This window comes from Mobula hypostoma, chromosome 2 (genome assembly GCF_963921235.1).
Source record: "Mobula hypostoma chromosome 2, sMobHyp1.1, whole genome shotgun sequence".
NCBI classification, from domain to species: Eukaryota; Metazoa; Chordata; class Chondrichthyes; order Myliobatiformes; family Myliobatidae; genus Mobula; species Mobula hypostoma.
In genome coordinates this window covers 218,654,549-218,798,727 of record NC_086098.1, presented here as the reverse complement: position 1 = coordinate 218,798,727, position 144,179 = coordinate 218,654,549, and the positions used below count along the sequence as shown (strand labels likewise).

The window sequence follows — 144,179 nt, the reverse complement described above, 5'->3', positions numbered from 1 at the left end:
ACTGAGTGGAAATATGAGGAGCAATATACTTGCCAGGAGATCTCTTGGGGGTTTAGGCAAATTGAATGATTGAGCAGCTAAGTGGACAAATGGAGTACAATGCAGAAAGTGAGAGATTATTCAGTTCCATTGGGAAAACTCTGATACTGATTTTTTTTAAGTGCTAAAAGACAAAAAAATGTAGAGGGACAAAGGGATTTGTATCCTTCATTTATGTCACTGAAAGTATGGCAAATCAATGATAACTTTCATTATATAATAATTTAATGCAGCTCTACCCTAAATAACGAAGGGGTTAGATTGGTAAAGAACATAAACAAACTGTAGATGTTGGAAATCTAAACTCGAAACAGGAAAATCTGAAACTACTCAGCTGCATCTGCGGGAAAAGAAATAGAACTAAAGTATCAGATTAAAGAAACCTCATCAGAACTGTGATGAAGGAGACAAAAGTTTCTTGTTAAGCTGCTGGGAAGTTTGGCAACAAATTAAATTGAATCAAACTCTTCTATATAGTAAATATTTACTTCCTGGAGAAGATCTGTACAAGAGTAAAGGTGTTTTACTGTGAGGTAACATCATGCAATACTGTGTATGATTCTGTCTCCTAAACAAAAAAACTGTTATGAAGGAAGTTCAACAAACATTTGCCAGTCTGGTTCCTCAATTGATGCGTCTGTCTTAAGTGGATAGATTGGGTAAACAAGGTTTTTATTCCCTCTCCCTCCTGTCTTCTATCATTTCAGATCTCCCTCTCCCCCTCCCACTTTCAAGTCTCTTACTAGCGCTTCTTTCAATTAGTTCTGACAAAGGGTCTCGGCCCGAAACGTCAACTGTACCTCTTCCTAGAGATGCCACCTGGCCTGCTGCGTTCACCAGCAACTTTTATGTGTGTTGCTTGAAATTTCAGCATCTGCAGATTTCCTCGTGTTTGCGTTTTTATTCTCTTATGTTTAGAACTATGGGAAGTGACCACATGAATGTTTTTGTAACAATTATCTAAAGATATTGCTTTAACAATATGCATTATTTCTATTCTAATTTGGTATGATGTAAGACAAGTTGTTATTTCTCCAGTAAAAATTGGGAAACTCATATTTTCTCATGATTGTATTTAAAATGACTCGGGTAAACAGTTGCAAAACATTGCAATCAAATGTCAGAGATTTTGTAACTTCCCACAATTAAGGCTAAAAAGAATTTGAAAATTACAGCCTAAAAATAGAAAGAATTTTAGTCTCCATTGTTTTACACGCCCAGGTTTTCAGATGTGCTTCATTCCTGAAACATGAGAAACAGAATTACAGAAAGAACCCTCTGTGGCTTTCCTGAGCTCTAATTGTTCTCATTCTGCTCTTTATTTTGTAACTGTGGAGAAGTTTCCTTTCAAAGTAGTTATTCTACTTCCTTTATAAACGTTACCAATAAGACTGCCACCAACTCTCTCTTCAGGGTAAACTCTGCAGACCATAACTAGGCACTGGTCAGGTTCCTTCCTTCTCCCCTCTGGTACCAAGCCTCCAACCTTCGATCATCACATTCCCTGTCAGAGCAAATGGTCTTTTCCTGCGTCTTCCATCAAACTGGCTGCTCTGTCCATTTTGGTCAATTTGCTTTGGACCATTTGGAGGTCAGAGACACCACTAGTGAGTGTGTTAAATCCACAAAGTACAGGTATGCTGCTGGAGGTGTAACCAGATATCGCTCCACCAACCTATGTGTTCAATCCAAGCTTTTACAGCTACATGAGAACAATGGATTGACAATTTCAATATGCTTTCACCAATGTCTAAAAATATATGAAGCTAGATGAATCTCCAGGTCCAAATCAGATACGTCTACAGTCATTGTAGGAAGTTAGAGAAATGATTACAGGAGTCTTGGCTGAGGTATTTTCATTATCATTAGCAACGGGTGAAGTTCCAGAAGTCTCGAGGGTAGCTAATGTTGTGCCATTATTTAAAATGAGCTGCAAAGGCAAACCTGGGAACTATAAACCAGTTAACCTAAAGTCTGCAAAAGTCTGGGAGATAAGATATAGACACATTCAGAAAGACGTGAGTTGATTAGTGAAAGCACAGCGTTATGTGTGGGAGATCATGTCTCTCAAAATTGACTGAGTTTTTTCAAGAATAGTGAGGAAGGGTGATGAGGGCTAGACGTAAGATGTAGTCCGTGTGGATCTCAGTAAGGTCTTTAATAAGGTGCCACATGGTAGGCTGCTATAGAAAGTTGCACATGGAATCCAGTGAAAGCTAAGCTAATTGGATACACAGTTGTTTTAATGGCAGGAAACACAGGATGATGTCATAAGGGGGCGGCTGGGAGCGGACCCAAATGCAAGACACAGACACTGAAGTACCAGGAACAGAACAGGACTAGAGACTAGAGTTAGGACCATGACTGGGTACAGACTAGGAGCTGGGACAAGGACACAGACTTGGGCTAGGACTTGACTAGGAAAGCGGGACCTGGATGAGGAACTAGGAACTTGGAACCTGTGCGAGGACTCCGAGCCAGAGACTGGACAAAGACCTGAAACCTGGGTCTTGACTTGGGCTTGGACCCCAGATCTAGGCTCAGACATGTCGTGGCTACAAGACTGGACATGGCTTGGGTTCCTCGAGGCGAGGACATAACGAGGCTTGGGTTCCTCGAGGCAAGGACATGAAGAGGCTTGGGTTCCTAAGGCAAGGACATAACGAGGCTTGGGTTCCTTGAGGCGAGGACATGAAGAGGCTTGGGTTCCTAAGGCGAGGACATCATGAGGCTTGGGTTCCTGAGGCGAGGACATGACGAAGCTTGGGTTCCTGAGGCGAGGACATGATGAGGCTTGGGTTCGTGAGGCGAGAACGTGATGAGGTTTGGATTCCTGAGGCGAGGACATGACGATGCTTGGGTTCGGACTCCGAGCCAGAGACTGGACAAGGACCCAGAACCTGGGTCTTGACTCGGGCTCAGACTCCGGAACTAGGTGAAGACATGACGTGGTCTTGGGAAACAGGAACCTCGGAACATAAAGTCGGAAGCCTTGACTTGGTCAAGGGAGAGACAGGAACGCAGAGTCTTGGTCGAGGGAGAGACAGGAACGCAGGGACATGGAACACAGAGCCGGGACCCTTCCTTGGGAACAAGATGTAGGGCTGGGACTCATACACAGAACACAGAGCCGGGACCCTTCCTTGGGAACAGGATGTAGGGCTGGGACTCATACACAGAACACAGAGCCGGGACCCTTCCTTGGGAACAGGATGTAGGGCTGGGACTCATACACAGAACACAGAGCTGGGACCCCTCCTTGGGAACAGGATGTAGGGCTGGGACTCATACACAGTAGCTGAACACGATGAGACAGTTCCCAACACTAGGTAGCAGCAAATGGCCGGACCTACCTAGCAAAGGCGTGGACACAGAGATGGTTCCCAACACTAGGAAGTGGCAAACGGCTGGACCTACCTAGTGAAGGCGTGGACACAGAGAGACAGTTCCAAACAACGATAGACAGTTCCTTATCTTGCTCTGGCAGTTGAACTTGACAGCAGTGTGGGAAGGGGAAGGGGAAGGGGAAGGGGAAGGGGATGGGGATGGGGATGGGGATGGGTATAGGGATAGGGATAGGGATAGGGATAGGGATAGGGATAGGGATTCAGAAGGGGTTTTGACGAGAACGTTCCAGCAACTGAATCTGAACCAAAGAGCTATTTACGTAGCCAGCCCAAAATGTAAATCAGCTGCCTCAATTAGAGCACCCAACAGAAAAGGGGAAAACTAGAAAACCTGGAATAAGGAATGATGGACCGGACCGTGAACCGGAATCTGGGCCATGACAGATGATGGAGGATGGGTTTATTTGGAGTAGAGGCCTGTGACTAGTGGTGTATCTCAGGGGTCAGTACTAGACCTGTTAATGTTTGTCATCTATGTCAATGATTTGGATAAAAATGTAAAAGGCACGATGAATAACTTTGCAGATGACATTAAAATGGATGATGTCACAGACAGTGACAAAAATTATCAGGAATTTCAGAGGAATCTTGATCATCTGGGTAGTAGGCTAAGTGCAGTATAATTCAGATAAGTGTGAGGTGTAACATACACAAAATACTGGAGAAACTCAGTAGGTCAAACAGCATCTGTGGAGGGAAATGAACAGTCAACATGTAAGTTTGGGACACTACTTCAGGACTAGAAAGAAGCTTCAGAAGGCAGAGCTAAATAAAAAGATTAGGTGAGTGAGGAGGTAGGTCATTAAAATGAGCTCACAAGACATTCTGCCCAGGTGATCCAACCTCAGAGGACAATAATGCAAGGAGGAAACCCAGGGGCTCACGCTATGGCTTCAAAATTCAAGATTCATGTTTGTCACGTGTTCATTGACATACAGGCCTAACAGGTTCTCAGCTTTTATGGTCATCCACATGTACACTTTGTGGCCACTTCACTGGGTACCTCCTGTACCACTGAGTGTATGTTCATCGTCTTCTACTGCTGTAGCCCATCTACTTCAACATTTGATATGTCGTGCACACCACTGTTGTAAAATGTGGTGATCTGAGATCCTGTCACCTTTCTGTCAGCTTTAATCAGTCTGGCCATTCTACAATGGCTTCTCTCGTCAACAAGGTGTTTTTGCCCACAAAACTGCTGTTCACTGGATGTTCCTTATTTTTTGCACCATTCTCTATGAACTGTAGAGACTATTGTGTATGAAAATCCCAGGAGATCTGCAGTTTCTGAGACTTGCAAACTACCCCATCTGGCACCAACAAACATTCCACAGTCAAAGTCACATTTCTTCCCCATTCTGATGTTTGGTCTGAACAACAACTGACCCTCTTGACCACACCTGTATTGAGTTCATTGAGTTGCTGCCACATGATTAGCTGATTAGATTTTTGCATTATCGAGCAGGTGTGCAGGTGAACCTAATAAAGTGACCACTGAGTGAATATCAACGACCTTTCATTCCTGGGATCCTATGAATGATCCCAGGAATGAAAACATTAACAGATGAAGAGTATTTGATGGCTGTGGGCCATGATCGAATAGTGAAGCGATCTTGAAGGCCGAATGACCTGATTCTGCTGCTATGTCTTATGGTAGTTGTCCCCAACCACCAGGCCGCGGACCGGTACCAGGCCGCAAAGCATGTGCTACTGGGCCGCGAGGAAATGATATGAGTCAACTGCACCCTTCCTCATTCCCTGTCATGCACTGTTGAACTTGAACGCACGTGAGGTCATTATCCACACGAGGACATCAGTCGGTCATTAACCTACAACTACAAACAAACGTCGCTTGAGAGTTTCTTTGGAAGAGATGGTAGGGGACATAAAAGGCCTAATGATGATGATAATGCAGAGACAGCTGAGGCCAAGACTGCAAAAAAAAGAAAGCTTCCTTCAACGAAAATACGACGAGTTGTACATAAAGTATGGCTTTATTGCGACCAGTGACCCGCACGCTCCAAGTCCCGTGTGTGATATGAGGAGACAAGCTGTCTAATGAGGCAATGAAGCCCTCAAAACTGCTTCGGCATCTTGACTCCAAGCACCCTGCACTTAAAGACAAACCCGTTGAGTTTTTTGAGCGGAAAAGACGTGAGCAAGTGGAACAGAAGCAAATGGTGAGAGCTACCACCTCCACAAATGCTGTTGCTCTGAGAGTGTCGTACTTAGTGGCTAGCGGTATTGCTAAGGCTAAGAAGCCTTTCACTGTTGGTGAAGAATTGATTCTGCCTGCTGCCAAGGACATGTGCCATGAACTGTTGGGAGAAGCTGCAGCTAACAAGATGGCACAGGTTTCTCTTTCAGCTACCACAGTTTCAAGGAGAATTGATGACATAGTGGAGGACATCGAAGCACAGCTTAACGAGTCTGGTTTCACTACCCGAGTCAAAGAGGTTGCTCCTGAATGCCAGTCTACACACTGTGTCACACACAGGGAAAAGTTGGCTAGCCGAAAAATGTCACCTGATCTTAACAGTGTATTGAGTGACGTTGTTGAAGTTATCAATCACATCGAAGCAAAAGCCCTGAACTCCACATCTGTTTGAGCAGCTTTGCGAGGAAATGGATGCAGAGCAGAAACACCTTCTCTTACACACTGAAGTCAGGTGGCTATCAAGGGAGAGAGCCCTGGCCAGGGTTTTTGAGATAAGAGAGCAGCTACAGAGATTTCTTTCAAGAAAAAGGTCACCACAGGCAGCACACTTCAGTGACGAGGAGTGGATAGCAAAACTCGCTTATGTGTGTGACATCTTCAACCTGCTCAATGAACTCAATTTGTCACTTCAGGGGAGAATGACAACTGTCTTCAAGTTGGCAGATAAAGTGTCTGCTTTCAAAGCCAAACTGGAACTGGTGGGGGCGGCGAGTAGACAGGGGCATATTTGACATGTTCCCAACATTAGCTGGGATTTTGGGAGAGACTGAGGCTGCACTGTCCTTCTCGCAGCTGGTGTGTGAACACTTATCTTCTATGTCGACAGAATTCGAGTGTTACTTCCCAACTGCAAATGACCCAGGCCGTGCAAAGCAATAGGTCCATGACCCATTTGTGAATGTCTACGGTGAATCAATCCATGTCAGCGCGGGAAGACGATCAATTCCACGAGCTTGCAAATGATGGTGGGCTGAAAAGTGTGTTTGACATAACATCTCTGCCAGCATTCTGGATCAAAGTCAAGGCCGAATATCCTGAGATAGCCACGAAAGCACTGAAAACAATGCTTCCATTTCCAACATCATATCTCTGTGAAGCGGAGATTTCTGCAATGAATGCAATGAAAATAGACTGGACATAAGGAACCCCCTTATGACTCATCACTATATTCATGCGAGGAAAATATGCGCAGTGTGTTTAATATTAAATTTGTTAGATCAACCCTTCTAGAAAGAAAATTGAGTGTATTAGCCACTGATAAGTTACTTATAGTTGACTTAGCACCTATATTCCAGCCGTGATTAACACACCCCGCCCCCCAGTCGGCCGGTCTGCAAGAATATTATCAATATTAAACCAGTCCTCCATGCAAAAAAGGTTGGGAACCCCTGTTTTATGGTCTAATAGAAGAGCCCAGGCTGGTGAATCCAGATGAGAAGGGGATGATAAGAAATTGGGGGAAGGGGAAAGGGATGCTATGAGAAGCTGGGAGGTGATAGATGGAAGAAGCAATTCACTGAAGAAGGAATCTGATTGGAGAGGAGATTAGACCATAAGACCATAAGACATAGGAGAAGAATTAGGCTGATCCTATATCCCACTCCACCCCATACGCCTGCCTTCTTGCCATATCAGGATGGTAACTATAAAGACAAAACATCAGATGTTACTCCTCCAATCTGTGTCTGCCTCAAGTTGGCAGTGGAGGTCGTGGACAGACATATTAGTATGGGAATGGAAGAGGAGTTAAAATGTCTTGCCACCAGGAGATCCTGGCTGCTACGATGGACAAAGGATGGTGCTTGACAAAGTGCCTTCCCAAATCTGCATCCCACTGATGAATAGAAAGCCACATCAGGAACAGCAGATACAATAAATGATCATGGGTAGCTGAAGACAAGGGGAACCCTGCCCCTGGTGTGTTGGAGGGGATAGGATGAGGGATACTTGAAGGAAATGGAGGAAATACAGATGAGGGCTAGATTGATAGCAGATGAGGGCAAAACCTGTTTTCTGAGAAAATCAGACATCTTGAAAGTCCTGGAATAGAAAGGCTCGTCAGGAGAAAAGATACATTAGAGATGGAGGAGCTCAGAGAAAGGAATATCATCCTTGAAAGAGACAGGGTGGGAAGATGATTAGTTGTTAGCTGTGGGTTTGTAAAAGATGGAAACAGATAGATGAAGAAAGGGGGGGGAGGTGTCAGAGATTAACCAAATGAATTGGGGGTGAGGTGGAGGTTGGGTGAAATCGATAAGCTCTCCATGCGTACAAGAAGCAGCACCAAATTGTGCATCTGTGTAATGGTGCATTACCAGTGTAGGCTTGGAGCAAGAATTGCACCATGTCATAAACCAAAAGAGAGGCATAACTGTTGCTCGTGTGAGTGCCCATGGCTATATGCTTGGCTTGGTAAAGGTGGGAGAAGCTGAAATAGAAACTGTTAAGGCATGAGTAAGAGCTCTGTGAGATGGAGCAAGGTGGTGGTGGAGGGTAACTCTTTTGTGTGGTATCAAGAAAGAAGCGGAGAGCCTTGTGGCTTTCCTGATGGGGGATGGAGGTGAGCAGGGATTGGACATCAGTGCATAGACGGCCTTAAGCATCTGGGGGCCCATTTCAAGAGTTAATGTGGGGCCCCACTCCCGCTTCCCAAAAAAAGAAAGAAAAAAAGCGAATATTCAAGTTGGTTTGCATCAATAATGGTATAATTTCGGACTTAAATGTTGATGCATTATATGCACTTTCAGCATAATGGACAGACAGCTCAACATAATCCAAACAATTCTCTTAATTAAAAACTGAAACAATGACATTTTTTGCTTTGGACTGAGAAGCCTTGCCCTTTTCAGTAACTAGTCTGCATTGAATGGCTCTATGTGTTAGGTATCAGCTGACATAAGAACCTAAACAATTTCCCTCTAATTAAATTAATAACAAAAGCAATGTCACATCTAATGAAAATTCACACTTTATTTATTCAATGAACAACGTCTGAAAGTTAACTACTGGAAGTTTACAACAAACTGCGTCTCGCGCTCTTTCAGCATCACGGACAGCTCACGTAGGGCCTGGAGAGCGAACAGGGGGAGAGTGAGAGAGAGAGGGGACACAAGCAGGAGAGAGAAATTATGATTTGTGGAAACGCCGCCTTAATGCCTATACACATTTTGAGTGGAATACATGACTTATTTTATTATTTTAATTATAAACTTTATTTCTGCTAAAAATGTGTTAAAAGACTTACCACTAGAAATTCACCACCCTCCTGTGCTTGAGTGCTGAGAATCCTTTAATGAGCTCATCTTTGTCCAGAAATCTTGTTATTTCATGCTCAATTGATATCTGAGCAAGAGCTGACAGACGCTCCAGGAGCATGGTGACCTCACATGCGTTTTGATGAGCTTTAGCCTCGAAAAACTTCTCTCTGCACTCGCTACAGTCACAGGCACTGTCAGCATGAGTCTTAGAGCAATGGTGAGGTTAGGATACAGTTCAACCAGATTGTTGCTGTAAATGTCACTCAGAATCTGCAGGCCAGTGGTTTCTTCCTTCTTTCTTTTCATATCTTTTTATTGTTATGTTACACAAAAAAATAACATGAGTACATTGAAGTGACAACACTTACAATGTCTCAAAAAAGACATTATCTTAAAGATTGAAAAAAAAATTGTGATAACAAAAAAAACCTACTAAGTAGAAAAGTGAGGGAAAAAAGAGAACCCATTAGGTGTACAACCCCGGAGTCATGCATCATACAAAAAGCTTCTAAAAATAAACATCAAACTGCCAGCAAGAAAATAAAATATACCAAAAAATTTACAATTAGATCATGGAAAAATTATATCAATTAGCTCAAATGATAATAATGAGCAAATGAGCCCCATCTTTTCTCAAAATCAAATAAACATTCAAAGGTTCGACTTCTAATTTTCTCCAAACTAAGACATAGCATCACTTAAGAGAACCATTGTGACAAAGTGGGAGCCATTGTATCCTTCCACTTCAACAAAATAGCCCTCCTAGCTATCAATGCAGCAGATGCAATAACATGTTGGTCAGACACAGAAATACCATGAATATTTTGAGGATTTATTCCAAAAAGCACAGTTAATTTATTAGGTTGTAGATTAATTTTACATGCTTTAGGAATTGTTCAAAAAACCAACTTCTAGAACTGTTCCAATATAGAACAAGACCAAAACATATGTGTCAGTGTACCTATCTTAGTTTTACATCAATCACAATGACTATCAACATTAGAAAAGATTTTAGAAAGTCTGTCTTTCGTTACATGATAATGATGTACAATTTTAAATTGAATCAACGAATGGCTAGCACAAATTGAAGAAGAGTTAACCAACTTCAAAATCCGCATCCAATCCTCCATCATAAAAGTCTAATTAAGTTCCTTTTCCCAATTCTGTTTAATCTTAGATAAAGGATGTTTATCCCATTGTAATAATAAATTATAAATTCTTCCAATAGAACCCTTGATCGAAGGATTCATACTCATAATAGTATCTAATAGGTCAGCCTCCAATATGTAAGGAAAATTACTTAAATATTTATGTAAAAAATATCTAACTTGAAGGTATTGCAGAAAGTGTGAGTATGAAAGAGAATATTTATCAATTAATTGTTCAAAAGACATCAATCTATCTTCTTTAAATAAATGCAAAAAAGAGTTAATATCTTTATTTTTCCAAAGTAAATAAATTGGATCACTCAAAGAAGGCTTAAAAAAGTAATTTCGATAAATTAAACTACAAAGTTTAAATTTTTTAAGATTAAAAAAATTGCGGAACTGGAGCCAAATTGGTGAAGAATACTTAATCACAGGATATAGGTTTAAATTAACAACTTTAGTTAATTGCATAGGTAAAGCAGCTCCCAATATCGAGGTTAAATAAAATTGTTTTACAACTTTCAGTTTCAAGTCTACCGAAATTGGCCGATCACTCTTCTCAACCCAGTATAACCAAAAGGACATTAACAATTCAATAATACATTCTTAGATTAGGCAAAGCAAGATCTACATTCTTTTTCAATTTTTGTAAGTGATGTTTACTAATTCTTGCTCTTTTACTATTCCAAATAAAAGATAAAATAATAGAATCAATCCGATCAAAAAACTTCCTAGTCAGAAAAACAGGAATATTCTGAAATAAATTTAAAAATTTCGGTAGAATCATCATTTTAACTATATGAGTACAACCAACAAGTGAAAATGTAAGTGGACTCCATCTACTAAATAAATACTTCATAGAGTCTACTAAAGGAAAAAAATTGGTTTTATAAAGATCCTTATATTTTTAGTAATTACAATACCTAAATATCTAAAAGAATCTGTGACTTTAAAAGGAGTATTATCATATATAGAGACAGAATCATTTAAACGAAACAATTCACTTTTACTAACATTTATTTGATATCCTGAAAAACTTCCAAATTCATTGAATAATTTTAGCAAGGCAGGAATAGATTCGTCAGGGTTAGATGTATAAACCAATAAATCATCAGCGTAAAGAGAGATCTTATGCATAGTCTCATTCACAAAAATCCCATGGATATTTTTAGCCTCATGAAGAGCAATAGCAAGGGGTTCTAATACTAAATTAAACAACAAAGGACTTAATGGACAGCCTTGCCTTGTCCCCCATGAAAGCTGAAATAAAGGAGACTTACAATTGTTAGTGACATGAGTAGCAATAGGGGCTTTATATATCATTTTAATCCAATTATTCAAATTAGCACCAAAGCCAAATTTCTCTAAAACATTGAATACATATTTCCATTCGACTCGATCGAACGCTTTTTCAGCATCCAAAGATACAACACATTGTGGAGTTTTAAAAGAGGACGAATATATAATGTTAAATAGTCTCCAAACATTTGAAAAAGAATAGCGACCCTTTATAAAGCCTGTTTGATCTTTAAAAATAATTTTACCCAAAATATTCTCCAACCGATTGGCCATTATCTTTGACAGAACCTTAGCATTGACATTCAATAAAGAAATAGGTCTATATGAAGCACAGTCAGTGGGATCTCTATCTTTTTTAAGAATTAAAGAAATAGAAGCCTCATAAAAAGTAGAGGGTAAGTCACCTTTCACAGAAGAAACTTTAAACATTTCCAACATATACGGAGAAAGCAACTTTCCACTTTTTTTATAAAATTCTGCAGGATAGCCATCAAGTCCCAGGGACTTACCAGATTGCATTGAAAATATTGCTTTATGAATTTCGGCTTCAGTGATTTGAGCATCAAGAGTTTTTTGATCCTCAGCCGAGATTTTAGGAAAAACAATCTTTCGTAAAAAGGCATTCATTTCAGAGGAATCTAATGGGCATTGAGATTTATGAAGTTCAGCATAAAAATCTTGAAAAATCTTATTAATTTCTTCATATTCCTGAGCCAAGGTACCATCTTTCCAACAAATTTTCATGATTTGCCTTTTGGCTGCAGCCATTTTTAATTGAGATGCGAGCAGTTTATTATTTTTATCTTCAAACATATAAAATTGGCTCTTTAACTTAAGCAAATATCCTTCAATGGGATGAGTTAATAACAGGTTATATTGTAATGTCAAAGGTTGAGGTTTGTCGTCTGCTGTGGCTGATGTGGAAGGCTTGCTTGACTACTGAGCCTCGCGTATTTTTCTATCACACAGTTCTTTGTAAGGACTCAATCCATCCTGCAAATATCCCCTAAACCGACGTACCCTTTCAAAATTAAAGTCGTACTTTATCATTACTCATTCGGTTTCGATTGTTATCCTTTTTTCTTCCAATTGCATCAGCTCTTCATCTGTCAGTTCTTGGTCGTGGGATGCCAAAACCTCTTCAACATCATGTTCGTCAGCTTCCACAAGCCAAACTCACGTTGTCCTTACTTTGTTCACCACGATGGAAACGCTTAATTATGTCTAGTTTTATGCTAAGTGTAACACCCTTACGAGCTCTTTCAGGTTTTTCCGATACCTTAGAACTGTCATCATGCTGTGGTGCTTGTTCATCAAACAAAGTTTGGTCATCATTATCACCATCTGTTTGAGCAGAATTGTTCTTCTCATTTTCATTGCTCTGCTTATCAACATCTCCTGTACCGCTCACTCTGTCACTTGACACTGCAGTCCCATGCTGTGACGATGGTGCAGCAGCAACTGCAGTCAGCGGGCCTTTTACAGATGCTGGACCAAAGAAAGATGTAACTTTTGGGAGACTATTTAGACGTTTTGTTTTGTTGTCTAATATTTTCTGTTTTTCAACACCACGAGAATAGGAGCGTTTCATTTTCCTCTCATTGAAAAGTAGCCTTCTTTGCTAGGAGCAATGTTTACAAGTGAAATATTTTAATGTATTTTCTCATATGTCAGTCAGCGAGTGCCCACTGGTGGTTCGGCTGGCAATAGCGGGAGAATATTGTGGCGCCTGGGAGCTGTGCATTAAATTTTTGCATGTCAGTCGGGGAACCCAGGGAGGGTGGGGCCCGTTTCAGTTGAAATGGGTGAAACATAGCTAAGGCCACCTATGCATCAGTGGTGAAAATAGAGAGGTCAGGGTCAGGGAACTGAAAGTTGTTGAAAACGTAGAGAGCATGCAAAACACCTTGGAGGTAGTTGGGAAGGGACTGATTCAAGGAGGGGCAATATGAAGTCAAAATACAATAACAGGAATCCAGTGGGGCAGGTGAGAGAGAATGAGCTGTTGCATTTTGGAAAATCAAATCATAATAGGAGTTTCATAGCTAAAGATAGGGCCCTGGGGAGTGCAGAGGGGCCTTGCACTGGAAATACATAGTTTCCTGAAGGTTATCATTCTTGTCTGAGCTAGATTCCAAGCATTTTCAGGTAGTCAGACTTGACAGCAAATAGAACGGAGTATCAGTGGAACCAGCTGCCAAACAACATGGCCTCATTCGTTCTGCAATTGACTCTGATCACTGAGACTAACTCAAACTGGTCCAAGATTTTTTTTTAGATTATGAAGACACACAGTCCTCTTTTATTGTCATTTAGTAATGCATGCTGATCAAACTGAGGGTCAATCATCGACCCAGGCAGAAAACACTGTCCATGTACATAGAAGCGGGAGGCTATGTTCTGAGTGGCCCCAGTAACTGGCATCATCACACACACACACACACACACACACACACACACACACACACACACACACACACCCCAGATGAGAATGAACAAACCTGACTGACCCCTCACATGATGGGGAAACTTCTTTCTGGACAGAACTACTGATGTCTGCATTAAGCAATTGTATCTAATTCCTAATTCTTTCCCCAAAGCCCATTTAATCAAGTACATCCATAATGTACCATACATGACCAAAATTCTGTCCAAGTTCTTCTCCTGGTCTAAGCTGACTAGTCATGTATCCGGCCTTGTGTCCCATGTATAGGTCATGGGATCTTGCAATCCATATCCAACAGTGATAGAAGTCACCAATTATTTAGTTACTTATTTGTTTATTTATTAAGATACAACATGGAAAAGGCCTGTCCAGCCCTTTGAACCACCACTCCTATGTCTTATCGTCTTATGGTCTATCTCCCCAGCCTATGATACTATCATGGCATGTCGATCCCCAAATCTAAAACCTACTGGTGTACTAAGCTCAAACCGTCCTTCAACATTTTCAGGAGGAGTGGATCATTCCTCTGATGTTTTTCTGTGACTATTTCTCTGGGGCCCAATATGTGTGTTCCATGGTAGGTTCTTCAGCATTCTGAACCACTGGTATTATCACTCCCAATTACTCTCAACTCCCCCCCCCCCCACACAGTTGCTGCTTCACTGTTATTTGTTCATTTGTTTGTTTGTTAATTAATTAATTAATTTTGAGATACAGCGTGGAAACGGCCCTTCCAGCCCACTGATCCATGCTGTCCTGCATCCCACTGATTTTAATCTAATCATGACCTTTTAATCTACTAACCGGTACATCTTTGGACTGTGGGAGGATACCGGATACACGAAGGAAACACACATGCTTCACGGGATGGTGATACAAACTTTCTCACAGAGGATGCTGGAATTGAACCCCAAATTCTGACTGCCCTGAGCTATAATTATCATGGTCCGGTCTGTGAAGTCCGCATTCCGTTTCACGGACCGGTCCATCGATCCTTATTCCAGGCTTTCAGGTTTTCCCTTGTTCTGTTGGTGCCTTAATTGAGACACATGATTCTCATTTTGGGCTGGCTACATAAACAGCTCCTGGATTCAGCTTCAGTGGCTGGACTGTTCCCTTCCCTTCCCTTCACTTCACCTTCCTCCTGAAGCCCTGCCTGCAACCTTTGCCTGAAGCCCTGCCTGCGACCTTTGCCTGAAGCCTTAGCCTGACGACTTGCCTCCAACCTTGCCTGTATCGCTCTCAAGTTCTATCGCCAGAGCAAGACCGGAGCCTTGCTGTGTCTAGATAAGGAACTGCCTATCGTTGTTTGGAACTGTCTCTGTGTCCATGCCTTTGCTAGGTAGGTCTGGCCGTTTGCCGCTACCTAGTGTTGGGAACCGTCTCTGTGTCCACGCCATCAGTAAGTAGGTCCAGCCATTTGCCACTACCTTGTGTTAGCAACAGTCTCGTCGTGTTCAGTATTCTGTGTATGAGTCCCAGCCCTACATCCTGTTCCCAAGGAGGGGTCCCAGCTCTATGTTCTGTGTATGAGTCCTGGCTCTATGTCCTGTTCCCAAGGAGGGGTCCTGGCTCTGTGTTTCATGTTCCTATCTCCCAAGATTACCACGGCTCTGTGTTCTGTGTTCCTGTCTCCCAAGATTACTAAGGCTCTGTGTTCTGCGTTCCTGTCTCCCACGATTGGCAAGGCTCTGCGTTCCTGTCTCCCTCGACCGAGGCTCTGCGATCCTCTCTCCCTCGACCAAGTCAAGGCTTCGTGTTCTCATCCTGTCCATGTGCCTCACCCAGCCCAGTGCTAGGATTCCCTCATCCTGTGCTGGGTTTCTCTTGTCCTGTCCAGGAGTCTCACGTCCAGTCCTGTTGCCATGTCTTGTCCTCGCCTAGATCCAGGGTCCGAGCCCGAGTCAAGACCCAGGTTCTGGGTCCCTGTCCAGTCCCTGGCTCGGAGTCCTTGTCCAAGTTCCAAGTTCCTAGTTCCTCGTCCAGGTCCCACTTTCCTAGTCTAGTCCTAGCCCAGGCCCTGTATTCTAGTCTCGTCCAGGGCCTGTGTCTTGTCCAGTGTCATTTCTTCCTCGCTTCCCTTGCTTTCCTGACACACCTAGTCCAGTTCCTAGTCCTTCAGTGTCTGTGTCTTGCATTTGGGTCCGCTTCCAGCACCCTTGTTATGACAGTAATGGTGTCATGCTAACTGCTATACTACCACAGTGATTAGCGCAAGGCTATTCCAACTATCAATATTTAACTTAGGGCTGTGATATCTCCCCTTCCCTCATTACTGGTATTCACATTAATTGTCCATGTACCATCTCACACCATGTGGGTCATACTTCCCCACATATGCATTGGACATCTAGATTTAACCAGCACATGTATATTAGACCATAAGACCATAAGACAAAGGAGCAGAAGTAGGCCGTTTGGCCCATCGAGTCTGCTCCGCCATTTTATTATGAGCTGATCCATTTTCTCCTATTTAGTCTCACTCCCCTGCCTTCTCACCATAACCTTTGATGCCCTGGCTACTCAGATACCTATCAATCTCTGCCTTAAATACACCCAATGACTTGGCCTCCACTGCTGCCCGTGGCAACAAATTCCATAGATTCACCACCCTCTGACTAAAAAAATTTCTTCGCATTTCAGTTCTGAAAGGGCGCCCTTCAATCCTTAGGTCATGCCCTCTCGTACTAGACTCTCCCATCATGGGAAACAACTTTGCCACATCCACTCTGTCCATGCCTTTTAACATTCGAAATGTTTCTATGAGGTCTCTTCTCATTCTTCTAAACTCCAAGGAATACAGTCCAAGAGCGGACAAACGTTCCTCATATGTTAACCCTCTCATTCCCGGAATCATTCTAGTGAATCTTCTCTGTACCCTCTCCAACGTCAGCACATCCTTTTTTAAATAAGGAGACCAAAACTGCCCACAGAACTCCAAGTGAGGTCTCACCAGCCCCTTATAGAGCCTCAACATCACATCCATGCTCCTATACTCTATTCCTCTAGAAATGAATGCCAACATTGCATTTGCCTTCTTCACTACTGACTGAGCCTGGAGGTTAACTTTAAGGGTATCCTGTACGAGGACTCCCAAGTCCCGTTGCATCTCAGAACTTTGAATTCTTTCCCCATTTAAATAATAGTCTGCCCATTTATTTTTTCTGCCAAAGTGCATAACCATACACTTTCCAACATTGTACTTCATTTGCCACTTCTCTGCCCATTCTTCCAATCTATCCAAGTCTCTCTGCAGACTCTCCGTTTCCTCAGCACTACCGGCCCCTCCACCTATCTTCGTATCGTCAGCAAACTTAGCCACAAAGCCATCTATTCCATAATCTAAATCGTTGATGTACAATGTAAAAAGAAGCGGCCCCAACACTGAACCCTGTGGAACACCACTGGTAACCGGCAGCCAACAAGAATAGGATCCCTTTATTCCCACTCTCTGTTTCCTGCCAATCAGCTAATGTCCTATCCACGTATGTAACTTTCCCGTAATTCCATGGGCTCTTATCTTGTTAAGTAGCCTCATGTGTGGCACCTTGTCAAAGGCCTTCTGAAAATCCAAATATACAACATCCACTGCATCTCCCTTGTCTAGCCTATTGGTAATTTCCTCAAAAAATTGTAATAGGTTTGTCAGGCAGGATTTTCCTTTAAGGAATCCATGCTGAGTTCTGCCTATCTTGTCATATGCCTCCAGGTACTCTGTAACCTCATCCTTGACAATCGACTCCAACAACTTCCCAACCACCGATGTCAACCTAACAGGTCTATAGTTTCCTTTTTGCTTCCTTGCCCCCTTCTTAAATAGCGGAGTGACATTTGCAATCTTCCAGTCCTCCGGAACCATGCCAGAACCTATTGACTTTTGAAAGATCATCGCTAATGCCTCCGCAATCTCCACAGCTACTTTATTCAGAACACGAGGGTGCATTCCATCTGGTCCAGGAGATTTATCTACCTTTAGCCTATTCAGCTTCCTGAGTACTTTCTCTGTCGTAATTGTGACTGCGCACACTTCTCTTCCCTGCCACCCTTGAGTGTCCGGTATACTGTTGTCTTCCTCAGTGAAGACTGATGCAAAATACTTGTTCAGTTCCTCTGCCATCTCCTCATCTCCCATTACAATTTCTCCAGCATCATTTTCTATCAGTCCTATATCTACTCTCACCTGTCTTTTACTCTTTATATTTTACTCTTTATTTTTGGGGTGCATCTGGTGGATTTTGATCATTTCATTGAGTATACACCAGAATTCCCACAAAAAACTCTAACCAAAAGTAGATCAGACAGAAAGCTTTGCTTCTGACTAGAAGTGAAGAGATTATGGAGAGTGGGAATCAGTGTTAGGGGCTGTCTGGGGTTATCAGGATTTTGAGTCAGCCAGTGTCTATAGGTGTCATCCTGTCAGGCATGGTTGGGTATAAACTCTCCTGCTTGCTGGCATGTTCTCATTTGTTAATTCGAAGGGGAAGTACCTCTGAAACTACCTCTTCACCTTCATCTTTGGCCATTTCAATGACTGCTACAGTGAGCACCTGCCCACTGGGCCCTTTCCCATTTATCTCTCAGGTTACCCAGGTCCCTGGCTAATTTATATTGCTCGTATGTTCCCCTAATTCCTCTAAATATTGCTTGTCCCCATCCTTTTCTGTTTGCATGTGCTGTAATTGTTGTTTAAACATATCCTATTCTACTTGTATCCTGTCTGATTCTCTCTATGCCTGTCCTTTTCCTTTTCTGGCGCAGCTCTTGCTGTGCCTGATCCTTCCATAGATATTTATCCCACCTATACACAAACATAATCATAAACAAGTGTATCTCCATACGGTCACTTCAACAAGTATCCACACACCTCTCCAACATTCCCAATTGTCAGTAGTCACCTATTGCAGCTGGTGGCCCTGTTCTACCAAACTTCCAAGTGGTATCTGACAGCTTGTCTCTCACACAGATACAGACACAAACACACACACCACACCTTAATATCTACTAAGCCAGCTCTCCACTTTGTTTTTGATGCTTTGAAATGCCATGGTCTTTGACCTGAACAGATCCAAGCACATGTTCTACACTTAAAAATATTCATCCGCTATGACTGCTGAGGTCTCCGGCCTTGTAATAAGTCATCAACATATCCCGGACAAGCCCCCAAGTGTTTTGACTGACTAAATTAAACCAAACTGAAGCCGTAAATGACAAGTATAAAAGATGTAATTTAGCACAGTAGATTTCTGGAGAGAATCTAACAAAACACTCCTCACAAATGTTTTATATATTTTAAATGTGTATTAATAAACCCTATTTGTTTATTAACTGGGGAGGGTGGGTGGATGGGGGAGGGGGGATAAAGTGAGAAGCTGGGCGGAGATAGATAGAAATAGTAAATGAGTGGAGAGTGGACCAATGAGGAAGGGAATGAGGAGGGGCAAAAGAGGGAAGTGATGGACAGCATAGAGAATGGAAAAAGAGAGAAAGGGGAAGAAGGAGGAAATACTAGAAGTGAGAAAAATCAATGTTCATGCTGTCAGGTTGCAAGCTACGCAGGCAGAATATCAGGCATCTCTTCTCCAGCATGAGAGTGGCCTCATCATGGCAGTGGAGGAGGCCATGGACTGCCATATCAGAATGGGGTATGCCTTTAACGACATGTTAATATGAGATATAACCACATACCCGACTTCCCTGGCAACACACATAAAATGCTGGAGGAACTCAGCAGGTCATGCAATCTCAATGGAAGTGAATAGACAGTCTATATTTTGGGCCAAGACCCTGCATCAAGGCTGACACTTCCCAGTACTCATTCTGAAGTTTTCAATGACTACCAATTAACATGAACATTCAATTATTATCTTCCCCCGCAAATCCCACACTCAATGACTGGTTTTAGTAACCTTAAAGTGTCTGTTAAAGTTAAATTGTGAAAAAATAAATTATTTCCTGAAGACAGGTTCTGTAGTCTCTCATGTTCTCATTTTAATTAATCGCTGATATCCATGATTTCATAGCTTCAGAATAATCTCCAACAATTGCAAACCGGTCCCATTGGAAATTCAATGATTCTTTCTTTTTTAATCTTTTTATTAAGTTTCAAAATTAAATATAACAATAATAGTAATGATACATAGAGATCGAGATTACAATAATAACAGTTAACATGAACAAGCACAGATTCCAAGTAACAAATATAGTTTAGCCTCCCAATCTCAAGTAACTGACCATGACAAAGATATTTTATAAAGAGAAAAAAAAGAAAACCCCCTGAACTAAAGAAAAACTAACTAAAAAAAAACAAAGCTTGGGTTGTCATATTACATCGGCTAAAATTATTATTTGTCGTTAACTCCACTCCTCTAGACATGGACAAAAAAATTACTCAAAGGATTCAGAAAGAGTCAACTTACATCATATGAAAATATTGAATAAATGGCCTCCAAGCTTCTTCAAATCTAACCGAAGGATCCATAGTACCACTCCTAATTTTTTCCAAGTTTAGGCATGCTATTGTTTGGGAAAACCATTGAGATGTAGTGGGGGGATTAGAATCTTTCCATTTAAATAAAATGGATCTTCTGACTATTAATGTAATAAATGCAATTAGACGACAAGCTGACGACAAGGATGAACTACTAGAGTCTATCACTGGTAGTCCAAAAATTGCAGTAATAGGGTGAGGTTGTAAATCAATATGCAGAACTACAGAAATAATATCAAAAATATCTTTCCAATATTTTTCTAGAAGAGGGCAAGACCAGAATATATGAGTCAAGGAAGCTACCTCAGATTTACATCTATCACAAACAGGATTTATGTGGCAATGAAAACGAGCTCGCTTAGGCTTGGACATATGAGCACTGTGAACCTCCTTAAATTGTATCGAGGCGTGTCTGACACATATTGAGGAAGTATTGACTCATTGACAAATATTTTCCCATTTCTCTGTAGATAAAGATATTTGAAGCTCTCTTTCCCACTCATAATTAATTTTATCAGATGTACCTAAACATAATTTCGTAATCAGATCATAAATAATTGCTATTAAACTCTTCTGATAGGGGTTTAAACCTAAAAAAATTTCTGTAATTTCAATTTGATGTGATGTCGGCAAAGCAGATAAAGTAGTGTTCAAAAAGTTTCTAATCTGTAAATATCTGAAAAAGTGTGATCTAGGCAAATTATATTTATTAGACAACTGTTCAAAACACATAAAACAATCATCCATGAATAAATCACAAAAACATGTTTTTTGTTCCTTTGTTCCTTTGTTTTCCATAAAGAAAAGCTTGATCAATTCTAGATGGTTGAAAGAAAAAATCAGATATAATAGAACTTGACAGGATAAATTTGTTCAATCCAACGAATTTACGAAATTGAAACCATATTCGTATTGTGTGTTTAATTATTGGATTTATCATTTGTTTATTCAATTTAGTAAGTGCAAAGGGAAGCACAGTTCCTAGAATAGAAGCCAACGAAAAACCCTGTACAGTCTCCCGCTCAAGGTTCATCCATCGTGGACATTGAGTTTCATCCAATGCTTGTGTCCAAGACGTTAAATATCAAATGTTGATTGCCCAGTAGTAAAATCTAAGATTCGGCAAAGCCAAACCGCCTTCTTTTTTTGATTTCCGTAAATATTTCTTACTTAACCTGGGATTTCTATCCTGCCATATATATATGAAGAAATTTTAGAAACAGTAATATCAAAAAAGATTTAGGGATAAAAATTGATACTGCCTGAAATAGATACAAAAATTTAGGTAAAATAATCATCTTAATAGTATTAATTTGACCAATCAAAGATAAAGATAAGGGGACCATTTAGTAAACCTTTGTTTAACGTGATCAATTAAGGGTAAAAAACTAACTTTAAATAGATCCTTGTGCTTATTAGTAATGTTAACACCCAAATAAGTAAAATAATCAGTAACTAATCTAAATGGTGATTGTCTATAAATTGGAACTCGCATATTTAATGGGAAAAGCACACTCTTATTATGATTCAATTTTTAACCAGGAAAACTACTAAACTGAGCAAATAGTATTATTACTGCAGGGATGGATTTTCCTGAGCTAGAGATATATAGTAACAAGTTATTTGCATATAGTGATACTTTGTGTTCCATTCCCACGGATAGCGCCAAATATATTAGGTGAGTTACAAATAGCAATTGCCAAGGGCTCCAGGGCAATATCAATAAGTAAAGGGCTTAAAGGACAGCCCTGTCTAGTATCTCGAAGAAGCCTGAAAAATGGGGATCTCTGATTATTGGTAAATACAGCAGCCAGAGGTGTACGATATATCAATTGAATCCAAGATATAAATTTTGAGCCAGAATGTAATTTCTCAAGTATCTCAAATAAATATTCCCATTTAAGTCTGTCAAATGCCTTCTCGGCATCAGGCAAAATAACACTTTCTGGAGTTTTAACTGAATTAGTATATACAATGTTCATCAGCCTCCTAGCATTGAAATGTGAATAACAATTTTTAATAAATCCTGTCTGATCTTCAGAGACAATTTGTGGTAGTACCTTCTCTATTCTAATTGTTAATATTTTAGAAAAAAAATTAGAATCCACATTCAACAAAGATATAGATCTATATGATGCACATTCAGTGGGATCTTTATCTTTTTTGGGAATTAATGAGATAGATGCTTCATAAAAGGATTGTGGTAATTTACCTATAGATAAGGCATCTTTAAAAATTCTACATAACCAGGTAGAAAGCACATCTGAAAAAGATTTATAAAATTAATCTGTATACCCATCCAGGCCAGGTGCTTTACCAGAATTCATTGAAAAAATTGCTTTCCTTATTTCCTCTTCAGTAATGGGTGCATCTAATGTTAAACGCTCATTGGCTGGTAAAGAAATTCAATAATTAAGTCTGACAATTTAATCCAGCCTTGGCAGTTGAATGCTCACCACACATTTTGACTGTATAGTTAATACACTTAGTTTTAGTCATAGAACAACACAGAACGGATACAAGCTGGTCACAACAGCAAATCAATGCCAACAATGTTGAACACCACCTAGTTCCAATTTCCCTCTAAACCTTGCCTCTGAACGTACCAATCCAAGTGCTTCTTAAATGATACTCTCGCACCTCTCTCAAGCACTTCCTACGGCTGCTGGTTCCATTCTCATCATCCTCTGCATGAAGAAATTTCCCTTTTAAATCATTTTTCTCTCACCTTTCATCTATGTCTACAATATTGGAATCCCTACTCTATGCAAAAGACTACGAATATCCACTTTATCTATGGCCCTCAAGATTTTATGAACCTTTGTAAGGTTCCCCTATGCTCCAAGAAATCAAGAAATAAATATCTAGCCCAGTTAACCTCTCCCTGTAAGTCTGGCCCTCTGGTCTTGTCAATTTTCTTCATTAATATTTTCTGCACTTTCCCCAATTTAACCACATCTAGCCTCTAACAAGGCTATCAAAACTGTACATGGTACTCCAAGTGTAGCCTTAGCAACAACATTAAAACATTTTTCACCACCCTGTCTACCTGTGAAGTTACTTTCAAAGAACTAAGCACTAACTCACTCTGAGCATTACACTTCTCTGGAAGTTCTCTGTTTCCCTAGAAAGCTCCATTTCCATATCTTAAACAGTTTTTACATAATTAATCCAACAGTAATTACAAACATGTATAACTTTAATTCGTTTGGCCGTAACTGAGGAGTGGCTTTCTCAATTTAAAACATGAAGTTATACATTCAGGCTACACGTCAAAGCCTGATGCAAATATTAAAGCTACAACTTTGTGTTGTACTAATGGAGAGCATTGATGTCAAAGCAGCTATTTTTTTTACTTAATTGCCATTGAAGGACTCCATCTGCCCTTAAACATGCACCCCACTCAAAAAATCCAGCAAATGTTTTCTGAAATCCTAAACAACAGTTAATCAAATACAGAATATTTCAATCTAGAAATTGTTTCATGATTCTTTCAAGGACATTACAATGGCCTTGTAGGTCACCCCGAATTCTGTTTGTATAAATTGGGAACTTCCCTTAGGAAATTCATGGAAAAATACCATTTATTACACACACACACACACACACACACACACACACACATATATATATCTCACAATGGGGGATGAAGTTATGGGGGATGAAGTTCCTGGGAAATTCCATGGAACCAATATCAATTTTATGGAATTGACCATGGTTCCATGCCAGACATTGTTTTTAAATAAATTATTATCAGAATTCTATCAAACATTTTAAATCTGATTGGCAGCAGAAGATAGTCATAGTCATACTTTATCGATCCTGGGGGAAATTTGGTTTTCGTTACAGTTGCACCATAAATAATAAGTAATAATAAAACCATAAATAGTTAAATAGTAGTATGTAAATTATGCCTGGAAATAAGTCCAGGACCAGCCTATTGGCTCAGGGTGTCTGACCCTCCAAGGGAGGAGTTGTAAAGTTTGATGGCCACAGGCAGGAATGACTTCCTATGACGCTCTGCGTTGCATCTCGGTGGAATGAGTCTCTGGCTGAATGTACTCCTGTGCCCAACCAGTACATTATGTAGTGGATGGGAGACATTGTCCAAGATGGGATGCAACTTGGACAGCATCCTCTTTTCAGACACCACCGTCAGAGAGTCCAGTTCCATCCCCATAATATCACTGGCCTTACGAATGAGTCTATTGATTCTGTTGGTGTCTGCTGCCCTCAGCCTGCTTCCCCAGCACACAACAGCAAACATGGTACCACTGGCCACCACAGACTCGTAGAACATCCTCTGCATCGTTCGGCAGATGTTAAAGGACCTCAGTCTCCTCAGGAAATAGAGACGGCTCTGACCCTTCTTGTAGGCAGCCTCAGTGTTCTTTAACCAGTCCAGTTTATTGTCAATTCGTATCCCCAAGTATGTGTAATCCTCCACCATGTCCACCCTGACCCCCTGGATGGAAACAGGGGTCACTAGTACCTTAGCTCTCCTCAGGTCTACCACCAGCTCCCTAGTCTTTTTCACATTAAGCTGCAGATAATTCTGCTCACACCATGTGACAAAGTTTCCTACCGTAGCCCTGTACTCAGTCTCATCTCCCTTGCTGTTGCATCCAACGATAGCAGAGTCATCAGAAAACTTCTGAAGATGACAAGACTCTGTGCAGTAGTTGAAGTCCGAAGTGTAAATGGTGAAGAGAAAGGGAGACAAGACAGTCCCCTGTGGAGCCCCAGTGCTGCTGATCACTCTGGCGGACACACAGTGTTGCAAGCACACGTACTGTGGTCTGCCAGTCAGGTAATCAAGAATCCATGACACCAGGGAAGCATCCACCTGCATCGCTGTCAGCTTCTCCCCCAGCAGAGCAGGGCGGATGGTGTTGAATGCACTGGAGAAGCAAAAAAACATGACCCTCACAGTGCTCGCTGGCTTGTCCGGGTGGGCGTAGACACAGTTCAGCAGGTAGACGATGGCATTCTCAACTCCTAGTCGGGGCTAGTAGGTGAACTGGAGGGGATCTAAGTGTGGCCTGACCATAGGCTGGACCAGCTCCAGAGCAAGTCTCTCCAGGGTCTTCATGATGTGGGAGGTCAATGCCACCAGTCTGTAGTCATTGAGGCTGCTGGGGCACAGCGTCTTCAGCACAGGGACGAGGCAGGACGTCTTCCACAGCACAGGAACCCTCCGGAGCCTCAGGCTCAGGTTGAATACATGGCGAAGTACTCCTCATAGCTGAGGGGCATAGGCTTTGGGCACCCTGGTACTGACACCATCCGGTCCTGCAGCCTTGCTTGGGTTGAGACGTTTCAGCTGTCTTCTCACCTGTTCAGCTGTGAAGCCCACTGTGGGGGTTTCGTGTGGGGAAGGGGTATAGTCGTGACAGCAGGGTGGGGGACTGTGAGGAGGGGTAGGAGGGGAGAGTGGAATATGTGTTGGTTGGGGGCCAACAACAGATGACTCATGTGGGGGATGGGCAGGGGCCACACTGTCAAATCTGTTAAAGAACAGGTTAAGATGTTCTCAGCATTGCAAATTAATCCACATATGAAGTTACGCAAGTGTTTTCAATTGTTCATTCAGTCTTATCATTTACTGAGGTGTAGTTGTCAATGATAATCTGGGTAGATGAATGTATTTTCTCTTACCTTCTGAATACTTATAATTGTTCGTGATATCTTCACGTTCATCGCCACCAACACACTTGGTGCTGATCTTTTGGTGTCGGAGTCAATTATCATCCTTTTCCCCTTATCAGAACAAATCCAAGTCACACAGTCTGCATTGACTTCAGCAAATATAAAGGGAACATCATCGAATACATCTATGTCCCCTTCTTTGATAGCTTTAACTGGGGCTGGGCTAGTAAACTCCTATCAAAAGAAATGGTTGTTTAAAAACCACTCTAAGTGAATTTAACAAGTGTATTTACTATTTACCAAACATGATTATGCTTTACTTAAATCACATCCCTTCAGTTATGTCTGCACATCTTTCTTATTCAAAACTACAATGAAATTGAGTAGTCTGAATATAACTTGATAATCTATGCTTTTTCCTAGAAAAGTTAAATATATCACCTTTCAAGTGCTGGAAATTCGAATGGTAAGGCATAAGTTCCTGCTTACTCTAGATGTTAAAATGACTACTATTGATTTAATTCTCATGTATTATGTCACAACCTACAATAGCTTTCAAATCTTAAGAGTGCCAATGCTGCTAATTTCTTGCTTGCCTTCACTTTTTTCTTGTGGTGTTGGGTCAAGTGCCTGCCATCCATCATTGTCAGGCCTCAGATCATATCGTGCCATCCAAGATTCTATCCAGACATGGAAATTCCTTAAAAAACATAGCAACAGACACATCAAGAGTAATTACACTCATACAGAAATAGAATCCCATTAAACAGATCATGTTATTAATGGCGAAGTATTCATACCCTAAACTAATGCAATACATGACTTCACGATAAACACGATAGTTTACTTACGGAAGGTCAGGACAAGAGAAAGATGTGGTCAGCTTATTCTTGCAAACTCTTTAGAGATGCAACCATCTGTCTGCACCTACCCGAAGATTAATTAACTCATTGGTTCACACTTTCAAATCTGTCATCATAGGGATTTGTGACATTCCAATGTATGATTTGCGGTCACACTCACGTGCTCCGATTGCCCTCTCTGTGGCAAGTAAAGATCATGATAACACTGGCAGCTGGCTGCTGGATCAGCAGATCATTGCCTTATTGCTGAATCAGAGAGGTCATTGTGGTTCTCTGTTCATGGGCAAACAGTTTGATTTCATTTTAGTTGAAAAGAAGAGAGAGTGGGATGTTAAACTCTCACATTTGGCAGTGTCGCTGGCTACCTAAGCAAGCAAGCAGCTATCAACTGTACCTGTGCAACTACCTGAGCTTCAGTTACCAGTGGATACCTTTCTCACTTCTTAAATACAGTTGTTGAACATGGAGGAATTTCATGGTGATCAGTTCCAAGTTCACTGGAAGCAGCTGAGGGAGCTTCTCCTGCTCTCAGAGATAAATACCAGGGGGACAATCAGCACCATTAGATCCATAGCTACTGACACTGTTTTGGAATCTAACCGTAGTTGCTGAATGAAGCTGTACAGAGAGCATTTGGCCTCCATTATATGGAGGTTCATAGCCTGCATCAGTCCAAGGGCACTGTGCAGATCACATTAGGTGCTTGAAGTCATCAAATAGAGGCAGCTGGTAAGAGAGGAGAAACAGCATGTGGGCAGAGTCTGAAGTGAGCAGAAGAACAGCAGAAGCACAACATCCCAGATCAATATTACTGCCAGAGTGAGGAAATGGCCACTAGGATGATGAGGAACTTTATGATAAAATGTGTTTTTCATAAGAAGCCTCATAAAATAACAATACCCAACACAAAACTAGTGCCAAGATCCTCACCCTCTCCCTCAACAAATAAATCATGAGTGTTACATCAAAAATCATTTTCGAGAGTCCAGTGATGCAAACTGTTCCCATATTATTGCTGTTCAAGTCCCACTTGATTGATTGTAACAACACAACCCAGTTACTTAAATGGCACATCTCAGCATCTGATTATTTCCCAATGAATGGCACCTTCTGTATTTAAATCCAATTTATGCACAATACCCTTCCTTTGGAGTAGCTTTGTTCTGCAAGTGTAAACATTGTTCTTCACATATTTCATCCTATTATCATATTCCGTAATGACATAGGAGGCCACTTGGCCCTTGTCGGTCCACGCTGACTGCAGAGGAATCCCTCAATACTAATCTCCCATCTGCCCCACATTCTCTCATACATGACATGAACTCCCCACCCCACCAACACCGATGGAAACTTACAGCAGCCAATTGACCCAGCAACCTTTGAGATGTTGGATGAAACCACAGCACCTCAGAGAAGCTGGGACCATGTACAAACTGCACCCAGACAGCACCTGAATTCAGAATCCAACCGATGCTGCTGGAGCTGTGAGACACTTGCATTACCTGCAGCACCATTGGTCAAGGCTTCTCAACACTGATAATCACTGAAGTATTGATTGCATTGCTGTATAATGGGTCGGGAGAGTACTCGGCCTGGGATGTTGTCTAGCCTCGCCGCCTTATGGGGGCAAATCTCTGCAGAGTCCTTCTCACCCATTAAGCCACCTCTGCACAGCTCCCATCACCACTACGTTATCATTTTCTTTCAGTCACCTTATGTACAGACATCCTGAGCCTAGTATCACTTTATGGACATACAATCAATCTATGTATATAACCTACCTTATATATTTACTGTATGTCTGTTGTTTGTTTAATTATTATAGCATTGCTTATCTCATTTTTTTGTGTTGTATCAGATCTGGAGTAACAATTATTTCATCTCCTTTACATTTGATATTGTGTATTTAATATTTCAATAATATTTGAATAATCTTGCATATGCATTGTTTAATTAAGCATTCTTGTTTCTTTAAGTAATTCATTATGGGTTATATGCAAAATATGTGAATTGCATATTTTACCACGTGATAAGTACACAGCTTATATAAAGCAAAGATGAAGTTACACCCATATTTTCAATTTCCTGTGTCTTCCTTTGAATTAGTTTTACATTTTGAAGTTACAAAACATAGCATTGGCAATGAGGTATTTTTTAAATGAACCTGACGTGGCTACCAACCTGTTAAAGTGCAGTGAGACGTTCAAAATAAAATAAAACACAACTAGAATCAGTTGAGTTACAGGAAGTAAGTGATCTTTTGAAGGAAAGACACAGTCGACATTTCTTAAATTGTACGAAAACGGAAGAATTCAGGGTTCATACAGAGTGAGTACCAGGTGATAATAATCATTAAAAAAATCAGAAATAGCTGGCTACATCAGCAAGATTGATGAGTTTGGTTATACAACAGGTAATCGGGTCATGTGTACTGAACTATTGGAACAGTATTTTGAAGTAAATGAAATAACCAATGAAAGGCGAGAGCCAATTTTGCTAAGTATATTAGGTTTAAAGGCATACAGTTTCCTTTGAAATTTGACTGCTCCCACCAAACCTGCAGAAATTAGCTTTCCTGATATAGCCAAAGTAATGCAGAAACACTTTGAACTGAAGCCATTGTTGAATGCAGAACACTTTAGGTTTCATAAGCAGAATAAAAAAAAAGGAAAGTCCATTTCATGGTTGAATTGAAAAGATTGTCTGTGCATTGTAAGTTCGGTAATGGGTTTAATGATGCACTAAGAGACAGTTTAGTTTGTGGGATCTTAAAAGAAAGCCTTCAAAATGGCTCCTAACTGAAGGACAGTTTACATTTAAAGGAGCAGTGGAAATTGCTGTTTCAATGGAAACTGCAGACAGAGATGCAATTAAGTTGCAGTCAGGAAGGCTTGCGCTTTTGGGGCAAGCGCACACAGGCTCTCCAACCCCCATAACCCGAACCAGGAAACCTAGGGTGCTGCGGCCATGGGAGAACGGGCAACATGGCAGGCACCACTGATGCCACCAGGGCAAGAGGAAGACCTCAGCAACTCATGCCACAAGGTTCACCCTGAAGCTTCAAGATACAATGGTACCAGCTGTCTGAGGCTATACCTGGCACAAGCCAAACTTGCCGCATGGCACAATGGGTGGAGCCTCACCGAGACGGTGGTGCACCCTGCCCTGGCACAGAGGAGGGATGCCTCCTCGACCTAATGCCAGCTAGGCAGTGTGACTACAGGGTCCTCATTGTTGCAATGGAGTGGCATTTCGAGCAGAGGCCATTGGAGGAAGTAATGAGGAAGTAACGGGTTACAGGGAGAAGAAAGGAAAAAGGACTTGAAAAGTAAATCAGCCATGATTGAATGATCCCCCGGTTGAAGTGTAACCCATCCCTTTTGTACCGTCCTACTTTCCCTAGAAGAGATCCTAATGATCCAGAAATCTGAATCCCTGCCCCTTGCACCAGTTCCTCAGCCATGGATTTATCTGCCAAATGTTCCTGTTTTTACCCTCACTGGTGCTTGGCACGGGCAGCAGTCCAGAGATGACTACCCTGGCAATCCTGCTTTTCAGCTTTCTTTAAAAACACAAACACGAGGAAATCTGCAGATGCTGGAATTTCAAGCAACACACATAAAAGTTGCTAGTGAATGCAGCAGGCCAGGCAGCATCTCTAGGAAGAGGTACAGTGGACGTTTCAGGCCGAGACCCTTTGTCAGGACTGAAGGGTTTCGGCCTGAAACGTCGACTGTACCTCTTCCTAGAGATGCTGTCTGGCCTGCTGCGTTCACCAGCAACTTTTATGTGTGTTGCTTTCTGCTTTCTTTCTAACTCTCTAAAATCTCTCCAGGACCTTCTTGTTTTTCCTACCTATGTCATTGGCGCCGATATGTACCAAGACATCTGGCTGTTCTCCCTCCCTCCATATCCTTCCTATATTGAGGCAGTCAGAACTGAACACAATATTCCAAACACGAGTGATCCTGCAGATGCTGGAATTTCAGAGGAGCACACATAAAATGCTGAAGGAACTCTGCAGGTCAGGCAGCATCTATGGAAATAAATGAACAGTCAATGTTTCGGGCTGAAACTCTTCATCAGGACAATATTCCAAATGTGGTTGAATCATCAGAGTTTGACAGAACTGTTCACCTTGTGGCTCTTAAACTCAATGCCCTGTCTAATGAAGGCCAACTCCTTCTAAACCACCTGATCAAGTTGCACAATGACTTTTTCATTCTATGGACATGGATCCCAATATCTCACTTTTCCTCCCTACCGCTCAGAATCCTGCCATTAAATCTGTATTCTGCCTTCAAATTTGATAGTCCAAAGTGAATCACTTAAGACTTTTCCAGATTGAACTTCATCTGCCACTTCTCAGCCCAGCTCTGTATCCTGTTAATGACCCACTGCAAGCTATGACAACCTCGTACATTATCCACAACTCCACCAACATTCATGTCATCTGCAAGCTTACTAAACCACCCTTCGGCTTCTTCATATCATAAAGGTTTCTGGTATATCTGCCTCTTCCATCATGTACCTACCACTGTCTGTGTAAAAAGCTTGTATCTGATATCTACCCACCTCCCCCCGCCCCCCCCATACTTTCCTCCAGCTAATACAAGGGGGGAATAACTTTAAGATATCTGGAGTGCTGGCTGTTAGCATTAATTCCCAGCAGTTACCTACCAACATGCCAATCAGGGCTGCAGGCTTGAGCTCTGCACCTCATTCCCAGCAGCTGGCTACCGTGACAGGCAGTCTCTCCACAAAGAACCAAGAGAGAGTCAGCTATCATCCCAGGTTTCCACCACAACAGGATGGAGCCTGAAAAAGGGTTCCGGCCCGAAACATCGACCGATCTTTTCCACGGATGCTGCCCAACCTGCTGAGTTCCTCCAGCATGTTGTGAGTGTTGCTTTGACCCCAGCATCCGCAGATTATTTTGTGTGAATGAGCCTACTGTCATGGTCCAGTCTGTTGACTCCTCATTGCAGTTATTTCCTTTTCCCCGTGGTCCATCGGGTGCCTTGATATAGGCACCTGTTTCCCATCTGAGCCTGTAGCATAAAGCTCCGGCTTACAGCTACTCGGTGCTGGCCCGTCACCTGAGCAAGTACAGTTGTGCCGATTTGGGTCCCCGTTCATTGTGGACTCTAAGTGGCTTCAGTGTCCGGGGTGCTTTGTGGATTCTGTTGTTTTCAAGTCCAGATGAGTTGCCGGCCGTTTGCCGCCACTCCGAGCCAAAGGTACAAGTTCTGCCGTTTCCCTGGCCAGCTCAGATTTGCAGGCCGTTGCCACTACTCCGAGCTGAGATTCGAATGGACTGTCGTGGTTTGGATTTTGTCATCTCATATCCAGCTCAGTAGGCTGGCCGTTTGCCGCCACTCGAATGGACTGTCATTGCTTTGTCATTCCGTGTCCGAGCCCAAGTCAGTCTTGGCTCTTTGTCCAAGCCCAAGTTGGAGTCCCGGCTCCTCGTCCGAGTCCAAGTCCAAGTCTAGGCTTTGTGTTCCAGTCCGGTCCAGTGCAAGTCAAGGCTCTGAGTCCCGAGTTCAAGTCCCAACACTCCAAGTCCCGAGTCCAAGTCCCAAGACTCCGAGTCCCAAGTCCAAGTCCCAAGACTCCGAGTCCCGAGTCCAAGTCCCAAGGCTCCAAGTCCAAGTCAAGTCCAGGTCCTGGTTGCGAGTTCCAAGTCAGGTCTGGGTCCTGGTTCTGAGTTCCTAGTCAAGTCCAAGTCTGTCTCCGTCCCTGTGTCCTGCACTTGGGTCTGCCCCAACACTCCCTTGAAACACCTACCATAGGAAACCTTCTCAAATGTCTTACTAAAATCCATATACACCACCTCCACTACTCTGCCTTCATCAATATGCATTATCACATCCTCCATCAATTCAATCAAACTTGTGAGGCATGACCTGCACCTCACAAAGCCAAGCTGACTATCCCTAATCAGACTATGCTTTTCCAAATGCTCATAAGTCCTACCTCAAGAATCTTCTCCAATAATTTGCCCACCACTGAAGTAAGACTCACTGGTCTAAAAATCCCAGGGTCATGCCTACTCCATTTTTTGAACAAAGGAATAACATTTGCCACCATCCAGTCATCTGGTAGAATGCCTTCTATGGTGCACCTAGAGAAGTTGTTGAGATTCAATAGGAACACATTGACTCTCTGAGCCTCCTAAGTAGGTAGAGGTGCTGTTATGTTTTCTTGGCCATAATGTCTACACGTTTGGACCAGGACAAGGTACTGGCGATGTTTAACCTAGAAACTTGAAGCTATCAATATCTTCCCCTCAGCAGCATAGATACATACAGGGCATATGAGCTACCCCAATCCCTAAAGTCAATGCAGGATCTAGAGATGATGCAGTCTGAAAGCTTTTTTGAAAGTCAAGACTGAGATGAAAATATTCTTATTGTCCATACTGATAGTTGTCATCATGGTACATGTCATTCGTGGTCATCCTCTACCAGTAACCCAGACAAGAAGTAAGAAAGGAACTCAAGCATATGCTTTCAGAATACTGGGGTATAGTCCATCTGCCCCAGGAGACTTACCTAACTTCAGACCTTCCTGCTTTCCAAGCACCTTCTCCTTAGTAACAGCAAGTACACACATTTCTGCCACCGCCCCCCCCCACCACCCGCCAACAGTGTCCAGTTTCTGGCATACTCCTGGCATTTTCCACAGTAGGGACCAAAGCGAAATACTTAGAATGTCTGCCATTTCTTTGTCCCCCATTTTACTATCTCTCCAGTGTCATTTTCCAGCAGTCCGATATCACTCTGACCTCTCTTACACTCTTTATACATCTGAAAAAATCTTTGTTATCTATGATATTATTGGCTAGCTTAACTTCATATTTCATCTTTTTTCTCCTTCTAGTTGCCTTCTGTTGGTTTTTAAAAGCTTCCCAATCAGATTTGTTATATTACATGCTGTCTTATTTGCTATTATGCTGTCTTCGACTTCCCTTGTCAGCCACAGTTGACTGATCTTCCCTTAAGGATAATTCTTTTTTGGATGTATTTATCTTTCACTTTCGGAAATGCTCCCAGAAACTCCATCTATTGCTGTCTGCCGTTATCCTCACCAGTGTCCCCTTCCAGTCAATTTTGACTTGCTCCACTCCCATGCCTCTGTAATTTCCTTTGCTCTATTGTAATACTGATACATCTGATTTTAGCTTCTCCCTTTAAATCTGCAGGGTGAATTCTATCATATTACGATCACTGTCCCTTTAGCTTAAGCTCTCTATTCAATCTGGTTCATCACACGACACCCAGTTGAGAATTTCCCTTTTTTCCTAGTGGGTTTATCTGCAAGCTGCTCTAAACAGCTGTGCTGTAGGCTTTCTACAAATTCATCCTCTTTGGTATTAATCACCAACCTGATTTTCATAATCTACCTGCATATTGAAATCCCTCATGTCTACATGCCTTTTCTATCTCCTGTTGTAATTTGTACCCAACATCTTGGCTACTGTTCAGAGGCCTGTATATACAGTGCCTATAAAAAATATTCACCACACCACTTGGGAGTTTTCATGTTTTATTATTTTACAACAATAAATCACAGTGGATTTAATTTGGCTTCTTTGATATTGATCAAAAGAAAAATACTCTTTTTTTGTTGAGGTGAAAACTGATCTCTACAAAGTGATCTAAATTAATTACAAATATAAAACACAAAATAATTGATGGCATAAGTACTCAGCCCCTTTAGTTTAAGGTTTTCTTCGGCTGTCCATGGATTTTCAATGTTGACTGAGGCCTGGCCAAAGTTGTATGGAAGACCGGCAGTTGCCCATGCTGCTAGTCTCCCCTCTCCACGCCACCATTGTTGTCCAAGGGAAGGGCATTAGGACCCATACAGCTTGACACCGGTGTCGTCACAGAGCAATGTGTGGTTAAGTGCTGACTCACTAGCATTTAGACCTTCCAGATACAGGTGTATTTTTACTACAATCAGTTAAAACACCATAATTGCACACAGGTCTCCAAAAACAGAACTCCATTTAACTAATCATGTGACTTCTAAAAACAATTGGCCGCATCAGCGATGATTTGGTGTGTCATACTAAAGGGCTGTGAGTGGCACGTGGCCAAGTGGTTAAGATGTCGGTCTAGTGATCTGAAGGTTGCTAGTTCGAGCCTCAGCTGAGGCAGCGTGTTATGTCCTTGAGCTGTTAATCCATCCACAGCCAGAAGGAAGTCCCTGCCAACTCTAGATTTCATGTCTCTGGTGGCTTTGCTACTGGAAGACTATCATCATGCAGCACAGGTTTCATAGTTGAAAGCAGACTGGGGTAGTCAATGAATTTCTTGTCTTTAGCAGAGAAACATGACTGGTCAAGCAGAAGTAGTAGTCTGTTACATGATCCTTCTCTTCTCACCATATCTTTGGGATAATAAACAGCACTGATTTCTGAGTACCTCTGAGCCAAGCTCTAAGATCGACAGCGCATGTAGCACAACAGATGTGAGCAACCCAGGCTTTGCCGTGGTCACCAATTTTACACCCAAATTAGAGTTCAGAGGCTTTCTTAATAAGAGTTATGATCCACCTTTGAGATTTAAGCACGTACATGGCACTAATATAACAATATATCATGGCTGTTGCAACACTGGCGAAACATTTTGCAATCACAAATACTCCTGAAAATACAACTAATTTATTATAATGACTACTCGCAATATGCACAAGTGTAGAGCATGTGCATTGTTAGGTAACTGGCAACAATGAATATCAATCGAGTCAGGTTATATAAAAACAACCAAACATTTATTAAACACTGATAAACAATAAAAAACAAACAAAAACCTTAACCGGAAACTAACCGCTATGCGGACATTCTACAAACCGCCACTCAATACTGGTTCTTAAAGCGATTAATGCGAAAACAGTTCTTAAAGCGGTAAGATCAAACACAGTTCTTAAAATGGTGAAATCGAAAGTCCAACAGATTTATATATTCAATTGGGAGAGACTTCTCTGGAGAAGGATTTCTTCCTAGACACAACTTTCCTGCTGGTTCTGTCCAATGGATTCACGATGAAGGAAATAAATGGCTTAAAAACAACTGACCTTTATTTCTAGAGAGCAAAACTTGCATGAACTTCCTTGCTCTTTTGGCAGGAGTTATCTTTGGTGCAGGTCACTACTTCTTCAACGAAGACTCAAGAAGGTCGATCCTTTGTTAAACTGACGAACGATACCAACTTCTCTTAATCCTTCAGGTCCTGTACTTAGATAAAGTCTTCACTCTCCAGTACTACTGAAAAGGTACATCAACAAACCTGGCAGAAATTGCCAGTCCAGCACTGTTGTACCTTACAATAGAACATAGAACTCCATTTTAAATCGAAACTGTCTCATAAAAAAAACACACAATGGAGCAGAGTCTTTGGCTAACATTCTAACTGGAAAACTAACTGCGTCTGTCTGTATCTTGTTTTACGGCGGTTGGCATCCAGCTTAATGGTGCATTACTGCCACCTTCTGCTCCGGAATGTGCACTAGACACATATTCTAAATCCCTTCACCCAATCGTGCACGCGCGCGCACACACACACACACACACACACACACACACACAAACCTACACTTTACCCTCCCATCTTTGACCATTCTAGTACCCTATTCCTGTTTATCTGTCATATTCTATAAAAAACCCCTGTACTCCTTAAGAACGCTAAAAATACCCGGACCTGTGCTCTGTCACCCATCCCCAGCAACCCTTTTAATGTGAATGCCTGCACCCCCAACTCCCTTAGTTTAATTCTCATCATCTCTCTCTGTATCCCATACTTCCTGCAACATAAAACTACATGTTCTACTGACTCCTCTTCCTGACATTCCTCACACAATCCTGTCTGGTGTTTCCCTATCATTTTCAATGTTTTGTTTAATTCACAGTGCCCCAGCCTTAACCTGGTCCACACAGTTTCCTCTCTTCTGTATCCACTACCTGCCCTAGTACCTGCAACACTCTTTTGTATTTGATATAAATGCCTCCCTTTCCCCTCCCTGTCCCATCTTTCTTGCCACATTTGGTTGACTTTTTCCCAGATTACACACTTAACCTCTGCTTTACTGATACTAATGTGTATTTCCACATTTTCTTTCTTTAACGCTCTCTTTGCCAACTCATCCACCCTCTCATTCCCCTTCACCCCTACATGTGCTGGAACCCATAGAAATTTTACCTGACCTCCCTGATTTGCAATTCTTGTAACTAACTGAAGGACTTCATAAAGTACATCTTGCTGACTGTTTGAGTGAAAACACCTTAAACTTGCTAGAACTGAGGATGAATCTGAACATATCAATGCTTTGACTTGTCTGGCTTTCTGCACCCATTGCAACGCAACCAACACTGCCAGCATCTCCACTGTATACACCCCTAAATTATTAGATGTTCTTCTGCTGATTCCAATTTCTTTTGCTGGTATAACCACCCCAAATCCTGTCACTCCTGTTTCAGGTTCCTTTGCACCATCCGTATAAATGTGAGTATAATCACTATACTTTTCCATCACATGACAGTTAAATGCATTTACCAAATCTGATTTATATCTTTCTTTCCTTTTTACCTCTAACAAATGCCAGTCTATGTCAGGCCATACAAGCTTCCATGGAGCTACAACCGGATAAACTACTGAAGGACTTATCCTCAGATCAAACACTCCACATTCTTTCGCGATATCATTCCCTACCCGACTAAAGGTATCCCTCTGAAACCTCCCATTTTCCCAGCATTCCTGCAATACTCCTTTAGCAGGGTGAGAATCATTGTGCCCCAGCAAGTTAGCCCAGTAATTTGCCATCAGTTTGCATCCTTCTTAGTTCTAAAGGCACTATTCCCATTTCTACCTGTAGGGCTGACACTGGTGACGTTTTAAAAACCCCACTGCACACTCTCAAGGTCTGAGCCTGAATCACATCCAGTTTCCTTATAAGAGACCTAGCTGCTGATCCATATACTATATTTCCATAGTCCAACACAGATCTCACTAAAGCCACATACATTCTCTTCAAAGCTGAACAACTTTCTCCCCATTCCCTACCAGTCAAACATCTCATCACATTTATTACTTTTTTACATTTCTCCTCAACTTTCCTGAAATGGTCTGCCCATGTTAATGGTGAATCAAATATAACTCCAAGAAATTTAAATGATGCAACCCTTTCTAATTCAACCCCATACATCCTTAACTTCTTCCCTACCTCAACTCTTTTCCTGGTAAAAAATACAGTTTGAGTTTTATCTACTGAAAATCTACATCCCCAATCATAACCCCACTCCACCACTTCATCAATTGCTTCTTGTAGTTTCCTGATTATATGGTCCATGTTCCTGCCTCTTTTCCACAAGGCCCCATCATCCGCAAACAGTGACCTACCTATATCCACTGGTACGTTTGTGAAGACATCATTGATCATAATGATGAAAAGTAACGGGCTAATCACACTACCTTGAGGTGTGCCATTTTCCACTATGTACTATTTTGATAATTCTGAGAAGGCTCAGGGACATATGAAGAAATTTAACCCGTTTGTGCTAACAACAACTCTGGCAAATAAGATAGGGGAAATAGTATTTGCAAAAGTCCTTAATGATGGCAACTTATTGGTAAGATGTGCGAATGAGGAACAACTTGAGAAAGCACTCAAGCTAAAAGAGATAGGAAAATGCAAGGTGGAATACACTAGGAGGGTGGGAGCACAAAATAGTGGTTGTAAAGGAGTGATCACGGGGGTACCAATGAGTATAGATATGGAAGTGTTAAAGAGGAATATCAAAGGAGGAAAAGTAATGAATGTTCAAAGACTGAAAACAACAAAGGAGGGAGTGAAAAAGGAAAGTGAATCAGTATTGATTGAATTTGAAGAAGAAAGAGTGCCAAGGAAGGTGTTCCTGGGTTTCATGAGTTACCCAGTAAGGGTGTATGTGCCAAAGCCACTGAGGTGCTATAATTGTCAAAGGTTTGGACACGTGGCTAAAAACTGTAAAAGGCAGAGGAGATGTGCTAGATGTGGGGGTGATCATGAATATGGAAAGTGCAAAACAGGAGTGCAGGAGTGCAATTGTGGAGGCGCTCATAATGTTGCATATAGTGGGTGTGAGGTTGTGAGACGGGAGAATAAAATTCAAGAAATAAGAGTGAAAAGAAAGCCCACTTGTGCAGAAGCTGTAAGAATGTCAAGAGAACAGAATAATGCTCCTAATGAACAGGGAGCAATAGGGATACGAGAGATGCAACAAAGAACAAATGACAGGATTTATATAGACAAAAAGGCTCTAGTAACATTCATTGCAGGAGTGATTAATAGTACTGCTGAGGTAAAGTCAAAAAGTGACAAAATTCAGCTGGTGGTAAAAGCAGCAGTAAACCATTTAGGGTTAGTAGAACTGACATGGGAGGAAGTGAGGGAGAACCTCAGTAATCAGTCAAGCCAGGAAGTGTCATGTGTGGTTAATACTAATTATGGTGATTCTTTTACAATGGAATGCAAGGAGCTTACTGGCCAATAGCCAGGAATTCAAGCACTTTATTAAAGAAATGGTTGTAAAACCGGATGTAGTGTGTATTCAGGAAACTTGGTTGAAACCAACTTTAGACTTTGTGGTATATGGGAATACAATGATAAGAAAAGATAGAAATCTAGGGGGAGGAGGGGGTTGTGCTATGTTAATCAAGCAAGGTATACCATATAGGGTACTGGATAAAGGAGATGATCAGGAATACATAGCGGTGGAAGTGTGGGAGAGAGTGGTTATAATTAACTACCACAATCCATGTAAAAGGTTGGATTTGGACAGCCTATTAAGGCTACAAGGACAAAACAGACATAAAGTAGTGTGGTGTGCAGATTTCAATGCTCATAGCACAATATGGGGGGATCAGATTACAGATCCAAATGGAAAGGTAATTGAAGATTTGATGGAAGAAAGGGATTTGGTGTGTATGAATGATGGTAGAGGCACAAGGATAGATATAACAACAGGAACTGAGTCAGTGTTAGATGTTCCGTTAGTGTCTAATACCTTGTCTGGCATTAGTAACTGGGGAGTTTGGACTGCTTCAACAGTAGGCAGTGATCACTACCCAGTTTTATGTTCAGTGGGTGAAAGAGTTGAAGTAAGACCAGGTGGTGGAATCCCGAAGTGGGTGTTTGGAAAAGCAGACTGGGGTAAGTTGCAGAAGTTGAGTGAAGAAGCATTGACAAAGATTGATATTTCTGGAAATATAGATGAATTAAATAGTCAGGTGACTTCAGCAATTATCATGGCAGCAGAAGGATTTATACCCAGGAGTAAAAATAGGATGAATAGGAAACTGGTACCATGGTGGACAGAGGAATGTTCTCAGGCTGTAAAAATCAGAAATAGAGCATTCAGGCTAGTTAAAAGAACCCATAATATGCAGCATTTGATTCAATATAAGGCGGCACAGGCAGTGGTGAGAAGAACTATACGTCAAGCTAAAAGGGCAAGTTGGAAGAGTTTTTGTGACAAGATAGGAAGAACAACACCTGTGGGAGAGATATGGGGAATGATTAAGAGGATGGGAGGAGATAGAAGGGAATGGGAATATCCAGTAATGATATCTGAGGAGAAAACTGCAGTCTCCAGTAGAAATAAGGCTGAGACCATGGCCAAGTCATTTGTACTGATACACAGTTCAGAAAATTTGTCTGAAGAAGGGAGAAGGAGAAGGGAAAGAATAATGAGCCAACACCCAGGTGTGTTAAACAGGAGGGAAGGTACAGATGATATAATTGATGATCCATTTACATTAGCAGAAATGGTGAGAGCAATAAAGGGATCGAGACCAACCTCCCCAGGGAAAGATCTGATATGCTCTGTGATGCTAAAAAATCTAGGAGAAGGAGTGCTCTTGAAGTTGCTGCATTTTTATAACAGAGTGTGGGAGGAGGGAAGATTACCAAGTGCATGGAAAGAAGCAGTAGTAATTCCAATAAGGAAGCCTGGCAAGGATCCGTCAAAACCCACTAGCTACAGACCAATTGCATTAACATCAAATATATGTAAGATAATGGAAAGGATGATAACAGAAAGGTTATCGTATGAGCTTGAGAAAAGGCGAATGCTGGCAAGTTATCAGAGTGGTTTTAGAAAGGGAAGGAATTCCATGGACTCAGTGATAATGTTAGAGACTGAAATAAGGAAGGCCCAGGCAAATAGAGAGTCAGTAGTGGCAGTGTTCTTTGACATTGAAAAAGCCTGTGATATGATGTGGAAGGAAGGATTATTAATTAAACTGCACAAGATGGGGGTTGGTGGGAGAGGTTTTAATTGGATTCAAGATTTTTTGTTTGGTAGAAAAATTCAAGTTCGGATTGGATCAGAATTATCAACTAACTGCGTCACCAGGGGTCTTCCCTTTTATACCTGTGGTGAACATGTCATCACGTGACCTCACATCAGTGGGAAAATTACATCAGGTGACCTCCAAAAGTCCATTACATCATTTTCACAGGAAAGTCACAAGATCTCCTTGAGGTATGTAACACCTCCCTCCAAAAAAAATTGTCTCTTAAGGATCAAAATTTTAACAATTAACAATTTATACAAAAAATTTACAAAGGTATAAAATTTACTACATACACAATATACACAGTATTACCTTTCAGCACTTTACAAAACTAATATACAGTAGGAGTGTTACAAATGTTAAAATACCACTCCATAAAAAAATTTTCATTGTACATTTAACATCTAGATAGACAACCAGCGATCACATTAACTTTAGTATGAGTGACCAAAATATTATACTCCTGTAACATTAAACTCCAATTTAATAATCTTCTATTTTTGTTTTTCATCTTACTCAAAAACACTAACGGATTATGATCGGTATAAACTGTGAGTAGTTTATGAGTAGTACTAACATACACTTCAAAATGTTGTAAAGCCAAAACAAGGGATAATAATTCCTTTTCTATTGTTGAATAATTTCTTTGATGGGGATTAAATTTCTTAGAAAAAATAAGCTGCCGGATGATCAACTTCATCACCTTCATTACTTTGAAGTAACACTGCTCCTGCAGCTTCATCACTAGCATCTACAGCTAACAAAAATGGTTTTTCAAAATCAGGAGATTTGAGTACAGGTTGACTACATATTATAGTTTTCAATTTATCAAATGCTTCCTGACAAGACTCTGTCAAACAAACTTTTCATTTTTCTTCAAAAGATTAGTTAATGGAGGGCAATATTCGCAAAATTCTTACAAAATTTTCTGTAATATCCTACCATACCCAAGAATCTTCTGAGAGTTTTCTTACCAGTTCGAGTGGGTACTTCTATAATTTTGCTTGAACTTTTGCTTGAACAAGAGCTAATTTTCCTTGAATCACAACATAATCAAGATAAGTCACCGTGGCATGGCCAAATCCACTTTTAGCTAAGTTAATAGTTAAGTTAGCTTTTGAAAGTCTCTCAAATATTTTCTCCACCACAGTAATAAGTGCTTTCCACGTATTATTTCCTGTAGCTAAATCATCAATATAGGCATCTGTATTTTTAAATCCATGAATCACACTATTAATCATCCTCTGAAAAGTACCTGCTTCATTCTTCATCCCAAATGGAAGAACATTATATTCACGTAACCCAGATGGGGTTACAAATGCAGAAATCTCTCTACCTCTATCCGTCAACGGAACACACCAATAACCTTTTAACAAATCAATCTTTGTAAGGAATTTGGCTTGTCCAACTTTATCCACACAATCATCTACCCTAGGGATTGGTTATGCATCAGTTTTTGTCACAGCATTCACTTTCCTGTAATCTGTATAAAACCTAATACTATTGTCAGGCTTAGGCACCATAACACACGGTGAACTCCAATTCGCATTAGAATGTCTAATAATTTCATTCTCTAACATATACTTAATTTCTTGTTCGGCAAGTTCACATTTTTCCCTGTTCATTCGATACGGATATTGTTTTAGGGGTTTTGCATCGCCAACATCTACATCATGCGTAGGTAAGGTGGTTCTTCTAGGAACGTCTGGAAATAAATCTCTATATTTAAAAATTAACTGTTTCATCTGCTCTCTCTGCCCTGGCTGTAAATGAGCTAATTTTTCATCAATATTTTTTAGAATTTTTGAATTTGATAACCTAGCAGAAATAATGTTGGGTTTAAAATGAGTTTCAGATGAATCATCCATTAAGATTTTAGAAAGATCAGACTCATTATTGATCACAACAGTCATAGTAGTAGCTTCTTTCTCATAATACGGTTTTATCATATTTATATGACACAGTTGTGTCGGCTTTCTTCGATCTGGGGTTTTTATCACGTAATCCACATCATTTACCTTAGATTTAATCTCATAAGGACCATGAAATTTAGCTTGTAATGGGTTCGTTTGCACCTAGAAAAGAACCAACACCTTATCACCAGGCTTAAATAACCTCATTCTAGCTTCCTTATCATACCAAGTCTTCATCTTCCCTTGAGCCAATTTTAAATTTTCCTTTGCCAAGCTACAAGCTTTATATAATCTTTTTTTAAATTTTAAAGCATAATCTAGCAAATTCTGTGTACCTCTTTATTAATCCACTGTTCCTTCAACAAGGCCAAAGGTCCTCGAACTCTATGCCAAACCACAAGTTCAAAAGGACTAAAACCTAATGATTCCTGCACTGCCTCTTGTACTGCAAAAAGTAGTAAATGTATGCTTTCATCCCAATTCTTTTCATTTTCCACACAATACATCCTAAGCATATTTTTAAGGGTAGAATGAAATCTCTCCAAGGCTCCTTGTGATTCTGGATGATATACAGATGACGTAATCTGTTTTGCTCCCAGTTTAAAAAATATCTGCTGAAACAATCCAGACATAAAATTATTACCTTGATCCGATTGTATTTCCTTAGGCAACCCAAAATAAGCAAAGAATTTTATAAGAGCCTTTGTCACAGTTTTGGCTGTTACATTCCTAAGAGGTACTGCCTCTGGAAACCTAGGCACTGTGCACGTAATAGTTAACAAATATTGATGTCCAGTTTTAGTTTTTGGCAAAGGACTGACACAGTCTACAATGATTTTTGAGAACAGCTCACCAAATGCTGGGATTGGTTGCAGTGGGGCCACTAGAGTAACTTGATTAGGTTTACCCACAATTTGACACGTATGACACGTTCTGCAAAATGTCACCACATCTTTTCTTAAACTAGGCCAGTAAAAATGTTTAGAAACCTTGTTCATAGTTTTCTTTACACCTAAATTGCCACCCAAAGGAATACTATGAGCCATAGCTAAAATCTCATTTTGATAAACTTTAGGATCTACTACCTGATGATTAACTTCCCATTCCTCACTAGCAGGAATTGTTGGCAATCTCCACTTTCTCATTAATACCCCCTTTTCAAAATAATATCCTACTGGCACTTTTTCAATTTCACTATCTGGAAGAGCTTGGTCTCTTAAATTAACTATCTCAGGATCTCTACCCTGCTCTGCTATCATCTCCTTCCAAGATAAAGACAAATCTTCATGGTCAGAGTTACTACCGAAATCCTGATCAAATAATGTAGGTAAGAAAGTTTCAGACACATTCTCAAAATTTGCATCCTGAGTTGAACGGTCATGGGTAACAACCTCATCCTGTACATCAGTCTTTTTAGCCATAGCTCTTGTTACAACACAGGAAGAATCTGTGTTAGAATCCCTCTGTGGTTCCTCAGAATTAGGATTTATTGTTAAATGCACTTCAGGAAAAACTTGTCCACCTGCTAAATCATTCCCTAATAAAAGAGAAACATCATTCACAGGTAAACTGGATTGTAGTCCTACTTTAACAAACCCTGTAACTAATCCTGACCTTAAATTTACTCTATGTAAATGTACTGGCATAAGGGCACTCCCAACTCCTCTTATATAGTTTACCTCACTAATGTCAGACTCATCACTAAACTTTAGCACACTCTCTAATATTAGTGATTGAGAAGCTCCAGTATCTCTAAGTATTCTTATTGATACTGAATTGGATCCTTCTTTCAAGGATACAAATCCTTCTGTTATAAAATGTTCATATCCCCTGTTAACTTGGTCAGAATCTGACAAATCTTTATTAGTATTTATCAAATTCTGTGTATTTACAGGTGTTTTAATATGCTGCACACAAGCATCTGGGACTGCTTCCTTCTCTTTCTTTTTCAATCGAAAACAGTTAGCAATTACATGTCCAGGTTTCTTACAATAATTACAAATAATACCATAATGTCTTTCCTTCACATATCTCCCTTCATCCTTACTTTTCTCACTAACTTCAGATTTAATTTCTGGTTTACCTTGACTCTCTGTGCTACTTTTCCTTTTAAATGTTCTACCTGGAGAAAATTTATTCTTATGAATTAAAGCATACTCATCAGCTAATTTAGCAGTCTGCTGCAATGTAAGTATGTTCTCACTTCAACAGGAATACTTCTTTTAAATTCCTCCGGTAAAATCAACTCTTTAAATTTATTATACTCCCCATTCACATTTTTAGAGGAAACCCATCTCTCAAAACACACAGATTTCTCATAAGCAAATTCCACATAAGTTTTTTCCACAGATTTTTTCAAATTTCTGAATCTTTCTCTATACGCTTCCAGAACCAATTCATATTCCTTCAATATATGCAGTTTAACAATATCATAATCCAGTGCTTGCTCAGCATTTAAAGCTGTATAAACTTGTTGTGCCTTGCCTTTAATTACACTTTGTAACATCATTGACCATTGCTTTTTCGGCCACTTTAAACTCAGAGCAACAGTTTCGAAATGCTGGAAATATTTGTCCACCAGCATCAATAAATGGAGGAGCCAAAATAACCTCACGACTAGCAATAAACTGTTTCTTAGAACTAGAAGACCGATTCTCCATCCTTAATTTCTCCATCTCTAGCTCAAATTTCCTCTGATTTTCAGCTTCTCTTTCTTTAAATTCCCTTAGTTTACTTTCCACTCTTTCTTCATATTCTCTTTTTTTATTTGCCTCTCTTTCATCAGATTCCCTTTTTTATTTGCCTCTCTTTCAGCCATTTCCGCTTTAAATCATTCAAACTTTATCTGTTCTAGATGTAACTGCATTTCTGGATTACTCAATGGAAACCTAACTAACACCTCATCATCAAACATTTCTAAACTTATATAACGGTCAGCGATTTTTCGTTGAATTAAGGCCTTTGTTGTACCCTTCGTAGTTCCTTTAATATCCAACCTCCTAGCAATCTCTGATGCAACAGGTTTTCTCGCATTCGCTAAAAACTCGGGGTCAGGCGAATCCATAAAGTCGTCAATATTCATTGCAGCCGAATACCACTGTTACATACTTCAAGGAGATCTTGTTTTTTTTTTTGTGAGAATGGTGTAATGGTCTTTTGGAGGTCACCTGATGTAATTTTCCCACCAATGTGAGGTCACATGAGGACATGTTCACCACGGGTATATAAGGGAAGACCTCAGATGATGCAGTCAGTTTTTAGTTTTTAGTTTTCCAGCTAGAACGTTAGTCTGTCTCCATTTCTGTTGCATATTTATTTTATGATGCAGTTTCATTTTTAAAACGGAGTATTACATTCTGTTGCAAGGTACAATAGTGCTGGACTGGCAATTTTTGCTAGATGTGTTGATGAACCTTTTTCCAGCAGTATTGGAGAGTGAAGACTTCATCGAAGTACAGGATATGAAGGATTAAAATAAGTTGGGAATGTTCAGCAATTTAATAAAAGATCAACCTTATTGCGTCTTTGTTGAAGAAGGAGCGACCTGCATCGAGGATAACTCTTGCCAAAAGGGCACGGAAGTTCATTCAGGATTCGCTGTCTGGAAACTAAGGTCAGTTGTCTTAAGCTGTTTATTTCCTTCATCGTGAATCCTTTGGACAGAACCAGCAGGAAAGTCACGTCTATGAAGAAATCCTTCTCTTGAGAAGTCTCTCCCAATTGAACATATAAATCTGTTGGACTTTCGAATTTACCGTTTTATGAACTGTATCTCACTTTAAAGCTTTAAGAACTGTTTTCGCACTTTCGCATAGCGGTTAGCTTCTGGTTCAGGTTTTCGTTTGTGTTTTATTGTTTATTCGTGTTTAATAAATGTTTGGTTGTTTTTATATAACCTGTCTCGATTGATATTCATTGTTGTCCAGTGTCATTGAAGGACAAAGCTGTGCTCGAAGAGCAAGAGATGTACCTCCTGGAAAAGTTACGGAAAGGAAGGAACTGTTTAAGTTGGAGGAAGAAATTGTTATCAATCTGGCCAAAGTTGATGTGGTAAGAGTTTTAAGTGTGGTGAGTGCTCAAAGTACTCCAGTAGGACAGTCATATAGTCTGAGTTCCTATACTGAAAAGGCACAAAGAAGAACAAAAACACCCAATGTCAATGCTGTCATGGTCCGGTCCTTGAAGTCTGTATTCCGGTTCACGGTCCGGTCCATCGACCCTTGCTCCAGGTTTTCCTCTCTACCCTGTTTCTGTTCTTGTTGAGCTCTAATTGAGTCAGCTGATGCTCGTTGGGGCTGGCTGCATAAATACCTTCAGAGACCAGGGCGTGGCTGTTGGATTGTTCTTGTCCTTACTCCTTGTATCCCTTCCTCTGCTTTCTGTTTCCACACCAGAAACCTTGCCTTGTCTTGCCGGTAACTCTCGCCTCACCTGTAGTTCTCCTCTCGCCTTGCATTGCCTGAAGCCTTGCCTTGTCTTGCTGGTAACTCTCGCCTCCTCTCGCCTGCAGTCTTGTCCTGGAGCCACCCTGTGCCCAGCTCCCTTCCTGTCCCTTGCCTCCGCCCAGGTAAGCCAGGCCATCTTGCCATTACCTGCGGTTGGTTCTGTCCCCTCCTGTCCCTTGCCTCAGTCGGGTAAGCCAGGCCAACTTGCTGTTACCTGCGGGTGCTTCTGTCCCTTCCTGTCCCATGCCTCCGTCAGGTGGTGATCCGCATCCTACCCAGGAGTTCCGCGCCCTGCCCAGGAGGAGCCTGCCTACCCTCAAGCCTGGAGACTCCAGCCTCCTGCCTAGCCTCAAGCCTGGAGACTCCAGCCTCCTGCCTCCTGCCAAGCCTCACCTCTAGCCTCAAGCCTGAAGACTCCAGCCTCGTCCTGCCTGCCTGCCAAGCCTCATCCTTGCCTAGTTCTGGGTTCCGAGCCAGAGGCAAGACCCAGGTACTGGGTCCTTATCCAGTCTCTGGCTCGGAGTCCAAGCCCGGGTTCCTAGCTCTCTGGTCCAGTCCTGTTCCGGGTTCCCAGTTTTCGTGTCCATGTCCTTGCCCTCAGCCTGTATCCTAGTCCTGTCCCTAGTACTTCAGTGTCTGTGTCTTGCACTTGGATCTGTTCCCAGCCACCTCCTTATGACAAATGCTGATTTATTCGCTCCTCAAGTGTCAGCGAAACATGTACAAGACGCCCAAGAGGTAGTTCAGGATGTTTACTCTCAGCTTGCACGAATGCAGCACTCTGAACCCATGTCATATTCAACAGCTCAAAGTGCTCATGGGGACATTAACTTACAGCATGGAGGTACTCTTTTTTCAGACAATAGATGTCGAAAGAGTATTATTAATATTATGAGAAAGCAAAATGAAATGACAACCTTATTGGTACAACAGCAGAAATTGTGGCATAACAACAGAAGGAATTCTTTGCCTAAAAAAGAGATTCAAATCTTTAATGGACATCCATTTCGGTATTATGCATTCATGAGGGCTTTTGAAAAGACTGACAGCTATAGTGACTGCCTTTATTTCCTTGAACAGTACAGTAGGGTTCACCCTAAAGAGCTTGTCAGAACTTGCCAGCATGTTGATCCCAAGGAAGGATATGTAAAATCTAAGGCTTTATTACAGGAAAATTTTGATAATGAACAGAATCTTGTGCCTGCCTACACGCAAAAGGCTCTTTCTTGGGTATTTATCAAATCTGAATATGTGAAAGCTCTTCAAGACTACAGTTGTTTTTTTTTAGAGGCTGTTGCAATGCCATGGGAGAAATGCAGTACACATGTAAGCTGGACATACCTGCCAACATGTCAATTGATATAAAGAAATTGCCCTGTATGCTGAGGAATAAATGGAGAACAGGAGTCTGTGAACTGCAAGAAAGACACAACTATCAGATTACTTTTGCTGACATTGCTGATTTTATTGGAAGACAAGTAAATATTGCTACATACCTAGGGTTTGGGATATACAAGATGCTACATCACTGACATAAGCAAAGGTGTGAAAAAAACTAAGTAGCAGTTTCTTTCTTAGTTTTGCCAGTACCGTGGCCACTGTGAGAAGTAAAGCTAAACTGAACCTGGAAATAATTGAAGAGAAATGGTTGCTAGAGCTATTTTTAGGTTAGCATATTTACATTTAGCAAATGCCTTGAGCTGCCAATCTTCACATCTGAGTATAAATTCAGAATCAGGTTCATTATCACCAGCATGCACCATGAAATTTGTTAACTTAGCACCAGCAGTTCAATGCAATACATAATATAGAAGAAGAAAAGAAAATAATAATAATAAATAAATAGGTAAATCAATTGCAGTATACATATATTAAATAGATTAAAAATCATGCAAAAAACAGAAATAATATATATATTAAAAAGTGAGATAGTATTCATGGGTTCAGTCCATTTAGGAATCGGATGGCAGAGGGGAAGAATCTGTTCCTGAATCACTGAGTGTTCAGGTTTCTGTACCTCCTACCTGATGGTAACACTGAGAAAAGGGCATGCCCTGGGTGCTGCATGTCCTTATTAATGGATGCTGCCTTTCTGAGACACCACTGCTTGAAGATGTCCTGGGTACTTTGTAGGCTAGTACCCAAGATGGAGCCAACTAAATATATAAACCTCTGCAGCTCCTTTCGATCCTGTACAGTAGCTGCCCCACACTAGACAGTGATGCAGCCTGTCAGAATGCTCTCCACGGTACATCTATAGAAGTTTTTGAATGTAGTTGTTGACATACCAAATCTCTTCAAACTCCTAATGAAGTATAGTCACTCTCTTGCCATCTTTATAACTGCATCGATATGCTGGGACCAGGTTAGCTCCTCAGAGATCTTAGACCATAAGATATGGAAGCAGAATTAGGCCATTTGGCTCATTGAGTCTACTCCACCCTTTAATCATGGCTGATCCTTTTTTTCTCCTCCTCAACCCGATTTTCTGGCCTTTTCCACGTAACCTTTGATGCAATGTCCAATCAAGAACCTATCAATCTCAGCCTTAAATACACCCAACAAGCTAACCTCCACAACTGCATGTGGCAACAAATTTCACAAACTCACCACCTTCTGGTTAAAGAAATTTCTCTGCACCTCTGTTTTGAATGGACGCCCCTCTCTTCTGAAGCTGTGCCCTCTTGTCCTAGACTTTTCCACCACAGGAAACATCTTATCCACATCTACTCTGCTTAGGCCTTTCAACATTCAAAAGGTTTCAATGAGATCCCCCCTCAACCTTCTAAGTTCCAGGAGTACAGACCCAGAGCCATCAAATGTTCCTCATATGATAACCCTTTCATTCCTGGAATCATCCATGTGAACCTACTCCATACCCTCTCCAATGCCAGCACATTTCTTCTAAGATGAGGAGCCCAAAACTGTACACAATACTCAAGGTGAGGCTTCACCAGTGCCTTATAAAGCCTCAGCATCACATCCCTGCTCTTGTATTCTAAAACTCTTGAAATGAATGCTAACATTGCATTTGCCTTCCTCACCACTGACTCAACCTGCGAGTTAACCTTTAGGGTGTTCTACACAAGGAATCCCAAGTCCCTCTGCATCTCAGTTTTTTGGATTTTCTCAACATTTAGCAAGTAGTCCACACATTTATTTCTACTACCAATGTGCATGACCATGCATTTTCCAACATTATATTTCATTTGCCACTTTTCTTGCCTATTCTCCTAATCTGTCTAAGTCCTTCTGCATCCTACCTGTTTCAGCAAAAGTACCTGCCCCTCCACCAATCTTTGTGTCATCTGCAAACTTGGCAACAAAGCCATCTATTTCATCATCTAAATCATTTATATACAGTATAAAAAGAAATGTACCAACACCGATCCCTGCGGAACATCTTGACACCCAGGAACTTGAAACTGCTCACTCCCTCCACTTCTGATTCCTCTATGAGATTGGTGTGTGTTCCTTCGTCTTACCCTTCCTGAAGTCCACAATCAGCTCCTTCATCTTACTGACGTTGAGAGCAAGGTTGTTGCTGCGACACGACTCCACTAGTTGGCATATCTTGCTCCTGTAAGCACTCTCATCACCATCTGAGGTTCTGCCAACAATGGTTGTATCATCTGCAAATTTGTAGATGGTATTTCAGCTATGCCAAGTGATACAGTCATGGGTATGGAGAGAATACAGCAGTGGGCTAAGCACACACACCTGAGGTGCACCAGTGTTGATTGTCAGCGAGGAGGAAATGTTATCACCAATCCGCACAGATTGTGGTCTTCCAGTTAGAAAGTCGAGGATTCAATTGCAGAGGGAGGTTCAGAGGCCCAAGTTCTGTAACTTTTCATGATTGTGGGAATGATGGTCTTAAATACTGAGCTATAGTTGATGAACAGCATCCTTACATAGGTGTTTGTATTGTCCAGGTGGTCAATGGCCGTGTGGAGTGCCATTGATATCGCCTCTGCCATTGACGTATTGTGGTGATAGGCAAATGGTGGATTTAACATGGAGCTCTGAACAATGGTTTCCTACAAGTCATGAAACCCAGACAAGAAAATGCTGATTAAAATTCATTTGGATGTCTGTGGTGTGGGTGTAAATCAGGAGGTGAGAAGTTTATGTGTAGTTTCAAAGAAAGCATTGTCGATACATTGGGATCAGTGCTGGGTCCATTGTTATTTGTCATCTATATCAATGATCTGCATGATAATGTGGTAAATTGGATCAGCAAATTTGCTGGTGATACAAAGATTGGAGGTGTAGTAGACATTGAGGAGGGTTTTCAGAGCCTGCAGAGGGACTTGGACCAGCTGGAAAAATGGGCTGAAAAATGGCAGATGGAGTTTAATACAGACAAGTGTGAGGTATTGCATGTTGGAAGGACAAACCAAGGTAGAACATACAGGGTTAATGGTAAGGCACTGAGGAGTGCAGTAGAACAGAGGGATCTGGGAATACAAATACAAAATTCCCTGAAAGTGGCCTCATAGGTAGATAGGGTCGTAAAGAGAGCTTTTGGTACATTGGCCTTTATTAATCAAAGTATTGAGTATAAGAACTGGAATGTTATGATGAGGTTGTATAAGTCATTGGTGAGGCCGAATCTGGAGTATTGTGTTCAGTTTTGGTCACCAAATTACAGGAAGGATATAAATAAGGTTGAAAGAGTGCAGAGAAGGTTTACAAGGATGTTGCCAGGACTTGAGAAACTCAGTTACAGAGAAAGGTTGAATAGGTTAGGACTTTATTCCCTGGAGCATAGAAGAATGAGGGGAGATTTGATAGAGGTATATAAAATTCTGATGGGTATAGATAGAGTGAATACAAGCAGGCTTTTTCCACTGAGGCAAGGGGAGAAAAAAACCAGAGGACATGGGTTAAGGGTGAGTGGGGAAAAGTTTAAAGGGAACATTAGTGGGGGCTTCTTCACACAGAGAGTGGTGGGAGTATGGAACGAGCTGCCAGACGAGATGGTAAATGTGGGTTCTTTTTTAACATTTAAGAATAAATTGGACAGATACATGGATGGGAGGTGTATGGAGGGATATGGTCCGTGTGCAGGTCAGTGGGACTAGGCAGAAAATGGTTCGGCACAGGCAAGAAGGGCCAAAAGGCCTGTTTCTGTGCTGTAGTTTCTATGGTTTCTATTGTAAATATAGAATTGTCTTTTGATGTTTAGCAAATGAAATATCGAGCCCCATGTTGTGCCAGCAGACTTTTGACCTAAAGTGTCTCCATATGATACCTGTTGTACCTTGTTTTGACGAATAAAGAAGCTGCTGTGCATTTATCTGCTTCGCTTTTCTCTGGTGACTTCATCCATGTAATAGCATTTAGTGTCAGAAGTGGGATACCTTCATGTGATCATCGCATGGCCAGCAATCTCGGCAGTCTAAGTGGGTGAGTATTTTTTAAATTACTGTTTGGATTGGTGGTAGATAGGAACACGAGGTATCACATGCACAAAGAGCTGAACTGGTAGGTTTAAAAGTAGTGTGTGCGCGTGCATGTGTGTTTATGTAAGAGACAAAATTTTGTGTGTTAATTTGGTGTGATGGAACCACCAGTTGTGAAGTGTGGTTACCGAAGGTTTGGCGCGCCAGAGTGGGGTCGTGTGTACTCGTTCAGGAGCTGCATTTTAACCGATGCGTTTGGCAAGTGTGATGCAAAGGAATACAGCAGGCATCATGAGTTCAGATGCTCAAAAGTGGCAGACTGCGGAGTACATACTGTGCAGTTTTAATTATGTGATGTTTAACTGGTACCCATCTTTATATTTTGCAGAGTGTGGGAATTAATGTGGAAATATTTCAGGGAGAGGTTTTACCCAGACATATCTGTCAGGGTGGCACCTATTGAGATCAGGCAAGGTCAGGTTGAGAACCCTGGTGATCTAATCCAGCCCTTGACTCTGATTATGATCATTCATAAGCCTTTCATCCCCAGGAAAAAACAAAGCATTTTGTCCGAGTTGCCCTCACTTAAAGTCACATGTGGGTATTCAGGATTCTGGCGCAAGCTCGAGGAAATGTTGTGAAATTCACCAGATGCACACTAAAGATACACACATTTTGGTAAAAACAAAGTGCCGAGGAATATGTGGGAGAATATGGCCCAGGGGGTGTGGGATGGTACATGGCCAACTACAGGAAATGTCAGGAATGAAGAAACATATCGCTCCTTTAAATGGGAAGAGAGGAAGAGAGTAGCGACTGGGGGGAGGTGAGAGTAACTGGGGAGCGATAATGGCAGTGATTCAAAGAGCTGATGAAACAGCCTTGGGTTATACAGAACATAAATATCGAGTGTACGAGGAGTATTCCATAAGAAAATAAGATATAGGAGCAGTAGTGGGCCATTCAGCCCATCCAGTCTGCTCCGCCTTTCAAATGCAAGTTCTTTGCAAATGCAAATCTCTATGCCCAAATTATTGATTAATCCAATTATATTATTAATATAGTTATTAGAGCAAGTCCAAACATGCTTAGAATTAATTCACAAGAATCTGCTTTATTTTCTTCATTAGTTGAATACACATTGTACAATAGGCAGTACTCTGAAAATGAATAACTGAAAGGAAAATACAGTACATGCTAGATTCCTAACGTAATCACAAAATGTTGAGAATTCTCTGCAAGTGAGGTCAGATTTGTGGGCAGAGAAATGCAATTTTAAATTAATGATCTCTTATCAACAATAGTATTGTCTTTTTGTATACCATCCTTTAGCAGTAGCAGTACCTTTCATGTGCAATGAAAGCAAAGCAGTGATAAAAGTATCCAGATGGTAAAAATCATAATGTGGAAATATTTAATGGATATAAATTTAAAATGTACACAGATTTGAATAGTGTACTAATGAATAATCCTATTTCAAAAATGGCAATGAGTGGACAGGGGAACCACCATACATGCCTAAATATAGAAGCCTAAGGTTTGCTGGAAATGAGGCCCCATCTGTATAATGGCTAACTGCAGATGTAAATCGTGTTCCCTGATGCTGTTCCTACATCAGTGGTTTTGTGAATTATCTGTCTCAGGAATCTGCAGGTTATGTTGGCGGGGGGTGGCGGGGGTGGAGAGAATGGTTGCTGCGAAGACATCAGAAATGCACTTCCTTCTCTTGCTCTGTATTAAGCACAAAACAGAAATAATGACTAAACTTCTCTTTATTGGGCTTGGGCGCGGGCGCTGGTCAAGTTGTCCTAGTCCTGAAAAAGATTGCTACATTTTTGCTTCTCTCCAATTTTGCAGAGAATTCCAAAAGAGACATTGGGAACTGATCAACCTACTTAAAATCAAAATATGAATTCTGAACAAAATCTAATAACATGCTGATTGTCGGGTATTTTACCTAGAAATTGGACACGGTGTAGTCTAAGTTTTCATTAACAATGCCTATCCTTAGAATGCACAATCACAATCACTGATAGAACAGAAATATAGATTCATAATCATAAACATTCTGATTAATGGTGATTGAAACAGTTTACATAAGGTTACAGATACAACTTCTGTTAGTAAACATAGAGGATTATGTATCAGTTAATCAGTTTAATTTAAAACTAATGGACCAGAACACTACAGAATCCTTTCACATCCTTCATTCTGTTGCAGTCAAAATCCACCATTAATTTCCTTAATCCTGTTTTATCAGGGACAAACTGAACTTCAATTCTAATTGCATGGTTCGCCTTTATCGTTGGGACCCTGGTACGATACAAAGACAACATTACTGGTTAAAGAAACATGCTGACAAAAAGTTTTTAGGGATTTCAAAAGAAATTAAAATCAGTCTATAGCAAAGCTATAAAATAGGATTGATCTGTAGAATTCTCAGCATTCATTTCTCATACCCAAAACCATTTGTCAGCAGAGCCTTTGATACTGCAATATTCAGGGAGAGACTTTGGCAGCTCGTCAAAGTCTTGGAGAAAGCAAGAGATTTTAATGAGTAACTTAAGAGGAAGAGAGGATTCATGGCTGCTGCCTCACATCTCCAGTAACCCAGGTTTGATCTGGTGCTGCCTAAGAGGAGCTAACTTATTTACGTGTTCCCCCGAGGACTGTCCATTTTCTCACTTGGTGCTCTAGTTTTCTCCCATATCCCAAAGATGTCCATTGGTTCAATCACCTCTCTAGTGAAGAGGGTTAGTGACAATGGATGCTTGACGCGTGGCGTGGACTTGGTGGAACAAAGGGTCCGTTCCTACGATGCTGTATAGTTCTATGACTCTGAGGGTTTGGGAATTGTAGAGGTTTTGGGAGGAATTTGGAGCTTAGATTCTCCACAGAAAAATTGACAAGGTAAATTGCTTAAATTTAACGCACATCCATAGATAAGAGCTGGAAGAGTTCAGGTACCTTAATAGATTCTAGGGCAGGGTGAAGGATACATGGATAATCTATAACCATATAACAATTACAGCATGGAAACAGGCCATCTCGGCCCTTCTAGTCCATGCTGAACTCTTACTCTCACCTAGTCCCACCGACCTGCACTCAGCCCATAACCCTCCATTCCTTTCCTGTCCATATATCTATTTCATTTAACTTTAAACAACAACATCGAATATGCCTCAACCACTTCTGCTGGAAGCTCATTCCACACAGCTACCACTCTCTGAGTAAAGAAGTTCCCCCTCATGCTACCCCTAAACTTTTGTTCTTTAACTCTCAACTCATGTCCTCTTGTTTGAATCTTCCCCACTCTCAATGGAAAAAGCATATCCACGTCAACACTATCAATCTCCGTCATAATTTTAAACACCTCTATCAAGTCCCCCCTCAACCTTCTACGCTCCAAAGAATAAAGACCTAACTTGTTCAACCTTTCTCTATAACTTAGGAGATGAAACCCAGGCAACATTTTAGTAAACCTCCTCTGTACTCTCTCAATTTTATTGACATCTTTCCTATAATTCGGTGACCAGAATTGTACACAATACACCAAAAGGAACGGAAGAGGAGGGCAGTAGTAATAGGACTCAATAGTTAGGGGGTCAGACAGACGATTCTGTGGACGAAGTCCGGAGACCCGAATGGTAGTTTGCCTCCCTGGTGCCAGGGTCCAGGATGTTTCTGATTGCGTCCAAGAGATCCTGAAGTGGGAGGGAGAGGAGCCAGAGGTCGTGGTACATATAGGTACCAATGACATAGGTTGGAAAAGGGGAGATGTCCTGAAAGAAGAATATAGGGAGTTAGGAAGGGAGTTGAGATAAAGGACCGCAAAGATCGTAATCTCGGGATTACTTCCTGTGCTACACGACAGTGAGAGTAGGAATGCAATGAGATGTAGGATAAATGCGTGGCTGAGGGATTGGAGCAGGGAGCAGGGATTCGTGTTTTTGGATCATTGGGACCACTATTGGCGCAGGGGTGACCTGTACAAAGGGGATGGGTTGCACTTGAATCGTAGGGGGATGAATATCCTGGCGGGGAGATTTGTGAGGGCTACTGAGGTGACTTTAAGCTAGAATGGTTAGGGGGAGGGAATCAAATTAAGGAGACTAGGAGAGGGGAGGTTGATGTAGGAGAAAAAGAAAAAAAAGATAACAAAGTTTGCTCCATTAAGGATAAACAGAGAGTGGGAGGTGGAGAGTTTCTTAAATGCATCTATTTTAATGCTAGGAGCATTGTAAGAAAGGTGGATGAGCTTGGAGCATGGACTGATACCTGGAAATATGACGTTGTAGCCATTAGTGAAACGTGGTTCCAGGAGGGGTGTGATTGGCAACTAAATATTCCAGGATTTCGTTGCTTCAGGTGTGATAGAATAGGAGGGGCAAGAGGGGAAGGTGTTGCATTGTTTGTCAGAGAATATACAACAGCGGTGCTCTGGTAGGATAGATTAGTGGACTCGTCTAGGGAGGCTATTTGGGTGGAATTGAGGAATAGGAAAGGTGTTGTGATGCTTATAGGGGTGTATTATAGACCACCTAACGGGAACAGAGAACTGGAGGAGCAAATTTGTAAGGAGATAGCAGATATTTGTAGTAAGCACAAGGTTGTGATTGTGGGAGGTTTTAATTTTCCACACATAGACTGGGAAGCCCATTCTGTAAAAGGGCTGGATGGTTTGGCGTTTATCAAATGTGTGCAAGATAGTTTTTTGGAGCAATACATAGAGGTACCAACTAGAGAAGGGGCAGTGTTGGATCTCCTGTTAGGGAATGAGACAGGGCAGGTGACGGAGGTATGTGTTGGGGAGCACTTTGGGTCAAGTGATCACAATACCATTAGTTTCAGTGTAATTATGGAGAAGGATAGAACTGGACCTAGGATTGAGATTTTTGATTGGAGAAAGGCTAACCTTGAGGAGATGCGAAAGGATTTAGAAGGACTGGATTGGGACAATTTGTTTTATGGGAAGGATGTAATAGAGAAATGGAGGTCATTTAAAGGTGAAATTTTGAGGGTTCAAAATCTTTATGTTCCTGTTAGGTTGAAAGGAAAGGTTAAAAGTTTGAGAGAGCCATGGTTTTCAAGGGATATTGGAAACTTGGTTCAGAAAAAGAGAGGGATCTTCAATAAATATAGGCAGCATGGAATTAATGAAGTACTCGAGGAATATAAAGAATATAAAAAGAATCTTAAGAAAGAAATTCGAAAAGGTAAAAGAAGATACGAGGCTGCTTTGGTAAGTAAGGTGAAAATAAATCCAAAGGGTTTCTACAGTTATGTTAGTGGCAAAAGGATAGTGAGGGATAAAATTGGTCCCTTGGAGAATCAGAGTGGATGGCTATGTGCGGAGCCAAAAGAGATGGGGGAGATTTTGAACAATTTCTTTTCTTCGGCATTCACTAAGGAGAAGGATATTGAATTGTGTAAGGTAAAGGAAACAAGAAGGGTAGTTATGGAAAGTATGACAATTAAAGAAGAGGAAGTACTGGTGCTTTTAAGGAATATAAAAGTGAATAAGTCTCCGGATCCGGACAAGATATTCCCTAGCACCTTGAGGGAAGTTAGTGTAGAAATAGCAGGGGCTCTGACAAAAATATTTCAAATGTCATTAGAGACGGGGATGGTGCCGAGAGGACTGGTGTATTGCTCATGTGGTTCCATTGTTTAAAAAGGGTTCTAAGAGTAAACATGGTTCTAAGAGTATTCTACAGAAGAATTTGAAAATAAATAAACAAAATTTAAACCTGAAACATTGATAGATGAAAATCTTATATTTCCATACTTCAGAACATTGTGGAAGCCTTTATAGCATTCATTAATGGTATAACCTTTTCCAACTCCCAAACATTGCATTTCTTCTGACATTATGAAGAACCATCTTCCACTACCACCCAGTACTTATATTTACCTCAAATCCAGCCATGCTATTAGATCTTTTGGAATTTTTATTTTTGTTGTTTGAAGTTTTATTCCTTTCCTGGGCAAAAGGAATATTTTGAGGCAGCAAATTGGATCAACTATGTGAATTCCGGTTAACAGGGACAAATCGGACATTTTGGAAATTTTGGCTCCATTAAGCAGCAATCCAAATTAGGTGAAGTTTCACAGAAATAGTTAAAAATGTATAAATAAGCCAACTACCATTTAACTGAGTGTCGAATGATGTATTTAAATGAAATACAGAACAAATTAGAAAACAATCAATACTACTATAATACTATAAAACAGTGCATTTGTTCCTAAAAATTCTTGACGGAGGACTTCATACAATGTATGCTGCCGCGTTCTTTTGGTCAACTGTAAATGAAGAAAATCAGCGTAGACACCTTCTTCCAATGTTATTGGAATCTTCCTTTCCTTTGTAATGTTCAAGATGATTGTTGCCACCTTCAAATTCTTCTAGTTCCTAACTTGTTGAAGTTGTGAAAATCGTTTCACTTTTACTCCCAGCCCTTTCTGGCATCTCCTTGCCTGACTGCTTGAAACTGCAGTGAGTCTTGCTGCTTATTTCTCAGCAACTATCAGCGACAAAAATCACTGCTTTTTGAATACAAGTACACACAAGTGACACTATTTTAAAAATTGTTCACTCTAAGCATGATGTAGCCTCTAAAGGCCACACAAGTGTATGCATCTGACACCAGTTAGAAACTGCTTAGCAATAGTCTCCTGTCCCAAGTAAGCAGCATAGTGTCCCAAATAAGCAAAGAGTATCCCGACTATTTTCTTGATTTTTTTTTTCCTTTAAGTGCTGTCACAAATTAGTGGCTGCCCTGATTAACCAGTGGCCTAATTAACTAGAATCCACCGTATTTTCAAGCAATAAATTTCTCTGTTGACTATTTATAAAGATTGGTCATTGGTTGGCTGTTATTTTCTTTGCTGGTATGCAGCCATCCATTTCATTCCACATTTGAAGTTGAACTTTATCCTCAGCTGTCCTCTATGTCTGCTATATTTCAGAAGAAACTGAATTATTTCATGCTGGTGAACGTGATTTCTGTTTTGCACAGGCTTACAGAGAGAAGAGCACAGAAACATAGCGCACAATTCAAAGGGATACCAGAGAGATTTTTGCATTCACAAGCTAATCATTTATTTGTTCCATACTGTCTTCAGAAACTGCTTTTTCTACTTACCCGATTTTTTGCATTCCATCAATTAGTCCTACTCCTTCTACCGTGAAGACACAATCAAAGAGTGGCTCTGACAGTGGATTCTGAAAAGTGATTTCTGCAGTCTGCTCACGCTTCAGAATGGCATTCCCCAGCATCTGAAGAAACAGGTTTGTTATATGTTGTGATTATTCATTATTCCAATCTGCTAAAAACAGTAAAATTCATTTATGTTGTATGTCTATGGCCGTATGTCATATTTTCTGTTTCCAAGTAAGATAAGCTGATGCCAGCAGCTTTGACAGAGAATTCATAAAACCAGTAGAGACTGAAAAATGAGTTTGGAATCCTCCTTCCCTCAGAATTACTCTTATTTGCCGCATTCTGTTAGTTTGAAGTAATTTTAGCCACTGCACTGTTTGTGTGATTTTCCAAGAAGATGAAGGCTTTTGCATTGTCTGTTTATTAAGCTGAATCAATCTATTTGCGGATGGTTTCTAGTTTGAGCAGAAAGTGAGAGGGTAAAAGACAAAGCAAGAGAAATTAAGAATATTGGAGAAGAAAGAGGAAGAGCCATAGGGGTTGATGGTGGATGGAAAGGGGGAAGACGATTCTCACAATTTTACCCATAGCTCTGTGATCGATGGGAGGACCTGGAGGTGGTGCTTTGGGATGAACAGGAAATAGTGCTGAATGAATCTCAGTGTCAGCTAAAAGCCTTGTGAGGAAGAGTTCCAGCACAAAGCAGGTCAGCTCTGAAGGGTGGGATGGTAGATACAGTATGTAAACAATTCATGCTGAACAGTAAGTACACATTTTATACTAGTCACCATCCAGGCCATGTTGTTTTCTCATTGCTGCCATTGCAGAGGTGTCCAGGTTCAGGAACAATTATTCTCTGTCTCCTGAACCAGTGTAGGTAACTTCACTCGTCTTAACCAACTCTCCATGCTCCCCAACTCTTCCTCTGCTACATTGATGACTGCTTTGGGGTTTGTAAATTTCATCAACTTTGCCTCCAACTTCCACCCTGCCCTTAAATTCTCTTGGTGCATTTCTGACACCTCCCTCCCCTTTCTCAATCTCTCTGTCTCTGTCTCTGGAGACAAACTGTCTGCTAATACCTAATGCTACCATGGATATCTTGACTGTACCTCTTCCCACCCTGTCTCCTGTAAAAATGTTATTCAGTTTTCTCAATCCCTTCATCTCTGCCAGATCTGCTCCCAGGGTGAGGCTTCCCCTTCTAGGACATCAGAGGACATCTTCTTCAAAGAATGGCGTTTCTCTTCCTCCACCATTGCTGCTGCTCTCACCCACATCTCCATTTTCCAGACATTCATGCCCACCCCATCCTCCTGCTGACCTAACAGGGATAGAATTCCTCTTTTCCTAACCTACCATCCCATGAACTTCCACATCCAAAAGGGACCATAGTCTTCCATACCCGAATCATCTATGTACTGTACCCGTCCAAACTTCTGTCAAACATTGAAATCGAGCTTGCGTGCAGTTCTTGCGCTGGCAGCTCATTCCACATTCTCATGAGCCTCTGAGTGAAGAAGGTTCCCCTTAAACTTTTCCCCTTTAACCCATGATCTCTAGTTGTAGTTCCAACCAACCTCAGTGGAAAAAGCCTGCTTGCATTTACCCTACCTATACACCTCATAATTTTGTATACCTCTATCAAATCTCCCCTCAGTCTTCTGCATTCCAAGGAATAAAGTCCTCACCTATTCAATCTTTCCTAATAACTCAGGTCCTCCAGTACCGGCAACAACCTTGTAAATTTTCTCTGAACTCTTTCAAACTTATTCACATCTTTCCTGTAAGATAGGTGACCAAAACTGCAGACAATAGTCCAGATTAGGCCTTTCTGATATCTTATAAAACATGTTTGTATTTTTTCCATTATATTTCTTTATTCTGCAGGAGGACAGATCTCAGGCTAGCATATGGTGACATAAACATACTTTGATAATAAATTTATTTTGAACTTGAACTTTCATTCCCATTTGTCTCCTCTCCCTAACACTACCGTACATCTATCCATTAGGGGCAATTTACAGTGACTAATTAACTGGGAAGAGGGAGGAAAGCAGAGCGAAACTCATGTCAGCTTTTGTAGAAATTTTTCACAGGCATCACCTGAGATTCAGAAGTGATCCTGGGCTACTTGAGTTGTGTGGCAGCAGTTCTATCAGCTGCACCAGTGTACTGCTCCCAAATAGAGAAAGGGAAAAGAATACGAAATTTCTTCTATTCCACCATTAAGTATACTGTATCTGCACTGTATTTTCTCTTTCCAAGTAAGATAAAATCTTATCTTAAAGACTTCTAAAGAATAAGAGAACATTCACTCTTCTTCACTACTGGGGAATATTCTCTTACTAATTTGAAGACTTAGAGCTCTAAGTTGTTTAGGTTGTTTCTAAAAACCTAATCATTTTAAATTAAGTTATTAATGAAAGCTGTCCAGTTTAGCTTCATATCAATTCAGATGTGGTCTTATGCTGTAAAAGGTTATGATTGAGAAACTTTCTCTACATCAAAACAAGGCAATTACACCATTGAATGAGATCAGGGAAAATGATGAAGTATCCCCATAGATGGACTGATAATTTTAGTGTCTGCGGTGAAAATGTAGTTCATAGTTCGTTGAAGATTATTACATTTACGACGACAGCAGGTTTGACCACAGTAACGTCTTTCATTGCCATTGCATTTTCATTTGTTCTTGCATCAGCTACCACAGCAATCAGCTTGATCAGTTGATGATTTTCCAGATAGTTGCAAAACTCCCTGAAAGGTATGTCTAGAGGCACTGTTATAACTGAAACAAAAAAAAATTAAAACAGGGAATATTAAAATAATGTAATAGCTTATATGAAATATTCATTTCACAACTACATATATCTTTACAAGCCTCAATGCATCACAAAGGAGTTGAAGTTATGGAATAGGATTAAGAGAGGCATTTATCAGCCCATGCCTGAATATTTACTTGGTCTTGCTTTGTGTGTTGAGAGCTCTGAATGGACAGAACATTTTATAATATCAGTGAACATTCCCACTGTTGTCTTTATGATGGAAGGAAGATCACTGATGAGCAGCTGGTGCTGTAAATCTGATATTTTCAACTGTCATTCGGGTATTTGGGCAGATACGACTAAATCTTAAAAGAGATTATTTCCTAAAATAGCAAAAGAACAGAGGCACAATGCAATAGCACTAGAAATTTCATTACCTTCATTCTTATCAACTACAACTTCGTTCACACTCTGAGCCATAACTTGTTTCACAGGTTGTCCGCTATATTTCAGTATTTGGGCGTTAAGCTGAACGTTGCAAATCCTCCTCTCTAAACTGTGATTGGAGATGTTCGCAACGGCATGAATATCAGATCCATGGTTTACTGAGGCATCAGCTTTCAGTTGCACAAGGAATTTCACTTCTTGTGCAGGTTCCAGTTTATTTCTGAATAGGGCTTCATCAAATATTTCTCTTTCTTTTCGAGACCCTAAATATATTGAAAAACACATTTATTAAAGCAATAAAAAGTGGGCAATAAATAATTTATTCATTTTTCTAATTGCTTATTTTGAAATTATGAACAGATCTTTTACAACCTTGACCTGCTGCAATTTGCCTGCCTCAGAACAGTGTCTACAGAAGATGTCATCTCCCTAACTCCTGGCCCAACATATCTCTCAAGCACCTGGATGGTAAAGACATCGATGTCAGACTTTTGCTTATGGACTACAGTGCATCATTTTAAGCGAATCTATGCCAATCTCTGGACCCAAGTTATTAATGCCTCCCTCTGCAATTGGATCTTTGACTTCCTGACTAACATTACAATCAGTAAGTCTAGGCAGCAACACCTCTGGCTCGATTATTCTAAATACTGGTGCTCCACAAGGTTGCATCCTCTGCCCTCTATTCTACTCCCCACATACTCATGGCTGTGTGGGCAGAATCTGCTCTAACTCCATTTACAAGTTTGCAGATGATACCACTGTAGTGGGCTGTATTGAAAACAATAACATGTTGGAGTACAGGAAGAAGGTCGAGAGCCTAGTAGTATGGTGTCATGACAACAAACTATCCCTCAATGTCAGTAAAAGAAAGGAGCTGGTCACTGATGTCAGGAAGCGGGTGGTGCACTGCTCCAGCTTACATCAATAGAATTCAGGTTGAGAGGATTGAGAGCTTCAAGTTCCTAGAAATGAGCATTACCAATAGCCTGCCCTGGTGCATCCATGTAGACATCATGGCCAAGAAATTTCACCAGTACTGCTACTTCCTCAGGAGGCTAAGGAAATCTGGAACGCCCCATTGACTCTTAACAATTTTTATTGATGCACCATAGAAAGCATCCTAAACACGAGGAATTCTGTAGATGCTGGAAATTCAACCAACACACATCAAAGTTGCTGGTGAACGCAGCAGGCCAGACAGCATCTCTAGGAAGAGGTACAGTCGATGCTTCGGGCCGTGACCCTTCGTCAGGACTAACTGAAGGAAGAGCTAGTAAGAGATTTGAAAGTGGGAGGGGGAGGGGGAGATCCAAAATTATAGGAGAAGACAGGAGGGGGAGGGATGGAGCCAAGAGCTGGACAGGTGATTGGCAAAGGGGATATGAGAGGATCATGGGACAGGAGGTCCAGGGAGAATGAAAAGGGGGAGGGGGGGAAAACCCCAGAGGTTGGGCAAGGGGTATAGTTAGAGAGACAGAGGGAGAAAAAGGAGAGAGAGAGAAAGAATGTGTGTATATAAATAAATAATGGATGGGGTGCGAGGAGGAGGTGGGGCATTAGTGGAAGTTAGAGAAGTCGATGTTCATGCCATCAGGTTGGAGGCTACCCAGAAGGAATATAAGGTGTTGTTCCTCCAACCTGAGTGTGGCTTCATCTTTACAGTAAAGGAGGCCGTGGATAGACATGTCAGAATGGGAATGGGATGTGGAATTAAAATGTGTGGCCACTGGGAGACCCTGCTTTCTCTGGCGGACAGAGCGTAGGTGTTCAGCAAACCGATCTCCCAGTCTGCGTCAGGTCTCACCAATATATAGAAGGCCACATCGGGAGCACCGGACGCAGTATATCACCGCAGCCAACTCACAGGTGAAGTGTCACCTCACCTGGAAGGACTGTCTGGGGCCCTGAATGTTGGTAAGGGAGGAAGTGTAAGGGCATGTGTAGCACTTGTTCCACTTACAAGGATAAGTGCCAGGAGGGAGATCAGTGGCGAGGGATGGGGGGGACAAACGGACAAGGGAGTCATGTAGGGAGGGATCCCTGCGGAAAGCAGAGAGAAGGGGGGAGGGAAAGATGTGCTTAGTGGTGGGATCCAGTTGGAGGTGGCAGAAGTTACAGGGAATAATATGTTGGACCCGGAGGCTGGTGGGGTGGTAGGTGAGGACCGGGGAACCCTATTCCTAGTGGGGTGGCGGGAAGATGGAGTGAGAGCAGATGTGCGTGAAATGGGGGAGATGCGTTTGAGAGCAGAGTTGATGGTGGAGGAAGGGAAGCCCCTTTCTTTAAAAAAGGAGGACATCTCCCTCGTCCTGGAATGAAAAGCCTCATCCTGAAAGCAGATGCGGCGGAGATGGAGGAATTGCGAGAAGGGGATAGCATTTTTGCAAGAGACAGGGTGAGAAGAGGAATAGTCCAGATAGCTGTGAGAGTCAGTAGGCTTATAGTAGACATCAGTAGATAAGCTGTCTCCAGAGATAGAGACAGAAAGATCTAGAAAGGGGAGGGAGGTGTTGGAAATAGACCAGGTAAACTTGAGGGCAGGGTGAAAGTTGGAGGCAAAGTTAATGAAGTCAAGGAGCTCAGCATGCGTGCAGGAAGCAGCGCCAATGCAGTCATCAATGTAGCGAAGGAAAAGTGGGGGACAGATACCAGAATAGGTACGGAACATAGATTGTTCCACAAAGCCAACAAAAAGACAGGCATAGCTAGGACCCATACGGGTGCCCATAGCAACACCTTTAGTTTGGAGGAAGTGGGAGAAGCCAAAGGAGAAATTATTAAGAGTAAGGACTAATTCCGCTAGACCGAGCAGAGTGGTGGTAGAGGGGAACTGGTTAGGTCTGGAATCCAAAAAGAAGCGGAGAGCTTTGAGACCTTCCTGATGGGGGATGGAAGTATATAGGGACTGGACATCCATGGTGAAAATAAAGCGGTGGGGGCCAGGGAACTTAAAATCATCGAAAAGTGTCATGAACATAGGTAGGAAGGGATTGAACAAGGGGGGATAAAACCGTGTCGAGGTATGCAGAAACGAGTTCAGTGGGGCAGGAGCAAGCTGAGACAATAGGTCTGCCAGGACAGGCAGGTTTGTGGATCTTGGGTAGGAGGTAGAAACGGGAAGTGTGAGGTGTGGCAACTATAAGGCTGGTAGCAGTGGATGGGAGATCCCCTGAGCGGATAAAGTCCGTGATGGGGTGGGAGACAATGGCCTGGTTCTCCTTAGTGGGGTCACGATTGAGGGGTAAATAAGAGGAGGTATCCGCGAGTTGTCACTGTGCCTCAGCAAGGTAGAGGTCAGTGCGCCAGACTACAACAGCACCCCCCTTATCGGCGGGTTTAATAGTAAGATTACGATTAGTGCGGAGGGAGTGGAGAGCAGAGCGTTCGGAAGGAGTGAGGTTGGAATGGGGACAAGGTGCGGTGAAGTCGAGACGGTTGATGTCCCGTCGGCAGTTAGCGATAAAGAGATCCAGAGCAGGCAGAAGACCAGAGCGGGGTCTCCATGAAGAGGAGGAGGGTTGAAGACGGGAGAAGGGGTCATCGGTGGGGGTGGAAGAGTCCTTGACGAAGAAGTAGGCTCGGAGACGGAGACTGCGGAAGAAGAGTTCCGCATCATGGCAAACGTGGAACTCGCTGAGGTGTGGGAGAAGGGGGCCAAAGGTGAGGCCCTTACTGAGGACAGAGCGTTATGCCTCCAACAGTTGAAGTTCAGAGGAGATGGTAAAGACCTGGCATGGATGACAGCTCGGATCAGAGGGGGGAGGGGGGAAGCTGTGGGTGTCAGTGGAGAGGGTAGGGTTGGGGTGAGAGGAAGATGGATCCTCTGAGGGCCCAGGAGCTGACGGTGGGATCTGAGGAAGACGGGGTTGCAGAGTGGTGGTGGGGGAAGGGGAGACGGGAGTCACAATAGCAGCACATAAAGACCTGGCCTGGAGTTCAAGGCTGAAGTCGCAGTTGGTGGTTGCGCAATTGCTTTGAAGGTGTCCATGGTCGTTGCTGGAGTCCGGGTTTTGAATATGCCCTGAGGTGTTGGAACCGGCGAGATCAATGGCAGCGACCGCAATCTGAAGTTCATGCCTGCGAGCATCAGGGCCAGCAGACTTTGGGGTCTGCAGATGTAAGATCTTGCGATCTTTGCCTAACATGACAAAGTCAAAAAAACGGCGATTGCAGGCATGGATCCAACGGAGGATGAAATAATGGGTAGGACCATTACAGATGGTGAAGAAAGTGTCCCGAAGGTGTGGAAGGGTCTGGGATAGGGACACCAAATACCTCCTCATGGCGGAGAGAGTCGCCTTCAGAGCTTGACGGGAGAAGCAACGAGAGGCAGAGTCAATAAAATGTGAGTACCTGGGATCCTCAGAAGGTCCAAATTGAGAGGCTCGAAAACGAATCCTAAAGCCAACTAGAGTAAGTTGGCAACGGAGGCACATTCCAAGAAAGGGTATATGGCTGTAATAGCGAGTCTGAGTCAAAATGTGGTTGAAAAGTTGAAGATCCCGAAACGTCGACTGTACCTCTTCCTAGAGATGCTGCCTAGCCTGCTGCGTTCACCAGCAACTTTGATAGAAAGCATCCTAACTGGATGTGTAACAGCTTGATATGGCAACTGCCCTACACGTGACTGCATGAAACTACAGAGAGCTTTGGGAACAACTCAGGACTTCATGGTGCTATTTTTCCATATTTGCTATGAAACGTGATTTTTTAATGTTGTATTATGATGTACTGGAGTAATAAAAAATTCCAGCAAGTATATTTTCTGACAGGTATTTCCTTTGCTTACCCTCGGGATGCTTGTAATTGCGTGTGATGTCTTCACGATCATTACTGCCACAGCTCTTGGTGCTGATACATTTGCCCACACGTTGAGTATCAACAACTGTCTTTACTTTTCTGCCATCCCTGAGTCTTAACCATGTTACCACATCTGCATTGACCTCCGCAAAAACAAAAGGGACATCATACTTCATCTCCACTGACCCATCTTGGATTGCTTTCACTGGGGCAGGTCCACAGCAGTAAATTCCTAAAAAGAAAAGCATGGAAATGATTGAGAAAAAATAATCAGTCAATGTAAGAATTATCTTCAATTTAACAAGTCCCTTCCAGAAGCCCAGACTGCCTAGAGGTATTTAGAAATGACACACTGCTATGAATTTGCAAGGCTCCACTTTCATGCTTTGTTTTACTTGCTATGCAAGATCGTTGAAATAATTATGAACCCTCACATCTGGAAGCTGCAAAAATGACATGAAGACATTAGATTTTGGTAATTATTGTGCCAACTTACCAACTAAAAGACAAATTCCTCTGAGAAGCTAAAACCAAATAACGCATTACTGATCATATCAGAGTAACTAAGTCAGGATTATGAAAAGAGATGAAATACATTAGGAGAACTATAACCTTGATGCAAGATCTTGCAGTTGAATTATTTTACGAACTTTCTCTGCCATTGGCTTTTATATTTATAGCCCGTGCAATGAACCAATATTTTATTTTAGTCACACCTTCACTCTTCTCCTGCGGAGTTGGGTCCAGAGCCTGCCATCCATCATAACCTGGCTTTAGGTCATTTCGTGCCATCCAACTCTCCACCCAGACGTGGAAGTTCCTGCATCATAGGAAGAAGTGTCTTAGCGAACTTCATAATAGCAACACAGATACTATAGGTGTTTGGTTCATTTCCTGGTTACACTAGACACTAGTCACAAATTCAGTCTCTTTCATTTCAGTAAAAAGAAAGTGAACATTTCCTGTTACAAAGTGAACTTCAGTCTTTATCCTAATGCATTTATACCTACTCCCAATAATGTATTTGTGATACGTCTGATATATTTTTATCTCTCAGTTGAAAATGTATTCAGCAGGATTTTGAATGATGAACTGCTCGAAGAGCAAAGCATGTAAAATGAATATTTCAGAACTATTTGTGGGGAAGATCAGATTTCTAGCAATATCCTCTCAAAGTTCAAAGTAAATTTGTGATCAGAGTATATAGAGTGCCTTTAAAAGCATTCACTAACCCTGCCCCCCCCCACCCGGAAGTTCTCTTGTTTTATTGTTTTACAACATTGAATCACAGTGGGTTTAATTTAACTCTTTTGATGCTGATCAACAGAAAAAGATTCTCTTGTGTCAAACTGAAAACAGATCTCTACAAAGTGAACTAAATTAATTACAAATATAAAACACAAGATAATTGATTGCATAAGTATTCACCCCCTTCAAGTCAGTATTCAGTAGATGCACCTTTGACAGTAATTACAACCTTGAGTCTGTGTGGATAGGACTCTTATCAGCTTTGCACATCTGGACACATTCCCATTCTTCTTTACAAAACTGCTCAAGCTCTGTCAGATTGCATGGGAATCGTGAGTGAACAAGCCTTTTCAAGTCGAGCCACAAATTGAGGTCTGGACTCAGACTTGGCCACTCCAGGACATTAATTTTGTTTATAAGCCATTCTGGTGTGGCTTTTGCTTTATGCTTGGGGTCATTGCCTTGCTGGCAAACAAATCTTCTCCCAAGTCGCAGTTCTCTTGCAGATTGCATCAGGATTTCCCTGTATTTTGCTGCATTCACTTTACCCTCTACCTTCACAAGCCTTCCAGGCCAGCTGCAGTGAAGCATCTCCACAGTATGATGCAGCCACCAACATGTTTCACAGTAGGGATGGTATGATTTTGATCATGTGATAATTTAGTTTGATGGCGAAAAAGCTCAGCTTAAACCATAGAACCTTCTTGTAGTCTTCTGCGTGTCATCCCTTCTGGCAACCTCTAGCTGAGGTTTCATGTGAGTTTTTTTCGACAGTGGCTTTCTCTTTGCCACTCTCCCATAAAGCTGTAACTGGTGAAGCACCCGGGCAACAGTTGTTGTATGTGTAGTCTCTCCTATCTCAGCCACTAAGCTTGTAACTTCTCCAAAGTTGTCATAGGTTATTTGTAGCCTTCCTCACTGGTCCCCTTTTTCACGGTCACTGATTTTTTGAGGACTGTCTGCTCTCGGCAGATTTACAGCTGTGCCATATTCTGACTTGTATCCGTCTCCAGATTTGTGCTTTTCATGATGTAACTATGAAAATGGACAAGGGAGAGCCAGTGGAAGTAGTGTACCTAGACTTTCAGAAAGCCTTTGATAAAGTCCCACATAGGAGATTAGTGGGCAAAGTTAGGGCACATGGTATTGGGGGCAGAGTACTGACAAGGATTGAAAATTGGCTGGCTGACAGAAAACAAAGAGCAGTGATTAACGGGTCCTTTTCAGAATGGCAGGCGGTGACCAGTGGGGTACCGCAGGGTTCAGTGCTGGGACCGCAGCTGTTTACAATATATATTAATGATTTAGATGAGGGAATTAAAAGTAACATTAGCAAATTTGCCGATGACACAAAGCTGGGTGGCAGTGTGAAATGTGAAGAGGATGTTATGAGAATACAGGGTGACTTGGACAGGTTGGGTGAGTGGGCAGATGCATGGCAGATGCAGTTTAATGTGGATAAATGTGAGGTTATCCACTTTGGTGGTAAGAACGGGAAGGCAGATTATTATCTAAGTGGAGTCAAGTTAGGAAAAGGGGAAGCACAACGAGATCTAGGTGTTCTTGTACATCAGTCACTGAAAGCAAGCATGCAATTACAGCAGGCAGTGAAGAAGGCTAATGGCATGCTGGCCTTCATAACAAGGGGAATTGAGTACAAGAGCAAAGAGGTCCTTCTGCAGCTGTACAGGGCCCTGGTGAAACCACACCTGGAGTACTGTGCGCAGTTTTGGTCTCCAAATTTGAGGAAGGACATTCTTGCTATTGAGGGAGAGCAGCGTAGGTTCACAAGGTTAATTCCCGGGATGGTGGGACTGTCATATGTCGAAAGATTGGAGCGACTGGGCTTGTATACTCTGGAATTTAGAAGGCTGAGAGGGGATCTTATTGAAACATATAAGATTATTAAGGGATTGGACATGCTGCAGGCAGGAAGAATGTTCCCGCTGATGGGTGAGTCCAGAACCAGAGGCCACAGTTTAAGAATTAGGGGTAGGCCATTTAGAGCAGAGTTGAGGAAAAACTTTTTCACCCAGAGAGTGGTGGATATATGGAATGCTCTGCCCCAGAAGGCTATGGAGGCCAAGTCTCTGGATGCTTTCAAGAAAGAGATGGATAGAGCTCTTAAAGATAGCGGAATCAAAAGTTATGGGGCTAAGGCAGGAACTGGATACTGATAGTGGATGATCAGCCATGATTACAGTGAATGGCGGTGCTGGCTCGAAGGGCCGAATGGCCTATTCCTGCACCTATTGTCTATTGTCTATTGTCTATTGATTTGCTTAGAGTGTTCTTTTATCTTCATGGTGTAGCTTTTGCCAGGATAATGACTCACCAGGAGTTGGACCTTCCAGATACAGGTGTACTTTTACTACAATCAATTGAAACACCTTGGCTGCACACTGGTGATGTCCATTTAACTAACTATGTGACTTCTAAACCAATTGGCTGCACCTGTGATGATTTGGTATGTCATGTTAAAGGGGGTGAATACTTATGCAATTATTTTGTGTTTTGTATGTGACAGGGTCCTGAATGACCCCTATGAGCTGTGCTTTTGAAAAGAGGGAGAGAGAGAGTTGTCCAACACAGACACCTTGTTAAAAGAGAGAAAAAGAAGGAGAGAGAGAGGCGAAGACTGCTTTGAGATGGTTATGGTTTTTTGGCAGCATGTTTATACTTTCTACAAGGACACTAGCAGCTTCCAAGTTCTTACAGAGAGAGAGGGGAGGAGCCACTTGATGTACAGTTGGTATTCAGTACGGTGAGATAAATAGAAGGTCAGTTGTTAGACCTACAGACACATGGTTTTGGACACTGAATGAGCTTTGGTGTGCCCACAGAAAAGGTGGGTTTTGGAGGATCGATCAGGAGAATCGATCAGTGGCTCTCGCAGTGTGAAAAGGGTGTGACCGGTGGGGAGTTATTTGTGTGTCCGACCCTCGCCTGGGTTGATAACTCTACCACAGATGAACGGTCCTCCTTCTTGTGGTCACAGTCGGTGACTTCTAAAAGATTTCGGAGGACAACGGGAAGATTGACGGTGTCAGCTCATCTGAAGACTCAAATCTCTCTCTCTCTATCTCTCTACCACTACTCAACTCAATACCACAAACTGAACTGAAATTTACTCATCTTTGTAAGACTAGTTACCCCTAGACTCGAAGAAGCTTGGTTTACATATATATTTCCAAACTTACTTATATATAATCATTGCTAGCCTGTTTTATATATCTTGCTTTATATTACTGTATTGCGTAGTTACTAATAAATACCATTAGTTAATAGCAATACTGGACTCGAAATTGTTTTCCATTTCTGCTGGATCTTTAACCTGTCATGGGTTACGTGACAAAATTGGGGCCTGCATCCGGCATTTGAATGAGTTATGGGAGGCTTGTCTGAATTGATTGGGGGAAAATCCCTTTTGATTTGTTTGTGTGGAAAAACAGCAGAAATGGACATCAGTGTTGAGAGGTTTCTGTTGGAGCCAACCCCTGAAGAACTGGATGATGCTAAGAGTGATGTGCTGTTGGGAATTGCTCCAAAGTTAAGACTAACGGTGACCACAAGAATGATGAAAGCTCAGATACAGACGATAATAGCCCAGCATTATATAGCTGAAGGAAAGTTTGATGAGGAGGTGTTAGAGTTATTCGCTGAGGGTAAAGTACTTACTGAGACTGAGGTTCAACTGCAATTGAAATTGAAATAAAAACAGCTCGAGGCTGATGAAGCAGAGAAGTAGAGGATCCATGAGGCTAGAAAGGCAGACAAACGCAGAGAGTTTGAGAGGGAGATGGTGTGGCAAGGAATTCCAGTGCCAAGCCGTAGTAGGGAGCCGGTTGTACCATTTAATATTAGCCAAGAAATTAAATTGGTACCTCCATTTGAGGAAACAGAAGTCGATAGGTATTTCCTACAATTTGAAATAGTGGCCATGAATCGGAACTGGCCGAGAGATCAGTGGGCTGTTCTGTTACAAAGTGTGATTAAAGGGAAGGCCCAATGAGCGTATTCGGCGTTGCCTGTTGTAGACGCAAATGATTATGATGTAGTGAAAGGTGCTGTACTTAAAGTTTACGAGTTGGTCCCAGAGTCATACAGGCAAAGTTTCCGAAATTTGAGGAAGCGTTGGGACCGCACGTAGTTGGAGTTTGACCATGAGATGCAGATGTACTTTGATCGCTGGTGTACCTCGAAAGGGGCAAGTGAGGACATTGACAACCTGAAAGAGTTGATATTGATTGAACAGTTTAAAGGTTGCGTCCCTGATGGTATAAGGACGTACTTAGATGAGAAAGAGGCAGTGACACTGTCAGAGTCTGCTAGATTAGCAGATGAGTATGCCTTAACTCATAAGGTTAGGTTTTTTCCGAATACGTAGTAGAGATAATGCACCGGCTAAACCAGAAAGTAAGACAGGGACTAGTGACAAAAGTAAGGAGGAAAGAAAGCAGTCGGGGGGAAAACTTCCCAGTTTCAAGTGTTACTTTTGCGGGAAACCTGGTCATGTGGTGTCCAATTATTTTGCTATGAAGAGGGAAAAAGGAAAAGAGAACGCGAAAACCCCAAATACCTGCGTTCAGACGGTTAAAACACTGCTGAAGGAGGAGTGGTCCGACCGAGTTCAAGAGGGACTCGAGAGATTTATTTCAAATGGGTTTGTGTCTCTAAAGGAGGGGTCAACCCCAGTTCCAGTGAGAATCTGGAGAGATACTGGAGCTTTTCAGTCCCTGGTATTAAAGAGTGTTTTGGAATTTGGTGCTGAGACAGAGACTGGAGAAGTGAATATTATCAAAGGTATTGGAAAGGGGACTGGGGTCATGCCTTTGCATAAGATAGTTTTGAAATGCGAATTGTATCCAGACCAGTCACAATACGGGCGTGATCTGAACTACCGATAGACCATGTTGATGTCTTACTTGGTAATGACCTTGCAGGTGGAGATGCTTACCCCGCAGTTTAGCTCACAAGTAAGCCTGCTGCTGCTGAAGACCCACCCATAGATGCTGATGTGTATCCCGCATGAGCAGTAACCAGAAGTATGTTTAAAAAGTCTGCTGATGCCAGTGTTGATTTATCTAACTTTCCTACCGTCCTTATACCAACAGAACTTAGAGGGTAGTAAGACTGAGGAGAGTAAGGAGGATGAGAAAGACTTGTCTTTATAAAGGAAGGAATTCATAGAGGAAAAAAATAAAGATCCTGAAACTGTGGTTTTAAAAGAGACAGCTCTCTCTGAGGATGAAATTCAGAAAGAGACAGTGGGATATTACCTTAAACATGGGGTGTTGATGAGGAAGTGGAGACCAGCCACTGTGCCTGAAAGTGAGGATTTGGCTATTGTGCTTCAGGTAGTGGTTCCAAAGGTTTACAGGGCTGAAATTTTAAACTTGGCCCACAAGATGCCTTTAGGTGGACATTTTGGAGTGAGAAAGACAGTGAGCAGGATTATGAAGGAATTCTACTGGCCTAGTTCAAGAAAAGATGGTGTGAATTTTTGCAGGACTTGCCATACTTGCCAGGTTGAGGGGAAACTTAATCAGGATATTCAAGTAGCACCACTTAAACTGAACCTTGCTTTTGGTGAATCTTTTTCTAGGGTCATAGTGGATGGTGTTGGCCCATTGCCAAAGACTGCAGCTAGTCATCAGTATGTGCTAACTGTTATGTGTGCTGCATCTAGGTTCCCTGAAGCGGTATCTCTCAGAAACAACCAGGCCAAGACTGCGGTAAAAGCATTCAGTAAGTTTTTCACACTGGTAGGTCTGCCCAGAGAAATTCAATTTGACCAGGGTAGTAACTTTACTTCGAGAACATTCCAGGGGATAGTTGGAGAATTGGGAGCTAAGCACATTGTGTCATCTGCATCTCACACAGAGGGAGCCTTGGAACAGTTCAAGTCCACTCTTAAGACCATGATTAAAACATGTTGTGTGAAAAATGGGAAAAATTGGGATGAGGGGGTTCCCCTACTCCTATTTACTAGAGACTTAATTCAAGAATCCCTGGGGTTCAGTCCTTTTGAATTCATTTTTAGCCATAGGCCCAAAGGACCTTTGACCCTACTCAGAGAACTGTGGTCTGATTTGGAAATGTGTGTCAGCGTATTAGATTATGTTTTGAAATTCCAGAAAAGATTTAATAAGGTTTGTGACCTTGCAAAGGAAGGTTTGCAGAATGTTCAAATTAAAATAAAACACTTGTTTGATAGGATGGCACTTGGGAGGATTGTTATGAAAGCAAATGGAGTCGTGAAGGCTGGGAATGAGGTGCAAAATCATTTTAACCCGCTGAATCTAGTATCATCAAGATTTAAGAATTCCATTGTTTTGAAAAATATTACTGATAAGGTCCATCAGTTGGAACCTACACCTCAAAAACGATTGAAAGAATTAATTAGCAAGCATAAAGATTTATTCCCTGACATTCCAAGACGGTGTACAACTGAAGTGCATGACGTCGTTGTAAATTCAGCCCAGACGATCAAAGAGCATCTTTACAGAATGAATTTAGAGGAAAGTAAAATGGTTGAACAAGAAATTGGAAACAAGAAGGAACAAGGAAAGAGAGTGGATGACTGTATTGATACAGTGGGGAAGGCTAAATACCTTACAAAGATTGACCTGTTAAAAGGATATTGGTGTGTTCCTTTAACAGAGAAGGCCAGAGAAATATCAGCATTTGTGACACCATCTGGACTGTATGAATACAATGTTTTACCATCCGGGTTAAAAATGCTCCAGGGACATTTCAAAGAATGATCAATTCTGTGATTAGAGGGTTAGAAAACACAGGGGCTTACATTGATGATTTAGTGGTCTGGTGGAATGATACATGGGAAGAACATATTGCAGCGGTAGAAAAACTGATTTGAAAGGCTGTCCAAGGCTAATCTTACTGTGAACCTCGCTGAAAGTGATTTTGGTCATGCCACAGTTACATATCTGGGTTATGTAGTAGGCCAGGGCCGACCAGCTCCTGTACCGGCCAAGGTTCAAGCTGTTGCTTAGGTTCCTGTTCCATCCAGCAAGAGAGCTTTGAGAAGGTTTTTACGAATGGTTGGGTATTATCGTAAGTTTTGTAAGAACTTTTCAGACATCGCTTGCCTCCTAACGAAACTCCTAGGGAAGAGGGTAAGATTTGAATGGAGTGATCTTTGCCAGGAGGCATTTTAATGCCTGAAAACCATCCTGTGTTATCATCCTGTGCTCAAAGCACCTGATTTTTCCAAGCCATCTTCTATAGCGACAGGCACTAGCGATGAAGCTGCTTGGGCAGTACTGTTACAGAAGGGTGTGGATGACATTGAACATCCAGTAGCTTATTTCGCAAGGAAATTTAATGCGCATCAGAAAAAATATTCCACTGTTGGAAAGGAATTACTAGCACTTATTTTGGCTTTACAACATTTTGAGGTCTATGTTTGTCCTGCCCAGAGACCACTTGTGGTTTACATGGATTACAATCTGTTGGTGTTTCTAACTAAGATGAAGGATAAGAATAGAAGGTTATTAAATTGGAGTCTGATATTGCAAGAATATGACTTAGAAATCAAACGTGAAAGGTACTGACAACATTATAGCTGATTGTTTATCTAGCTGTTAAATTAGAAATTGTACACATTTTTGCTCTGTTATCTGATGACTATACATGCATTGTTTTAAACTTTGTAATTTACATTTACACTAAAATTTTGACTGCGTCAACATTTTTTTCTAAAAGGAAGGGGGTGTGACGGGGTCCTGAATTACCCCTATGAACCGTGCTTTTGTAAAGAGAGGGAGAATTGTCCAACACAGACAAATTGTTAAAAGAGAGAGAAAGAAGGGGAGAGAGAGGCGAAGATTACTTTGAGATGGTGTTATGGTTTTTCGGCAGCATGTTTATACTTTCTACAAGGACACTAGCAGCTTCCAAGTTCTTACAGAGAAAGAAGGGAGGAGCTGCTTGATGGACAGTTGGTACTCGGCACGGTGAGATAAATAGAAGGTCAGCTGTTAGACCTACAGACACATGGTTTTGGATACTGAATGAGCTTTGTTGTGCCCACAGAAAAAGTGGGTTTTGGAGGATCGATCAGGAGAATCGATCAGTGGCTCTCGCAGTGCAAAAACGGTGGGGAATTATTTGTGTGTCCGACCCTCGCCTGGGTTGATAACTCTACCACAGAAGAACGGTCCCCTTGTTGTGGTTATGGTCAGTGACTTCTAAAGGATTTCAGAGGACAACGGGAAGATTGACAGTGTCAGCTTACCTGAAGACTCAAATCTCTCTCTCTCTCTCTCTCTCTCTCTCTCTCTCTCCATCACTACTCAACTCAATACCACAAACTGAACTGAACTTTACTCATCTTTGTAAGGCTACCTATTTACCCCTAGACTCAAAGAAGTTTGGTTTTCATAGAGGGATTACAAAGAAGGTTCACCAGATTGATTCCTGGGATGGTAGGACTTTCATATGATGAAAGACTGGATGAACTAGGCTTATACTCGTTGGAATTTAGAAGATTGAGGGGGGATCTGATTGAAACGTATAAAATCCTAAAGGGATTGGACAGGCTAGATGCAGGAAGATTGTTCCCGATGTTGGGGAAGTCCAGAACAAGGGGTCACAGTTTGAGGATAAAGGGGAAGCCTTTTAGGACCAAGATTAGGAAAAACTTCTTCACACAGAGAGTGGTGAATCTGTGGAATTCTCTGCCACAGGAAACAGTTGAGGCCAGTTCATTGGCTATATTTAAGAGGCAGTTAGATATGGCCCTGGTGGCTAAAGGGATCAGGGGGTATGGAGGGAAGGCTGGTACAGGGTTCTGAGTTGGATGATCAGCCATGATCATACTGAATGGCGGTGCAGGCTCAAAGGGCCGAATGGCCTACTCCTGCACCTATTTTCTATGTTTCTATGTTTCTATATATATTTCCACACTTACTTATATATAATCATTGCTAACCTGCTTTATATATCTGATTTTGTATCACTGTATTGCGTAGTTACTAATAAATACCATTAGTTAATAGCAATACTGGACTCCCAAGTGTTTTCCATTTCTGCTGGATCTTTAACCCATCATGGGGTATGTGACATATACTTATAATGAATTTAGAGCACTTTGTAGAGATGAGTTTTCACTTTGACATGAAAAAATCTTTTTCTGTTGTTCAGTGTCAAAAAAAGTCAAATTAAATCCATTATGACTCAATTTTGTAAAAATAAAATATGAAAGCTTTCAAGGGAGGTGAATTATTTTTATAAACACTGTATTTAATGGAGAGCTTTATTGATTCTTGATTAGTCAGGGCATGAAGGGATACAAGCAGAAGGCAGGAGATTTGGGCTGAGAGGAAAAGTGGATCAGCCATGATGAAATGGTGGAGTAGGTGTGATGGGTCAAATGCCTAATTCTTAGAGTCTTATGGTCATCCTTGACTGTGTCCCCTTCCAATCAGCTTTGGCCATCTCCTGTCACATGCCTCTGTAATTCACTTTACTCCACTGTAATACTGATATCTGATATATCCCTCTCAAACTGCAGGGGGAATTCTATCATATTATGATCACTGCCTCCAATTTTTTTTCTTTACTTGCAGTTCCCTAATCAAATCTGGTTCATTATACAACACGCAGTCCAGAACTGCCTTTTCCCTAGTGGGCTCCACCACAAGCTGCTCTAAAACAGCCATCGTGTAGACATTCTACAAATTCCAGCACCAACTCAATCTACCTGCAGATAGAAATCCCCCAAGACTATCGTAACATTTTTCTTATATACTGTCAAACTTTTTGGCTTATATACTGTCTCTCAAAGGTTACGGCGAGAAGGCAGGAGAATGGGGTTGAGAGGAATAAATAAGTGAGCTACAATGAAATGGTGGAGCAGACTTGATTCTTTAAATAGCCTAATTCTGCTCCTATGTCTTATGGTCATATGGCATATACCCCCAAGGCGCAAATGCCATGAAAACTAGCCAATTTCAACAGCCTCACAATACATTATGAACAAGACAAACATAAATTGACATAAGTTTACATAAACTGAAGTTATACGAAGAAGATGGACACCATTTTAACGTCCATGTGGACATTATATACATACCAATGTGTCTTACAACATGAAGACTTTCACCCAAGTTATATATTGCCACCATCCCCAAAATCAAGTTAATCCTTTCACCACAATTGCCAAGGAAAATAAAAATCTCTGAATACTTGAAGAAATAGCACAATGTTCTATGAGTATAAATGTTCACCTCAGGCAGAGCAGATGCACATTTGTACAGAAAGTAATGGATTAAACATGCTTGATGGATGTTGGTCTCAAATATTGGATCATAATTTCTGAAGGATAAATATCCAAGAGCTTAAACTAACATTTTCACTATAGAATGAAATCTTGTACACTGTCTAATCCAATAGTTTTGATTATTAGTTTCAATTTGAAGTAATAACAATTGAAATTATTCCTGTATTAAATTTTAATTAATACCATTGTGACTCACCATATTTGTTCACCAAGCAGTTTTCCAGATTCATCTATTACTTCCTCGATTGTTAAGTTGCCGTTTGTGTCGTGAGCAGAGTTAAAGTTTGTGACAACTCGAGAAGGAATTCCCAGGCATCTCAAAACTGCAGGAATGTAAAAGAAATGGAATTGACTAGAACTGCTGAAGAATCATCCACGATACTCTGATAGACGGATTATTGGGGTTAGCCCATGTAGCAATTAACTGATTTCAGGCACTGGTCTTCAGATTCAGATATGCATTGAAGATAAAATCTGAAACAATGGGTAGGCAATGCTGAGTTAAATTCATTTCTTGTGTGTATTTGGGTGCTTATATACGGGAACACGAGGTATCACAAATATGGAGAGCTGAACTGGTAGATATAAAAGTAGTGTGTGTGCGCGTGCATGTGTGTTTATTTAACAGGCAAAATTTGGTGAGATGCAGCCACCAGTTGTGAAGGATGGTTATTGAAGGTCTGGGCCTCCTTCTCGCTCCCTTTACACCCATGAATGTGCTGCTGCACACAGCTCCAATCTGCTAATCAAATTCACAGATGACACGACTTTGATCAGCATTATTTCTAGCGGTGATGAGACAGCCTACAGAGGAGAAACTGACACCCTGACACAGTGGTGCTAAGATAACAACCTCTCCATCAATGTCCAAAAAACAAAAGAGCTGATTGTGGATTACAGGAGGAACAGAGACAGGATTGGCTCGATCAACATCAATGGGTCTGCAGTTGAGAGGGTGAGTAGTTTCAAGTTCCTCAGTATACACATCACCGATGATCTCACCTGGACTGCACACACCCGCTTTGTGGCAAAAAAAAGCACAACAGCGTCTCTCCCACCTCAAGTGACTGAAGAAGTTTGGCATGAACTCCCAGATCCTCAAGCCCTTCTACAAGGCACCGTTGAGAGCATCCTGACTGGCTGTATCACTGCCTGATACAGGAACTGCTCCAACCTTGATCACTGGGCACTGCAGACAGTGGTACCGACAACCCAACACATTTGTGGATGTGAACTTCCCTCCACTGAGGACATTTCTGGCAGCAGGTGTGTAAAATAGGCCTGGAAGATCACTGGGGACACCAGTCACCCCAACCATAAACTGTTTCAGCTGCTTCTGCCTGGCAAATGGTACCACAGCATTAAAGCCAGGACCATCAGACTACAGAACAGCTTCTTTCCATAGCAATTAGACTTACAGATTTACTTGTCTGTACATTGCAATGGAGACAAAAAGCAAAGATTTTTACTCCCTCACATTGTGGGATGGATGTAAGATTTAAATAAATTTTAATTCTATGCACACCAAAAATCATCAATCAAATCCACCAAGGACATCAAGGCATTGAAAACTATTGCCTAAGAGCAAGACAAACCAGCTGGTGGCCTGCTCTGCACACTGCTGGACTATTGTTCCTTTAATGAATTGTTTTGAAACCCAAACAGCTTCACCACTCCTGAGTGGTGACAAAGACTTTGCTCTGTGTCTGAGATCATGTATGCTCTTCATTTCTCACATGGTGCTGTCCCAAAATTTCTCACCATGGGAGATTATGTAAAGTGGTGTGAAGCATGCGGAAAACTGCACAAAAATCATGCTGAGTCTTTCTGTCTCACAGAATTCCCAATCTTTTTGTGGCAAATGGCAGGCATAGAGATTTTCAAAGTGAAAGGAGACAAACTGAAAAGATTTCGTTGCTTCGGGTGTGATAGAATCGGAGGGACAAGAGGGGGAGGTGCTGCATTGCTTGTCAGAGAAAATATTACAGCGGTGCTCTGGCAGGATAGATTAGAGGGCTCGTTTAGGGAGGCTATTTGGGTGGAACTGAGGAATGGGAAAGGTGTAGTAACACTTATAGGGGTGTATTATAGAGTACCTAATGGGGAGCGAGAAGTGGTGGAGCAAATTTGTAAGGAGATACAGGTGGCCCCCGCTTTTCGAACGTTCACTTTATGAAACCTCACTGTTACAAAAGACCTACATTAGTACCCTGTTTTCACTATCAGAAGGTGTTTTCACTGTTACGGAAAAAAAGCAGCGCGCGATAAAAGGCAGCGCATGCCCCGAGCAGCCGCTCTCCCCAGATTCGGAACTGCATTCTCGCCGGCATTGCTTAAACACGTGCCTGTGAGCAGCAGTTTGCAAGATCAGTTCTAAGGTATCAGAAAAGCCTGAAAGAGCTCGTAAGGGTGTTACATTTAGCGTAAAACTAGACATAATTAAGCATTTTGATCATGGTGAACGAGTAAGAACAAAGTGAGTTTGGCTTGTGGAAGCTGACGAACATGATGTTGAAGAGGTTTTGGCATCCCATGACCAAGAACTGACAGATGAAGAGCTGATGCAATTGGAAGAAAAAAGGATAAAAATTGAAACCAAATGAGTAATGATAAAGTACAACTTTAATTTTGAAAGGGTACGTCGGTTTAGGGGATATTTGCAGGATGGTTTGAGTCCTTACAAAGAACTGTGTGATAGAAAAATGCACGAGGCTCAGCAGTCAAGCAAGCCTTCTGCATCAGATAACGAACCTTGACCTTCGTCATCGAGGCGGGCAGAGATAGAAGAGGATGAGTTGCCTGCTCTAATGGAAACAGACGATGACAAGGTGACACCCCAGTGTCCCACCACCCCAACCCCCAGGCCACAGACAGATACCGATTAGTGGAGAATACAATGGTAGCCGGGAGACACACAGCACATCTTTAAGAAAAAAGCTGAAATAAACATGCTAATTAATTAGGTGCCGCCGACAAGTAATTGTCGGCCCAGATTAGAGACAACGCAATCGGAAATCGGCACTGATCTGGGCCGACAATTACAAGCCAGGCGGCACCTAATTAATTAACTTGTTTATTTCAGTTTTTTTCTTAAAGATGTGCTGTGTGCCTCCCGGCTACCGCTGCATTCCTGCATGCTTCATGGCAATGTATCACTCGGCAGCCTGGAGGGTGGGGGCCACTTCACCATCCCAACCTGCGACGACTCAGCCTAACACACTATCATCAGTGTGCTCGGCGCTGTCTTCCCGATTCCAGTAAGTGATACTACACTGTACATACATTATTTCTACTTTATATAGGCTGTGTATTTTTACGTGTTATTTGGTATGATTTGGCAGCTTCATAGCTTAAAGGTTATTGGAGAGAGTGTTCTTGCTAACAGAGCTTGCGTGAGATTTTCTGCCGACGGCACTTGCATGAGATTTTCGCTACGGAGAACAGTTTAATAATGATTGTGGAAAAGTATTTTTTCTTTATATAGGCTGTGTATTTATCATATCATTCCTGCTTTTACTATATGTTACTGTTATTTTAGGTTTTTTGTGTTATTTGGCATGATTTGGTAGGTTGTTTTGGGTCTGCGAACGCTCACACAATTTTCCCATATAAATAAATGGTAATTGCTTCTTCACTTTACGACATTTCGGTTTACGAACCGTTTCATAGGAACGCTCTATCTTCGGAGGACGGGGGAAACCTGTAGTAGATATTTGTGGTAAGCACAAGGTTGTAATTGTGGGAGATTTTAATTTTCCACACATAGACTGGGAAGCTCATACTGTAAAAGGGCTGGATGTGTTGGAGTTTGTAAAATGTGTGCAGGATAGTTTTTTGCACCAATACATAGAGGTACCAACTAGAGAAGGGGCAGTGTTCAATCTCCTGTTAAGAAATGAGATAGGTCAGGTGACGGAGGTATGTGTTGGGAAGCACTTCGGGTCCAGTGATCACAATGCCATTAGTTTCAATATAATTATGGAGGAGGATAGGTCTGGACCCAGGGTTGAGATTTTTGATTGGAGAAAGGCTAACTTTGAGGAGATGCGAAAGGATTTAGAAGGAGTGGATTGGGACAAATTGTTTTATGGGAAGGATGTAATAGAGAAATGGAGGTCATTTAAAGGTGAAATTTTGAGGGTACAGAATCTTTATATTCCTGTTAGGTTGAAAGGAAAGGTTAGAAGTTTGAGAGAGCCATGGTTTTCAAGGGATTTTGGAAACTTGGTTCGGAAGAAGAGACATATCTACAATAAATATAGGCAGCATGGAATTAATGAAGTACTCGAGGAATATAAAGAATATAAAAAGAATCTTAAGAAAGAAATTCGAAAAGGTAAAAGAAGATACGAGGCTGCTTTGGTAAGTAAGGTGAAAATAAATCCAAAGGGTTTCTACAGTTATGTTAGTGGCAAAAGGATAGTGAGGGATAAAATTGGTCCCTTGGAGAATCAGAGTGGATGGCTATGTGCGGAGCCAAAAGAGATGGGGGAGATTTTGAACAATTTCTTTTCTTCGGCATTCACTAAGGAGAAGGATATTGAATTGTGTAAGGTAAAGGAAACAAGAAGGGTAGTTATGGAAAGTATGACAATTAAAGAAGAGGAAGTACTGGTGCTTTTAAGGAATATAAAAGTGAATAAGTCTCCGGATCCGGACAAGATATTCCCTAGCACCTTGAGGGAAGTTAGTGTAGAAATAGCAGGGGCTCTGACAAAAATATTTCAAATGTCATTAGAGACGGGGATGGTGCCGGAGGACTGGTGTATTGCTCATGTGGTTTCATTGTTTAAAAAGGGTTCTAAGAGTAAACATGGTTCTAAGAGTATTCTACAGAAGAATTTGAAAATAAATAAACAAAATTTAAACCTGAAACATTGATAGATGAAAATCTTATATTTCCATACTTCAGAACATTGTGGAAGCCTTTATAGCAGTCATTAATGGTATAACCTTTTTCAACTCCCAAACATTGCATTTCTTCTGACATTATGAAGAACCATCTTCCACTACCACCCAGTACTTATATTTACCTCAAATCCAGCCATGCTATTAGATCTTTTGGAATTTTTATTTTTGTTGTTTGAAGTTTTATTCCTTTCCTGGGCAAAAGGAATATTTTGAGGCAGCAAATTGGATCAACTATGTGAATTCCGGTTAACAGGGACAAATCGGACATTTTGGAAATTTTGGCTCCATTAAGCAGCAATCCAAATTAGGTGAAGTTTCACAGAAATAGTTAAAAATGTATAAATAAGCCAACTACCATTTAACTGAGTGTCGAACGATGTATTTAAATGAAATACAGAACAAATTAGAAAACAATCAATACTACTATAATACTATAAAACAGTGCATTTGTTCCTAAAAATTCTTGACGGAGGACTTCATACAATGTATGCTGCCGCGTTCTTTTGGTCAACTGTAAATGAAGAAAATCAGCGTAGACACATTCTTCCAATGTTATTGGAATCTTCCTTTCCTTTGTAATGTTCAAGATGATTGTTGCCACCTTCAAATTCTTCTAGTTCCTAACTAATGAATATAAAGAATGTAAAAAGAATCTTAAGAAAAAAATTAGAAAAGCTAAAAGAAGATACAAGGTTGTTTTGGCAAGTAAGATGAAAATAAATCCAAAGGATTTCTACAGTTATAGTAACAGCAAAAGGATAGTGAGGAACAAAATTGGTCCCTTAGAGAATCAGAGTGGACAGCTATCTGCGGAGCCAAAAGAGATGGGGGAGATTTTGATCAATTTCTTTTCTTCGGTATTCACTAAGGAGAAGGATATTGAATTGTGTAGGTTAAGGGAAACAGGTAGGGAAGTTATGGAAACTATGATGATTAAAGAAGAGGAAGTACTGGGACTTTTAAGGAATATAAAAGTGGCTAAGTCTCTGGGTCCTGACAGGATATTCCCTAGGAACTTGAGGGAAGTTAGTGTAGAAATAGCAGGGTCTCTGACAGAAATCTTTCAAATGGCATTAGAAACGGGGATGATGCTGGAGGATTGGCATATTGCTCATGTTGTTCTATTGTTTAAAAAGGGTTCTAAGTGTAAACCTAGTAATTATCGGACTGTGAGTTTGACGTCAGTGGTGGGTAAATTGATGAAAAGTATTCTTATAATTATATGGATAGAAAGGGTCTGATTAGGAAAAGTCAACATGGATTTGTGCATGGAAGGTCATGTTTGACAAATCTTATTGAATTTTTTGAAGATGTTACTAGGAAAGTTGATGATGGTAAAGCAGTGGATGTTGTCTATATGGACTTCAGTAAGGCCTTTGACAAGGTTCCACAAGGAAGGTTGGTTAGGAAGGTTCAATCGTTAGGTATTAATATTGAAGTTGTAAAATGGATTCAGCAGTGGCTGGATGGGAGACGCCAGAGAGTAGTGGTGGATAACTGTTTGTCAGATTGAGGGCCAGTGACTAGTAGTGTGCCTCAGGGATCTGTACTGGGTCCAATGTTGTTTGTCGTATACATTAATGATCTTGATGATGGGGTGGTAAATTGGATTAGTAAATATGCAGATGATACTAAGATAGGTGGAGTTGTGGATAATGAGGTAGGTTTTCAAAGCTTGCAGAGAGATTTAGGCCAGTTAAAAGAGTGGGCTGAAAGATGGCAGATGGAGTTTAATGCTGATAAATGTGAGGTGCTGCATTTTGGTAGGACTAATCAAAATAGGACATACATGGTAAATGCTAGGGCATTGAAGAATGCAGTAGAACAGAGGGATCTAGGAATAATGGTGCATAGTTCCCTGAAGGTGGAATCTCATGTGGATAGAGTGGTGAAGAAAGCTTTTGGTATGCTGGCCTTTATAAATCAGAGCATTGAGTATAGGTGTTGGGATGTAATGTTAAAATTGTACAAGGCATTGGTAAGGCCACATTTGGAATATTGTGTACAGTTCTGGTCACCGAATTATAGGAAAGATGTCAACAAAATAGAGAGAGTACAGAGAAGATTTACTAGAATGTTACCTGGATTTCAGCACCTAAGTTACAGAGAAAGGTTGAACAAGTTGTGTCTTTATTCTTTGGAGCATAGAAGGTTGAGGGGGGACTAATAGAGGTATTTTAAATTATGAGGGAGATAGATAGAGTTGATGTGGATAGGCTTTTTCCATTGAGAGTACAGGAGATTCAAACAAGAGGACATGAGTTGAGAGTTAGGGGGCAAAAGTTTAGGGATAACATGAGGGGGGAACTTCTTTGCTCAGAGAGTGGTAGCTGTGTGGAATGAGCTTCCAGCAGAAATGGTAGAGGCAGGTTCGATATTGTCATTTAAAGTAAAATTGGATAGCTATATGGACAGGAAAGGAATGGAGGGTTATGGGCTGAGTGCAGGTCAGTGGGACTAGATGAGGGTAAGCATTTGGCATGGACTAGAAGGGTCAAGGTGGCCTGTTTCCGTGCCTTAATTGTTGTATGGTTATATGGTTAAATATCTCCTCACATGATTACAATTCATGGACTGTTGAAGTGTCCAAGCTGTCCTCTCCATCCTCAGCAGCAGTTATACAGCACCTGAAAGCTGTATTCACTTGCCATGGAATACCAGAGACTCTTGTGTCAGACAACAGTCCAGAATCACAATCAGAATCAGGTTTATTTTCATCGGCATGTGATGTGAAATTTGTTAACTTAGCAGCAGCAGTTCAATGTAATACATAATCTAGGAGAGAGAGAGAAAAAAAATGTAATAATAAATAAGTAAATCAATTATGTATATTGAATAGATTATTTAAAAATGTGCAAAAACAGAAATACTGTATAAAAAAAGTGAGGTAGTGTCCAAAGTTTCAAAGTCTATTCAGGAATCGGTTGGCAGAAGGGAAGAAGCTGTTCCTGAATCGTTGAGTATGTGCCTTCAGGCTTCTATATATCCTACCTGATAGTATCAGTGAGAAAAGAGCATGCCCTGGGTGCTGGAGGTCCTTAATAATGGACGCTGCATTTCTGAGACACCGCTCCCTAAAGATGTCCTGGGTATTTTGTAGGCCAGTGCCCAAGATGGAGCTGACTAGATTTACAACCTTCTGCAGCTTCTTTCGGTCCTGTGCAGTAGCCCCTCCATACTGACAGTGATGCAGCCTGTCAGAGATGCCAAAGAGTAGTGAGCAGCTATTGAAGTTTGTGAGTATATTTGTTGACCTGCCAAATTGCTTCAAACTCCTAATAAAGCATAGCGGCTTTCTTGCCTTCTTTATGACAACATCAATGTGTTTGGACCAGGTTAGATGCTCAGAGATCTTGACACCTAGGAACTTGAAACTGCTCAGTCTGTCCACTTCTGATCCCTCTATGAGGATAGGTATGTGTTCCTTCGTCTTACCCTTTCTGAAGTGTACAATCAGCTCTTTCATCTTACTGACGTTGAGTGTCAGGTTGTTGCTACAGCACCACTCCACTAGTTGGCATATCTCAGTCCTGTATGCCCTGTCATCACCACCTGAGATTCTACCAACAATGGCTGTATCATCAGAAAATTTGTAGATGGTATTTGAGCTATGCCTAGCCACACAGTCATGTGTATTCAGAGTAGAGCAGTGTGCTAAGCACACACCCCTGAGGTGCGCCAGTGTTGATTGTCAGCGAAGAAGATACGTTATCACCAATCTACAATTCAGCTGCTCAGAATTCAAAGTCCAGGAGTTTGAAAAGCAGACAAGTACCCACAGGCAAGTGGAGAAGTGGACAGAACAGAGCAAACTGTTAAGAGTCTCCTACTGAAGACAAGATACCCCTACAAACCACTGTTAGCTTATCGCTTCACACCCCTTGTGAATCTTGCAGTTCATAAGAGCTGTCAATGGGCCGGAGACCGACAATAAGCCTGCCCGTTCTTCCTTCCCTTCTCCAATCTCGCTTACTGGACTTAGACAGAGCGAGAAATTTTGAGACAACACAGCATGAGAAAACGAATATCATGCATGACCTCAGACACAAATAAAGTCTTTGTGGCCACTCAGGAGTGGTGAATCTGTTTTTGGGTTTAAAATCAATCCACCAAAGGAACAATTGTCCAGCAGCATGCACCAAGATTGTTTGTGATCAGAACGTCACAAGTGAAATCAGGTGGTACAGGTGTGCGTTTCTATAGTTTCAAAGTCCATAAAAGGAAGATAAAGAAATAGAGTGGCCTGACCCTTATAACAAGGACCACTTACTTGGGGTGGACACACCTGTTCAAGAACCTCCATCCACTCCAACACTTCCAGGACCTATACCAGATATGGTCGTTTATCTGCCCCACCACAGAGATATACTGCATAGCCTAATAGCTTAGGGCAAGTGACTAAAGAGGCAGAATAATCCTCTCACTTTGCCGGAGTATTCAGCTAGTCTACCCTGACCTCCATCAGATTTAATGCTTTTTTAAATGTTGAAAGCATTTCCCAAAATGAAATATTTTTTAAAAACTCAGTGAAGAAAAGGAAGAAAACAAAGAGAGTGAGACATTGTTAAAAACAAAGAGAAAGACAGTTATAATGTTGACAATTCTTTTTTTGTTTGTGTAAGGAGTATGAGTTATGTACTGTGGATAAAGTGAACTGAATCATGCAATTTCAGTGACTATAATTTCAATGCAGTTCTATGGTCAAGAAGTCTGTACCTAGTTTTTCTATCTTTTTCAGGAATGGGAGATGTAGTGGTAGTTAATAGAGTTACTCCTATGCCACTCAGTTAGCTGCTCCCACATGGGAGGCGTTAATGTACTGTACAAGCAGCATTATCAATAAAGTTCAGTTGAATTTCCCGCAAGGCTGACATCTTGGGATGCTCTGCCCTATCCATCAATATCAAACTGAGCTGCAGGTAAGGAGAATTAAGAAGCCAGAGTGATTCCTTCTTCTTCTATTCTCCACTGATGTTGAGTTGAGATACAGGAAAGAAATCAAGCACCTATGACATGGTGTCACAGCTACAATCTTACCCTCACTATGAGCAAAACAAAAGAGCTAGTTACTGCACACAGAAAGGGGTGGTACACATTGTCCTGTTTATATCAATGGTGCTGAAGTTGAGGGGTTTGAAAGTTTCAAGTATCTAGGAGTAATCATCATCAAAGGCTGTATTGGTCTAACCACGTTGATGCCACGTATAAGAGAGATCACCAGTGCCTTTCTTCCTCAGGAAACTTGATCATGGACAAGGATAGATCTGCTCCTAGGGTTGACATTCTGAACTGGAAGAAGGCCAAATTTGAAGAAATGAGAAAGGATCTAAAAAGCGTGGATTGGGACAGGTTGTTCTCTGGCAACGATGTGATCGGTAGGTGGGAAGCCTTCAAAGGAGAAATTTTGAGAGTGCAGAGGTTGTATGTTCCTGTCAGGATTAAAGGCAAAGTGAATAGGAATAAGGAACCTTGGTTCTCAAGGGATATTGCAACTCTGATAAAGAAGAAGAGGAAGTTGTATGAAATGTATAGGAAACAGGGAGTAAATCAGGTGCTTGAGGAGTATAAGAAGTGCAAGAAAATACTTAAGAAAGAAATCAGGAGGGCTAAAAGAAGACATGAGGTTGCCTTGGCAGTCAAAGTGAAGGATAATCCAAAGAACTTTTACAGGTATATTAAGAGCAAAAGGATTGTAAGGGATAAAATTGGTCCTCTTGAAGATCAATGTGGTCAACTATGTGCGGAACCAAAGGAAATGGGGGAGATCTTAAATAGGTTTTTTGCGTCTGTATTTACTAAGGAAACTGGCGTGAAGTCTATGGAATTAAGGGAATCAAGTAGTGAGATCATGGAAACTGTACAGATTGAAAAGGAGGAGGTGCTTGCTGTCTTGAGGAAAATTAAAGTGGATAAATCCCCGGGACCTGACAGGGTGTTCCCTCGGACCTTGAAGGAGACTAGTGTTGAAATTGCGAGGGCCCTGGCAGAAATATTTAAAATGTTGCTGTCTACGGGTGAGGTGCCGGAGGATTGGAGAGTGGCTCATGTTGTTCCGTTGTTTAAAAAAGGATCGAAAAGTAATCTGGGAAATTATAGGCCAGTAAGTTTAACGTCGGTAGTAGGTAAGTTATTGGAGGGAGTACTAAAAGACAGAATCCAGAAGCATTTGGATAGACAGGGACTTATTAGGGAGAGTCAACACGGCTTTGTACATGGTAGGTCATGTTTGACCAATCTATTGTAGTTTTTCGAGGAGGTTACCAGGAATATAGATGAAGAGAAGGCAGTGGATATTGTCTACATGGACTTCAGTAAGGCCTTTGACAAGGTCCCGCATAGGAGGTTAGTTAGGAAAATTCAGTCGCTAGGTATACATGGAGAGGTGGTAAATTGGATTAGACATTGGCTCAATGGAAGAAGCCAAAGAGTGGTAGTAGAGAATTGCTTCTCTGAGTGGAGGCCTATGACTAGTGGTGTGCCACAGGGATCAGTGCTGGGTCCATTGTTATTTGTCATCTATATCAATGATCTGGATGATAATGTGGTAAATTGGATCAGCAAATTTGCTGATGATACAAAGATTGAAGGTGTAGTAGACAGTGAGGAAGGTTTTCAGAGCCTGCAGAGGGACTTGGACCAGCTGGAAAAATGGGCTGAAAAATGGCAGATGGAGTTTAATACAGACAAGTGTGAGGTATTGCATGTTGGAAGGACAAACCAAGGTAGAACATACAGGGTTAATGGTAAGGCACTGAGGAGTGCAGTGGAACAGAGGGATCTGGGAATACAGATGCAAAATTCCCTAAAAGTGGCATCACAGGTAGATAGGGTCGTAAAGAGAGCTTTTGGTACATTGGCCTTTATTAATCAAAGTATTGAGTATAAGAGCTGGAATGTTATGATGAGGTTGTATAAGGCATTGGTGAGGCCGAATCTGGAGTATTGTGTTCAGTTTTGGTCACCAAATTACAGGAAGGATATAAATAAGGTTGAAAGAGTGCAGAGAAGGTTTACAAGGATGTTGCCAGGACTTGAGAAACTCAGTTACAGAGAAAGGTTGAATAGGTTAGGACTTTATTCCCTGGAGCGTAGAAGAATGAGGGGAGATTTGATTGAGGTATATAAAATTATGATGGGTATAGATAGAGTGAATGCAAGCAGGCTTTTTCCACTGAGGCAAGGGGAGAACAAAACCAGAGGACATGGGTTAAGGGTGAGGGGAGAGAAGTTTAAAGGGAACATTGGGGGGGCTTCTTCACACAGAGAGTGGTGGGAGTATGGAATGAGCTGCCAGATGAGGTGGTAAATGCGGGTTCTTTTTTAACATTTAAGAATAAATTGGACAGATACATGGATGGGAGGTGTATGGAGGGATATGGTCCGAGTGCAGGTCAGTGGGACTAGGCAGAAAATGGTTCGGCACAGCCAAGAAGGGCCAAAAGGCCTGTTTCTTTGCTGTAGTTTCTATGGTTTCTATGAAACCAAAGATATTTGGCATTTCCCCTTTAACACAATTTTTTTTAATTGATCCAGACTGGAAAGCATCCTAACGAAGTGTCCTGACAAAGGGTCTCGGCCTGAAACGTCAACTGCACCTCTTCCTAGAGATGCTGCCTGGCCTGCTGCGTTCACCAGCAACTTTTATGTGTGTTGCTGGAAAGCATCCTATCCAGATGCATCACATCTTGTTATGGTACTGCTCTGCCTATGATTGCAAAATCGCTGCAGAGAGTTGTGGACACAGCTCAGCACATCAGGAAAACCACACTCCCCTCCATGGATTCTGTCTACACTTAGCGCTACCTCGTAATCAAATACCTCACTTATGCATTCGCTCTGATCACAATATAACTTGGTATGATCAGGCAGAATATACATAAACCTGAAAGCAGGTACCTCCAGGTTTAAAGATAGACATAGAACAAAGAACCTTATAGCACAGTACAGGCCCTTCAGCCCATGATATTGTGCTGACGTTTTAACATGTCTAAGGACAATCTAACCCAGCCCTCCTACATAGCCCTCCATCTTTTCCATTATTTATGTGCCTATCTAAGAATTTCTTTAAAATCCCTAATATAGCTGCCCCTACCATGTAAACAACATCTACTGATGCTCCTTTGTCTATCCTGCTTGTTACTTCCTCAAATAATCCATACTGACTGGGGTCTACAAGTGAGGAAATTGAAGATCCAGTTGCACAGGGAGATATCAAGGGCTAGGTCTTGGAGCTCAGTGGTTAGTTTTGAGGGGATGATAGTGTTGAATACTGATATGTAGTTAATGATGATGATACAAAGATAGGTGGGTGGGTGGGGGAAAAAGGTGGCGGTCAGGAAACAGCAAGTCTGCAGAAGGACTTCCTTGACATCACCGACATGAAAGGAGAGGGCAGTACGATGGCGGTGTGATTGAATGCAGTAACCTCCTTGGGTCTAACCAAAGGTGTGATTGTTTGTCCTTTATGTCTTTTTTTAGATCACAAGACACTGCTGGATACTATGAACATCAGGTACTGTGGGTCTAGCCTGTTTGCAATGGAGCTGGACTTGTTGTGCACCATATTGCAACCTGTTCAGCCACCGAGGGAAGAAGGCATCAGTAGCGCATGGTCACGGTGCGTAACCTAATGGACGATCCAATGATTGTCTTGGACGTTTTTACTGTGATTGCTCGGTAGATTGCGTTCAGCTGCAGCTGCACTGCAAGATGTGGGGAAATATTTCAGGCTGTTCAGGCAGAACAGTGGCTCCAGGACAGTATCCACGCACTATCAATCTACAGACCTCTACACTCAGAATCTTCAGCAGTAGTTTTTCATTGTAACTATGATTTTTCTGCTATTGTAATTATATATGCTTTTTGTGCTGTGTGCTATGGTTCTGTGTTTTGCACCTTAGCCCCAGAGGAAAGCTGCTTCATTTGGCTGTATTCATGTGTATAGCTGATTGGTAATTAAATTTGAACTCGTAGAGCATTCCGAGGTATGCAGCTTCATGCTCTACGTGTTCCAGAGCTGAGTGAAGAGCCAATGAAGTGGCATTTGCTGATGACTAGTTATAGCAGAGTTAACATTTGAGCAGATCCTCAGGCAGGAGTTTATATATTTCATAACCAGCCTCTCAAAGCACTTCATCACACTGATGTAAGTACAACTGGAAGGTAGTCATTGAGGCGGGCTACCTTGTTCTTCTTGGACACCAGTATGTTTGAAGCCTGCATGAAGCAGGTTGGGACCTCAGTCTGCAGAAGCAAGAGTTTGAAGATGTCAGTAAACACTCCAGCCAGTTGATTAGCAAAAGTCTTCAGTACTTGGTCAGGTACATCGTCCAGGCTAGATGCTTTCTGTGGGTTCACCTTTAAAGCAAGGCTCCCAGAACAGATTCCTGCAGAACACTACTGGCCGCTAACCTCCAGGCAGTATATGCTGTACGTACTACCACCCTCTATCTTCTATGAGCAGGCGTGTTCTGAATCCATGCAGCCACGTTTGGATCGCATGCCTCCTGACTTTCTGACTGAGCCTACCAAAGGGAAGCTTATAAAACGCCTTACTAAAATACATACACACCACATCCACTGCTCTATCTTCATCAATGTGCTTGTCATATCCTCAAAGAATTCAGTCAAGCTACCCCTCACAAAGCCGTACTGACTATCCTTGTTTTTCCAAGTTATCAGAAATCCTGCCTCTAAGAATCTTCTCCAGTTGCCTTTGTAATGTGAGAGGAAAATGGAGCACATGAAGAAACCCCATACAGTCAGAGGGAGTTTGTGCAAACTTTGCACACGGACAGCATCCATTTTACTGGAGCTGGGACCTAGTAGTGCTGCTGTGTGTCACTGTGCTGCTCCAAACTTGCTCATCCAGTTACTTGTCCACATTATTAATAATTGTCTCTCTTTTCAAGAGGCCCCTGTTTGCCCCCACTTTCTTTCCTTTTGTTTACATTCAACGAAGCTTGTGTAATTACTTGTGTTCCTATCACTAGTCACTCTCACCTTCCAAAAGTTCAGAAGTTTAGAAATCAATTCAATTTCACAATAAAATCCTCACCTGTGCAGGCCACAGCTGCAAACACCCAACACTGTCCGTAGCAAACTGGCCAACTGCCTTTCTTATACCACTGATGGAGGATTGCAACACTTCCATTCCATGACCAAGGGTACACCCCTCCAGTATATGGCTCACTCCATTTGCCAGTAAGTACCCCTTTGTCATCAGCAGAATTTATCTGAAAAAGGATGAATGATGTATCTGTCATATGAAAGCTCCACCTGAAGGATGTATTCATAAGTTATTGCATTCCACTTTTTCATTGAACATTTCTTACATTGAAGATGTCAGACTTTCCCACATCCCTTCGAACATGAAAAGCACATCATCCTCTATAAACTTTATTGTTTTCTTCCTTTGTAACTCAAAGTTCAAAGCTCAAAGTAGATCTATTATCAAGGTACACATATGTCACCATATACGTACAAACCTGAAATTCATTTTCTTCTGTACAATCACAGTAAATACAAGAGACACAATAGAGTCAAAAAAAGACTGCACCCAATAGGACAGACAAATAACCAATTTGTAGAAAAAACATACCAAAAATTGTGCAAATACAAAAAGAAAGAATGGGGGAAGGTGGGACCTGTACAGAAGGGACGGGTTGCAATTGAACTGGAAGGGGACTAATATCCTAGCATGAATATCCCCACTGTGCGGCACTATCCTAGCTAGTGGGGTTTAAATTTGAGTTGCAGGGGGATGGGAACCAGAGTGCTAGAACAGTTAGTGAAGTGGTTGTGGAGACAGATATTGGTAAGATCTCAGATAAAGACAGGAATCAAAAGGTTGAGCATGGTGTGACAAATGTCCTGAGCTGTATATATTTCAATATAAGAAGTATCGTACAAAAGGTGGATGAGCTCAGGGCATGGATCAAAACCTGGAATTATGATTTTGTGGCCATTACTGAGACTTGGTTGCAGGAAGGGCAGGACTGGCAACTCAATATTCTGAGTTCCATTATTTTAAACGTGACAGAACAGATGGGATTAAAGGAGATGGGGTGGTGTTACTACTCAGAGCAGTGCTCAGTCAGGATAGACTGGAGAACTTCCAGTGAGGTGTTATGGATGGAACTGAGAGATAAGAAAAATGTGACCGTGTTAATGGGGCTATATCACAACCCACCCAAGAGTCTGAGGGATTTAGAGGAGCAAATTTGTAGCGAGATTGTAGACGGTTGCAAGAAACATAAGGTTGTTATTGTAGGTGATTTTAACTTTCCACATATTGCCTAGGACTCCCATACAGTAAAAGGACTAGTTGAGACAGAGTTTGTTAAATGTGTTCAGTAAGTTTCCTTCAACAGTATGTAAAAGTCCCAATAAGAGAGTGTGTGAAACTTGATCTGCTATTACTGAATGTAGAGAAACACTTCGCATCTAGTGATCACAATGCCACTAGGTTCAAAGTAAATTTGCAAAAAGATGGGTCTGGTCCACGGGTAGTGATTCTAAATTGGAGAAAGCCTAATTTTGATGGTATCAGAAAGGATCTGTCAAGTGTGGATTTCAGCAGGCTGTTTTCTGGCAAAGATGTACTTGGTAGTGAAATTTTGAAAACACAATCTTGTATTTGTCTGTCAGAATAAAAGGTAAAGATAACAAGTGTAGGGAGCCTTAGTTTTCAAGAGATAATGAGGCCTTGGTTCAGGAAAAAAAGGAGGTGCCTAGCAGGTATAGGCATGAAGGAAGAAATGAAATGCTTATGAAGTGTAAGAAATGGAAGAGAACACTTAAGAAAGAAATCAGGAAGGCTGAAAGAAGACGTGAGGTTTCCCTAGCAGACAAGGTGAAGGAAAATCTTAAGGGATTCTACAGATATGCTAAGAGCAAAAGGATTGCAAGAGACAAAATTGGTCCTCTGGAAGATCAGTATGGTAATCCATGTGTGGAGCCAAAAGAGATGAGGGAGATCTTAAAATAATTTTGCATCTGCTTTTACTCAGGAGATGGGCACAGAGTCTATAGAAATGAGGGAAGGTGGCATCAACTTCATGAACCCTATTCAGATTACAGAGGTGAGCATGCGACTGAACAAAAACAGACCACAGTTGGACCTATCACAAGTTATCCACACCTTTATTCTTGCAAATACTATTCTTACGAATACTAGTTCAACACTCACCATAGCTGTCACAACTCTACTGATATAAACGGGATCATTTCTGCGTATATAATCCTTTGCTGGATTTTGCTGGCATTTGATGTTTTTATCCAATATCATAAGGCAGATATCCACAATATTTTCTTCAAACTGAAATGCAAAAGCATTTTGATATTTCTGAGAACACTTTGAAAATGCGCAGTGAGAATAATTTTTTGTAAAATTATTAAAAGTGCAGTAATAAGAATGACGGTTAATCTTCAGAACATTTAGTTATTTAGTTTTTGAAATATTCAGTGATGTTCTTCCAGTGTAAAATTAAAATGGCCATTTCCTTGATTTATGTCTCAGAAAGACAGCATCCATTATTAAGGACCTCCAGCACCCAGGGCATGTACTTTTCTCACTGTTACCATCAGGGAGGAGGTACAGAAGCCTGAAGGCACACACCCGGCGATTAAGGACCATCTTCTTCCCCTCTGCAATCCAATTCCTAAATGGACATTGAATCTTTCACCTCACTTTTTTAAATATACAGTATTTCTGTTTTGCACATATTTTTAATCTATTCAATATACGTAATTGGTTTACTTGTTTATTTATTATTATTATTTTTTCTCTGCTAGATTATGCATTGCATTGAACTGCTGCTGCTAAGTTAACAATTTTCACGTCACATGCTGGTGATAATAAACCTGATTCTGATTCTGATTATGTTTCTGTCCTCTTCTCCCCACTACCACCCTCATCATCCCCCCACCAAAAACAGATAATCATCAATCCTACTCCAGACCTCAATCAGGCCCTTTTTGAAAATGGGCATCTCTTGGGGGTCATCTTGCCACAATAAAATACAATGCCTACCTGCCCTTTTCTGCCACTGAAGTCTGAAGGGACTGCAAAGATGGCAGCCCCTGGGTTACAACCATTTACCTCATCCATTAGCTGTAGTGTAGCAGGACTTCTGACCCATTTTACCAGTATCTCTGAACATAAGAATCACTCTTATCTCAACACTTGTCTAAAAGCCCAAAGCATAAATCTTTACGAGTTGAGCATTCTCGATTTCTGAAGCTCTCCAACTTATATCATTCAAAGAAAAAAAGAAGTATGCAGAAGTTTCAAGGCTGCTCCCCTGCTCAAGTGAATGATCATTTCTATCTTTGACAATATATATGCTCCACTTTGAATTGTTTTTTACAATATTCATTTTGTCCAAATGATCCTCTCAGTGTTTATTTTCTCTTGCTGACATTCCTATCAATGTACATGGTTGCTTTAGTAACTCTTGTTATCATACCATTGGTGGAATCCAAAATAGATGCTCACTTGACTAGCTTTCACTGCAAATTGAACTATTGTGATTCAACCTTTTGGAAGGAGCTGGCAATGTTATCATGGGATGGGGAAAACCAGGGTGCCAACAATGTCAGCCAAGTTGTCAATGACTGGGCAATCATCCTAAGCTCAGTTGCAGTTGCTGGATAAATTGAAAATTATACTGGGGACAAATTTGCATACCATATACGGAAGTGTGAAGGTAAGTATGATGGTGGAAAGTCTATAACCTGGAGAAACTGGAGGGAGAACAAGAGCAATGTAAAAGCATATCTAACCTCATGGATGCACTGAGAACCTGCTCCTGCATGAGAAGCTTGTGGACTATATGGGTCATGCAGGTATGGCAGAAGAGTTTGGAAGTGGTAAATTGAGAATGGATAATCTTGTGTCATCCAAGGATCATGATGTACCATGCAATAGGTACACCCTATCCTCATTATATGCGTCTTCAGACTATACGGATTCACAGTTATGCGAGGAACCTATTTCTACCAAGGTCTCGTTATATGCGTCCAAAATTCAGAGTTATGCGAGGAGCACTGCTTTCCCGCCAATACAAGTCACATGCGCACGCTTCACGGTCTCACTGTTGGGACGAGAAGCACTGCTTTCCCGCCAATACAAATCAGGTGTGCGCGCCTCACAATTTCTCTCCCACCACTCTCGCATTGGTTTTGGAAAGGTGTGGATGCGCCATCTTAAATTTTTGTTGGTTTTACCTATGGTGCAGTGATTTTGTGCTTGAAATATTTAATTACGCCTCCTAAGCGTCCAAAGTCATGTCTTGGGCCATCAGCCAAGTGGCAGAGAACCGCTTTAACACTTGAAAAAAAGTTGGAAATTATAAATAGCACGGCATCTACTGCCAGGAACAAAATCTTGCCTTTAAAGTTCTTTTGTTGCTTGACAATGCGCCAGCCCATCCTAAACATTTGGACAGCATTCATCCTAACGTAACAGTGCGTTTCCTGCCGCCTAACACAACATCGCTGATTCAACCACTTGGTTGGTGTAATCCACATTCAAGGCATACGTATTTTTTTTACGGCGGACTATCTCTCAGATGCTGCAAGCAACAGACAATTTTGAAAATCCTGGGAGTTTACCAACGGTGAGGGAATGGTGGAAGTCGGAACACAAATGGCAATGGACATGGATCCAAGTTTAGAACGGAGTCAGCACTTCAGTCGTTCCCTGCCGTCAACCCTTCTTACCTACAAGCAAATTTATGCTGAAAAACAAAATGCTGCTAAGCAAACAACCGTCACCATTTTATGCAAATCGCTGTAATCTTTCTGCTGCCCGCAGTTCTAAGAGTTCTGTGAGTCTTCTTTCACCCCTTGCTGTGCTTGATATTATCCTGACGACCACAACCATCCACCTTATCCATGTAAAGCTGCCCGACACCACAACAACCACTCATCTCCCGGAGCGAACACACCTGCCACTGTTGGTGAGTACTGTACACCAGAGGATGTTAACTTTCTATGATTTATTACATTGAATATTACTTTAAATTGATTAAATATAAAATACAAATGTTGTCTTGTAGTTCTGCTTTTGTGTCATATTGGTATAAAAATGTGAATAAGTTACAAATAAAACATATTTAGGAAGCCCTCTGGAACGCATCCCTATTTTCTCCATTTAAATAATTATTCACATTATGCATCAACTTCGAGGAACGTATCCCTCGCATATAATGAGGATAGGGTGTACACAGAGGCATCTTAAATAACAGTGCAGATTTTGCAGTTAATAAAGTAAGTCCACAAATCCATCTGTCTTCGTTTCCATGGAATGTGGTTGGATTACCACAAAAAACTGAGGTGCTATACAATCCAATTTCTAGTCAATGAAAACTTGACTTATTTATGGATGAAAATGTAGATGTGTGGGCTGACAAGTATGCTGATGATACCAAAATTCGTGGAATTGTAGATAGCATGGAAGACTGGCAAAGAACACAGTGCAATAAAGATCAGCTGCAGATACGGGCAGAGAAATGGCAGATGGTGTTTAACCCATATAAATATGAGGTGTTGCACCTTGGTAGGGCAAATTCAAGGAGACAATATATGATTATGGGCAAAATCATTAACAGCATTGCTGAACAGGGAGTTCTTGGGATCCAAGTTCTTAGTTTCTTGATAGTGGCTACACAGCTTGATAAGGTGGTTAAGAAGGCTTATGAGGTGTTTGCTTTTATTAGTCGAGGCACTGAGTTCAAAAGTCAAGAGGTTATGTTGCAACTTTATACAACTCTGGGTAGGTCACATCTGGAGTATTGCATACAGTTCAATTTGCCCAACCGCAGGAATGATGTTGAGGATTTGGAGACGGTGCAGAAGATGTTTACCAGGATGCTGCCTGGCTTAGAGAGCATGTGTCTAATGAGAGACTGAATATACTTGGGTTGTTTTCTCTGGAATAGTGGAGGCTGAGGGGAGATCTGACAGAGGGTTATAAGATTATGAGAGGTATAGGTAGAGTAGACAAGGAGTATCTTTTTCCTACTGTTGAAATATCTAATACTTGAGGGAGTGGATTCAAAGGGGATGTGAGGGGTAAATTTTTATTTAAAGAGTGATGGATGCCTAGAATGCACTACCTGCTATGGTGGTGTAGAGGCAAATGCATTGGAGGCTTTTAAAATGCATGGAGAGCCACATGAATGTTAAGAAGATGGAGGGATATGGACATTATGAAGATAGGAGGGTTTAGTGTTTGGGTGTTCTTGATTTGCTCTTTAGTTGGTTCAGCACAATATTGTGGGTCGAAGGGCCTGTTTCTGTGCTGTACTGTTCCATGTTCCATGGTCTCTGCTAAGGCAGAGAAAAAAAGTCAAGGAATTACATATAACAGGTGGCTCACACTTTGGGAAGAATGAGAACATTTTGGAGAGGGTGTAAACTTTGAAGAACGCTTCCATTGGTAACTGATTACAGTTAAATTAATTAGCTGGAGGTTTAGTGATGTTTCTTTTAGAACATTTACATTGAGGGAGTCCCTTGAGTGGTGTTTATACCAATGCGGTTTATCAAAAGGATGTTTCTTGATCATTAAAGTGAGGCCAGAGATAAGGTGATTGGTCGAAGAAGTAGAATAATGTAAAGGAAAACATTGTTAACATTTGGATTACACTCCTGATAGGCTGCTGGGAAAGAATTCAAAACTAATTGGGTAATAATTGGCAAAGGGTTTGGGTGAGTGCTCTTCATCTGTACTGTATGAATTTGTTTAATGCAACACTGGGGGAATAAAACAATTGATTCATTTTCTCTCAGCCAATCCTGCTGACATAGGATATTTAACAGTGGAACAAAATAAATTATGAGTTTTTACTTGTGAGTTTTTACATTAACTTTCAGAGCATTCATCTTCGGTTTGGAATCCTTGGTAGGAAGCTGACATTTGCTGCAGGATTTGAGCTACAAATATTCCAAGATAAATGACACTTGTTCAGCAAGAGGTTTGAGTATTTTTAGTGTTGCTCTAGTGTTGAATGGTTCCAGAGCCCTCCAACATCCAAGTGGAACTCATTCATCTGAAAAATGATAGTTTACACGGGTTGCACCTCTAAAGTAGTAAAATATTCACAGGAGTAGACAGAAAACTGACACTATGTTGAATAATTGGAACAGAGAGCACAAGAATGGTCAAATATATAGCTTTAAATTAGTGTACCAAAGGATGTAGATGATTGGGAAAGAATTGAGGAGTTTAAGGCCTCCAAGAATGAGCTTGAATCATTGTTAGATCAGGAGGCAATGAGAGTCAAGAAAGGAACAGTGATGAATAAATGAAGTTCACATGAATGCGAGTACCTCACTGAATAATCAGATTGCAATACAGGATTGATTCAGGATTTCACATACCTGTCCAAAGTACCATGAGCGACCATCAATCTGGTAACAACTGCCATTGTAGATGATTCCGTCTTCATTTAGCACATATTCTGTTCGTTGTTCCTCACTATCCAGAAAGACTTCATCCTCTGACATGGTAAACAGCTTAATAGCTTATTAATTTCTTTGCAAAGTGTACACATGAATTAAAAAGACCTGCACAAAAATTTCTAAAATACTTTTAAATCACTAACTTTGCAGATGACACAATATTATTTATAGTGAAAAAGGAAGATGGAGGGATATGAACCATAGATTAGAGGGGGATCTTGATTGATTTGGAAAGTGGGTGAAGGAGTGGAAAATGGACTTCAATACAGACATGACCGAGGTGATGTATTTTGGAAACTCAGGCCGATGTAGGACCTTTACTATGGTAAGGTACGAGGGAGAGTAATGAACTGAAGGACTAAGAAATACAAGTGCAATACACACAAAATGCAGGAGGAACTCAGCAGGTCAAGCAGCATTTATGGAAATGAGAACCCCTTCTTCAAGACTGGAAAGAAAGGGAGAAGATGCCAGATGAAAAAAGATGGGGATGATGAGAGAAGCCAGGTGGGTGGGAAAGGTAAAGGCCTGGAAAAGAAGGAATCTGATTAGAGAGGAAAGTAGACCATGGGAGAAAGGGAAGAAGGAAGGGAACAGGGTGAGCTGATAGGCAGGTGAGAGGAAGAGGTAAGAGGCCAGAGTGGGGAATAGAAGAGAGAAGGTGGAGGGAAAACAAAGTTTAATGGAAGGTGAAATTGATCTTTATGCTATTAGGTTGGAGGCCACCTAGATGGAGTATGAGGTGTTACCCTGTCACTCTGAGAGTGCTATTATCATGGCAAAAGAGGATGCCATGGACCGAAATGTGAATGGAGATAAGAATGAAAATGGTTGGCTTTCGGCAGAAGGAGCGGAGATTCTTGATAAAGCGGTCTCCCAACTTATGACAGGTCTCACCATTGTAGAGGAGGCCACATTGGGAGCATGGAATACAATAGACAACACCACAGATACATAGGTGAACTGTTGCCTACCCTGAAAAGACTGTTTGGGGCCCTGAATGGAGATAAGAGAGAAGGTAAATGAGCAAGTGTAGCATATCTGTCACCTTCAGGGATATTTGTCAGGTGGGAGGTTAGTGAGAGGGGCAAATGGACAAGGGAATCTTGGAGGGAGCAATCCTTGCAGAAAGTAGAGAGTGGGAGGGGAGGTGAAGATGTGTTTGGTGGTAGAATCTCATTGAAGATGGCAGAAGTTGTGGAGAATAATGTATTGGATGCAGAGTCTCATGGGGCCATTGGGCTGTAATAGACTGATACTGTGCTGTATTTCTAAATATGAAAAATAATTATTGGGAATGTGGAAGGAGAGTGTCAGTTGGTGGATCTGGGACAGAAGAATGCTGACTAATCATAGTACAGCCAGAAAATAAGCTTTGATTGATTGTTTGTTGGCAAACTGGAGATTATCTGGATCCATCAGCTTCAACAGGTGAAAGACGTGTTCCAGTCAGTTGCAGTCTAATTTTGCACATGTTCTTGAATCAGATGTGGTTCTATTTCAATTAACCTAGCATCATGGAATCATAGAGTCAGGCTGGAGAGAAACAAGTGTCTCAGCCCACCTCACTCATGTCGCTGATGAAGTATCCATCTATACTTATCTAGGTCTCCAGTCTACTATGCCTTGGCATTTCAAGTGGTCGTTTAGATATTTCTTAACCGTTGTGAGAACTCTGCATTTCCAGCCTCTCAGGCAGAGTGCAGTGCATATTTACCAGGATGTTACTGCAATGAGCTACTTGGCCACCCAACTGATGGTCTTCATATTACCAGTTCTCTCTGAAGGTCTTCACCTGTGACCAAGGCAGGTGATCTCTACTCCAGCTTCCAGAGCAATATAGATTAGATTAGATTAGCTTCAATATATCTCTCAGTTGCATGAGTTTTTTGAATTAATTTATTTCAACATTAAAAATTGGCTGAATTCATGATCAAACTCATCTCCTGAACAACACTTTTAAACCTGTACAACAGGACTTCCCATGTTGTTGCTCATGTCAATTTGCACCACTGCTCATTTTATATGCAATTAATATTCATACTTCATTTATCATTTCTGCATCAATTCACAATGTCTTGAATTCCTGACAAGGGAACTGTAATTGTAATGACTTTGAGGGGGGAATGGGTCTTATAGTCAATTAAAACAACAGCAAGTCTCTACTTGTGATGCAAAATGGAAGCAGGGACAGGGAGCGTCCACTGTTTGAAGTACAACTGCTTTGGAAAACTGTAAAGCTGAGGCTATGAAGGGCAGCAGAATATTATTGGCATTCCCATAAACAGCTGAACCAATATGCTGCCAACTTCGTCTTCAAAGTAAAACAGAATGAATGTGTGACCTTTTTTGTGTAGAGTGTGACTTCACCAATGTTGGAAGAATGGCCCTAGAAATATAGATCATAGAACATAGAATAGTACAGCACAATACAGGCCCTTTGGCCCACAATGTTGTGCTGACCCTCAAACTCTGCCTCTCATATAAGCCCCCACCTTAAATTCCTCCATATACGTGTCTAGTAGTCTCTTAAACTTCACTAGTGTATCTGCCTCCACCACTCATTCAGGCAGTGCATTCCACACACCAAACACTCTGAGTAAAAAACCTTCCTCTAATATCCCCTTTGAACTTCCCACCCCTTACCTTAAAGCCATGTCCTCTTGTATTGAGCAGTGGTGCCCTGGGGAAGAGGCGCTGGCTATCCACTCTATCTATTCCTCTTATTATCTTGTACACCTCTATCATGTCTCCTCTCATCCTCCTCCTCTCCAAAGAGTAAAGCCCTAGCTCCCTTAATCTCTGATCATAATGCATACTTTCTAACCCAGGCAGCATCCTGGTAAATCTCCTCTGTACCCTTTCCAATGCTTCCACATCCTTCCTATAGTGAGGTGACCAGAACTGGACAGAGTACTCCAAGTGCGGCCTAACCAGAGTTTTGTAGAGCTGCATCATTACATCACAACTCTTGAACTCTATCCCTCGACTTATGAAAGCTAACACCCCATAAGCTTTCTTAACTACCCTATCCATCTGTGAGGCAACTTTCAGGGATCTGTGGACATGTACCCTGAGTTCCCTCTGCTCCTCCACACTACCAAGTATCCTGCCATTTACTTTGTACTCTGCCTTGGAGTTTGTCCTTCCAAAGTGTACCACCTCACACTTCTCTGGGTTGAACTCCGTCTACCACTTCTCAGCCCACTTCTGCATCCTATCAATGTCTCTCTGCAATCTTTGACAATCCTCTACACTATCTCCAACACCACCAACCTTTGTGTCGTCTGCAAACTTGCCAACCCACCCTTCTACCCCCACATCCAGGTCGTTAATAAAAATCACGAAAAGTAGAGGTCCCAGCACAGATCCTTGTGGGACACCACTAGTCACAATTCTCCAATCTGAATGTACTCCCTCCACCACCACCCTCTGCCTTCTGCAGGCAAGCCAATTCTGAATCCACCTGGCCAAACTTCCCTGGATCCCATGCCTTCTAACTTTCTGAATAAGCCTACCGTGTGGAACCTTGTCAAATGTCTTACTAAAATCCATATAGATCACATCTACTGCACTACCCTCATCTATATGCCTGGTCACCTCCTCAAAGAACTCTATCAGGCTTGTTAGACATGATCTGCCCTTCACAAAGCCATGCTGACTGTCCCTGATCAGACCATGATTCTCTAAATGCCTATAGATCCTATCTCTAAGAATCTTTTCCAACAGCTTTCTCACCACAGACATAAGGCTCACTGGTCTATAATTACCTGGACTATCCCTACTACCTTTTTTGAACAAGGGGACAACATTCGCCTCCCTCCAATCCTCCGGTACCATTCCCATAGACAACGAGGACATAAAGATCATAGCCAGAGGCTCCGCAATCTCTTCTCTCGCCTCGTGGAGCAGCCTGGGGAATATTCCATGAGGCCCCGGGGACTTATCTGTCCTAATGTATTTTAACAACTCCAACACCTCCTCTCCCTTAATATCAGCATGCTCCGGAACATCAACCTCACTCATATTGTCCTCACCATCATCAAGTTCCCTCTTATTGGTGAATACCGAAGAGGAGTATTCATTGAGGACCTCGCTCACTTCCACAGCCTCCAGGCACATCTTCCCACCTTTATCTCTAATCGGTCCTACCTTCACTCCTGTCATCCTTTTTTTCTTCACATAATTGAAGAATGCCTTTGGGTTTTCCTTTACCCTACTCGCCAAGGCCTTCTCATGCCCCTTTCTTGCTCTTCTCAGCCCCTTCTTAAGCTCCTTTCTTGCTTCCCTATATTCTTCAATAGACCCATCTGATCATTGCTTCCTAAACCTCATGTATGCTGCCTTCTTCCACCTGACTAGATTTTCCACCTCACTTGTCACCCATGGTTCCTTCACCCTACCATTCTTTACCTTCCTCCCCGGGACAAATTTATCCCTAACATCCCGCAAGAGATCTCTAAACATCAACCACATGTCCATAGTACATTTCCCTGCAAAAACATCATCCCAATTTACACCCGCAAGTTCTAGCCTTATAGCCTCATAATTTGCCTTTCCCTAATTAAAAATTTTCCTGTCCGCTCTGATTCTATCCTTTTCCATGATAATGCTAAAGGCCAGGGAGCAGTGGTCACTGTCTCCCAGATGCTCACCCACTAAACGGTCTGTGACCTGACCTAGTTCATTACCTAGTACTAGATCTAGTATGGCATTCCCCCAGTCGGCCTGTCCACATACTGTGACAGGAATCCATCCTGGACACGCTTAACAAACTCTGCCCCATCTAAACCCTTGGACCGAATCAGGTGCCAATCAATATTAGGGAAGTTAAAGTCACCCATGATAACAACCCTGTTATTTTTGCACCTTTCCAAAATCTGACTCCCAATCTGCTCCTCTGTATTTCTGCCGCTACCAGGGGGCCTATAGAATACCCCCAATAGAGTAACTGCTCCCTTCCTGTTCCTGACTTCCACCCATATTGACTCAACCCACCCTTTCCCACCCACCCACCCTACATTACCCACCCTTTCCGTAGCTGTAATAGTATCCCTGACCAGTAATGCCACCCCTCCTCCCCTTTTTCCACCCTCTCTATCCCTTTTAAAGCACTGAAATCCAGGAATATTGAGAATCCATTCCTGCCCTGGTGCCAGCCAAGTCTCTGTAATGGCCACTACATCATAATTCCATGTATGTATCCAAGCTCTCAGTTCATCACCTTTGTTCCTGATGCTTCCTGCATTGAGGTACACACATTTCAGCCCTTCTACCTTACTGTCTTTACACCGTTTATTCTGCTTCTCTTTCCTCAAAGCCTCTCTGCATGTTAGATCTGGCTTTACTCCATGCACTTCTTTCACTGCTCTATCGCTCTGGGTCCCATCCCCCTCGCAAATTAGTTTAAACCCTCCCGAACCATGCTAGCAAACCTACCTGCAAGGATATTGCTCCCCCTCGAGTTCAGGTGCAACCCATCCAATCTGTAAAGGTCCCACCTTCCCCAGAAGAGATCTCAATGATCTAAAAATCCAAAACCCTGCTCCCTGCACCAACTCCTCAGCCACGCATTCAACTGCCATCTCCTCCAATTCTTACCATCACTGTCACGTAGCACTGGCAGCAATCCTGAGAACGCCACCCTTGAGGTCCTGTTCTTCAGCCTTCTGCCTAGTTCCCAAAACTCACACTTCAGGACCTCATCCCTCTTCCTGCCTATGTCGTTGGTCCCAACATGTATCACGACTTCTGGTTGCTTTCCCTCTTGTACCAGGATGTCGTGCACCTGGTCAGAGACATCCCAGACCCTGGCACCCGGGAGGCAACAAACCATGTGGGTGTCCTTCTCATGTCCACAAAATCCCCTGTCTGCTCCCCTGACTATAGAGTCTCCAATGATGACAGCTGTCCTCTTCTCCGTCCCACCCTTCCGCACCACAGGGTCAGACTCTGTGCCGGAGGCCCTGCCACCATGGCTCACACCAGGTCAGTCGTCCCCGCCAACAGTATCCAGAATGGTAAACTTATTATTCAGGGGATGGCTACAGGGGTGCTCTGCACTACCTGTCTGCTCACCTTCGCTTTCCCCCCTCAGACTGTCACCCAACAACCTGCTTCCAACAGCCTAGGTGTGACTACCTCCCTGTAGCTCTCATCTATGACTACCTCATTCTCCCTTATGAGTCGAAGGTCATCCAGCTGCTGCTCCAGATTCCTTACATGGTCTTCCAGTTCGCCCAGCCATATGCACTTCTGGCAGATGTGACTCTGCGGGAGAGGGGTGTTCCCCCAAGACTGCCACATCTCACATGAGAGGCGTATCACCGTCTCAGGAGACATTGTAAAAACTAACTGCGAGCTAGCTTGTCCTCCGCCTCTTCTCGTCAAAACCTCTCGAGTCAAAGCCTCAGAGCTCCACTCCTTCACTGGCCCACTCAACTCACTGGCCCCTTTCCACTGGCCGCTTCGCTTGAGCTAACCCTCTATTTATCTGTTTGAGCTTTCCAAAATGTTTGGTCACCTGACCTCGACTGCCCAATCAGCTGCTTTCTGCTGGGTCTGAGCTATTTAAATCTTGATTGACTTGATTGCACAGACCAACTGCCAAAACTGCCAGAATCTGTCGAGTCAAAGCCTCAAAGCTCCACTCCTTCACTGGCCCACTCATGCACTGGCCGCTATCCAACATACTTCTATGCCTTATACATTTGGAAGGGTGTATTGTAAAGAGACTGATGTCTCCAGTCATTCAAATTAACAAGGTAGTATCTGCTGTGGAATCTGGTTTGGCACTATGAAACATAGTGACTCTGACATGTTATACACATTTACTAATAAATGGTCAAATTTGGAAATTAAAGCAGAGAAATGGGCCAAATGGCCTGATTATTCAATGCTTATATTTTTTCACCCCACTTCATTGAATTCTCTCAGCAAACATTCCATTCTTTCCTCCTTCATATATCGATTTGGCTTTCTCTTTGAATCATCCATGTACTTCTTCCCAATTGCTCCATATGCAAAAAATTTCTATTGTTTTGCCATTCTCTGGGAAAAGAAATTCCACTTAGAATATTTAAAGCATGTTTCATGATTGGAATTCCTATATGTCTTGATGAATTTTTGCAATTGGAAGCAGCTACTTGTGGCAATGCTACAAATTGCCAGTAGCTCATCAAAGGTTTCATGAATTACATAATATTGGTGTAGTAGCGGCCCTCTCCAGTAAACTACCTGCTTTGAACTCCATAAGTTACAGCATTAAAATTATACATACCTTTGCACCACGGGTTGAAAAGTAGTATGAACTCTCCTAGTTTTTACCTCATCATCTGAGATCCTTTGGGCCTCAGGAGTGCTAAAGTATATCGTCCAATTTTGGCACTTGGTGGTGGGAATACAGTTAGGACCAACATGGTTCCAGTGTTGGAAACAATGGCTCCACTCCACTGTCTTGGATTAATTGAACTTATCTGAAACACGGCTTTTGTTCCAGATACTTCTATGGGTTTTGGCCCTAACAAAGGATAAGAAAAAAAAGTTAATTCAACATTTAGTCAGACTATAACATACACAAAATGCTAGAGGAACTCAACAGGTCAAGGAACATTTATGCAGAGAACTAAATAGTGGATATTTTGGGCTGAGACCTTTCATCAGGACTGGAAAGGGGCAAGAAGCCAGAATAAGAAAGTGGGCGGAGGGGAAGGAGTATGAGTTGGCAGGTAATAGGTGAAGCTGGATGAGGGGGAAAGTCAGAGGGAGGGGAAAGTTAATGAAGAGAGAAGTTTGAGGATGATAGGTGGAGAAGGTAAAGGGGTGAAGAAGAAGGAATCCAATAAGAGAGGAGAGTGGACCATGGGTGAAAGAGTAGGAAGAGGGGTACCAGCGGTAGCTAATAGGCAGGTGAGGAGAAAAAGAGTGTAAGAAGGGAGCCAGAATGGGGAATGGAAGGTGGGGGGAAAAATTAGGGGAAGTTAGAGAAACCAAAGTTCATGCCATCAGCCTGGAGCCTCATATTGATATGAGGTGTTGCTCCTCCAGCCTGAGAGCTGCTTTCTCACGGCAGTAGAGGAGGCCATGGACTGACATGTCAGTATGTGAAAATTCTCTAACATCCACGATCTTCAATGGAATCCTATCACTAAACACATCTTTCTCAACACACCTTTACTCTCTGCTTTCCATGGGGATCGTTGTCTCTGAGACTTCTTTTCCCATTCATCACTCCCCACTGATCTTCCTCCTGATACTTATCCCTGCAAGCGCGACAGGTGTTGCACCTGCCCATTCATTTCCTCCCTCACCACCATTCAGGGCCCCAAACAGTCCTTCCAATTGAGGCAGAACTTCACCTGCATGTCTTTACAGGGTTAATTTCAGGATTCCGAGCAGAGCAGAGGTAGAGGGGGATCTTGGGGTCCATGTCCATAGGTCCCTGAAAGATGCTGCATGAGTTGATAGGATGGTATAATGTGTTGGCCTTCATTAGTGGAGGGATTGAGTGCAAGATCCATGTTTCAGCTCTATAAAACTCTAGATGGACTGCACTTGGAGTGTTGTGTTTAGTTCTGGTCACCTCATTAAGACCATAAGATATAGGAGCAGAAGTAGGCCATTCGGCCCATTGAATCTGCTTGGTCATTCAAACATGGACTGATCCAATTCTTTCAGTCATCTCTGCTCCCCTACTTTCACCCCATACCATTTGATGTGCTGGCTAATGAAGAACCTATCTATCTCTGTCTTAAATATACCCAGTGATTGGCCTCCACAGCCGCTCGTGCAGCAAATTCCACAGATTTACCACCCTCTGACTAAAATAATTTCTCCACATCTTAGTTCTAAAGGGATGTCCTTCAATCCTGAAGTCATGCCCTCTTGTCCTAGAATCGCCTACCATGAGAAATAACATTGCCATATCTAATCTGTTCAGGCCTTTTAACATTCTGAATGTTTCTCTGAGATCACCCCTCTTTCTCCTGAACTCCAGGGAATACAGCCCAAGAGCTGGCAGACGTTCCTCATATGGTAACCCTTTCACTCCTGGAATCATTCTCGAGAATCTTCTCTGAACCCTTTCCAATGTCAGTATATCCTTTCTGAAATAAGGAGCCTGAAACTGCACACAATACTCCAAGTGTGGTCTCACGAGTGCCTTATAGAGCCTCAACATCACATCCCTGTCAGTGGTCCCCAATAACCAGGCCGCAAAGCATGTGCTGCCGGGCTGCAAGGAAACTATATGATTTGGCGATACGAAGCAATATGTGCCAGCTGCACCTTTCCTCATTCCCTGTCACGCCCAGTGTTGAGCTTGAACGCACGCGTGGTCATTACCCATGCCAGACATCACCCACGCCGGAGGACATCAGCCAGTATGAGTAAAAACAAAAGTTCTTGAGAATTTCTTTGGAAGAGGACATAAAAGGCCTAACGATGATGATAACGCAGAGACAGCTGAGGCGGAGACTGCAAAAAAAAAGCTTCCTTCAACAGAAAATACGAAGAGTCGTACATAAAATATGGCTTTATTGCGACCCTGCAAGTCCCCTGTGTGTGATATGTTGAGACAAGCTGTCTAATGAGGCAATGAAGCCCTCAAAACTGCTTCGGCACCTTGAGTCCAAGCACCCTGCACTTAAAGACAAACCCGTTGAGTTTTTTGAGCGGAAAAAACGTGAGCAAGCAGGACAGAAGCAAATGCTGAGAGCTACCACCTCGACAAATGCTGCTGCTCTGAGAGCGTCGTACTTAGTGGCTAGCCATATTGCTAAGGCTAAGAAGCCTTTCACTGTTGGTGAAGAATTGATTTTGTCTGCTGCCAAGGACATGTGCCGTGAACTGTTGGGAGAAGCTGCAGCTAACAAGATGGCACAAGTTTCCCTTTCAGCTACCACAGTTTCAAGGAGAATCGATGACATAGCGGAGGACATCGAAGCACAGCTGTTAGAACGGCTTAACGAGTCACCGTGGTATGCTATCCAGGTCGATGAGACTACTGATGTCGACAATAAGGCAATGCTGCTGGTTTATGTGCGATATATATTTTAAGACGATGTTCAGGAGGATATGTTGTGTGCACCGCGGCTGCCAACTAACACAACTGGGGTAGAACTATTCAAGTCTTTGAATCACTACATGTCAGGCAAACTGGACTGGTCATTCTGAGTTGGAATATGCACAGACGGGGTTGCAGCTTTGACTGGACGGCTGTCTGGTTTCACTACCCGAGTCAAAGAAGTTGCTCCTGAATGTCAGTCTACACACTGTGTCATACACAGGGAAATGCTGGCTAGCCGAAAACTGTCACCTGATCTTAACAGCGTATTGAGTGTGTTGTTGAAGTTATCAATCACATCAAAGCAAAAGCCCTCAACTCCACATCTGTTTGAGCAGCTTTGCGAGGAAATGGATGCAGAGCACAAACGCCTTCTCTTACACACTGAAGTCAGGTGGCTATTAAGGGGGAGAGCCCTGGCCAGGGTTTTTGAGTTAACAGCAGCTGCAGAGATTTCTTTCAGGAAAGAAGTCACCACAGGCAGCACACTTCAGTGACGAGGAGTGGATAGCAAAACTCGCTTATGTGTGTGACATCTTCAACCTGCTCAATGAACTCAATTTGTCACTTCAGGGGAGAATGACAACTGTCTTCAAATTGACAGATAAAGTGTCTGCTTTCAAAGCCAAACTGGAACCGTGGGGATGGTGAGTGGACAGGGGCATATTTGACACGTTCCCAACATTAGCTGGGATTTTGGGAGAGACTAAGGCTGCATCATCTTTCTCACAGCTAGTGCGCGATCACCTAACTTCGCTGTTGACAGAATTCGAGCGTTACTTCCTAACTGCAAATGACCCAAGACGTGCATAGGAATGGGACCGTGACCCATTTGTGAATGTCTCCAGTGAATCATTCATGTCAGTGCGGGAAGAAGATCAACTCCTCGAGCTTGCAAATGATGGTGGGCTGCAAAGTATGTTTGACATAACATCTCTGCCGGCATTCTGGATCAAAGTCAAGGCTGAATACCCTGAGATAGCCATGAAAGCACTGAAAACGTTGCTTCCATTTCCAACATCATATCTTTGCGAAGCAGGATTTTCTGCAATGAATGCAATGAAAACTAAATTACGGAAAATAGACTGGACATAAGGAACGCCTGTTGAGTATCACTGTCTCCCATCACCCCTCGATGGGACCGTCTTGTTGCAGGGAAACAAGCCCAGGGCTCCCACTGATTCAGCGATATTGGGTTGCCAACTGTCCCGTATTAGCCAGGACATCCTGTATATTGGGCTAAATTGGTTTGTCCTATACAAGACTGCCCTTGTCCCGTATTTCCCCCACTAAGGTAGAGTGTTCCTATGAAACCTTTCGTGCCGAAATGGCATAAAGTGAAGAAGCAATTTACCATTAATTTATATGGGAAAAATTTTTGAGCATTCCCAGACCCAAAAAATAACCTATGAAATCATACCAACTAACACATGAAACCTAAAATAACACTAACATATAGTAAAAGCAGGAATGATATGATAAATACACAGCCTATATAAAGTAGAAATAATGTATGTACAGTGTGATTTCACTGTGCAGAATCGCCAAAAACGATTTGTAGAAAAAAAATTGGCACGTACACGCATGCACACGGAATGTATGCGCACACAGGTGCCCATGCAAGGCTTCATGGTCATGGTAGTCTTTCTTGGGGTAAACACAGCGAGAAAGTTGGCAACCCTACCCCCCCTACCCCCGCCCCCCCCCCCCGGTTGGCCGGTCCGCAAGAATATTGCCAATATCAAATCGGTCCGCGGTGCAAAAAAAGTTTGGGGACCCCTGTTCTATACCTCTAGAAATGAATGCCAACATTGCATTTGCCTTCTTCACAACTGACTCAAACTGGAGGTTAACCTTTAGGGTATCTTGCACAGGACTCCCAAGTCCCTTTGCACCTCTGCATTTTGAATTCTCTCCCCATTATTAAAGAAAGGATGTGACAGCTTTAGAGAGGGTGCAGAGGAGATTTACCAGGATGATGCCTGGATTAGAAAGTATGTGTGATGAGATAGTCCCTTGAACAAGCGAAGGCTTTTCTCTTTGGAGGGAAGGGAGATGAGAGGTGACTTGGTGGAGATGGACAATATGATAAGAGACATAGATCAAAGCAGCGAGGCACTGGTCTGAGAACATATCGAAGTGTCAGGGCCCATGTCTAAGAGCAAGGAACGACCCAGACAATTTAAACGCCAGACCAGATCGAAGAGGTCAGGATGTTGGGGCCAGAAGGGAGAGATGGGTCAATTCAGCTGGCTGCTCCCAGAGGCTGAACTAAGGCTGTGGCCTGCTCCTGAATCAGCTGCAGTGATGCCTGGCTTCATGTCTGTGGTCTCATTTTTGTGAACTTCAGTTGTGAATGTGATTTGCTAACTTCTATTGTTTGCATGATTTGTTTTATTTTCTCTGCACATTGATGGTCTTGATGGTCTTTTTTATGAGTTATATTGGATTTCTTTTTTTGTGGCTGAGTGCAAGGAAATGAATCTCAAGGTTGTAAAACGTAGACATACTTCAATAATAAATGTATGATGAACTTTGAACTTTGGATAGCTGCTTCCCAGAGCGGAGCTGGTTAATTCAAAGGGTCATAACTTTAAGGTGTTGTGACGAATATATGGGGGGGGGTGCGGTCAGAGACAGGTGCATGTAACACACTGTCAGGGTGGTAATGGAGGCAGATACATTAGGGACATTTAAGAGAATCTTAGATAAGCATATGGATGACATAAGAATGGAGGGTTATCTGGGAAGGATTAGATTGATCTTAGAGTAGGTTAGTGTTAGCATAAAATTGTGGGCTGAAAGGCTTGTACTGTGCTGTACTCTGTTGTATGTTTTATCTTCTAACATCCTTACTGAACAAACATAGAATGATGTAACAGCAACATTTCCCATAGTTTAGTCTCATTCAAGGAGTGAGGGCTGATATCGCAGGCTATTTTAGATAAAGTATTTCAGATTTATGTGAATATGTGGTTTCTGCTTCCTTTCTGAAGAGTGTTTAGCCCCTAAATGAATTCTTACTACAACTTATAACAAGAAACTAAAACATGCACTTCTTTTTCAGTTGAATTTGCTGTGTGCTACTTTTGTTACAGAAATACCTTATTAAAATTCACACATTGCTTTTATCTTAAATTGCAACCCTCCCTATTTTATTGATGACTAACTACCTGTCTCAGCAGTGAACAAAACATTGTTGTGGTCTATGATACTTTCATCCTTGTTCGCATGCACAGAGATTTGGAAGGTTTGTCCTCTCCTGATGATCAGTCGCTCGGTGGTGATCTCATCGGTCCTGTGCTGCCGGTTGTTCTTCTCACAGTGAAAATCAGCAACTGTAACAGAATCCACACCAGAAGGAAATTAAACAGATAAAATTAGAGTGAACTACAACATATTCCATTTTACCTTTCGAGGAGAAAATACTGTACAATTTGATGTTAAATATTTGGGGATTCACTAGTTATGGACTAAAGATTTGTTGTCATCACACAATGTTAGTGCTCAACGGAAGTGCTTCCTCGTAGAATGGTGGAAGTAAGAAAGAAGCAGTTACGAACATCTCTGAGAGTGATTATGTGGTGTAGTTGTCTTATTTGATGTATGGAAGGTTCTTCACACCTCTAATTGTGCAATATCTTAGATTTTTTTGTATTGAAAGGAGTGGTACTTTTGGGTGACGTAATGATAGAATTATTAATCCCGAGACTACTGCATCTACAGGAAGTTCTTCTATTGCCATCTTTTTGAATGTGGGTGTGCTGACAGATCGAATCAACCCATTTCCTTTTCAGTTTATTCTACAATAAGGGAGGATTCTTCTGCAGGAATGGTTGAAACAAACAGATGTGTACACTCAGGTAGTAACTTGATAATGCTCCCAGTGTAAGTTTACAGAAGCTCATTCACTCTATTGGATATGACAATTAAACATATTCACTTTAATGAATGAATCAGTTGTGATTCATGTGTATTATGTTAACAAAAAAAATTCCACGCTAGAATCACATTTTTCCCAAAGCAAGCAAGAGTATTACCCATTACATCGTGAACTTCAGAAAATTAATCAGCTGTTATTCTTACTCTGCCACCTTCTGCCAAACACCTGAACCGTCTATATCCCTTTAGTGTCCTCCTCAAACATAAGTTCAGTCTCGTTCTGTATGATCAGCAAACATGTATATGCTAAACTCTGTCTCTAGTATGTACAAAGTATTTTATAAATTGCTATGGCCTGGTACAAAACCCACTTTCACCCCACTGGCACCACATCATTGCCTAATGTTACTGTAGCCTTACAAAAACATCATTTATCTCACCAGTATTTCGATACAATATTAAAGGCTGATGATACACACTTGATGTGGCTTATAATGAAAGTGCTGCCCCTTAATTTCTAACTAGATTCAGTGGCTTAACATATTGTGGTGAGCATTTGGTCCATAATGACAGACGAGGAAGCTCGTTAAACTCAACAACTATTTTATTGTGATAAACACAAAACAGCCCGGGCACTACGACTCAGAGAGAGAACCCACCCAGTATCACGCAGACGGGGGAGATGACAGGGTGACCCACAAATACACAAATACACAGGCGAATAACCGTATAACCCAAGCTAAAGTGTAACAATAAATGAACTGGAACTTTCCACCATAATCCCACAAAAGCATTTTAACACAAGAACAATAAACAATATTGGTAATTAGAAATGCAGGGGTGGGCTGTCGACCACACCCCTCCCCAGAGCGTCACAATATTCTGTAACATTAAGAAGTTTTGTGGAAAGGAGGGTGAAGAGCTTTGACACAGGTGACAACATCACGAAATGTGCCTGATCATAGGGCATTGAAATATATCACAAGTATCTTTTTAGGTGTCCTTTCCCGTAGATTGAGTCCTGGCAAATTTGAATGCAGTTCATAGACGGAGCTCTCATGCATGTGTCTGCATGCTCCTGTCCATCAAGGCATTATTCAAGATGGACATTTGCAGTCAGCTTTGATGTGCAGTTAAAAGAATGCAATCTCTTACAGCAGTTTTTGAGCCTCTGATGTCTGAATCATGAAATAGATGCTGTTAGCACCTTCTAGAACCTTGGAAAATCACACAAAAGTCACTTTCCTTCTGGTTAGGCCTCTGTAGATTCAGGAAATTTTCATGAAGATGCTTTCCTCATGAAAAGCAGCAGTGGTGAACAACTTGATATGATGGCAGATCGCAAACCAATAAAGCAAATCTGCAAACTTTGCATTAAGTTTAATGGTAATGGTAGTGGCGTGCGGAGATGGACTGCAGTTGCTCTTACTTAGAGCATAATGAATGTGAAATGTGCAACAGCTTTAATGCGTTCTCTGCCCAAAAATGGGAGACAAAATATGAGGCCAAATACCAGTCAGCCGGACTTTGATGATGAATTTCATACAGGAGTGTGAGCAACTGCACCTTAGATTGGCTGCCTCAGTCTAAAATCAACAGAATTATAAAGAGATAGTTGTTGAACTGACATCGTTTGACATTAGTCAGTTGTACCCCTTCACACTTCCTTCAAAAAGGAGGAGGAATTTTGAGTGAATGCCAGTCATGGATCCAGAGAGAAATACACAATGGACGCACGTATTTTAGTCCCACAGGTCCATGCTGACCACCGTGCTAGTCCCAAATTACTGTGTCCAGCCCCCATACCTCTCAGCCCCAGCCTTCCATGTACCTGTCCAAGTATTTCTTAAGTGATACTATTGAATCTGCCTCAACCACTTCCACTGACTGCTCATCCCACATACTCAGTACCCTTGTGTGAAAAAGTTGCCCCTCAGATCCCTTTTAAGTCTTTCTCCCCTCAACCTAAATCTATGCCCTCCCTGGGGAAAAGACTATTGCCATCCACCATGTTTAGGCCCCTCATGATTTTATAAATCTCTCTAACATCACCCTCATCCCTCCTGCGCTCCAAGGAATAAAGACCTAGCCTTGCCAACCTCTCCCTTCAACTCAGGCCTAGTCCTTGTAACAAGCTCATAAACCTTACCTTACTCTTCCAGTTTAACCTCATGTTTCCTGACATGGTGATCAAAGCTGTACACAGTACAGCCTTTTCAACAACTTAGACGATGGCCACATAAAATCCAAATTCCAGTGCGCAGTGCTATGACTTCAATGTGCTAAACACCTTTTTCACCACACTCTCTATCTGTGACACTGATTTCAATCAACTATATGTGTTTGTTCTCCAGGGTTCTGCTGTTCCATTACATATCCTAGTGTGCTAAAGTTCATAACATAAATACTACGCTGCTTTGACTTTCTAAAATGCATCACCTCACACTTACCTCTGTTAAAATCCTTTTGCCATACCTTGGCCCACCTCCCTAACTAATTTAAATCCCTCTGATCTATGGTATCCTTCTTCATTATCAGCAACTCCCCGTAATTTCGTGTCACCTACAAATTTACTGATCAGGCATTGTGCATTCACCTCCAGGTCATTTACAAAAAAAAACAAGTAACAAGGTTCTGACACTGACCCCTGCAGTACCGTACACCATTAGTCATCAGCTTGCCTTCATTCCAAGAAACAACCTTCAACCACCACCCTCTTCCTCCTACCTCTGAGAAAATTTTGAATCCACGTAACTAGCGCTCCCTGGATTCCAAAGGACCTAATTTTCTAGACCAGCCTACCATGTGGGACCTGGTCAAAAGCCAAGATGAAGTCCAAATGAACAGCATTCACTGTTCTACCCTTATTTACCATTTTAGTTACCTCCTCAAAAAATTCTAAAATCTTAATTAAGCATGACTTTTCATCCTGTTCCGCAGAATTTCCTCCAGTAACTTCCCCACTACTGATATCATGCTGACCAGCCTTCTGCTCCCTGGTTAAACAACAGAACAATATTAGCTGCCTTTCAGTCACCACTAGCTAACAGTGAAGCAGGTATTTCTATAAAGGCCTCCTGAACTTCTCTAACCTGATACAAAGTCCAATGTTGCACTTGGTAAGGTCCTAGGAATTTATCGAACATAACACATTGTAAACTTGCAAATAGCTTCTCCCTAGTAATGTGAAAGTTCTGCAAAACATCTCCAATTGTTTCCGGTAGTTTTTGAGCAGTCATGGTTTTCTCCTTGCTAAACCCTGAGGGGGAATATTTATTAAAACTCCCACCCACTTCCTCCGGCTCAGGACCGCTGATCTCGAAGTAGACTTACTCTTTCAGTAGCCACCTCTTTACTCTTAATATAGCTATAGAATTTCTTTGGGATTTTCTTGAACTTACCTGTCAGATCTATTCGTACCACCTCTTTGCCATTTTAATTTGCCTCTGAAGAATATTCTTTATCTTTTTATCGTCTTCAAGAAACTCACTCAAAAATGACCTCCTAAACTTCCCTGAGCAGAACCTCAATATCTATTGTCAGCCAAGGTTCCTTTAATTTGCCAAGTTTACCCTTCATCATAACAGGAACATGCCACTCCTGGACTCTTTATATCACATTATGATCATTTGATATTACTTGATAACACATTTCTTTTGATAACGTCCATGGACTGTTTCTCCTCCTATTGTGCATAAAAGCGAACAGGAAAATTACCTTGTTTGTACCTGATGCTGATGCAGCATCTATTTCATTGAAGGGCTTTGCACAGATAATCATTAGATTAGGATGTACCAGAAATAATGGAGGACTTCATTCAAAATAAGACGGGCTACATGGAAATTGCACTAATCGGTGATGACTGTAAGAAGGCATGAATTTACTATCTGAATGTTTCAGAGACAACCCATTTGCTCGAGCTGCCTTTCAGAAGTAGTGACTGAAAATCGAATTCATATGGAAAATAAAGGCTAATATGTTATGAAGGAAGTGCTGGTGGGATGGAATTATGAATATCTTTAAAAATAGGTCCAGGAGAAAGAGCTGAATGTGCTCTTTTTACATGAGGCAGTTGGGTCTGCAATAACATGTCTGTATTTTCCAGATACAACTTCCAACACAGTAAGTCAAAAGAAAAGTTGAAAATAAAAGTCTGCTCTTCTTACATGTTTTGAATACAGGCACATTTACAAATTTATTCTTTAAAAAATATGGCTTTAAACATAGCAATCTCTCTAAAACTCGCATGAAGTTGTTAACTACATTATAAAAAATAATTACAAAACATATAAAAAGGCAGTGGACATGACCCAGTCCATTGCGGGCAAAGCCCTCCCGTCCACGGAACACATTTATGTGGAGCGCTGTTGCAGGAAAGCAGCAACCATCATCAGGGCCCCCACCACCCAGGTCATGCTCTCTTTGCACTACTGCCATCAAGAAGGAGGTACAGGAGCCTCAGGACTCATACCCCTCAACCATTAGGCTCTTGAACCAAAGGGGATAGCTTCACTCAACTGCACTCGCCCTATCGCTGAACCGTTCTCACAACCTATCGAATCACTTTCAAGGACTCTTCATCTCATGTTCTCAATATTTATTGCATAGTTATTTACAATTATGATATTTTTCTCTTTGCATTTGCACAGGTTGTTGTCTTCAGCACATTAGTTGTTTGTCCTGTTGGAGGCAGTCTTTTATTAATTCCATTGTGTTTCATGCAATTACTGTGAATGCTCGCAAGAAAGCAAATCTCAGGGTAGTATATGGTGAATTCAATACTGTGCAGAGGTCTTAGGCACCTGTATTTAGCTAGGGTAGTATTTGCTCTGTACTGCTGCCACAAAAAGAAAAATTTATGATATAGGTGAGTGGTGTTAAACCTGATTCTGATATGGGTCTCTATTATGGACTGAGAATGGGAAGGGGATAGGGAGAGGGGGAATCATGGTTGAGAAAATGGGAAGGGAGAGGGGAGGGAGCAGAAAGCACCAGAGAGGCAATTTCTAATGATCAATCAACCAATTATTTGGAATCGAAAGATCTTGCCTGGTGTCTCAGGACCAGATATGTCTACACCCATGTTACACTCACCCCTGGAACTCTCCTGCCACCTGTCCCGCACCCTTCCTACGGCACTCCATCCCTACCATTTCCAACATCTTTTGCTCCTGTCAGATTTACAAACTCCCTCTCTGCTCCATATTGACCAAATACAGTACTGTGCAAAGGTCCAAGACACCCTAGCTATGCATATGTGCCCAAGACATTTACACAGTCTTGTATGTACTTTGATAATAAATTTAATTTGAACGTTGAACTTATTTTAATCAAATCTTTCCACTTCGGTGCTACCCAGCCACCTCTGCAGCTGCTCACCCCTTAAACAAAAAGTGTTATAGCGACTCACATGCTGCCATGCTCCTATCAATGAAGTTATCCTCCTTTCCGCTGCTCCTTCAGTTTCACTGATTCTAGGCAAATTTGCAATCAAATTTATATGGTTGACATGATGTGATTGGTTGCAAAATTCCTGCACGTTGTCTCTGTCTGTTATTAGCCTGGCAAATGTTGCCCAACCGATTTTGCTGACAGACAAGAATGATAGCATAATGCTATCTCATTCTATCAAGTTGTGGCCTGTAATTTATTGCCTGCAAATATTCTGCTAACTATGTAGTTCAGGTTTCTGTTGCATTTTTCACCTGCTTGCCTCTTCTCTCACTGAACCAGTGGAGGATCGTGCTTTGCAGACAAGGTTCAAGATTCAAGATTGTTTAATGTCATTTTCAGAACAAGTGTAAAGAAGAACACAATAATTGTTACCCTGGATCAAATGCAGCTTAAGAAACACAATAAGCTAAAGAATGTAATAATAATAAAACACAATAAATATAAATACATGAGATAGCTTATGTACTTGGATTGATTGCCTGTCCATAAAGTGATACAAGGCACAGGAATGTCTGTACATAAGGTGATGGACCGGAAATGATAATGTAGTGATGGTAGGGTGGGTCAGTGGGTGGATGTGTTCAACAGTCTTACTGCTTGGGGAAAGTAACTGTTTCTAAATCTGGTGGTCCTCCTGTGAATGCTATGTATCCTTCTCCCTGATGGGAGAAGGACAGACAGTCCATGAGGAATCCTTTTCCAGCACCTTTCTGTACATATATCCTTGATGATGGATAGTCTAGTGCCGATGATGTGCTGGACAGTTTTGATGAAAACCCTTATAGGCCCATTGTAGAGCCTTCTACCTGCTGCAGTGCGGTTTCTGTACCATGCAGTGAAGCATTATGTTAGAATGCTGTGAGTATAGATGGAGATAGTCCAGCTCTCTTCAGCTTCCTCAGAAAGTAGAGGCATTGGTGAGCTTTCCTGACTTTGTAGAATGTGCTCTGGGACCATGAGAGGTTGTGCAAGGTGTGCACCCCCAGGAGTTTGAAACTGCTCACAGTTTCCACTGCTGTGACACTGATATGAAGAGAGGGATGACTAGTGTGAGTTGTTCTGAAGTGAATAACCATCTCCTTTGTCTTGTTAGTGACATTGAGTAAGAAGCTGAGCACCAGGCCTCGAGCTCTTCCACCTCCTCTCTGCAGGCCATCTCAATGTTGCTGCTGATGAGCTGTCATGTCATCGGTGAACTTGACGATGTGATTACACAGGTGTATGAACGTGCAACCATGTGTGCGAAGAATGAACAGCAATGTATCTGTAGTGCTAAATCGAGAAAGTTGTGCCTGTTAAAACTCAGACTCAGGAAGCCCCAAACTCTGTCTTGAACTAGCTCACAGAATACAATATCAACTGCTTTTAACTTCTTCATTTATTTGTTCTTCTTCTCTTTCTATTGCAAGTGTGAATGCAGGCATGATTTCATTTATCCACTGGCAGTGGTCTTAGAGTCCTACAGCAAGGAAAGAGGGCCCTTCGGCCCATCACGCCTGTGTGAACCTTTTTACATTTCTATACTAGTCCCATTTGCTTGCATTAGGTAGTATCCTTCTTGCTTTGTCTATCTAACTGCCTTTCTAAATCCCTCTTCAAAGCAGTGACTGTATGGAAGTGGTGAGGTGCCCAAGAGCGGTTATTCTATACCTTACATCTATCCTTTAGATTTTGGCATGAACCAGTACAGGCAGAGATAAATTCTCAGAGCAGCACAGCTCAGTTTGAGCTCATTGGACGAGACATTTCAATCCCTTTGATAAGCAAATCCTAATTCATCTCATAGCATAGAAATCTTGAGGTGGGACTTGGTGGGTGGTAGATGCTTCCCAGGGGTCATCAGGTGGGCTCCCCTCTTCTTAGATGTTTCATCAGTTTAAGCCCACTGCATCTCCAGAGGGCTCAACAGTGCAACCCAGCATCCCAGGTGCACCCACTTCACATCTGGCCACCCATGGTCATGTTAGGGCCCAGCTGCCATCACTCCTCTTCATCCATAACCAGTGGCTGCCTCCCAGAGCTCTTTTATAGCTTGCCTCTGGCCCTGGCCTCGGACTCCTGATCCCTTCAGCAATCTGACCATGGAAGTAGCCACAAATTCTCTGCAGCCAACCTCTGCTGGAACAATCTGCACCTTCCATCCACACTGCTTAGTATCTGTGGACAGAGCAGCGTGTCTTACATGTTTCCCCTCATACACCTCACAGATTGCATATCCCAGGGCATGGAGAGCTCTGAGATTACCACAGCCTCAGACTGCTGGACCACAAGACCTAGTCTGGTCTGAAGGTGATAGTGGCTACCTCCAGAGGAAATATTAGTGTTTTGTCAAGGTCGACAGCCATTTTCCAGTTACGAGCTGGCTCCAGTATGATTGACCCCAACCACCTCACTGAGGGTGGCACTGTCTGTCCTTTCCGGGCAAAGGGGATGGTGGTTCTTCCAGTCATATGGGGCTTAGAATTGCTATTCAGCCTTTGCCAAACAACTGAGGATCTGCTTGTGCCTCCATGTGTATCTTCCTTGAGTAAGGCTTACTTTGCAAGATGAGAGGATGTGCTTGAGGTTTGCTGTTCTCCCACAGAATGGACAAGCTGGGTCTTCACTGAGACACTGGTTCAGATTTTTGGGAGTTGGGTGAACATCATAAAGAGCATCTATAAGGAAGCTAATCTTCCTTGCCGTCCTTTTACCTTAAGTGTTTCCTGCTGAATTTTCTTTTCCGAATGTTTTTCCACCTTGCCCACTGTCCCTGTTTTGCCTGAGATACTGCTCTTGCATACCTCATCTGCTCCTCCTGTTGCTGTATTTCCTCCACTACCATAGCTCGTCTTTGCTTTTCTGTTGTCACCTTTTGCCAAATGGGTCTATTTGAGCCCGTGCCAAGGCCTCCCTCTTCCAGATTGCACCTGGCCCATCATGTCTGCAAACCTGAGTGCTGCTCTCGCCTGTTTGATTGACTCTGCTGGACACCACTTTCTCCCTAAGGTCCTGGGTGCAGTTTCCTGGACAAGTCTGTCATGGGATTCCCAGAGAGTCATCTCAAACCTCACGGTGGCACACTTGAACTCTTCAGTCAGCTCCGTAACAGGTAACTCCAGAGCTCCTTTGCCATACAAGTAGATGTTACTTAGTGATCTTGGTAGATCCATCCATTTCTTACTGAAGGAACTAACTGTCCTCTCCAGCTTTTCAACATGAGTGATGGGTACTTCATACAGAGTCAGTGGCCACAACACCTTAGGGAGCCATCCAAACTGAAGGCACTCCCAAGCTTCTTAACAGGCATTTCTGACGCAGTAGGAATTACTTTCCCATCCACATGGAACTTATAGTTGAGCAGCCTTCCCTTGGCGATAGAAATGCTCCTAGACTTCGTTGTTTTAATCATCATTCAGGCCCATTTGATGTTTGAATGGAGCTTCTCAAGCAACCATTTGGTACGTGGGATGGTCATTGTCAGGATGGTTAAATCATCCATAAATGCCCGGATTGGTGGTAAGCGAAGTACTGACTTCAGTCTTTCTCCTACTACTACCCATTTAGAAGCTCTAATAATTACTTCCATTGCCATGGTAAAGGCCAGCAAAGAGATAATACAACCTGCCAATATGCCTATCTCCACAGGTTGCTAGGCTGTGTTGTACTCGGCAGTTATCAATGAGAACTGGAGATCTCGAAAGTCGGCTTTGACCAGGGTTGTAACACATTCTGGTACACAGAAGAATTTAGATGAAGACCATAGGAGGTTATGTGAGACCGACCCAAAGGCATTGGCTAGGTCCAAGAACAAGACATGGAGGTGTATGCTTTCCCTTTTATCAGTTTGTATTTGATGCCAATTTAAGCTTGTGTGTTCCAAGTGGCCAGTGAAACCCGGCATCCCCACCTTCTACACACGAGTGTCGATGAAGTTGTTTTTTTCCCAGGTAAATAGACAACCTTTGTGCTATAACACTGAAAAATATTTTCCCTTCAACAGTTAATAGATTTATTTGCCAAAACTGTCCAACTTCTGAGGAACCCTTTTTCTTTAGGAATTAGAATTCCTCCTTCCCGCCACCAAGCTCTAGGAATAAGTTTATTCTTCTAGACCACCTCCGTCTGTTTCCATAAGTAGTTTAGGACTCAGTGCATTTTTGTAGAGTTTGTATGGAACTCCATTTGGCCCTGGCGCTGAGGCAGCCCTTGCCCACTTTACAACTTTTATTATCTCACTATTTCTGGTGAGGGGGACTGATGTCAAACTGCTGATGTGGAGGGTGGGTGGGTGGCATATCTGAAGCAGCCCTCGCCCGCGCATCAGTCATCATCTATTAACTGCCCAGGTCTGTTCCAGTACAGCAGGTAGTGGTTCTGCCACAACTTACTGTAGAAACAGATTCTGTATCATACAGGTGATACGGCTTTATCCCTTTGTGTTTGCTATGTCGGTGTTTCCTTAATTCCATATTCCACATTTTCTATACTTTGCAAAATATAGCACAAAGACATTCGCCCTAACAAGTCAATGCCAGATATCAGCAGAATTCTTTTTTTCCCTCTTTTTTTGTAACCTATTCTCTCTCAATTGCCCAATTACACTACCTCCCTAATTCTCTCTTCAGCCATCTCATTCACAGTCATCAATGAACGTACTAACCAGCGCGCTCGTGGGATACGGGAGGGAGCAAGCACACCTGAGGTTGGCCTCATGGAGAATGCTTAATCTGCACACAGACAATGGCTGAGGCCAGGATCAGAAGCAAGCCATTGGAACAATGAGGTAGCTGTGATGCTCGTGGCACCTCTCTGGCTCATTAACCAACTGCTTGCTGTGAGCTTGCATCAATTGTATCTACCGCACAAGTTCAGTCATGCCTTATTGCTCATTCCCCTTCCCGATGCAGTCCCGATACTGCATGTGACGCCATACGCACCACCGTCGCGAGACTCCAGGCTCAACACCCAGTATCGGGAGCCTTCAACCATACCTCTTTCTCGAGAGCCCTACCTATCTTCGATTAGTTTGTCAAGACAATAAAACGCTGGGTCTCTTGTTTGTAAATGTTGAAGACGCATGCAGTTCCACAGCTCTCCCCCAACTTGGAAGATCAGATCACAACCTGGTTCTCATCATGCCCGTGTATAAACCCAAAGTACAGCAACAGCTAGCTACAACCATGACAGTAAAGAAATGGTCTCCAGAGGCCATCGAGGCCTTGAAGTGCCGCTTTGAGGTTACAGACTGGAACGTGCTTTGTGAACCATTGGGGAGGACATTAATGGACTTACTGATTGCATCACTGGCTACATCACCTTTTGTGTGGATGCTGTAATACCATCAAGATCTGTTTTCTGATTCCCCAACAACAAACCATGGGTCAGCAGTGATCTAAAGGCTCTTCTCAACCACACAAAGAAAGCTTTTAGATCAGGAGACAGGGAGGAATTGAAACGTGCAGAGGGAGTTAAATGAGAAGATCAGGGTGGGTTTAGAGGAATACAGGAGAGAGCTGGAGAACAAGTTTGGGCAGAGTAGTACACAGGAGGTGTGGAGAGACATGAAGAACATCACTGGCTTCAATCAGCCTAGCTTGAGAGCCTTGGAATTCAGCCGGGAATGGGTTAATGAGTTATACTAATTCTTCAACAGGTTTGACAGTTGCACTCCTGTTCACACCAGTCCAAGTGCCGAGGCACCTAGTTCTCCCTCAGCACCAATGCCTCCCCTACTCCCTCCTCCCCCCTCAGTTCAACAAGTGGATGAACAACACAGGCTATCACTGTCTACATCCCGTCCTTGCCCTGTGCCTACCATCCACACCTCCACATACCAACTACTATTGTCCCAACCTTCACCTACCCCAGACCCACCTTCCACCAACTTACCAGTCATCATGGATTCATCTTCACTACTGATCAGGTGAGAGGAGTTCTGGGAAAAATCAGATATGGCAAAATATTGGGACCAGATGGTGTGAACCCCAAGGTCCTGAAGGAGTGTGCTGATCTGTTGTGTGGCGTTCTCCAGTGCATTTTCAATCTGAGTCTCAGTCTGGAAAAGGTCCCGACTGTGTGAAAAACACCATGTGTGGTCCCTGTATCCAAGAAGGGCTGACTGAAAGTCTTGAATGATCTCACACATCATGAAGCAGGTCCTAGAAAGGCAGGTCCTGTCTCATTTCCGACCACTGGTGAGATCAGCCCTCGATCCCCTGCAGTTTCCCTACCAGGAGCACACTGGAGTTGACGATGCTGTCATCCGCCTGTTGAACAGAACCTACTCCCATTTGGATAAGCAGGGCAGCACTGTGAGGATCATGTTGTTTGATTTCTCAAGTGCTTTCAATACCATGCAGCCCTCACTGCTGAGGGAGAAGCTCTGCCCAATGCAGCTTGACACTTCCACTGCAGCCTGGATGATGGACTACCTGACTAACAGACCTCAGTTCATGTGTCTTCAGAGTTGTGTGCCAGACATGGCTGTAAGCAGCACTGGTCCCTACAGGGGACTTCCTGTTTACCCTGTTTACGTCAGACTTTAGATACAACGCTGAATCATGTCATCGGCAGAAATTCTCTGATGACTCAGCAGTAGTTGGTTGTATAAAGGGAGGATGGGAGGATGAACAGGGTCCTGGTGGAGGACTTTGTCAAATGGTGCAAGCTGAATCATCTGCAGCTCAACTTGAGTAAGAGAAAGGAGAAGGTGATGGACTATAGGAAGACTAAGCCTGCACTGCTCCCTGTAACTAGGACGTGGATGTGATGTGGACCCACAAGTACCTGGAGGTGCACCTGGATGACAGACTTGAGTGGAGCACCTACACAGAGTCTGTGTACAAGAAGAGCCAGAGTCGCCTCTACTTCCTGAGGAGACTGAGGTCCAAGGAGTAGACAGACCTCTCCTTCATATGCTCTATCAGTCTGTTGTCACTAGTACAATCTTCTATGCGGTGGTGCGCTGGGGCAATGGCATCAACATGGGTGATGCCAGCAGGCTCAAGAAACTGATTAGAAAGACTGGCTCTGTTCTGGGAGTCAAAATGGACACACTGGAGGCTGTGGTAGAACAAAGAACCCTACGGAAAATCCTGTCAATTCTGGACAGTGTTTCTCACACTCTGCATGCCACCTGAGCTGAACAGCGGAGTAATTTTAGTAACAGACTAAGACAACTGTGCTGCTCCAAAGTGCGCGATATGAGGTTACTTTTATCCTTGGTCATTAGGCTCTACAACGAGTCAACCTATAGCTGCGGAAGTGATGACCCCTTTTTGTTAAACTGTTTGAGGGAACTTATGTTTTATTCTTTTTTACTTTTCTTCCAATATACGTATATTTGTAAACCTGTGCACTTTTACTATTACTGTGACACTGTAATTTCCTTCGGGATCAATAAAGAACCTGTCTATCTATCTATCTATCAGGAGCCCTTACATTATCAATGAGTAATATGGGTGGAAGTTTTTCCCAAACAATTACTTTCTTATTCTGTGCTGCTTTTTTAGGGAGTGGGGGTTTCTTTGTTTATAAAATATTGCTTGGTCCTGATATCCAGAAATTCACATGATTCCATAAGCTTCTTAAGTGCAGAAAGTCAGATCAGCTAATGCTAAATCACCAACTCAAAATTTCATGTTAGCCTGGGAACTCTTCCAGATCTACAGGCTAATATTTGTGAAACTGGTCTCGCTCATTCCTTAGAATCAAAACTTTTCAGAATTTCAGTTAAGTAGGGAGCAGGCAAGAGCACATAAATCTTATTGCATGCACTGCACAGGCAAGTGGTGAAAGGTTGGACTTCTCCATGGAAAGGGAGGCATTCAAAGGTCTCTGGTTACTTAAGTAAGGGGCTGCTGTGTATTGTAGTGGAACCGCTGCACAGTTCAGTAACATCTGTCACAATATAAACCTTCCAAAAATCACAGGATCAGTAAATTACCTATGCAGGGCACAATTATTAGTGGGCATACACCCTCAGAGACTGAGCCTGCAAGCTGAATTTACACACAATGACATTTTATCATCAGCTGCATTATCCACAATTTTTGAGTCCACTCCAAATTGCATTCTTTCTAAACATGATTTTAAATATTAGCTTTATTTGTCACATGTACATCGAAGCACGTGATGAAATATGTTGATTGCATCAAATCAAATTAGTAAAGATTGTTCCTGGCAATCCGCATGTGTTGCCACTTCTCCAGCACCGAAAATAACATGCCCACAACTCAGTAATGTGGGAATATGGGAGGAAACCAGAGTACCAGGAGGAAACCCACACAATCATGGGGAAAATGTACAAACTCCTTGCAGACAGCGATGGCAGTTGAACCCTGATCTTACAGCTGGTGCTCTGTAAAGCATAGCGCTAACCGTGCCACCCCAGTTTATGTCACATCGTCACCCTATTTATTTGGTCACCTTGTACCAAGTAATTTAATCTATACCACTTTTTACAAATTCCTCCCAAGTGAAAGTATCTGAGCCAGCACTTGGAGTGAGATAATAGAGAGCCACACAACATGGCCCAACTGGTCCCAGCCAACCAAGATTCCTGTCAAAGCCTATATCCCTGCATTTGGCCATATCCCTCTAAACCATTACTGTCCATTTACCTGCCCAATTAAATGTCGTTCATGTATCTTCTTCAATCATTCCATTTACTGGCCTCCCTCTCAGGTCCCGAGTAAATCCCTTCACTCAGACCCTAAAAGGTCATCTGGACTGTCAATGTCCAGGATTTTAAAACTGCTGATTCTCACCATCACTGATCCCACAGGGCACACTGAGACATGGTTCCCCTCCCACACTGCTTGATGTCAACAAGTTGTTCTTTCATTTTGCTGACGTCAAAGTTGTTGTTCTGGCATCACTATTGAGAAGCCCAACCTCACGCATCACCACCTGTAATTCATCCAACAGTGGTACCATCAGCTTCAAAATTGTGCTTATCCATGCAATCTTGCATGTACTAAAGATGCAACGACTGTTTGCACTACAGAATAAATTGCTCCATAGTTGGAAAACGAGAGATATTTTATCTAGATCATCATCTGCTGAGGGAGGAACTTTGGACAAAATATCAAGGGAGCACACCACTCCACTTTGTGCACTGTAAATTTCCCAAAGTGATGAAAGACAACACCTACCCTTTCAGATTTAAAAAACAATTTGTGTGTAATTATGCTACTGGAATTATGCCAGTGAGAAGAAATGGAAAAAAGTACGGTCAGCACTTCAGACTGAAACCCTTTAATAGGGCTGGAGAAAAAAAGCTGAGGAGTAGATTTAAAAGGTGGAGGGAGGGGGGAGAGAAACACCAAGTGAGAGGTGAAACCAGGAGGGGGAGGAATGAAGTAAAGAGCTGGGAAGTTGATTGGTGAAAGAAACAGAAGGCCATGGAAGAAAGAAAAAGTGGGGAGGAGCACCAGACGGGCTGATGGGTGGGCAAGGAGATAAGGTGAGAGAGGGAAAAGGAGATGGGAAATGGTGAAGTGGGGTGTGTTGGGGGGCATTACCAGAAGTTTGAGAAATCAATGTTCATGCCATCATGTTGGAGTCTACCTAAACGATGGTACTTTTTTCCATAGATATTGCCTGCCCTGCTGAGGTCCTCCAGCATTTTGTGTGTGTTACTTGGATTTACAGCATCGGCAAATTTTCTCTTGTTTGAGACACAAGAGCTGACAGAATGTTAGTAGAGCTGAGACTTACAAAAAAAAAGGACAAGGCCACTAGAATACAGGAAGAACCACAGCTCTGCTGGTGGTGAGCACTCATTGTCACAACGTGTCTGAAATTCGGCAACCTTACCGACCAAACAGACATTATTGGGGATGCATAATGTAGCATACAGGGTGCCAACAGATTCCCTTGACTTGCAGCATGGAATGAGTTCATGCAATTTAACAGTTGGTAAGTCAAGTACACAGTCCCAACTTTCTCTACAAGTCTACGGAAAACAGGTCGTGCAACGATACAGAGCTGGCCGGAACCAAATGGCGAAATAGAGGCAATCAGTGAATCTGCCGATCCCGAGGATTCCTCTTGAGGCTTCATATGATGGGTAAGTATATATGGCACGACCTCGATGAGTCTGAAGGCAGTGAAGTCTTGAATTCTAATCCTGCTAAGAAACAGAAACTGCAGAAAGTGTGTCAATACAATGTTACATTCCTGGAGTGTGGTTTTGTTCCATTCTGATCAGATCAGCGACACCTCATGTGTGTTATTTGTAATACTGTACAATGAAGCCATGAAACCATCAAGATTGCAGGAACAATTCTGTAAAAGACACCCTGAAAAGGCTACTTATGGTATTACTCAGTTCCAAAAGAAGAAAGAAGCATTTGAAAAGCATTGCACACTCAAGTCATTTGCCAAGAAAGCTAAAAATGACCTTGATGGTGGTCTCATTGCTTCTTATAACATTTCCAAAATTAGAGCAAAGTATGGAAAATCTCATACAATTAGTGAGAGATTAATAGTGCCTGCTGTGTCAAAAGTGCTCACCACTGTTCTCAAAATGGATACCAGGATTTTAAAATCAATTCATCTGAGTAATAACTCTGTAGCTCATTATATTGATAAACTGAGTTGAAGACATTGAGTATCAACTGTTACACAAATCACCCATTGTAATACTGAACAGGGAGACTCAGTCAGAATCTGTAACTGCCAATAAGTACCTTTGTTGTCTCAATGAAAGAACATGTGAACTTGCACAGCCAATATCTGTGTGCACACCAACTAAGTTTTCCTGACATTCCATGAACAGTCAAAGATCAGAAAAGATATCAGCAATTAAAAAGAAGCTTTTTTGCTGCTGGCCACAAGTTCCTCGTAGTCCCAATTTGAATCTTCACATATCTGTGGGGTACCTCACATCTGCAATATTTGTTTTCCTACGGAGTTATCACTGTCAGCACACTCGAAGTGTCTGTTTTTATATTCATTGCTTATCAATTGAAATATTGCATTCAAGTGTCATTGGCTGTAGGTCATGTGTCTGACCTTAAACACCTTTTTATTGGCTCTACTCCAGGTCAGCATCCAGTTATTGGCCTCTTCTCAGCAAGTGACAATCAGTAATTTATGGCTCTTTGTTCCCAATCAGCCACCAGCTTGAATCATGCAGAACAGATAGAAACCCCAACAGTTACAAACTTGCATGTTATATCCAACAAAAGAAAACCTCATAAATAACTTCTAGTTCAGCTGATTACCTGAGGCATACATTGTGTTGACTTTAAAATACTGATCAAACCAAGTGACTTCAGATCACAAAATGGAGAACACAGTTCCTTCATAAAATGGCAGCCTCCATCTCCTCCCTCATGGCAAGAACAAAGACATCTGGTCCGTCTGCTTCCACTGTCATTGATTCATTCAAATTTACTGATTTGCAGACTGTAGTTCTTTCTGATACAACTATATACAGAGCTCCAAAAAACAGATTTTGGGATACAACTGAATGAGTCAACTGTGCGAGATAACGGCACTTTCCTAATAGCGTATGTACAATTTAACAACAATGGAAAAGTTTATGAAGAGATTCCCTTTTGTAAAAACTTAAAACAAACATCAATGGAGAATCAATCGACAATTGAGGATAAAAGTATCCGATTAGGAACATGATTTCTTGCGCAACAGTTGGAGCACCATATATGACAGGTTGCCATGTTGGTTTGGTGGCATTTATGAAAAAAGAAATTCCAAGTCTGTTTGCAATCCATTGTGTAATTCATCGTCAACATCTCACAGCCAGAGACTTTTTTCAAGTATGGCTCTTGAAATATCTGCTACCAACAAAATTAAAGCTCATCCATTAAGTAGCAGAATATGTTGCTAGTTATGCAAGACAACAATGAAGATTTTGAAAGCTTGCTTCTTCACATTGAAAATCATTGGCTGTCAAAAGGCTGCTGTTTAAAACATTTCTTTGATCTTTTTGAATCTGTGGTTGAATTTTCACTCAAAGTCATTAAGATCTTGGGAAAAAAGATTAAACTTCCACATGGAGATATGGCATAACTAACCAATTTGTATGACAAAATGAACATTCTAAATATGAAAATGGAGGGTGAGAATTTCAATTTAATCCAGGCAAAATGTGCAGTGTTCACTTTTATCAGAAAATTGGAAATATATAAACATAATATTGGGAGAGAAATATTCTCAGTTTTCCTGCATGAAAGTATGGCACTCTCTTTCACAGACAGTGATTTGCAAGAGTACTGCTTACACCTGTATTCATGAAAGAGGATTTTCAGAATTGATTCAAATATTTGAATGATCTGGAAATTCCAGAATGGGTAATTAACCCATTTCTTTGCAAGATGGAAGAACAGGAAGAGAGCTTGCAAGAAGAAATTATTGAAATTCAGAATGATGAAGAAGCAAAAATGCTTTTCAAATATGTTGACTTTTGGAAAAAGTCAAACTGCTCTTCATTTTCATTTCCATCCTCCTACCTTGTTGAAAGATGCAGTAAACCACCTACTCACACAAAAAGAAAACAGAAACCTCTTGGACATTGTTAAACATGGGTCTTATGGCTTTTGCTGTCACAACTTAAACCAGATATTTCAACTCTTGCTAAAAACTATCAAACTCAAGGCTCACATTGATATCAAAGCTGCTGTACAGCGCACAGATGCTATGTAAGCTAGATTTAAAGACAACTGAAATTTGAAGCAGAATCATTTTTCTCATGTCACAGTATGGTAGACATAGACATAGAACATAGAACAGAGAACATAGAATAGTACAGCACAGTACAGACCCTTCGGCCCACAATGTTGTGCCGACCCTCAAACCCTGCCTCCCATATAGGCCCCCACCTTAAATTCCTCCATATACCTGTCTAGTAGTCTCTTAAACTTCACTAGTGTATCTGCCTCCACCACTGACTCAGGCAGTGCATTCCACGCACCAACCACTCTCTGAGTAAAAAACCTTCCTCTAATATACCCCTTGAACTTCCCACCCCTTACCTTAAAGCCATGTCCTCTTGTATTGAGCAGTGATGCCCTGGGGAAGAGGCACTGGCTATCCACTTTATCTATTCCTCTTATTATCTTGTACACCTCTATCATGTCTCCTCTCATCCTCCTTCTCTCCAAAGAGTAAAGCCCTAGCTCCCTTAATCTCTGATCATAATGCATACTTTCTAAACCAGGCAGCATCCTGGTAAATCTCCTCTGTCCCCTTTACAATGCTTCCACATCTTTCCTATAGTGAGGTGACCAGAACTGGACACGGTACTCCAAGTGTGGCCTAACCAGAGTTCTTACACTATGGGTGTGCTGGAAAGTATACTGTGCCCAAGAGGGATGTTGGCAAGTATGAAGGTGCTTTGGGGAGGGGGTGTATTGGCAAGTGTGAAAGTGCATTAGAGGTGCATTTTGCTAAAAAAAAGTTGGTAAACAAATAGTTAAATAAAGGCACAGCTTCTCTACTTCCATGTTTTCAGAATATCTGTTTTAACCAGGTGGAGCTGACAGATGAAATGGCTTATATGGCACAGTGAGAACTCGCGGATACCTCCTCTTATTTACCCCTCGATTGTGACCCCATTAAGGAGCACCAGGCCATTGTCTCCCACACCATCACCGACTTCATCCACTCAGGGGATCTCCCATCCACTGCTACCAACCTTATAGTTGCCACACCTCACACTTCCCGTTTCTACCTCCTACCCAAGATCCACAAACCTGCCTGTCCTGGCCGACCTATTGTCTCAGCTTGCTCCTGCCCCACCGAACTCGTTTCTGCATACCTCGACACGGTTTTATCCCCCCTTGTTCAATCCCTTCCTACCTATGTTCATGACACTTCTCACGCCCTTAAACTTTTCGATGATTTTAAGTTCCCTGGCCACCACCACTTTATTTTCACCATGGATGTCCAGTCCCTATATACTTCCATTCCCCATCAGGAAGGTCTCAAAGCTCTCCACTTCTTTTTGGATTCCAGACTTAATCGGTTCCCCTCTACTGCCACTCTGCTCTGTCTAGCAGAATTAGTCCTTACTCTTAATAATTTCTCCTTTGGCTCCTCCCATTTCCTCCAAACTAAAGGCATAGCTATGGGCACCCATATGGGTCCTAGCTATGCCTGTATTTTTGTTAGCTTTGTGGAACAATCTATGTTCCAAACCTATTCTGGTATCTGTCCCCCAATTTTCCTTCGCTACATCGACGACTGCATTGGCGCTGCTTCCTGCACGCATGCTGAGCTCGTTGACTTCATTAACTTTGCCTCCAACTTTCACCCTGCCCTCGTTTTCCTGATCCATTTCTGACACCTCCCTCCCCTTTCTAGATCTTTCTGTCTCTATCTCTGGAGACAGCTTATCTACTGATGTCTACTATAAGCCTACTGACTCTCACAGCTATCTGGACTATTCCACTTCTCACCCTGTCTCTTGCAAAAATGCCATCCCCTTCTCGCAATTCCTCCGTCTCCACCGCATCTGCTCTCAGGATGAGGCTTTTCATTCCAGGACGAGGGAGATGTCCTCCTTTTTTAAAGAAAGGGGCTTCCCTTCCTCCACCATCAACTCTGCTCTCAAATGCATCTCCCCCATTTCACGTACATCTGCTCTCACTCTATCCTCCCACCACCCCACTTGGAATAGGGTTCCCCTGGTCCTCACCTACCACCCAGCTAGCCTCCGGGTCCAACATATTATTCTCCATAACTTCCGCCACCTCCAATGGGATCCCACCACTAAGCACATCTTTCCCTCCCCCCCCCCCCGCTTTCGGCAGGGATTGCTTCCTACGCGACTCCCTTGTCCATTCGTGCCCCCCATCCCTCCCCACTAATCTCCCTCCTGGCACTTTTCATTGTAAGCAGAACAAGTGGTACATATGCCTTTACACTTCCTCCCTTACCACCATTCAGGGCCCCAGACAGTCCTTCCAGGTGAGGCGACACTTCACCTGTGAGTCGGCTGGGGTGATATACTGCGTCTGGTGCTCCTGATGTGGCCTTCTATATATTGGCGAGACCCGACGCAGACTGGGAGATGGTTTTGCTGAACATCTACGCTCTGTCCGCCAGAGAAAGCAGGATCTCTCAGTGGCCACACATTTTAATTCCACATCCCATTCCCAGTCTGATATGTCTATCCACGGCCTCCTCTACTGTAAAGATGAAGCCACACTCAGGTTGGAGGAACAACACCTTATATCCCGTCTGGGTAGCCTCCAACCTGATGGCACGAACATTGACTTCTCTAACTTCCGCTAATGCCCCACCTCCCCCTCGTACCCCATCCGTTATTTATTTATATACACACATTCTTTCTCTCTCTCTCCTTTTTCTCCCTCTGTCCCTCTGTCTATACCCCTTGCCCATCCTCTGGTTTTTCCCCCCATCTCCCCCTTTTCCTTCTCCCTGGGCCTCCTGTCCCATGATCCCCTCATATACCTATTGCCAATCACCTGTCCAGCCCTTGGCTCCATCCCTCCCCCTCCTGTCTTCTCCTATCATTTTGGATCTCCCCCGCCCCCTCCCACTTTCAAATCTCTTACTAAGCTCTTCCTTCAGTTAGTCCTGACGAAGGGTCTCGGCCCGAAACATCGACTGTTCTTCTTCCTAGAGATGTTGCCTGGCCTGCTGCGTTCACCAGCAACTTTGATGTGTGTTGCTTGAAATGGCTTATATGTTTGAATTCCTTACTTGCAAGATCAATCACCATTCACAATAGAGGTGTTAAAAGTCAATAGATGAGCCTTTGAAGTTAATGTACTTGGAAGTGAAGTGTCTGCTGCAAATGGATTTTGAGCAGTTTAAAATCTACACTAGACAGGAGGTGAGTCTTTTAAAATTATAAGGAATGCTAAGTAAAACAGCAGGTAACATTTCTGATTTGTCTAGGGTATTTAACTTCACTAAAATTATCGCAGCTCCGCCACAGACCAAATTCATTCACATGATATAATGCTCTGTTAAGGTAGAAATCTTCAGGCCTTTGAGTCACTCTGAAACATTGATGACATTCAGAAGAAGTAATGGCAGTATGTTTCTGAAATGTGAAACAGATTCCCTCAAATATCGCATCAATTCAACAATGGAAGAAGGCTTCCCCAACCCGTTTAGGAAATATTTTGCATTTTGATTTAAGCTTACCCATTTGAGTATGCCCCTCAGAGATAAGAATAGCCAAGAAAGCTAAAAACAACTGCTGTTTAGTTGCCTATTTTGCATAATTCTAATATTATAAAAAGCAACGCACATAAAAGTTGCTGGTGAACGCAGCAGGCCAGGCAGCATCTCTAGGAAGAGGTACAGTCGACGTGTCAGGACTCAAGTGAGACTATGTTAAAAACATATTGTGTGATTTTATTTTCATTGCAAAGAAAAGTGCCTCTGGAATATTTGGCTGCACTACCAATTTGAACACAATGAGAAAAAAATCTGTGTGGTATGAAGCAGATGTCAAATTTGAATTGGTGAATAATGATCTCCCACTGGTTTTCTTCACCAATTCCTTTAGGACAAGCCTCGGGCACCCAAGTCAACAATCTGCATCTCTGTTCTCTGCTGACAATTTGAAACAAACCAAGGTGGGGCTAAGTATGCTTTATGAAAAAATCAAGACTCCTTTCCTAGCTATTTTAAGTTAATAGCTTCAGCGATCTACTAGTCCTTAACTTATGTATTGGCCTGAGGGGAAAAGGGGTCTGATTTAATTTACTTACGGATATTCATAAGCACAGGGGTCCACACTAAATCAGATTATCTATCTGCTAATCTAGTTCCCATGATTAATCATGCTGTTCAATGGCTGTTCCGGTCTTGCACCTTTTGGGTCAAGTCTGAAGAATAAAGCAATTTATATCACTGGACTTTTGTTCCAGTAGGCCTCAACTATAGGTGTATATTCAGTTTCTACTTGGAAGATTTAAATAGAGTATATTTAATAAACTGATCTCACAGTACCATGGGATTGGATTTTTAAATCTCTTTATTAACTAATGCACTTTGTCTGTTCTCATGCTGTCTGGCCTTAACATAATGCTGATTCACAACAATGTGATTGAATTTTATTGGAGCCATAGAGTCATAGAGTAATGCTGCAGTTGTTACTGATTTCATTAAAACCTGTGTGGATGAGTGTGTGCCCACAAAGACTTACTGTACATTCCCAAAGCAAAAGCCGTGGATGAACCAGGAGGTACATTGTCTGCTGAAGGCTGGATCTGTGGCATTCAAGTCTGGTTATCCAGGCCTAAAACAGAAAACCAGGTATGATTTGTGGAGGGCTATTTCAAGGGTGAAGAGACAATTTCAAACGAGGTTGAAGGTGACATCAGATGCACAGCAACTTTGGCAGGGTCTGCAAGACATTACTTGCTACAAAGCAAAACCCAATAGCATGAATGGCAGTGATGCTTCACTACTGCAGGTAGGGAAGTTATGGAAATTATGATGATTAAAGAAGAGGAAGTACTGGAGCTTTTAAGGAATATAAAAGTGGATAAGTCTCTGAGTCCTGATAGGATATTCCCTAGGACCTTGAGGGAAGTTAGTGTGGAAATAGCAGGGGCTCTGACAGAAATATTTCAAATGTCATGAGAAAAAGGGATGGTGCCGGAGGATTGGCATATTGCTCATGTTCTTCCACTGTTTAAAAAGGGTTTTAAGAGAAAAGATAGCAATTATTGACCTGTGAATTTGACATCAGTGGTGGGTAAATTGATGGAAAGTATTCTTAGAGATGGTATCTATAATTATCTGGATAGACAAGGACTGATTAGGAACAGTCAACATGGATTTGCGCGGGGAAGGTCATGTTTGACAAATCTTATTGAATTTTTTGAAGAGGTTACCAGGAATGTTGACGAGGGTAAAGCAGTGGATGTTATCTATCTGGACTTCAGTAAGGCCTTTGACAAGATCCCACACGGAAGGTTGGTTAGGAAGGTTCAATCGTTAGGTATTAAGGTTGAAGTAGTAAAATGGATTCAGTAGCGGCTCAATGGGCGATGCTGAAGAGTAATGGTGGATAACTGTTTGTCAGATTGGAGGCCGCTGAGTACTGGTGTGCCTCAGGGGTCTGTACTGGGTCCAATGTTATTTGTCATATGCATTATACTTTATACTTTATTGTCGCCAAACAATTGTTTCTGTGCTTCCCACTCCCTGGATTACAAATATTAAATATTAAAAATAGTAAAAATTAGTAAATATTAAAAATTTAAATTATAAATCATAAATAGAAAATAGAAAAATGGAAAGTAGGGTAGGTAGTGCAAAAAAACCGAGAGGTAGGTCTCGATATTTGGAGGGTAAGGCTCAGATCGGAGTCAGGATCCATTCAGCAGTCTTATCACAGTTTGAAAGAAGCTGTTCCCAAATCTGGCCGTATGAGACTTCAAGCTCCTGAACCTTCTCCCGAAGGGAAGAGGGTCGAAAAGTGTGTTGGCTGGGTGGGTCGTGTCCTTGATTATCCTGGCAGCAATGCTCCAACAGCATGTGGTGTAAAGTGAGTCCATGGACGGAAGATTGGTTTGTGTGATGTGCTGCACCGTGTTCACGATCTTCTGCAGCTTCTTTCGGTCTTGGACAGGACAACTTCCATACCAGGTTGTGATGCACCCTAGAAGAATGATCTGGATGATGGGGTGGTAAATTGGATGAGTAAGTATGCAGATGATACTAAGATAGGTGGAGTTGTGGATAATAAAGAAGGTTTTCAAAGCCTGCAGAGAGATTTAGGCCAGTTAGAAGAGTGGGCTGAAAGATGGCAGATGGAGTGTAATGCTGATAAATGTGAGGAGCTACATTTTGGTAGGACTAATCAAAATAGGACATACATGGTAAATGGTAGGCCATTGAGGAATGCAATAAAACAGAGGGATTTAGGAATAATGGTGCATAGTTCCCTGAAGGTGGAATCTCATGTGGATAGGGTGGTGAAGAAAGCTTTTGGTATGCTGGCCTTTATAAATCACAGCATTGAGTATAGGAGTTGGGATGTAATGTTGAAATTGTACAAGGCATTGGTGAGGCCAAATTTGGAGTATTGGGTACAGTTTTGGTCACCGAATTATAGGAAAGATGTCAACAAAATAGAGAGAGTACAGAGAAGATTTACCAGAATGTTACCTGGGTTTCATCACCTAAGTTACAGAGAAAGATTGAACAAGTTGGGTCTTTATTCTTTGGAACGTAGAAGGTTGAGGGGGGACTTGATAGAGGTATTTAAAATTAAGAGGGGGATAGATAGAGTTGATGTGGATAGGCTTTTTCCATTGAGAGTGGGGAAGATTCAAACAAGAAGACATGAGTTGAGAGTTAAAGGGCAAAAGTTTAGGGGTAACTTGAGGGGGAACTTCTTTACTCAGAGAGTGGTAGCTGTCTGGAACGAGCTTCCAGCAGAAGTGGTTGAGGCAGGTTCGATGTTGTCATTTAAAGTTAAATTGGACAGCTATATGGACAGGAAAGGAATGGCGGGTTATGGGCTGAGTGCAGGTCGGTGGGACTAGGTGAGAGTAAGAGTTCGGCACGGACTAGAAGGGCCCAGCTGGCCTGTTTCCGTGTTGTAATTGTTATATGGTTATATGGTTACTACATGAACTCAACGCCTTCTATGCTTGCTTTGAAAGGGAGAACACAATTACAGCTGTGATGATGCCTGCTGTACCTGATGACCCTGTGATCTCCATCTCAGAGGCCGATGTTAGGTTATCTTTAAAGACAAAGAACCCTTGCAAGGAGGAAGGTCCCGATGGAGTACCTGGTAAGATTCTGAAAATCTGTGCCAACCAACTAGCGGGAGTAGTCAAGGACATTTTCAACCTGTCACTGCTACGGGCAGAAGTTCACACTTGCTTCAAAAAGGCAACAATTATACCAGTGCCTAAGAAGAATAATGTGAGCTGCCTTAATGACTATAACCCGGAGCACTCACATCGACAGTGATGAAATGCTTTGAGAGGTTGGTCATGACTAGACTGAACTCCTGCCTCAGCAAGGACCTGGACCCATTGCAATTTACCTATCACCAAAATAGGTCAATGGCAGATGCAATCTCAATAGCTCTCCACCCTGCTTTAGACTACCTGGACAACGCAAACACCTATGTCAGGATGCTGTTCGTCGACTATAGCTCAGCATTTAATACCATCATTCCCACAATCCTGATTGAGAAGTTGCAGAACCTGGACCTCTGTACCTCCCTCTGTAATTGGATGCTCGACTTCCTAACTGGAAAACCATAATCTCTGCAGATTGGTGATAACATCTCCTCCTCGCTGATGATCAACAATGCCGCACCTCAGGGATGTGTGCTTAGCCCACTGCTCTACTCTCTATATACGCATGACTGTGTGGCTAGGCATAGCTCCAATACCATCCATAAATTTGTTGATGATACAACCATTGTTGGTAGAATTTCAGTTGGTGATGGGAGGGCGTACAGGAGTGAGATATGCCAGCTAGTGGAGTGGTACCGCAGCAACAACCTGGCACTCAGTGTCAGTAAGATGAAAGAGCTGATTGTGGACTTCAGGAAGGGTAAGATGAGACGAAGGAACACATAACAATCCTCATAGAGGGATCAGAAGTGGGAGTGAACAGTTTCAACTTCCTGGGTGTCAAGATCTCTGAGGGTCTAACCTGGTCCCAACATATCGATGTAGTTCTAAAGAAGGCAAGACAGTGGCTATACTTTAATAGGAGTTTGAAGAGATTTGGCATGTCAACAAATACACTCAAAAACTTCTATAGTTGTAACGTGGAGAGCATTCTGACAGGCTGCATCACTATCTGGTATGGAGGGGATACTGCTCAGGACCGAAAGAAGCTGCAGAAGGTTGTAAATCTAGTCAGCTCCATCTTGGGTACTAGCCTACAAAGTACCCAGGTCATCTTCAGGGAGCGGTGTCTCAGAAAGGCAGCGTCCATTATTAAAGACCTCCAGCTCCCAGGGCATGCCCTTTTCTCACTGTTACCATCAGGTAGGATGTATAGAAGCCTGAAGGCACACACTCAGCGATTCAGGAACAGCTTTTTCCCCTCTGCCATCCGATTCCTAAATGGACATTGAATCTTTGGACACTACCTCACTTATTTTTAATATACAGTATTTCTATTTTTGAACATTCTTATAAATCCATTCAATATATGTATACTGTAATTGATTTACTTATTTATTATTATTTTTATTTAATTTATTATTATTATTTCTCTGCTAGATTATGTATTGCATTGAACTGCTGCTGCTAAGTTAACAAATTTCACGTCACATGCCAGTGATAATAAATCTATTTCTGATTCTGATTCTGATAATTCTAGGAGCTAAATGGCCTAATTCTGCTCTATGTTTTATGGTCTAAATCAGCATGGAAACCGGCCCTTAGGTTGAACTCATCTGTGCAGATCAAGATGCCCATCAACATTTGCCCACATTTTACCCATATCTCTCCAAACCTTTCCTATCTATGTTCCTGTCGATAAATGCTGTTATTGTGCCTGCCTCAACTACATCCTCTAGCAGCTCATTCCATATGCACATGGCCCTCATAAAGAATCCACCCCTTAGGTCCATTTTAAATCTTTCCACTCTCATCTTAATCCTTTTCCCTCTAGATCTTAATTCCCCGTCCCTGGGAAACATACTGTATGTATTCACCTGATCCCCGCACTTCTATGGCTCTGCAGGCTTCTGTGACATCACCCTTCAGACCCCCAGGCGAAAGGAGTAAGGTTTTAGCCTACCAAACATCGCCTGGGAACTCAGATCCCTCACTCCTAGCAACATGTCGTAGGACAATTAACATACCCTCTTGTATTATATTTGGCTGATGAATATAAGAACATTTCATGATCACATCAGTTTACAAATCATATCTCTTGAGCAGCCAACTTCCTGCTGAGGGCTCACACCAAAAGCTTTCTCTATGAACCTGTGACACCACTTTCAAGGAATTAAGGACATATGTTTCCAAATCGCTCTGTTCTACAACACTCTTCAGTGACCTACCGTTCACTGTGTAATTCCTACCCTGGTTTGTCCTTCCAAAGTGCAAAACCTCACACTTGTCCACATTGAATTCCATCTTCCATTTTTCACCCATTTTTCCAGCTGGTCCAGATCTCTCTCCAAGATTTGATAGCCATCCTTGCCGTCCAATATTCCCCCAAACTTGGTGTAATCCACAAATGTTCTGATCCAGTTTATTACATTTAGCATCCAGTCCATTGATATAGATAACAAACAATAATATACCCACCACTGATCCCTGTGGCACACCACTAGTCACAAGCCTCCAGTCACCAGGCAACCATGTAAAACCACTCACTGGCTGCTTCAGGGAAATCAATGTCTAATCCAATTTACAACCTCATCTTTAATGCAAGCAACCAATCTTGCATCGAGACCTTGTCAAAGGACTTGCTAAAGTCCATATAGACAACATCCACTGCTTTGTCTTCATCAAGTTTCTTTGTAAATTTCTCAAGGAGTTCTATAACATTCGTTAGACATCACCTACCACACATACTATGTTGCCTATCCCTAATCTGTCCCCGTACATCCATGTATTTATGTAGCCAGTCCTTTAGAATACCTTCCAATAAATTACCCACTTCTGATGCCAGGCTCCCCAGCTGATAATTTCCTGGTTTTGCTTTATTCTTGGAGCCTTTCTTAAACATGGAACAAGATTAGCTATTCCCCAACTCCGCGGCACCTCACCTGTTGATAAGGATGATTTAAATAACTCCCCTGGGGCCCTGG

General features: G+C 42.0%; 1 protein-coding gene across 1 annotated transcript; it reads right to left on the bottom strand.

Moving 5' to 3' along the window:
* Positions 1 to 60,083: 60,083 nt before the first annotated feature.
* On the bottom strand, positions 60,084 to 127,562 carry LOC134357876 (protein-glutamine gamma-glutamyltransferase 2-like; the record flags this gene model as incomplete). The annotated part of the gene is given in 14 exon segments (XM_063069617.1): positions 60,084 to 60,200; positions 62,715 to 62,875; positions 63,290 to 63,562; positions 68,092 to 68,334; positions 68,819 to 68,922; positions 79,853 to 79,979; positions 94,625 to 94,802; positions 96,758 to 96,886; positions 101,956 to 102,074; positions 109,316 to 109,555; positions 115,273 to 115,437; positions 118,784 to 118,977; positions 124,484 to 124,646; positions 127,307 to 127,562. Coding segments are annotated over 14 exon segments (2,469 nt in total), but the record flags the coding sequence as incomplete, so codon positions are not given.
* Between the last annotated feature and the right edge of the window lie 16,617 nt (positions 127,563 to 144,179).